Below are 115,481 nucleotides of genomic sequence, written 5' to 3' on the forward strand. Positions count from 1 at the left end.
CTCCTGTTCGATATCCCCCTCCAGCTCTGAGAGCTCATGTTATAGTGGGTGGTCGGGGTTGAGCCAGGACGCTGGGGTGCAGCAGTGGGGGGCAGAGGGTGCCTGACCAAGGGCCATCAGGAAGTCCCCACTGTGTAAAGACAAGCCTGTCCTGGTCATCCCAGGCCAGACCACGCCTTCACACATGTGCACACGTGGCCTCCTCACCTGGCGAGCAGCCACTTCAGGTGTCCACACCCTCCGTGGGCCTCCCCTCATTTAATCCCGACTCTGCCACCTGCTCGCTCCGTGGCCTCTCCGCTGTTTCCTCCCCTGCAAAATGGGGATTGTAATGACACGTGCCTCGAGGGATGACGTGTGGACTAAATGTGATAGCGTGTGGGAAGCGCTCGGCACTGTGTCTGGCCCACTGTGAGTGCTCCATAAACGGTGGCTGTCATTCCAGCTAGGCCCGTCATTGGTCATCCCACAGCCCCAGGGCGTGGGCAGGCTGGGCGTGACTGACCCTCGTCCCCCGCCCCTGCCTGGCCAAATCCTGCTGCTTCTCTGAGAGTCCCAAATCCTGCTGCTTCTCTGAGAGTCCCCGAGGACTGAGTCCTTGGCTCTCTGACTAGGGAGGTTGAGCCAGGTGCCTTCCTCCTGGAGTGTCCCCCCACCCCAGGGCCTGACCCAGGCCCCAGAAGTCTTCAAGTGCCTGAGCCAGGGCCAGGGCCTTCCAGCAATCCTTGGTCACTGGCTGGCACTGCCCTGTTCCCACTCCAGCAGCAGAAAAAGCCAGGAGGGGGATGCTTCCCCAGGGGGGACTTCTCTGCTCCCCTCCTGCTCCTGTGTCCACACCCTGCTGCCCGTGACTCCCCGGTTTCCAGCTCCCCTCGGGCCTCAAGGGGCAGCAGGTAGGGAGGGCGGTCCCTGCCCCCTCTCCCCTCTCCTGGCTCAGCCGGCCCCATTGAAGTTGCAGGGCTGGGGCTTTGATCATGGGAGGGCATTGATTGCGGGATGCAAATGAGAAGGCTGCCTGTCTGGGGAAGACAGGCTTCTCCGCAGCAGCCCGCTCCCATAGGGCTCTGGGAATTCTCAATGAGCCTCCCTGAGGCCGGCTTGGCAGGAGCCAGAGAGGAGGCCCAGAGCAGCCTGGGAAAGGCAGGGAGGCCAATTTCAAGAAGACACTGGAGCAAGACAGGCCTCCTGCCCTCTGCCCAGGCCTGGGAGGCAAGGACGACCTAGTGGAGGAGGGGGTGACGCTGAGGAGTCTGCAGATCCCGCTCCCAGCCTGGCCCCTGGCAGCACAGGCCCAGCCAGGAGCTGTGCTAGGTGGGCAAAGTCAGACCCCCTGAGCTGCAGGCTGGAGGCCCGTTCCATCCCTGATCTGCTGCAGCCAGGTGGGGGGCTCACGGAAGAGGCAGATGAGGAGGCCAGGGAGCCCCTGAGACACGGGGAGAAGGCAGGGGAGGCTCTGTCTGGCACCAGCGACAGGCAGGGGATGCTGCATGCTGGAACTAAAACCCATGCCAGCCTCCCGGCCTGAGCGGCAGAACTGCTAGCTGAAGGAGGCAAGCACAGGCAGGACAGTCTCCAGCTCGCCTGTCCCTGGGGCTGCAGGGACACAGAGCAGTCAGGCCTGCTCTGCTGCTGAGAGGACACAGGAAGGAGGGACAGGAGCACTTATCTGCCTGCCACCCCTCTTCAGAAGTCAGTTATCTGTCCCTGGGGTTGACCGCCACTCCAGGGATGAAGGAGAGGTTGTGGCGCTGAGCATCAACTCTCCAAATCTGACCCAAACCTGCCCCGGCGCCCCTAATAGTCCCCACCTGTGCGTGAGTCACGCCGTGCTGCAGAGAACAAGGCACCCAGGCCCCAAGCACCCCAATCTCTGCCTCCCTGCACCAGGTGTCCGGTAAGGCCCCAGTCAGGCTGCCACAGGGCCAAGACTTGCAGAAAGAAAGGAAACCTCACTCATGGAGCCGGAAGCTGAGAAGCCCTTCGATGCCTTCATCTTGCCTCTGGCCCCAAAGGCCAGGCCTGGGTGCCTGGCTCCGGACAGGGTGCAGCCAGGGTCCCCCACCACCCACCCCAGCCCCAGCATTGCCCCACAGCTCTCCCCTGAGCAGGGCGAAGGGGAAACGGATGTTAATTTGTTCATCTTTGCTAATTTGAAAAGGAGCATAAACAGTGGAGCTCAGTTGCGCGGCTCTGCCGAGGGTGTAGTTTAAGTCCAATTATGTGCTATTAGTGCATTTGCTCTTTGTTCCCATGGCATATTAATTGCAGATTTGGTATTGTGGCAATTAACACAATTATGGGCTCTCTTTCTCTTCCGGCAGGTCACAAGCCACATGCTTTCGGCCAAGGAGTTGGGCTGGTGAGGTGGGGGGAGGCCCAGTGGGGAGAACGCCCACGGCTATGGGTTGAATTGTGTCCCCCTCGGAATTCATGTGTTGATCCCCCATGATCTCAGAATGTGAGCTTCTTTGGAGATGGGGTCTTCACAGGGGCAATCAAGTTAAAATGAAGTCATTAGGGTGAGTCCTAATCCAGCATGACTGGTGTCCTTACAAGAAGAGATCAGAACACAGACACAACACACAGAGGGAAGACGACATGAAGACACACGGAAGGAGGCGGCGTCTGCCAACCGAGGAGAGGCCTGAACAGACCCTTCCCTCCCAGCCCTCAGAAGGAACCGACCCTGCTGACACCTGGATTTCAGACTTCCAGCCTCCAGGACTGTGCGGCAGGACCTTTCTGTCGTTTACGCCGCCCAGTGTGGAACTTGGTTACAGCAGCCCTGGCAAACTAACAGATCCCCCTCTGTCCCAGGCAGAGTCCACCAGGTGGGACAGGGAAGTTCGGGGTGGTGGTGCCAGCATTGCTGTCAGCTTAGGAGTCACGAGGAGGGATCGGCATCTCCCTCCCTGCTGGGGTCCTCTTCCCCAGGGTTTGCCCATCGGTGCCACCTCTGCTCTCCTGGCCCTGGGTCTGCTGGAGTCTCCGCCCCCTGCACCTTCCCTAGTCACCTGGCGCTGCCAAGCCTGGGTTCATCACTTCTTTTCCCTCATCCTAATTCTGATGACAGGTCCCTGCCTTGCAAGGCAAACAGGGTACATGTCATTTCCCAGGTTGGACCAATGGTAATCGTCAGGGATCTGCACAGTACATTATAGCTTGTAAGATTCCTACCAAAGACCTGTCCCCATTCCACACTTATGACAAACCTGGGGAGGTGGGTATCACCACCCATTTTATAGATAGGGAAACTGAGGCTCAGCGAAGTCACATCCCCATAAGTAGCAGAGCTCAGACTGGAACCAGGACTTCTGATTTTACATCGAGCGCTTGTTCTCCACAGCGGCAGTTCTCATGGGGGTGTTCCACCGAATATTTAAAAAACTAAAAAGAGTTCTATGGTCAAATGAATTAGGGAAAAGCTGAGTGAAATGGATGTCTTTACTGTAGGACTTCTCAGAGCCTTTAATATACTGTGACTCTCAAAAGAATGTATGCAGCGTGTAACATTTCCTAGTCTTCTTATACTTCTGTGAGACAACTGCCATTCCAGGCAGGGAAGCATGACACCACAGTGCCGCAAAAACAGGTCTACACGGGAAAGAAGACAACTCTGACCTTAGTCCAGTGGGAGGGTCCCCTTCTTACCCCCAGTCCTCCTCTGCCTTGTGGCAGGTGACCAAGTCCCCAGGATTGGTGTTACTGTGGGGTTTCTCAGCCCCTGGGATTCAGCCAGCACCAGAGCCCCGTGGTGGGCATCTTGTCTCTGGCCACACGACATCCTTCTCTTTAGGAACCACTGCTGTCCCCCTCCCTGTGGCTCTGGTGGTGGTGTCACTCTCAATAGCCTGCCCTACCCCGGCCAGTTAGTCAATGGGAATACGAGTGAATCCCCAGTAACTGTGATTGGTTCAGAGGATGGCACATGACTCAAGCATAGCCAATCAGAGACTGCCCTGGGATAGTTTTGGACACTGGAAGAAAAGCTTTCTCTCCACTGAAATTGCCAGGAGCCATGTCTCACCATAGAAGATTCCAGTCTGTGATAGGAGAAAATGAAGCCAACAGGCAAAGTTAAACAGAAACAAAAGAGATGATGCTAAAGGGCAAGAGCATTCAGGAAGCAGTCCCTGAGGCCCTGGACTGTAGCAATTGCCTTAATTCTATGAGCTACCCTCAGAGTGTCCGCAGTGATGGGAGCCAGTCGGAATTGGGTTTCTGGTGCCTGCAAACAAAAAAGTCTTGATCAGTACAAGTCCTTGAGCCCCTTCAGTAGCCTAGAACTGGTGTACCAGCCAAGACAGGCCCAACACGGATGCCAGGGCCCAGCCCCGTTGAGGGACAAGAGCTAGTGGAGCTTAGAGGGTGTCTTCCTCTCTGTAGGTCCCAGATGTCCTTGTTGTCAGCACAAGTTTGGTTTAGAAAATAGGGTCACAGGCCAGGCACGGTGGCTCACGCCTGTAATCTTAGCACTCTGGGAGGCCGAGATGGGCGGATTGCTCGAGGTAAGGAGTTCGAAACCAGCCTGAGCAAGAGCGAGACTACTATAAATACAAAGAAATTTCTACTATAAATAGAAAGAAATTAGTTGGCCAACTAATATATAGAGAAAAAATTAGCCGAGCATGGTGGCGCATGCCTGTAGTCCCAGCTACTCGGGAGGCTGAGGCAGCAGGATCGCTTGAGCCCAGGAGTTTGAGGTTGCTGTGAGCCAGGCTGACGCCACGGCACTCACTCTAGCCTGGGCAACAAAGCGAGACTCTGTCTCAAAAAAAAAAAAAAAGAAAAAGAAAAAAGATAATAGGGTCACAGTACCTGTTTGGTCACAGAGACCTCAGCAGAGGAGCCATTCCCAGGTCAAGATTATTTGATCACTTAATAAGCCTTTACTGAGAGCCCAGGATCTGTCAGGTACTGGTTGGTGACACCACAGTGACAAAGCCAGATAAGGTCCCTGCTTCCACTCAGCTTACCTTCTAGTGGGAGGGGCTAGAGGCGAACAAAGAATGGGCGCAGTGGCACACCTGTAATCCCAGCACGTTGGGAGGCTGAGGCAGGAGCATCGCTTGAGCCCAGGAGATCAAGACAGCAGTGTGCTGTGATCACACCACTGCACTCCAGCCCAGGCAATAGTGAGACCCTGTGTAAAAAAAAAAAAAATTTTTTTTTTTGAGACAGAGTTTCACTTTGTTGCCCCAGGCTAGAGTGAGTGCTGTGGCGTCAGCCTAGCTCACAGCAACCTCAAACTCCTGGGCTCAAGCGATCCTTCTGCCTCAGCCTCCCGAGTAGCTGGGATTACAGGCATGTGCCACCATGGCCAGCTAATTTTTTCTCTATATATCAGTTGGCCAATTAATTTCTTTCTATTTATAGTAGAGACGGGGTCTCGCTCTTGCTCAGGCTGGTTTCGAACTCCTGACCTCGAGCAATCCGCCCGCCTCGGCCTCCCAGAGTGCTAGGATTACAGGCATGAGCCACTGCGCCCGGCCACTGTGTAAAAAATTAAAATAAGAAATTCACAAATGAAAAAAATAAACGGGAAAAGGGATAGAGTGTGTGAAAGAATGGAGAGCAAAATAGGGTAGTCAGTGAAGACCCTCTGAGGGAGTCACATTGGGGCTGACCTCTGAACGTCGAGAAGGATTCAGCCATGTGGGAAGAACATTCCAGGCAGAGGGAACAGCCAGCTCGAAAGCCCTGGAGTGCGAGACGCTTGGCAAGTCTGAGGAACGACAGGCTGGCGGCTGGCGTGCAAAGAGCAGGGGCTGGTAGGAGATGAGGCCGGAGATCACCACGGCTTTGGGCTGCCCAGGACAAGGAGGGGAGATAGAGTCCCACCTTGCAGGGTCCAGGGTGGGGACCTGAGCATCTTACTTGTCTTGCCTAAGATACCAGAAAAAGCAAGTGGCTGTCAGACACAGCCTTTCAGGGAAACTGCTGGCTCGGGAGCAGAAGAGGCCGTTCTCCGATACACCGAGAGGCACGCCACACGGCTCGAAGGCCGGGGAGACGGACACTACGACCTGAGTGGCCAGAGGCGGCGGGTTCTCCTGCAGAAACAAACACGCCCGAGAGCCGCAGAGCATGAGACAGCACGGTTCCTCCCCCACTGTGGACCGCCCAGGCTCTGCCAGGACCCACGCTGATGGGACAGCCACTTCTGGACCGTTACAAAGTGGCTCTTAAAGTTGCCGCCCACGAGGACCCATCACTTCTGCCCACATTGACCAAATCAAGGTGGAGCTACCCTTAAACTAAACGGGCAGGGAAATAGGATCCTAGCATAGGCCTGAAAGGGAGAGGGCTGGGAACATTTTGGGGGGCATCACCAATGACTCCCACAAACGCCACTGAGGCTCAGACAAGGGATGGAGTTGCCCAGCCTGAGTGGCAGAGGGGCCTGTAGAACCACCCTGGCTCCCCCCGCCCCCACCGCCCCCTCCTCTGCCTAATGACCATTAATAGCTTAATCTCCTAAGCCTCTCACCCCTTCTGCGCACAAGCATCTGCTCATCCTCCTGCGTCTCAGAGGGGGGCCAGGGTGAATCCCCCTGTTGCCACCAGGGGAACTGGGACAACACTTCTCGCCCTCCCTCGCCCCCGAGACAAATGTCTGGAGCCCTGAATAGACCACACGGCCTGGGGAGGGGTGGGAAGAGCAAGTCCAAACTGGTGCTGGCAGCTGCCACCCGCGGCATTGGCGGGAATCCCTCCAGAGCCCGGTGGGTAGGGTGCGGTGTTGGCTCTCCGGCAACGGCCAGGTTCGAGCCCGAACTCCCGGGCTTGTCCCAGCAAGTCACCCTCCTAACAGTTTCCACTTCTGCAGCAGCTTCTTGTTAGGTAGGCTGTGGAGGAGGAGCTGGGGACCAGCAGCCCCCAGTGGACCCACAGGCCTCTGTGGCCACCTGGCCTGACCTCACCCTGAGCCACATGACAAGCCAAGGAGAAGGTGCAGGTGCTCAGAGGACCCTCCTAACCACCTCAGCTCCCCTGCTCCGGGGTCACGGACTCTCCTTCCCCGCAGGACCCAGCACCGTTGTGACCTCTTTGTTTCCAAGTCGTCCCGGCAACAGCCAGGGCAGGGCAGGGCCACGCATCTCGCCTTCCCAGCCCAGGGCCCAGGAGGTCCTCAGCCAGGCCAGCGTTACCCCACTGGCGCAAGGCCAGGCAGGGGCCCAGCAGGCGAGGACTGGGCGGGGTTAACTCTTGAGGAGTCTGGAGGAGTCCTGGGAGCTAGCCAGAGGGCTCAGGGCTCAACTCTGAAGCTACCGCTGCATGAGCCGGGAGGAGCTGGGAAGGAAAGTTCCTACAAACCCCAAGGGCAGAGTCCAGACTGCCGCTCCCGGGCACGGCCTCTCCACAGTCTCAGCCAGCGGGAAGTCGAGGGACCACTGTCTTGGGACTCTACCCTGGGATGCTGGGCCAGCACCTGGGACAGACTCCCACGGGGGCAGGCTGCAGGGCCAGGCTGGGCTGAGACGGGGCGGGCAGGTAGGGCAGCCAGGCCCCTCAGCCAGGCTGAGGGAGCACAGAGGCAGCCACACAACAGGCCTGGCTGTGGTGGCCCCTCAGAGGCCACGTGGGGAGGCTGCCTGGGCACCGCAGGAGTGGTCGTACCTGCAGGGGTGCCACAAAGGTGCCCCCCTGCCTCGGCCAGGCCCTTCTGCGCTGGAGCTCAGCCCCCTGCAGGAGCCCAGCCCGCTGCTCCAGCTCCTCTCTCACTTGGGGACAGGCAAGGATGTGCGGCCCACTGTAAACAAAGGGCTATTTTTACCACTTCATTGTTTCCTCTCTCGGCTTCCTAACTCCCAGCCAAGGTACACCTCAGTCCTCCCTCCTGCACGCCCAGGCCTCGGCACTGCAGGCTCTGCCCCGCCAGGTGCCCCAGCCTCCCGCCTCCGCCCCACTCTCCCTTGGGGCCTGCCTGGGACGGGGCGGGGACCCAGGGTGCAGCCAGGGCCCGAGGGGACGAGACAGGGCCCCTCCTGCTCTATTGGGAAGCGGCACAGAGTGGTCAGAGAGGGCCGGGCATCGCCGCTCACCGCAGGGGCACTGCCCTGCACACCGCAGGCCCCAGCCCCAGTCACCTAGGCCACGCCCTGAGGCAGCAGGTCAAAGGCTGGCGGCAGCCTCGCTCAGCCCCAGGGTTAGAGTAGCCAGGGTGTGGAGACAGAAAAAAATAGCAGGCCAGAACTTCAGTCAGTTTTATTGTCTTTGGGGTTTTTCTTTTTTGGGGGGCTCAGATAGGAGCATCCGTTTTATTGCTTGGATATCCTCACAGACACATCTCCCCCGACAGGCAGGCTGCTCCCCCACCCCAGCACACCGCTGCTGTGCTCACCCACTGAAACCAGGTGACCACCATCGAGGCAGGTGCCATTATTCTTCCCGAGTTCCAGATTAGGAAACAGGCTCAGAAACATTGAGTGACTTGCCCACGACACACAGCTAGTAACTGGCGGGATCTGGATCTCATGCCAGGTCTGCAGTTCTGGAGCCCAGAGTCCGCGCCCTGCCTCCTTGGGCAAGGCTTGGGCCTTCCCCACCGCGGCCCCCCGAGTGAGCTGCTGCAAGCCTCAGCCTCCCATCTTCAGGGCACGGGGTGCAGGAGCCTGGGGGCTGGGACGGCGGGAGGAGGGGCAGGCAGGGAGGAGGCGTGCTGGGCGCTCTGGGCCCCTCACCCTCCTCCTCCTCCTCCTCCTCCTGTTTGCTCTGAAGCAGAGCCCGCTGCAGTGGGAAGGAGCCTCTGGCTGTGATGGGTTTTTTTTAACCACTTGATCATGATCGAGGGTTTAATTTTATCCCCTTCCCTGACTGGCTGTGATTCTATTTGCAGTTTAAGCACGAGGCAAGCAGGAGGGTCCCTGGAAGACAGGACTCCCACCTTTGGGCGGTGCAGAGGTCCCTCCCTGCCTGACCGGGCATGACAAAGTCCGTCTGGGAGACCCCTCTCAGCAGGGCAGGTCTGGGGAGGTTGGGGGACTCCGCTCCCGTGAATACCCCTCCCCCACACAAAGCCTCTCAGCTGGGGAGAGGCTTAGGGGACTTGGGGGAGGCAGGCAGCAGGAGGCGGCTCTGGCCTTACCTTCTACCAAAGAATCATCTTGGCCCTTTTGTCCTCATCAAAAAAGCGTTAAATAAGCACCTTATTAAACATGGGGCTGCCTTCCTTCCTCCCCAGGCCAAGAACTAAAGACAAGTCCTTGCTCAGAGTGACTTTTGAGCAGAGACGATGGGGGTGGAGGGACACCCACCCTGCTGACTTAATGGTGACTGTACCTCCTGACCACGCACCGTGTGCTGCTTGTCATAAGCATTATCTCATTAATTCTCAACGAGAGCCTTATGGGGTAGATGTCTTATGTTTTCCGTTTCTTCAGTAAGTTAGATCCTTCACCCCAAGTCACCCAGCTGCCAAGTGGCAGATCCCGGTTTCAATCCCGCCTCCAGTCGGCTTCCAGAGCTCTCCCTCGAACCACAGCGTCTCCCAGGCCCCCAACTACGTGGACATAAAGATTTGTATTATGGGAGCAGATTTAAAGTGGAAGAGGAGGCCGGGCGCGGTGGCTCACGCCTGTCATCCTAGCACTCTGGGAGGCCGAGGCGGGCGGATTGCTCAAGGTCAGGAGTTCGAAACCAGCCTGAGCGAGACCCCGTCTCTACTAAAAATGGAAAGAAATTAATTGACCAACTAAAAATATATATACAAAAAATTAGCTGGGCATGGTGGCGCATGCCTGTAGTCCCAGCTACTCGGGAGGCTGAGGCAGGAGGATCGCTTGAGCCCAGGAGATTGAGGTTGCTGTGAGTGAGGCAGATTCCATGGCACTCTAGCCTGGGCAACAAAGTGAGACTCTGTCTCAAAACAAATAAATAAATAAATAAAATACAAATAAATAAATAAACAAATAAAGTGGAAGAGGAACTCGTAGCAAAACCAGCTTAGCTTGGAGGTGACCTGCTGGGTCCGCATGGCAGGCTCGGAGCACCGAGAAAGTCGAGGGCGGGAGCCAGGATGGGCGGCTCAGGGAGACACTGGGCTCAGGTGAGGACATACCTCACACACTACTGAGCACAGTATAAAGTGCTGTGCACCTGCACACAGGCAGCATCCCACTGAGACATGGGAGACACCTGTGTAAAGTGTTTGGGAAAATCTACCTCCCTCCACCAGAAGCAGCACAGTCTAGACCAAGGGCCAGGATGTGGAAATCCTGGGTCTGAGGTCACCTCTAGGGCTGTGCAGGGCGGGGCGGCTCTTCCACAGGTGTGCAAACAGGCAGCCACCTGTTGCGCACACTGCTTTCCTAGGGGGCTCAGAAGAGGCCCAGGCAGGGCGGGGCAGGCAGGAAGTGGCTCAGTTCCTGACTTCCCTGCAGGCAGGACTGGCAGCCCCCTCCCCTGGGAACCATCCATGAAGGGGTCAGTTCCAATGTCAAGGAGAAAAGTGAAGGCAAGACACCAGCTGACGTCCGAAAGGCATTTCACTGCCCTTGTTCTTCGGGGAGGGCTTTCTTTAAATCAAGGCTGGCCCCTAATCCACACCCCACAAACCCTCCCAGTCTCCTAAACACACAGTTGTCTCCCAGAAGATCAAGTTCTTTCAATGGACAGTGCAGACGGGTGTGAACGTTTTCTAAACATGGCCTTGGGTTAGTCTGGGCTCACTTCTTCCTGTGAGAAAGGGGTGGGTGGCCATGGCAGCCCGGAGAGAGGACCCACCCGTGCTGGAGAGGCAGGCGGGTGATGCTGGGGACCCAAAGAGCACCCCCTCCGGAAGTTGGCTCTTGCCCCACCACTGGACCAGGTGCCGTGGACGGGATCATATTTCCTGTTACAAAAGACCCTGTTCAAAGGCCAGGGACAGCCTGGATTCACATTGCTGCTATTCACCTGCGGGACAAGGGACAAGGGACAAGGAGAAGAAGCACTTCATTCATTCTCAACCGCCCTGCCCCCAGGCCTGGGAAACAAAAGGCAGGGTGCTGGGGTGCTCAGCCTCCCCTCCCAGCCAGCCCCAGCCCCTGCCCAGGCTCAGTCTGGCCCAATCCTGCTCACTGGGGTCATACCCGGCGTGCACTGCACCTAGGAAGGTGCACCCAGTAGGTTGCCTGCTGTGTGGACTGAGGGTCCCTAAAAGCCCAATGCTGCCCCTAGTATTTTCCCTCCATCTGCTCAAATGTCCCTGACTCAGTTTACGTGGTCTACTTCCCATCACGGGCCCAACAGGTTAGACAGCTCTGGGAGGAGGACTCCCTCCCAGTGCCAGTTCCAAGCTCTCTCCGGGGACCGGCAGGTGGGACCAGGGCCAGCCAGTCCCTCCCTCTGCTCAGTGGCCCAGCTTAGAAGGGCTGATTAACTGCAAGGTTGACAGTGTCACTCAGAACACTGGGCAGGGGCGGGTGCCACACATCATTTAAACCACATGGGCCTTTGAATATGTCTCTATGCGATTTGTGGCTAACACAGAACCTTTGTCTTTCTCTCAAGGACTACAAACTCCTTCCCGGACAAGAAGTTAACAGAGAAAGGCAGAGCAACACAATATAAGGGTGAACGTTAGCAATTTGAAGAGAGAAGGGACTAATTTGTGAGGTAGTGAGTTCCCCACCAAAGGCTGGACAAGCTGTTTTCAGGGGGGACTTGTGCATGTGGCCCCTGAATGAGCTGCTAAATGAACTAGCATCTCCTCCAACACCAAGATGTAACGATGTAGACTGTGCCACGGTACCCACATTCCGTAAACTCCACAGCCTCTAGGACCCAGTGCAAATCTTTGGAAAGAAATGGAAGCAGTGATCCTATGTAAATAGAAGGGGAAAAAAAAAAAAAAAAGAGACCTAAAACGGGATTAGGAAGGGTAGAAATGAAAATCTCTAGAAAATGCTTCCAAAGCAAAAATTCCTCAAGCAGAAATGATTTCAGCCTCCAAACTTGAACATACAGCTGAACAGCAGTAAGTCTGCGTCTGGGATGACGGAAGGGACAGATATTCGCTCGGACTTCTGCAGCAAGCATTGTAAGAGCAGTGCCGTCACACAGGCCCTTGGGGTGTCTCGGATAGTGGGGTCCCCACACCCTCGTGGAGTGCTTGTGCGAGCACGGGAGGGCCGGGCTGCCCCCGAAGGTCACTGCTCTCGGCCGAGTCTGGGGTGATTTCCGGAATCTCCAGGTCAAAAGGGGGCTCAACCTTCCCAGGGACCTGAGTCGGGACGGGCAGGTCTGGAAATTCGTCCAGACCCCGAGCCTCCATCCAGGTTGCAGACGCTCCTCAGACTTGGCATTGTCCTCGTGGCCGAGCCTCCTGGGGAGCCGGGGCCCCAGGGCGGCAGGGCCCACGTGACAGGGGGAACGCGGTCAGGGCACCCGACTCAGAGGGACAAACCTGCTCAGCTCACATGCCACGCTATGAAAAATCTTTATTGTTGATTTTTTTTCTCCGACAGATATATTTTTAGTTGAAATATGAAGCCACAGCAACACTTTGACTTTTCTTCTTCAGAAGACGAGACAGGCCTGAGCCGTCCCTGTTACAAGAGCGAGGCCGGTGACAGTGACAAAGGCAGGCCAAGGCGGAGAACCGGCTCGCCCAGGGATCCCCCAGGGCTGGGGCCCCGCCTGTGAGCTGCAGGTACAGAGAGGGGGCAGCCAGCAATGCGGGCCTGGACACCTGACTCCAGCCGCTACGACCAGGGGTGGGACAGGCTGGAGAACTCACCTTTCCTACAGGGGCTGGGCCGGAGCTCCAGGCCGCTGAGCTGGGAGTGTGTGTGCATGTGTACGTGTGTGCACATGTGTAAGTGCACGTGTGTGTGGGTGTGCATGTGTGTGTGCACCATCACACGCACTGCCCCTGCTGGGGATGGGCTGCAGCCGTCTCCCTGCTGTCCTTGTCCCTGGGGAATCAATGGCCTTGCGGGTTAACTGTCAGCTAACCAGGGCCGGGGCCCGGTGTGTGGTGGAAGACACGTGTCTTAGCCGTGTTGCTCATATCCTCCTTCTGCAACGAGGCTGGTGACGCCAGAGCACAGCGTGGACTACCCGTCGACAAGGGGGCTCTCCAGGGCTCGGACATTTGGGTCCTGTGGGCTCCATGACACTTAGGAGCCTCTGAGGCCCTCAGCCCCAAACCCTGAGAAAGAAGGACTTGGCTCTGAGAGTGTCCTCCCAGCTCCAGGTACCCAGGGCGAGAAAGGAGCCTCAGCCACCTACCACCGCAGGGGGAGGGCGGAGGCTCCCGCCCTGAGGCCTGCGACTTTCTCCAGCCACCATCCCAGAACCCACTGCTGCGGGAGCCACAGGGAGGTGGGAGGACCGCCTGCTGGGAAGGCGGCGGCAGGTGGGAGGGTTCGGGGCTCCTGCACGAACATCAGACCTGGGCCCCACCCGCTCAAGGACTGCTGCTCTGTGATTCTGGGGCTGGTCTGGGGGCCAGGCGGATGGGACCTCCTCAGTCAAGGCCTAGCCAGCTGTCCTGGTGGGCACTTCGCAAATAAACAACGACACTGTCCCTTCCAGGAGGACATGGAGAGAGACCCTTGCAAAGGCAGTGCGGTGGCGGGCACGGGCCGAGGATGAGAGAAGTCCAGCGCCGGCCACCGTGGGAGCCTGGCTGGGGGAAGTCTGGAGCCAAAGGTCCCCTGGGCCTTGTGAACCAAGCTGGGGCTTTGATGTGGGTTTCGAGAGACTCCGGCTAGATGGCCTCCAGGATCTCTTGGGGTCTCACAGCTGGGAGCAGCTCCTCCCTTTACAGGAGGAGCCCCGAGGCGAGCCCTCAGGAAGGGGTATGCAGAAGGATGCAGAAGGATGGACAAGAGGACAGAGCGGCCAGCCCACGCAGCTCTGCTGAGCGCAGCGGGAGGCGAGGCCTGGACAGGTCTGAGCACTCCCGCTCTCACCAGGGACGCTGGCCGGCTGCCAACTCATGGGAGCGATGAACATCAATCCTGCTAATGGCCACCTCTAGGCTCCGGGCTGCTCATTCAGGACAACACAAGCTTTTTGGGGGCCCTGTTTTCCAGCTGTGGGCCCTGCTCAGGGTCCTCGGGGTCCCCTTGCTGGTGGAGGCAGGTGTGGTCATCAGAGCAAACGCGCTCTCCAGGTGGACCCCCCGGCCCAGAACAAGCAGCAGAGTGGGGTGACTCCATGGCAACGGGAGTCACGGGTGAGCCAATGGGAAACCAAACACACAATCGAAAGCCAATCAACTTCAAACACAGACCCCAAGCCTGAAGGCAGCAGCAAGCTCTTCGTGTAATAAATATTGCAAAGCGCACTTGGTTTCTGTCTTTCTTTTTTTTGTTGTTGTTGTTTTCAAGTCAAATATAACAACTAACGTCTCAGACCCTGTTTTCTGCATTCAAAATAGAGAGGCTGTTGATATCAGCAGAACACCTGCAGCCAATCAAAGAAAAAAAGAAACAACCATTTCCCATTAACCAGCCAATCAGAATCCCTTTCCAGTTTAAGCAGCCAATCGAACCTCTTCACATTTCTGAAAAATGACCTAACTAAAGCACCAGAGCTCGGACAGCTTCCTGGGAAGCCAGATACCGAGGCGCAAATTTTTAAAAAAATAAGAGTCAGAAATAAAAATAAAAGGTTTCTGTTGGTCAAGATTTAAAAATAAAAAGGTTTCTTCCTGCAGCCAATCATGAGTCCATCCCTTTAAGCCAATTGTGAACGCACCACTGGTGGCCCCCTGGATGCCAGCCCGCTGCTTGGCCATGGGTGGGGAGGGATGGGGCGGGGCGGGGCGGGAGCAGGGGGAGGTGGGGCAGGGTGGTTTGCTGCCACTCAGCCGGCCCAGAAGCCACGCAGATCTCTTGGCCCTTCCAGGGTGTTTCAACGGGTTTGCAGCTACTGCCTCCGGTCCTCCGTCTCCGACCTGGAGAACGCCATCACCACGTCCTCTGCACCTGCAGACCAGGAGACAAGAACTGCTGACAGGGCTTCCAGGACCGAGGGACAGCGAGGAGGCTGTGGCCCTGGCTGGGGCATCGGCTCACCAGTATCGTGGTGCTTTCTGAGGACAGAGAGCTTCTGAGGAAGTCCCCCTCTCCTCTGGTCTTCCCTGCAGCCTGGCAGGGGGGTATGGCTGCGGGGCTGAGGCTTGCTCAAGGCCACACAGCCGAGAGGTGAGACAAGACAAGGACTCAGGTCTTCTTGGCCTGGAGCAGGGCCCGGCTCTGCTCACCTCCCTTGCTCCAAGGTCGCCAAAGCTGGGGGACCCTTGGGAGTCTCCCTCTTTCTTCTTAAGACTCACGTCTTGATCCCTTTGGAGGATCTTGCTTATGATCATTTTTAATAGCCATTCCTCTTTGCAACAGCTTATCCTTTGCCTAAACCCAACACCTGTTCAAAGGAGCACGGCCGGGCCCACTTCCAGCCTGCTGCCCGCCTGCCTTTGAGACAGACAATGCCCATGATCCTTACTATAATTTTTCTTAATCCTGAATTTGAGATTCTGGCCCAGGTGCTCATGAAATCACTTCCTTTGTCTTGTTTTCCAGAAGACAGGCTCTGACATGCAGCCAGAAAAGGCAGCAGGAAGGAGGGAAAGAGCTAGGAATGCTGGCCTGCCTCCCCCAGAGCTGCTTGGGGCGGAAGGAGTGGCCTGTGGCCAGCCGGCCCCTGCAGGACAAGAGAGGTGACCTTTGGGGTCCCAACCTGACTGCCTGTCCCTGGGTCTTGCTGCTGTCTCCCCTGTTTTAAAAGGGCGCCTCTTTGCTGGGCCCTGAACAGTAACAGTCGGGCTGCCCGCGGCCTTTCTGACATCTCCTCCGTGCTGCTGCAGGAATTCTCCCCGGAGGGGGCGGATGGGAACAGCAGAGACAGGAAAGGCCACCCAAGGGCGAGGGCTGCGGGGCGGTACACAGTGGGGCTCCTGGCGTGTGAAGCGGAGTCCGGCATAGGGTTGGCCGGCTTTGCCACTCCACAGAGGGTCTCCCCTCGCCAGCACCTCGGTCTGACCTCCTTCCTCACTGCTCCTTCCAGAGAGGCGGCTCCCAGCTGTGGGGAGGGCTGCACAGGAGGGCCCAACCACAAGGATGCACCACCACAACCTCGTCACCTCCCCACCGCATCCTGCCTCCATGGGCTTCCGCCCTTACCAGCACAACCTCTATTCCCGAAAAGGGAAATAAGCTTCTAGAAAGGAGTGCAGGTCGTCTGGCTTCTTGGGAAGGGGCTTCTTTGCCCAGGAAGCCCTACTAATCCTTCCCCGGTCTTCTCAGGAACATTCTGTTCTCGCCTCAGTCCTAGGACCACGCAGTATCACTGCAGGCAGAATTTTCCTAGCAACCGCGGGATCCAAGATTACATCACAGCCTGCACGGCAGCTGAGCTGGTTACCTAACAGATGCCGACTTTCCCGGGTGCTGCCTCCCGCTCCCTGCTCCGGAGGGGGTGGAGGGCGGCACTGGGGTGGGGGGAGTTGCCGGCAGAAGATGCCTCGGTGCCAATGCACGGCGGCAGCCCACTCGCATCTCTCCTCGCCTGCCTCGTGGGCTTTCTCGGAGGGACCTGGGCCTCTGCAGTGAGCTGCAGGCACAAAAATAGCGCTGGCTGCCCCAGGAGGGAATGAGGAGTCTGCAGAGGGAACGGGCCACCGGCTTCTCGGAGGAGCCCAGACCCAGGGCTCCCGAGGCAACTCGCCGCCTGCCCGGGGTGTGGACCTGTCCTGTGCTCTGGAGAGTGGGAAGAAAGTCACCTTCTCAAGGTCACCCAGGGACTTGATGGCAATTTAACAAGACACCTGAAGGGAAGGGTTTGCGAGAGCCCCACCCCTCCCACACTGCCAGCTGGCCGCCCCCTCCCTGGCTGGGTGGGGAGGCGGGGAGTCCACAGCTAGCATTTATAGAACCTCCCACCGCGCGCCTGGGCCGGTGGGGAAAGGGCCCGCTGAGCTGCTGCCCACCCACCCTGTGCCCCGTTCTGTTCCTAAAGATAAAGGACTGCCGTTTTCTGGGCCTCACCACAAGGATCTGCTCTCCTTTGGGGCCAAAGAGGGGCAGGCTCTGCTCTTTGGAAGCATTCTCTGACCTATCCTTTTTTTTTTTTTTTTTTTCTGAGATAGGATCTGGCTCTGTTGCTCAGGCTGGAGTGCAGTGGCATCATAAGGGCTCACTATCGCTCACTGCAACCTCAAACTCCTGGGCTCAAGCGATCCTCCTGCCTCAGCTTCCTGAGTAGCTGGGACTACAGGCATGCACCACCACACCTGACTGATTTTTCTATTTCTTTTTACATTTATTTATTTATTTATTTATTTATTTTTGAGACAGAGTCTTGCTCTGTCACCTCGGCTAGACTGCCGTGGCATCAGCCTAGCTCACAGAAACCTCAAACTCCTGGGCTCAAGCAATCCTTCTGCCTCAGCCTCCTGAGTAGCTGGGACTACAGGTGTGCACCACCACGCCCAGCTAATTTTTTCTGTTTTTAGTTGTCTGGCTAATTTCTTTTTATTTTTTTAGTAGAGATGACGGGGTCTCCCATTTTCTCAGGCTGGTCTTGAACTCGGGACCTCAAGCAATCCTCCCACCTCAGTCTCCCAGAGTGCTATGATTACAGGCATGAGCCACCATGACTGGCCTACTTTTTTTTTTTTTTTTTTTTTTTTTTTAGAGACAGGGTCTGGCTATGTTGCCCAGGCTGGTGTTGAACTCCTGGCCTCAAGCGATAATCCTGCCTTGGCCTCCCAAAGTGCTGGGGTTAAGGTGTGAGCCACTGTGCTTGGCCTGAGCCATCCTTACCATGGGCTGGCCAGGTACTCATTGTTCGGTGAGGTCTGCCCATGAACCTGACAGGCCTCTAGGAGAGGACGCTGTTTCCCTCTTCTCTACGAAATTTGCACCAGTTACCGAATAGGGAGGAGGAGCTGCTCAGTTAGTTATCATGATTCTGTTCCTTAGAGCTAGAGTTTTAGAGCCAGGAGGGACCTCAGAGGTTGAGTCCTGAGGTCTCTCCTTCTCTTTTGAAGGCCAGCATATGGTGGCTCCTTTAGGTGCCCTATTGCAAAGATGACAGCAGGCCGACCTACTGCCCCGCGCCCCCAGTCACGGCTCCTATCCCATTTCACAGATGAGGCTTTGTCCTCCCTCTTGGTACCTCTGCTGACACCGTCAGAACTTGGGCTCAGAGCTTCTGTTTGTCCCTTCCCAGCAGAAGCTGGTGAGTGCAGGAGGGGAGGGGGTTCTTCTCCCCTGTTCCACACTCTCTAACACATTAAAAGATAACGATACGCTGGGTGTGGTGGCTCACATCTGTAATCCTAGCACTTTGGGAGGCCGAGGCAGGAGGATCACTTGAGGCTAGTTCAAGACCAGCCTGAGCAAGAGCGAGACCGTATTTCTAAAATAAATAGAAAAATTAGCTGGGTGTGGTGGCACATGTTTGTTGTAGTCCCAGCTGCTTGGGAGACTGAGGCAAGAGAACTGCTTGAGCCCAGGAGTTTGAGGTTACAGTGAGCTATGATGATGCCACTGCACTCTAGCCTGGGCAACAGAATGAGACCCCATCTCAAAAAAGAAAAAAAAAAAGATAAAGATAGCCAAAACCATATTGTTAACTGGAAACTTAAAAAAAAAAAAAAAAAAAAAAAAAAGATAGCCAAAATTAGATGACAACATGACAAGAGAAAAGAAAACTACAGGTAAGAATCTCTTATGAATACAGATGCAAAAATGCCAACAAAATGCTAGCAAATTGAATAGAGCAAGAGATAAAAATGATTATGTACCCTAACCAAGTGAGATTTATCCCAGGAATGCAAGGTTGGTTTAACGTCTGAAAATCAATTAATAAATATACCATTATCAACAGAATAAAGGACAAAAACCATACAATCACCTTAATACACAGAAAATGCATCTGACAAAATTCAACATCTTTCTATGATAAAAACACCCAATAAACTAGGAATAGAGGTTGGGAACTTCCGCCAGGCACAGTGGTGTGCACCTGCAGTCCCAGCTACTTGGGAAGCTGACGCAGGAGGATTGCTTGAGCCTAGGAGTTTGAGACCAGTCTGGGCAGTGCAGGGAGATCCCCTCTCTAATTAAAAATGAACAACAGAAGAACTGGGGAACTTCCTCAACCTGACACAGGGCACCTATGAAAACCCCACAGCTATTATTATGTTTCATGGTGAAAGCTCTCCCTAGCAAGATTAAGAACAAGGAAAGGATGTCCGCGTTTACCGTTTCTATTCAATATTGTCTTGATGGTTCATTTCAGGGCAATTAGGTAAGAAAAAGAAATAAAAGGCATCTAGAGTGGAAAGGAAGAAGTAAAACTATCTCTATTTGTAAATGGTATACCTTGTATGTAGAAAATCCTAAGGAATAAACTAAAAAACTACTAGAACTAACAAACGAGCTAAAGTTGCAGGATACAAGATCAATATGCAAAAATTAATTGTCTTTCTATGCACTAACAATGAACAATCTGAAAGTGAAATTAAGAAAATTCCATTTAGAAAAAGAAAATAATTCCATGTACAATAGCATTAATAATAAAATACTTAGGAATAAATTTAACAAAGGGCAAAATTTGCACTCTGAAAAGTATAAACATAATTGAAAGAAATTCAACACAATTCCCATCAAAATACCAGCTGCTTTTTTTTTTTTTTTTCCAGAAATTGACAAGCTGGTCCTGACATTCACGTGGCAACACAAGGGACCCAGAATAACCAAAACTGTCTTGAAAAAGGAGAACAAAGGTGGACTCACATTTCCCGATTCCAAAACTGACTGCAAAGGTACAGCAGTCAAGACTTGGGGTACTGACACATGGATAGACACGTAGAACAGTGGAAGAGAAAAGAGAGTTCAGAAATAAACCCTCCCATTTACGGCAGTTGGCTTTAGACAAGAAGGCCATGGCAATTCAGTGGGAAAGAACTAAATGTGTGGGTGCTGGGACAGCTGGATAGTCACACACAAAGGGTGAAACTGGATCCTTACCTCGAAGCCTATACAAACTTAACTCACAATAGATCAATGACCTAAATATAAGAGATAAAGTTATAAAAGTCTTAGAAGAAAAAACAGAATTAAATCTTCATGACTTTGGGCTAAGAAATGGTTTCTTAGACACCTAAAGCTTAAGCAAAAAAAGAAAAAAAATAGACTTTATCAAGATTAAAAACTTTTGTGCTTCAAAGGATACCATCAAGAAAGTGAGCCAGGAGCAGTGGCTCACGCCTGTAATCCTAGCACTCTGGGAGGCCGAGGCGGGCAGATTGCTGAAGGTCAGGAGTTCGAAACCAGCCTGAGTGAGACCCTGTCTCTACTAAAAATAGAAGGAAATTAATTGGCCAACTAAAAATATATAGAAAAGAAAATTAGCCGGGCATTGTGGTGCATGCCTGTAGTCCCAGCTACTCGGGAGGCTGAGGCAGAAGGATTGCTTGAGCCCAGGAGTTTTGAGGTTGCTGTGAGCTAGGCTGACGCCATGGCACTCTAGCATGGGCAACAGAGTGAGATGCTGTCTTGGGGAAAAAAAAAAGAAAGTGAAAAGACAACCCACAGAATGGGAGAACATTTTTGCAAATCATGTATCTGGTAAGGGACTGTTATCCAGAATACATAAAGAACTCTTATAACTCAATAATAAAAAAGTAAAAACAATCCAATTCTAAAAAATGGGCAAAGAACTTGAGTAGACACATCTTTAAAGGTGACAATGTACATCTATTATGTATCAATAAAAAGAACATATATAAATGGCCAAAAAGCACACGAAGAGATGCCCAACATCATCAGTCATTATGGAAACACAAATCAAAACCACAAGGAGACACAGCTCACACCCAACGGTATGGCTAGAATCAAAAACACAGGCGGTAGCAAGTGTTGACAAGGACATGGAGCACTGGGGACCCTCACAGGCTACTGGCGGGGATGTCAGATGGTGCAGCTGCCAAGCCAGCTCCACAGTCTCCCCCATCTCCGCGGACAGCTCCTCCACCCTCTGGCTGCTCAGGCCAGAGCCCTGGGGTCTTCCCGATCGCCCTGTCTCTCACACACACACACACACACACACACACACACACACACACACACACACACGAGTCAGCAAGTCCCGCTGACTCTACTGCAAGGTGAACGCTGAACACATCACCACCTCTGCCACCACCGCCCTGGTCCAGGCCACTCACTCCCCTCACTGGACTCCTGAGTCCTTGATCCCCCCCCCCGCCCGGCCCCCGATGGGCCATTCTCCACACAGCAGCCAGAGGGGAGTTTTTAGAAACATTAAGTCGGCTCCTGCCATACCTTTGCTGAAAACCCCTCGGCGGCTTCCTACTGTGAGATTTCCCACCATACTCAACAAGAACGCCCAGCCCCTCCCTGCGGCCTACAAGTCCCAGACGCGCCGGCCTCTGGCTGCCTCTTCGCCTCCCTTTATGCACCTCCCCCGCTCACGGCTCCATCTGTGCGGCCCCTGGCCGTCCACCAGCCACAAGTCACTTGCACCTCAGGACCTTTGCACTTGCTGTTTTCTTTGCCTCAATGCTCCTATCCAAGCTCACCCGTCACAGTTCTCGCACTTGGTGGAGGCCCTTCCCTCCCTGCCTGCAGCCTCAGTGTCTGCTTCTGAGGTCGTCTTCAGCTCCTCCGTGCTCCCCACAGTTATACACTGATCTGACCGTCATCTCCCCCGGAACGTACCTCTCACGTGATCAGGGACTTTGTCTTGTCCACTTACACATGTGCAGCACCGGGAGAGCTCCCGGGACACGGCTGAATCCTGATTTTACAGGCCAGGAAGCTGGAGCTCAGAGGGACAAGGCAGCTCGGCGAATCACAGGCAGGAGGAGGACCCGGACTCAGACCCCAGAGCCCAGGCCTTCGCCACGTCTCGGCACTTCGTCATTTCTTCTTAGAAGGGAAATGACTGACCTGCCCCAGTCACCCGGAGCACGGAGGCAGGGCAGGACTCCTGGCAGAGACTGTGCCATCCACCTGCCCCCATCAGAATGGAACTAAGACCCAGGATTTAAAAATACCTCCAAAGCATCCCAGGGTCACCTTGGAAAGAATTTGACATGGAACCTGGAGCACCAACCTGGAGGAGCCCTGGCCCCTGATGCCTGACCCCTGTGCCCACCGTGTCCCTACTTCCTGCCCTCCCCTGAGCCCGGACCCCCACCCCACCTTCTGCTCACAAGCTCCCAGGCTCACCTGCCTTGGAACGCAGGGCCAGCGTGCTGGCAAGAGCACCGCTCTCCGAACCAGGGCAGGGCCCCAGCAGGCCCTCCCATCCCACGCCCAATGCCAGCTTTGCCCCTTTGACAGAGCCCAAGTCAAGTGACTAGGGAGAAAAAAATGACAAATATGCAGGAGCTTAGAAAAGGCAAGCTGGCCCCCGACTGGGGGCGGGAGACAGACAATGGGAGCTCTGGACGTTTTCGGATTCGCACCAGCAGAGTTGGAAGCCCAGCTTGGGCTCAAGCCAGCACTCCCCCAGGCCTACCCAACCCGCTGCAGGGAGCAGTGCGGTTCGAAGAAAGGCCCCAAAGTCTGCTGAGAATCAGTCTTGCTATTTGAGGCTCTGAGGTGAAGACGTTCAAAGGTCCTTTCCTGAGTTCACAAGGCAGCTCGATGCATTTCCTGAACTGCCAGAGTGTGCCCCTGTGGGCCGCGTGGGATCACAGTCGGGGCAGTGGTAGCGGATGGAAAAGGACAGAGAAGAGGAGCGTGGGGAGGCTGAAGCCCTGAAGGCTGACCCGTGGCGCCAGGGCATTTCACAGACCTGGCCGGGCAGATCCCAGGGAGGCCCTTGCCCTCTTCCAGGAAATTCTGGAGAAGCTCAGCGCTGCACTAGTCCGTAATCTGCACACCAGGGAACAGGCCAGTCCCAGGCCACACGGGTGAAATGTGGCAGACACAGGCCCGTGGCACTGATCTGTGGGCCCTGCTGCCCCGCCAGCTGCCTCACTACAGCATCGTCGACGCAGGTGGGCTCTGGGCTCTGCTTTCACAGCCTCCGTTCCACCAAAGCACCTGGTGCAAGAGGGGCCAGCTGGCCCCCCACCCCAAGAACTTTGTCCTGCTCAGAGCTGGGTGCCCAAAGGTAGCCAGGGAGAAACAAAACAGACCTGAGGGTAAACCCTATCCCCCAAATTGATGAAGGTACAAAGAGCCTGGCTCAACTCCCAAAGTACAGGCCCTCAAAGAGACCCACGGATCAGGCAGGGCACAGCCCTGTACTTTGTCACTGGAAAAAACAGGGGACTCCCAGGAGTGGCAGCAGCCACAGACGGACACTCTCTCACCACCCACTTAGGAGCCAGGGCTCCTGCGAGCCCAGCCCCCCATGACCGAGCGCCCTGGGACAGGAACGGGGAGCCTCTGCCACACCATCCCGCAGGACCCCTTGCTACTAGAACTTAGCAGGACAGTGCCGCACATTCTGGGGTCAGGTACCCCCTGGCCTCCTGAACTAAGGGGGTTACACCTTCCTAATGAGGGTAAGCTACTAGAGCCTGGAAACTCAGAAATATGACCCTGAAACCCCGAAGTCTCCAAATTAGCATGGCTGATGGGGGAAACTCCCTTTGAAGTCACCGTGAGTGCAGGAGCTAACTCTGGCTAAGTGCTTCAGAATCGTCCAGGGACCATCACCTGCCAAGCCAGGGCCCAGCCTCGATGCACACAGCAGACCAGGCCACAGAAGAAACATGACCACATGTCCCTGAGTGTCCAAGGCGATTCCAATGCTGGATGCCCTATCCCCTTCTCTGGCCATATGCTTTTGGTTGCGGTACCTCCTCCTCCCCCATGAGCTCATTATCTTGCTGTCAATACCAACTGGCGACTGCTACCCGGCTGCCCAAACTGCAGTGGCTTAGCTACAGCTCTGGGGAAATGCTGCCTGGAAAAACAGGTCCCAGATGTTCCTCCAAAGGGAAGAGTTTCCAAAGGGGATAAGGCTCAGTGCCACCCCAGACTGGTCCTCCTACCAGACAAACCAAGACCCGCTGGGTGGCAAGTGCCGTTTTTAGCAGCCGGGGCTGAGTGTTGAATACATCTCGGCTCTGATGCCCCAGAGTTCCCAGGGGATGGCTTTTACCCTGAGACGGTACGACATTCTGGTTGCTATGGGGACAGAGGCCACCGATCCACCAAGGCCTCAGCAGCCAAAGCAGCACCAGGCTCAGCGGCGCCCAGCGGGCTCTGGGCTGACAACCACCACCACGGGCACGAGAGGCCACTGGGAGGCAGGCCATGTCGCCCAGCGCTGTTTGCACAGGGCTGGGACTCTGAGCCACCGAGCCATCTCTCGGCAGAGGCATTGGACCTCTTGGACCAGCCATCAGAAACTCAGGAGGCAGCTGAAGGGCCTCCCCAGGATTGGGCTCCCTGGGTGTACCCTAGTAGCAAGGCCAAGCAGCTGGACCTGGGTCTGACCCTGACTAGCTGTGTATCCCATGGGAAGTCTCTGCACCTCCAGCCTCAGTTTACTCATCTGCAAAGCGTGAACAGCATCTATCCCACCGACCTGGCTGGCCATAAGATAACACCCACAGCATAAATCCTCAGAAACAGCACCCCGTGGGGTCACAACCTGGGGATCTGCTAGACCCACTCAGTTCTAATCCCAGAGGCACTTCCCACACCCACCTACCTGGCCCTGTTCTCACCCTCCCATTCCCCTGAGCCACAAACACACACACACACACACACACACACACACACACACACCCTTTCTGGTATGTTTTTCCAGGTGAGGTGCTAGTTCAAATTCTCCTCAGTCACATTCTTTGGTTCCCCAAAACATCAGCTCTCCTAGACCAGGGAGCTCGACTGTGCCGAGAAGGGGCAGAGGGGACCAAGCCTGCATCTGAAGTCCTGGCATATTCTCAAATTTTAGTGGGCATCAGAATCACATCACCATGGGGGCCTGTTTAAAATGCGGTCCCCAGCTTGTCTGGCAGGCATTCTGATTCCGTGCGGCTGTCGTGGGGCCCGGGAGTTTGCATTATTACCGGGTACCCCTGGTGACCCGGTGTGCAGTCTGGGGACACTCTGAGAGCCTGACACCACAGGCTAACCCGCCCTGCACCGCTGTCCCTTCTTGGCCAGCATTTGGAAACAGAAGGCCGACAACATCCTTCTTGCTCACGTGTTCTTCCAGGCCCAGTGCAAACAAATCCTTTTCTCTGTGGCTTCCTAGGTGGTGTCCCCTCCCTTAGAATCGTCACACTTGGATCTGCGTGTCAGGGCTCTTTGTGCCTTAGGTCCTGCGTCTGTCCGCCCTGCTGCACCAGCAGCCCGAGGCCGGGGTCTCGTCTCGGCAAAGTGCGCGGCGCTTAGCCACGATGAGCTAATGAGAACGCAGCTGTCCTACTGCTGGACCGCGGGCCCCCAGTGCTTCCTCCACGACAGGGCCCGCTTCTTACCAGGGCGTCAGGGGGGTAACGTGGAGTCCTACGAGGGGCTTCTGTTCTCAGCTGGGAGCAGCAGAGCCCGTTACGCTGGGTGCAGAGGGGCCCAGCGGCCGGCACGGAGCCCGAGCCCGGGCGTGCTGGCGGAGCGGCCGCCTGCGTCTCAGCACACTGCGCTGTCTTGGGATTTCTCCCTTCTCCGTGACACAGTTGCGTACCAAATCCTCCTGGTTGATTTGTTTGATTAAATACATAGGTGATTTTTGGTTCCAATTTTGTTATTAGGTTACAGGTAATTCTCATGTAAGTGTTGATTAAAGCTGAAAAAGATTAGCTCCCCATCCCATAGACCGGAACTCTCCCTGGGCCTGGCTGCAGTTTCAGCGCAGAGGCTGTTGTCGCCCGGAGCCTCTGGGAGAGGCCTGGGGGCCACACGCGGGGAGAGAGGGGACGCGGGAACCCGGCAGTCCGTGCAAGCAGCGCTGGTGCCGGGACACGGGAGGAGCCACTGAGTTTGCGCGTTAGCCCAGCAAACCGCTGCTCTGAGCCAGGCGCTGGACTGGGGGCTGGAAGGTGTGGCCGTGACCACGGCACAGACCCTGGCCCCAAGGGGCTCCGCAGAAGAAAAGATTGGCAGGAGCTCAGGGCATCTGCTGACCCTGGCAGGGGTCAAGAGGGCTTCATGCAGGAAGTGAAAAGGAGGGGCTGGAAGGCTGCGGGGGAGGATTCCAGAGAGAGCTTTCCACACTGGGCTGTGAAATGGGGACGGCCGTGCCAGCACCCCTACCCGCAGGGCTGCGGAGAGGGTCAAGGGGCAGCGAGCGGAGGCCGAGTCCGCCGTGAAGCGCTGTGCAAAGGGGAGGACGCTCCCGCGGAGCCTGGCTCCCCGCCGTGACCACAGCTATTTTAACAAGGTTCCCAGTGCAACCCTGAGACCAAGTGACCTACTTCGGGTTCTCTGGCAGCAGACCCTGAACCAACAGCCTCAGCTTCCAAAGGGGAAAGTCAGCAGAGCCCTGAGAAAGCCCAGCTGGCCACAGCTGGGGGGAACCTTCCCTGGAAAGTCTCTTGGAAAAATGAGTGTGACCGACAGGGGGCTGGAACAGGCCTGAGGAGCGGCGAGGAGAAAGGCAGAGGCAGCCCAGGGCGCGTCTCCGGGAGGCCCCCGGGCAGTGAAAGGACAGGGAGCTCCCTGGACCAAATGAGCCATGTCTAGGCCGGGTCCCTCACAGCCCCAGGACACCTCAGTAAGGGCTGATCCAAGGCCCTGCATGAGGATGACGGGCCTGCAGGCAACTGGCTGCAGGGTGGCCTTTGCAAAGTGCCATCGGGGCCTGGAATTGGCACTTGCTGCACCCCTGGTGCGGTGCTCAGGCAGGCAGAGACCCAAGCTCTCGAAGAACCAGCACAGTCAAAGACACCCGCGGGTGGGGGCCCCGGGATAAAATGGTAGCAGAAAGCTCTTTCCCATTTGCTCTGCCCTCTTCTGAAAGAGGACGCAGCTGCCTAAAGGCACCCGTTCCCCAGGTAAACACTGCCCTGCTTCCAAAAGCACAAGGCCAGTAAGTCACTCCTAGAATCCATCTTAAAATAAATGATGAAGATTTACATGCGATGATGTTCGGTGTTCGCCACACCCTGGGCCCACACTGGCTCTATGTCCTTGAGCTCCTTAACCTCTCTCAGTCTGTTCTCTCAACTTGACCTACCTCTCAGGGCTCTGGCGAGGATTCTCTGCAACAATCCTGTGTGTTACTTGGCAAACCATCTTGGCTTGATGAATGTTTGCCATTATTTTATGACTAATGGTGAAAATGAGAAATGAACGTCCAACGGGAAGGGACTGGTCGATAAATCATGGCACAGACATACGCCTGCATATCATGCAATCGCTAAAACGTTTTCTTGAAAAACATTAAGAGCACAGTAAAATTATCATAAGTAAAAAAAAAAAAATAATGGGTGTTAAAATAGGTATACTGTATGTTAAAAGGTTTATACTGTATAGTTCCAACTTGGTGACAGAGAAACACACATGTTTTTAAAAGGCACCCACCTATAGTCCCAGCTACTTGTGAGGCTGAGGCCAGGGGATCCCTTGAGCCCAGGAGTTTGAGACCAGCCTGGGGAACACAGTGAGACTCTGTCTCAAAAAAAAAAAAAAAAAAAATGCTGGCTGGGAACAGTGGCTCACAGCTGTAATCCTAGCACTCTGGGAGGCCGAGGTGGGAGGATCACTTAGGGCCAGGATCGCTTATATCCCCAGCCTGAGCAAGAATGAGACCCCATCTCTATAAAAAATAGAAAAAATTAGCCGGGCATGGTGGCGCATTCCTGTCGTCCCAGCTACTCAGGAGGCTGAGGCAGGAGGATCACTTGAGCCCAGGAGTTTGAGGTTGCTGTGAGCTAGGCTGACGCCACGGCACTCTAGCCCAGGGGACAGAGAGACTCTGCCAAAAAAAAAAAAAAATCGCTGACAGGAAATTTAACAAGGGTCATGGTGATTATGCTATGTAATTCGATTCAATCAATCCTTTAAACTTTCCTGCTGTTTCTACCTTTCCCCAGTTTTCTGCGATGACTGTGCTTTACTGCACAACCAGGAAAAACAATCAATACACACTCTAAAGGCAGCAGCACTGGCCGCGAGAAAGGCACGGACTCAGCACTCTGCAGAGCCTGCTCCGGGAAGCTGTCCCCACGCTGGGCAGCTGGCCTTTCTCAGCGAGGTGACCTTCCTGAGAAGTATGGATTTCCTCTGGTGCAAAGCCGCGTCCTCCCGCTGTCAGGTGTGCTCAGCTACCCTTCGGGACCAGGAGGCCATGCTCAGAGGACTGGCTGCCTTTCCGGCAGGCCACGGGCTCCCAGACCAGACCCCATTCGTTCACTTGCCCAGGCACGCACCGAGGGCTCTGGGGGCCCAGCCCCTGAATATGAAGATGGAAGCCACAGTCCCAAGCTTGAGGGGCTCAGAGTCTGATCAACAGGCAGACCGGGAGCAGCCAGCCAAGGTGCGCACGCCTGTGACAGGAGGGCCCGGCCTGGGATGCAGGAAGTAGGGAGGGAGGTGGGCAGTTAAGGCTGGGTTCCTGGTGGCCAAGAAGCACATGCAGAGGCAGAAAGGCGTGGACATGCAGGCTGAGTCACGCTCTGATGCTATTCTCGGTGGCCCTTTATGGTGTGAGTGAGGCTGTGGTCTTGAGGGTGGGCAGGGGGTCCTGCTCATCGTGTTAAGGGGCTGGATTTTATCCTCAAGACTACAGGAAGCCACTGAAAGATTTTTGAGCTTGGGAGAGACCTGCGGATGCCACTCTGAGCCTTCAAAAGCCACTCTGGGGGTGGAAGGTGGACCAGAGGGGGCAAGAGGAGAAGTTGAGATGCCAGGTAGGAGCCATTCACAGCAATCGAGATAAGAATCGACCCAGGCTCAGATCACCATGGGGGCTCTGAGGAGGGGAGGAAGACAGGGTGGATTTGAGATGCGCTAAGTAAGGCAGGAGAGACTAAAACAGTGTCGCCAGACCAGGGTGGGAGGTGGAAGGCAGAGCTCAAGGGTGATGTGAGAGAGGAGGAGTGGCTGTAAATACAGATGAAGCTTCGCTTGCTCACCTGCTGCTCACTTCTGCCGTGCACTGGGTTCCTAAGTTTCATGGGAAACAATTTTCCACAGACGAGGTGGGGGGGGGGGAGTTCAGGCAGTGATGCGCAGCCCAATTCCTAACAGGCCATGGACCCATACAGGCCCGCGGGCCAGGGGCTGGGAACCGCAGGTCCAAAGGACTAACCAAATCCCTGGGGGAGAGGAGTCAGGGTGAGCCCTTGGAACGCCGGGTATTTGCTGGTGCCTTGGTCAGAACACAGGATCCAGGCGGAGGAAGGGGTTCTAGGACGGGGAGGGGTGATGATTCTGGATCTGTGAGCATGGGGAGGGGTCGCTGGGGTCTCTGGGAGGATGCCCAGTTGAGAGTCACACATGAAGTTCTGAGGGTCAGGAGAGGGGTCTGGGCGGAGGAGAGAGAGAATGACCCTGGAGGATGCCAGTGTGATTAAGAGGGAAGAGGGAGGAAGGAAATGAGGGGCAGTGGGGGGGTCACGGAGGACAGGGAGGGAAAGGAGGCTGTCACTCATGGACGGTCTCAGCCCCGCAGAAGCCATGCAGGCTGGGAACTGGTAGGGCCCACTGCTCAGTACTGGGGCCTCTGCTGGAACCCCCTCCCTAAGGTGCAGGCCCACCCTGGGGTCCCCAGAACCTGCCTGGGCCCCAGCACACACTCGACAGATGTGCATGGAGGGCAGAAGCAGAGGGCGGGGCCTGGGTGTGGCTGTAGCAGGTGGAGGGGCCCACTGTGGCCTCCCAGAGTCTCTCCCTGGGTCTCAGGGAGGGGAGGGGAGCAGTGCCCCAGGTACCAGACCTCTCTAGCCCTGCAGGGGAGCGATGTGGGGCGCTATCTGGTGGGAGGGTCCCCTGGGGAGTCCTCTCTGGCTCAGGGACCTCCTGGAGCATCCGCTGAAGGACAGTGCCACCTAGTGGGCAGCAGCACTCACGCCAGGCCTCCAGGCTCTTGGCGCCAGGTGTCATTTGCTATGCTGTGAGGCCCCCAGCCCCGGGCCTGGAGGCAGCAGTCCAGGGCTTTGCCTGCGATGGCAGCACACCTGCAGCATCGGCTGCAGCCAGCACTGCCAACAGAGCAGCAGGGGGACAGGTGAGAATTTTAGCAGAGATCCACGTGGCCCCCCGGCTGACCGTGGGTGTGCTGCTGCTGGTGTGTGTGTGTGCGTGGTGTCTTGAGGCTCACTCACACCAACATAAGAGCTTGTGAAGCGCCTCCAGGCACAGCCGCCCCTCCCCGCTTCCACTCTCAGTCCATGGAACCCTTGGGGCGTCCTGCAGCAGGGTCTCCCCACGCGGCTCAGGCCTTGGCAGCCAGGTGAGAGGAGACCGTGCAGGGGTGGGGGGCGGTCTACAGGGCGCCCCAGCAGCGGAGAGCCACTCTGGCTGCCCCCTTCCGGACAATTCCTCCCCAGATCCTTCCTTGGCCCCAGGTTCAGCTCCAGGGGCCCCTCCCGAGAGACAGAGGTGTCTGTGGACGCCACCCACCCATGAGGGCCCCAACTCCGGGGCCCACGTGGTGGGTCACACCCGCCAGCCCACGGCTCATGCCCAGGTGCCAGCAGTATTGGGGCCAGGTCATCAGCTGAGGTCACTGTGACCTTCTTCAACAACTTGGCCCAGCTCATTTTTCGTCTCAACTACTGGTTCAGCTAAGCAAGATAGAGTTTCTTAAAAATATTTTTAAACTTCTGCTTATTACAAAGAAACATATATAGTGTTAAAAAATTAGCCTTACAAAAGTATGTGACTTAGAGAGTGAAAGTCCCTCATATAGTTCCACCTCTGATAAAATGTGCTTTTGACAACCTGGAACAGTTCCATCAGCTTTTTTCCCTATACACATATACAGCATGTGTGAGTGTGTGTGTGGGGGGGAGAGGTATGTGTTGTCTTCTACACTGGCACACGGTTCTATAGCTTATTTTGCTTTTTTTCCATTTAAAGCATTCCACTAGAGGCTTTCCCACCATCCCAGCTCAAATTCAGGTTAACTCAGTGGCCCAAGACCAAGTGGGAAGGGCCGGGTGCGGTGGCTCACGTCTGTAATCCTAGCACTCTGGGCGGCAGAGGCAGACGGATTGTTTGAGCTCAGGAGTTCAAGACAGCCCTGAGCAAGAGCGAGACCCTGTCTCTACTAAAAATAGAAAGAAATTAATTGGCAAACTAAAAATATATAGAAAAATTATTTTAGGCCGGGTGTGGTGGCTCACGCCTGTAATCCTAGTTCTCTGGGAGGCCGAGGCGGGCGGATTGCTCAAGGTCAGGAGTTCAAAACCAGCCTGAGCAAGAGCGAGACCCCGTCTCTACTATAAATAGAAAGAAATTAATTGGCCAACTAATATATAGAGAAAAAATTAGCCGGGCATGGTGGCGCATGCCTGTAGTCCCAGCTACTCGGGAGGCTGAGGCAGGAGGATCGCTTGAGCCCAGGAGTTTGAGGTTGCTGTGAGCTAGGCTGACGCCACGGCACTCACTCTAGCCTAGGCAGCAAAGCAAGACTCTGTCTCAAAAAAAGAAAAATTATTTTAAAAAATATAGAAAAAATTAGCTGGGCATGGTGGCACATGCCTGTAGTCCCAGCTACTGGGGAGCCTGAGGCAGAAGGATTGCTCAAGCCCAGCAGTTTGAGGTTGCTGTGAGCTAGGCTGACGCCATGGCACTCTAGCCTGAGCAACAAAGCAAGATTCTTGTCTCCAAAAAAAAAAAAAGACCAAGTGGGAGGAAGGTGAGTCCCTGGGGACTAAGAGCTGAGGGTTTCAGGTAGACCTGGTTCAGGAGCCAGAGGACAGGGTCCCATGCTAGAAACCCACACCTGCCCTGGGAGCAGAGACCTCTCGCAAGAGATCCAGGGAGGGGGCAGGCCGATGCCACGCGGAACAGGCTGTCGTGTATTGCCCGGGCACGCCTGGCAGGCACACCCAGGCAGCCTGTGCATGGTAAACTGCTGTCCTAGGGAGCTTCCTGAGCTACTGGCGTGTCCTGGAAGATTTCTGCTGAGTTGGGTGCACAAGCCAGGTCACACCCAGCATCAGAACTTGGGAAATGGCCCCTGCACCAGGGCAGAGCCCCAAGACACCCTGGAGAACAAGGGCTGGCTGGCAATCGAGGCCAGGCTCCGTGCACCAACCAGCAAATGCACCCATCAGCAGTCTGCTTCTGAGAGCCCTCGCGTGTCTGGACATGCCACGGTTGCAATATTTTGTGGCAAATAAGTCCAGAGAAGCATAAGCAGAATAAAAGGAAAGGACTCTGGCGATGCTGGTCAGAATTCCGGGCCTCAGTGTCAGGATAAGCCTTCCAGAGAAGGAGAGCATTGCTACGTGGCCAATGGATGCAGAGCTGTCTGGCAAGCTGCAGGTTTGCATCCTGGGCCTCCCCAGTAACTTGCTGCATGACCAAGTGCCTTATGGCTGCTGAACCCAGCGTCCTTGCTTATTAAGTGGAATTAATACGAACCGTAGCTATCCACAACGAAATGAGATCAGTGCCTGCTACACGACACTCAGATGTTACACGTTACTACGATGATTGATTGTGTTCACTCAAAAAAGACATCCAGGCCTTTGGGGCATCCCTTCTGGCCACAGCCAGGACCACACCAGCCGCAGTGTGGCCCAGGCCAACAGCGACGGCACTGTCCTAGCACACAGAAGAGTTTTGTTCTCCCTGGACTGGGTGCTAGGTGGGCAGGGGTCAGCCCGAAAGTGAAGGAAATGCAACACTCAGAGCCTCTGGAGTCACAAGGGCCCCCCGACACCTCCATTTCTTGCCTCCTCCAGGCCTAGAAAGGGATCCCACCACCTGCCTCGCAGGGTCCTTGGCTCCCACCGGGGGAAGGAGATGGGATCAGGCAGGAGGCCCCCAGGCTCCCGGGCTCAGCTCTGTGGGTGGGAGGGAGCTGCAGCCCCTCCTGGACTGCCCTGAGCCTCACGGCTCACCCACCTGAGGGGGGCGGAGCTGCGCCCTCCGCAGGAACTGCAGCTCGGGGCCCTGGGACGGGCCTGGCTGGCCGCTCGGCCCTCGACTCACCCTGGTCGATGGAGTGCGGCGGCAGCTGGCTGAGCTGGCTGTTGACCACCCCGGCGTAGGTGCGCAGGAACTCCTCCTCACTGGCCGTCAGCTGCGGGGCGAGAGCGCCGTGGTGAGGGGGGCAGGCACCTGCTCCCGAAAGGCACCAGCATTCCCAGAGGCGCCCACCCGCCCAGGCCCACCTGACCCCTGGGTGGCGCCTCCTCTGCTCCCGGGGCCTCTGCTCCTGACATGTGACCCCTCCGGTTCCAGGGCAAGCACAGCCGCTCCCACCAGCTCCCAGCCCTGAAACTCGGTCCACGGGCCCATGGGCCTTGCCACTCGGAAGGAATCTGAGGTCAGAGTTTCGTCTAGCGCAGGGCTGGGGGAAGACACAGGCCCTGCCCGGAAAGCCAATGGGCAACCCAGCAGCCCTCGCTCCCTTTTTGAGAAATCCCCCGCACCCGCCTGTCTGCTGCCCCTCCCTGCAGGCCTGCCCAGCTGCCCGCCAAGAGAACACTCCTGGGGGGCGGGAAGCAGGGGCAGGAAAGGAAGGTCGGGCCGGCTCCCCACCTGGCCCCAGCACGGCATGGGGGTGGGAAGGCGGCCCAGCAGTGCCCCCAGAACTGGATGCACTGGGCTCTGGGCCTTGGGGACCCAGAGTGGCCACATGGCCATGGAGCCCAAAAGCCCCCTCCTCAGACCACGGCTCCTCAGGAGGTGGCTGCAGTCCCCTCCATTCGCCCCGGGGCCTGTGGCTCCACACTCACGTTTGATCCCATCTTCCTCAGCATGAGCAGCACCCGGACCTTCTGCTGAATGTACATCTCCTCCGGACTCTTCCCGGGAGCTCCCTCGCGGTTCATCCCCCTGGCCCGGCTCTGGGGACTCCTGCAGAGTGAGAGGCGGCATGGAACGGGGCGGGGTCAGGATGGGGTCTACTGGGACACTGACACCTGCTGGGTGACCCACACCCTTCCCTAGGAGCCCCTTTCCACGGCAGGCTCGTCTCTGAGCGCACGGAGCAGGTGGCAAGTTGCCGGGTTCCTCGCTTGCCCTGCTGGTCCCAGGGACCGAGCAGCTCTGTTCCAGAGCGGGCACTGCAGGGGCCCACCCGCCCGGCCGCCGCTGCCGTGCATGGGGCCCTCAGGCCCGGGGAGGCTGAGCTGACTCAGACCTGCTAGCCAGCCCTACCTGCCAGCCACCCGCACGCAGCAAGCCTCCTGCGACAAGTCCCGGCCGTGTGGTGCGTGAAGCCCCAAGTGTCCAGGTCTTCCAAAGCAAGCAACTTCCACAAGGAGCAAAAGTGACAGGACTAGAGGCAACCTTTGGCTCGAGAACCTGTGAGATCAGTGCGCAGCCCCAGACACCAAGACAGCTCCCGCAGCAAAAGCCCCTGATGAGTTTGAGGCCCACTCCTGGGCTGGGCTCCAAGGAGTCCCTCGATGCGGACAGGCTGGCCCAGGGGCTGTGGAACTTGCTGCTGTCACCCTTGAAAACCCACCCCACGTGCCAGAGGGAGGCTGCTGAGGGCGGCTGGGCAGGCCAGCAGCTGCGTCCAGGGGGAGCAGAGAGACCTGACCTGCTGGAAGTCGCCAGGAGAGAAGTCCGGAGTTTCCTCCCTCCTGGAGGAGCCGGAGGAGAGGAGGCCGGGCGTAGAGGGGCTTGGGTTACACGCGGGTAACTCCTGGATGAGTCAGAAATAACGCAGCAGCTGGTGGGGTGGAGCCTTATCTGCCCTGGTGCCAAGGAGCTACGCTGGGAGAACCAGGGAACCGGGCTGCTGGGCCAAGGACACTCCTCGCACCGGCCATCCCTCCGGGGCCAGCGAGCCCTGGACCAGCAGGCTCTCCCGGCAGGGCGGCTCTACACGCAAAGTGCGGACTTGGAAACATGCCCGAGCCTGGGCAGCGGCCTTCCTCCTGTGGGTACTTAGCGACCGCTCACGTCCCATCAGCTAACAGGGCCCTGGCCGGAGGAGCCCACGCAACAGGCTGAGCGCCTGGCCGGCAGGGCTCACGTAGCAGCTGCATGTGTGACGCGGTGCAGGTGTCTGTCCAGCGCCTTCCTTCCCACCGAGAGCCCCAGCTCCCTCCCTCTGCCACCTGCTCCCCTTCCACCTCCTCTGGGGCCCTTTTCGCCTGGTTATTGGCCAGGGGCTGGGAAGGAGTAACCCACCTTGAGAGTGTGAAAGCTTCCCCCCAGCACCTCGCAGCCGGGTGTACCCCAGGGCATGGGTGGCCCTAACTTCCTGCACAGCGCAGCGGGGGCGGGGGACTCCGTTCTGGGGTTTCACTTCTCCTCACGTGGACCCACACTCACTTCCTTCACTGGGCTGCACCCCACACCCCCCCGCAGGGTGAATCTGGCCCTGGCCTTGAGCGTGGACGGTGTGGTCTCCACCTCTCCACCTGGGGCCCGGCTACTACACGGCCTTCTCCGTGATGCCCCACTTCCTTCCTTATCCTTTTCCCTATGCCAGAATGATCTTAAAAAACAAGCAAACAAACAAACAAAAACCCAGACCAGATGACTCCCTGCTTAAACCTACCTGAGACTACACTTCACGGTTCTTGCCAGGACCCTGCAAGTGAAAGTCCCGCAAGAGAGGGGGCCCCCCCGCATGATCGGGCCCCTCTCCTCCCTCCTGCCCTTGCTCTGCCTTCCTGGTCCCAGGTCTGTTTCTAGAACATGCCGAGAAGCCCTTTCCCCCTGGCAGCCTTTGCACTGGGTGCCCCCTAGGCCTGAAACTGGCTTCTTCGTCTGGGCTTAAAGACGCCTTCCCCAACGGCATCACTGAGCAGTGGCCCTGGCTCACGGGCCCTAAATTCTGAAAGTCCCCTGTTGGCGGACTTTCCTACTGTCTCTCTCCCTGCCCCACTGCAGGCCGGGCCCCACCTGCTTTGCTCAGCCCTGTTCTCCCAGAGCCTAGCACCTGGCAGGAGCCCAGCTGGCTGAACCCAACAGCCAGACAGTCTGTGGTGTCTGAGCCTCCCCCTCTCTCCAATATCCACATCCATTTAGGGCCAAATGTCATTGTGTTAAAAGAGACCAAAGTGCCTAACCCAGTCTCTCATAAACGAATTCAGCTTTTCCAAAGGACTTTGATTTTCAAAGTAGTATGCCTTGGGCTATTGGGCTCTCCAAATAACATCTGAAATGCTCCATCCACAAAGCCTTCAAGCTGAAAGTTAGGGCTTCCAGGAGTAAAAATCCTCCAATGCTGTCCTGGGCCCAAGGGCTAGTTTCACTCTGCTCAGACAGGGTGCAATACACAGGCCGGCCACTAGGTGTCACCACACACAAAGCACCGGAGTTGCAGTCCGCACCCTGCCCACCTGTGCCCTGCCCACCCCCAGCAGGCTCCCTCACGGAGGGAGGGCTCCTGACCACCTGGTGAGAGCAGACCAGTGCTCAGCCATTGTGGGAATCGATCATCCCTGCTCTGGCCATCCTTATTCCAATCCTCCCACTGCAAACCACGCTCGAGTCCCGCCTCCCAGGGCAAGGTCTATCCATTCATTCAGAGGGCTGGTGTCTGGTTTTTGCCGCCACGTCCCCAGGACCCAGTGGTGTGCACGGTAGGTGCTTACTGGAGGAGCGTCCACTCTGCAACACAGAATTGTTTTACATGGGGCCCGTTTTGCTGGATTTTGTTCTGTCCAACAATCCTACCCTGCACACCCCATACAGATGGGTGCTGTCCCGCCATCTTCGCTGTTGCAGCCTCACTGTCCCCAGGAAACCTCACCCTGTGCTTCCCGGGGGCTTACAACAGCCCAGCCTAGGGCCTGGGGGTCACTGGTGCCTGCAGGGGTCTCAGGAGCCAGACTACTCCCACTCCAACACGCGCCCCTGGCGAGGACCATTTCTGAAGCTGACTTTTCTTCCTTCTGGGAAAACTCTTGACTTGCCATCTCGAAAAGTCCTAGTCATCTAGTATCCTCGGAGCTCCAGCCCGAGCTGAATCCACCTGCCGCCTGACAAGAGGGGACGCCCAGGGCTGGATCCGGGGCAGAATGTGGCCAGGGGCACTCGTTCCCGCCCTTCACACTCCAACCCGGGCGGACGAGAAGCATCACGCCTGGTTCACCTGCTTCTGTCCTAACCTGCAGTAAGGGTGTTAATGTGAACAAAATGAGTAACTGAAGAGGATAAATCATAATCAGCCCAAACAACACAGACGTTTCAGTCACTGCTGTGCTACGATTTCATTAAAGTTTGTTTGGGTTTGTTGCCTATACAAGCAAAGGTGCTATTAAATTTTCATCACTCTTCTGACAGGCGTCAGACTAACTTCACTTGAGAATTCTTATTTTCCCCTGTAGGGAGCAAGAACTGGTCTCCACTAAAATGTTTAAATTACATAAGCTCAAACTGCAGCGAATTCAGACACACTAATTATTCGTTCCGTTCTTGGACGTGAGAACCAAAAGCGACGATGCTTCTCGGTTACGGCCTCTTGGCTACTGCCGTAAACATCCCATCGCTTAAAAGGGGCAGCTCTTCCACTCCAACCCCTAACGAGATTCCTCAGTGTGAGCTGCCCAAGTCAGAGACGAGCCAAAAACGTGAAAATGGAAACAAACAACGGGCAGCTATCCACTAGCCCAGTGAACGGCGAGGCCACGGGTCTGTGGTTATACGTGATGCAGTCGACGAACACAGGTTATGTGAAAAGTGGGCGCCATTCCAGGCGATGACATCTGACTGGGGCAAATACAATGAAGAGACACCGAAGTACATATGTTCTCTCCAGATACAGAGATGCACTCTCGCCACTCGAGTGTGTGTGTGTGCGTGCACGTATGTGTACACACACACACACACGTGCGTGCTCTGCTGTTGGTCCCGAGCCCGCCTCTCTGTTGAAGGTGCGTCACTGCCAGGGAAGGACAGTGAGGAAGTGGCTGCCGACCACTGTGAAGCACCCACGCAAAGTAAGAACTGGCCCTGGCTTCAAAGGCCACACGCGTCCTCTGGGGGACGCCCGAGGGCATCTGTGACAAGCGCCCTCAGGTGCTGCCGCCTGCCCAGCCTCCGCAGGGGCCTGATCTGGACCACCACGTGACCTGCGGCTCTCAGCAGCTGGCCTCACTTTGGAAGGATTACGAGGTAGTGCAGGAGGGACCCAGAGAGCGAGACTGCTGCGTATTGCACGTGCCAGCGAGAGGCGAGGGGGGGGGGAAGGGTCCCTGTCTGGGAATCGCAACCCATTCTGACGAGGAGCTGTGAAAGCTGGCCTCCCTTTGACAGGCACCAGTGGCCCTGAACACAAACACAGGCACCTGCACTCGTTTTATTTATAAACTTGAAGCTAATGTTTGAGCACACACACGTATTCAAGTTAGAATATCCACTTATACCCAAGGCGGTCTTGCACCTGCCAGGAAAATATCAAATAAGCCCAGGCTGGGCCAGGCAGCCAGGTGGGTCCTGTAGGTAGACAAACCATCTCCCACCCGGGGTTGCAGCACTTGTCTTTCATTTTGTCCTCCTTTTTTTGACAGTCTCACTCTGTTGCCCGGGCTAGAGTGCCGTGGCATCAGCCTAGCTCACAGCAACCTCAAACTCCTGGGCTCAAGCAACCCTCCTGCCTCAGCCTCCCGAGGAGCTGGGACTACAGGCATGTGCCACCATGCCTGGCTAGTATTTTCTATACATTTTAAGTTGTCCAGCTAATTTCTTTCTATTTTTAGTAGAGACGGGGGTCTTGCTCTTGCTCAGGCTGGTCTGGAACTCCTGACCTAGAGCAATCCTCCCACCTAGGCCTCCCAGAGTGCTAGGATTACAGATGTGAGCCACCGCCCCCGGCCCATTTTGTCCATTTTAAAACACACCGTGATGGAGTTTAAATGCTTCCATTTAAAAATATACATATACATTTTCACGATGTTTTACACTGTACAAAAACACAATGCGATAGAATCATGTGATTCATAGAGTTTATATAAAGTACTAATTCAGAGTCTGCACATGTAGAAATCAGCAGTGCCACAACATTCGCCATCGGAACCCGCACAGCTGAAGAAATGAGCATTATTAGGGTCGAAGGTGAAAGGTGACGACATGAGTTGACCTCATGGTCAGCCCCTGATCGTCGTGTCCAAGACCCCCGTCACCCCCACCCAACACCGTGCTGCGGCCACAGCGCAGGCACCCTTCGCTTGCGTCCTTACCTGCTTCTGGAAATTAACTTCGGGCAAACAGGTGCTCAACTGAGAGGGGAGGGCTGTGGCCGGGGAGAAATAGGAAGGCGCCGCCCTGTGGAAACACAGAACACAGGTCATGGGAGGAGCCGGGAGGGACCGGGACTGCAGAGTCAGGTCCGAGCACACGCCCCGGCTGAGGGATGGATGCACAGCTGCTGGCGGGAACTCGCGGGGCTGGGCTCTGCCACGGCCCAGAAATACCGGTGTGTCGGGCAAGCCCAGGGACCTGCTCCGACACCTCTGCGCGCTGCGGTGCTGAGCTCTGCCGCCGGCCTGTCATTTCCGGCAGAAGCAGGTCGGACCACTCGACACCACGCGCCTCCGCCCCTTGGGTAAGTCACCACGTCTAATTGAGAGCCTGTGCTCAGAGACGTCGCGGGCCAGAATGAATCACGCTGCGACAGCTGATGGGCAAGTCCCAAACCCTGTACGAGACGGCGTCCCACCCACCAAATCGAACACGACAAGCAAGGCACAGGTAGCTCGGCACTCCGCCGCCCCTGCACGCGGGGCGTTTAGGCTTGTCTGTGTGCTTGGCGAACACCTGCCGTCATACGTGTAATCGCTACTGACGCAGACACACGTCACACACGAGGCACAGCCAGGCCTTACTCACAGAACTGCGAGCCTGGCCACGTGTCTGCCTGCCCCCACCATGCCTCTGCCGGGGGTCAGAGAACGCCGCCTTCCCCTCCTGTGCTTCCCACACACGGTCTCATCATGTGGGGCACAAGTACAGGCTCACCGGGCAGGAGCCTGGCCCGCCTGGGCCACCTCCTCCGCCGGGCCTCACGGACCGGGGCCTCTGTGTGCCCCAGAGCGCCTGGCATATGACTGGGCTCCAGCTCTCAGCCCTGCGGAGGGAGAGGTGTGAGGACAGCGCTCTCAGAAGCCGGCTCTGAGGGAGGCGCGGGACCACGGACGGCTGGGAAACCCGCTGTCTTCAACGGCTTCTGCAGAGACAGCTGCTCGCTGACCCAAGGGGCCAGGAAAAACGTGCTTTCCAGAGAAAGTGGGATTTCAAAAGCTTCCCCTGAAGTCAGACATTGCTCCAAACCTCTGAGTCCCGTGTGTGCCCCTTCAGCCAGCGGCCGGCCCTGGGATGGAGGAATCGTCAACCCCCCACCTCTGCCCCCTCCACCGTCACACTAACCCTACGGGAAGAGGCCATTTATAGCAATTAATTGCTTTTTTATTCCGCTAGATATCAAAGCACCGAAATACCAAGGAACCCTGGGGAACTTCCCACCCAAGTCCCCACATTCCTTCAAAAAGAGATGAAAAGAGCCTTCTCCCACTTCTGAAGGCCTGTAATTTCTTCAACTACCACGGCCAATTATCACTCCTGTCTACAGCGCTCAGACCTTTCAGGATTCTTTGTATCGCAGCTTTAAGGGAAGGGGTCAAGAGGACAGGGCCTGCCCAGGCAGGCACGGCCACCTGTTCTGTTTGTCATCTTATACTCAGGTCAGTGTTCCCAGTTTGCAAAAAAGGAAACTGAGGCTCAAAGTGCCTGGGGCCCCAGAACCAGCGTAAGACGACAGCACCTTCCAGGAGCTAAGTTCCGTTTTCGGTTCTGCTCTGCAGCTGGTCAGCTGTGCACCTGGAGGCTGGTTATGCCGCGCTGTGCACGTCGTCTCGCCGTCTGCGAACAGGCGATCGTGACCCCACCACGTCTGCCCACAGTGGAGACGAGATCAGGGCTTCTCGGGCAGGAGGCCTGGGCAGCCGCACAGGCCCCCACGCTTGGTTTACTGCTTATTGTCTTGAAATTCCTAATAATTTTTTGGCAAGAGGCCCTGCAAATTGTACAACTGGTCCAGAATAAGAAAAAGGAGGTCAAGGTGTCTCTCAAACTGCCAAGGGTTCCCAAACCTTATGCAGAAGCTACACGGACTCAAGAAGGATTTACTGAGCCGGGCATGGTGGCGCGTGCCTGTAGTCCCAGCTACGAGGGAGGCTGAGGCAGGAGGATCCCTTGACACCCAGGAGTTCGAGGTTACAGGGCAGCCCTCGGGACATAACTGCAGACCCAGGGGGCTCCAGGGAGGAACAAGGAGGCGCAGGCCCTGATCTCCCTAATCCCCTCGAGGGAGTGGGGGCAGCCCCCGCCTGCAACCAGAAATCAGGAACCGCCAGGAAGACGGTCCGCCCGGAGCCCCTGGGCCCACACACCCAAAGCTTCTCTCCAGCCCGTCACACCCAGCACACGGCGCTCGAGCCGAGAGCCTCTGGTCACAGGTTCAGAGTCAGCTGCCCCAAGAACCCTGAGGCAGAGGAAGGCGCCGAGGTGTGGAGGACGGGGAGGGAACCCAGGGCTCCTGCGCTCGGGGCCGGGGGGCAAGTGAGTCGGGACCGGCCTCGGTTCTGTCCTCCGCGCTCACACCACACCGCATGGACGTGGCTCGGGGCAACGCCGAGTCAAAAAGGAAAAACACAAAGTAGTATGCAAACCAACACGCACACGGCCACATAAACACAGGGAGGGATTCTGTGAAGGGAGGACGGAGCGTGTCCCACGCAGCCAGCACACGTGACCCCACCACGTCTGCCCACGGTGGAGACGAGATCAGGGCTTCTCGGGCAGGAGGCCTGGGCAGCCACACAGGCCCCCACGCTTGGTTTACTGCGTGGGACTGGGACCGGAGCCTGGCGCTCCCTGCACGTTCCTGCCCTGCTGCGTGCCGGCCGCGGGGCTGCTGTCCATTCATCCCATCAAGGAGTCTATTGAGCAGGTGCTGGGACACATCCTTGAAAGCGGCCCAAATCCCCGCGTGCGTCACGCATACACCCAGGGAGGGGACGAGCACACGGCAAACCGTAAACAAGCTTTCGGTAAACAAGCAACGGGTAAATAAGCGATGGTTAATAAGCAACGGTACACAAGCGGCAGGCAAATGATGTCCCATGGAGGAAGGAATGGCGCCATGGTAAGACCGCGCTGAGGAACAGGAGTGTGGGGTGGCGGGGTGGGCCTCCCTGTGGGAAGACTGGGGGGCGGTGGGAGGCGGGCTTGGGAGCAGAGCGGGACAGAGGCCCTGCGGGGGCCACAAGAGCGGCTGGGGACAGCACCCGGGGGGGGGGGGGCAAAGCAGGACAGGGAGCAGGAAGCTGATCCTCCGTGTGGCCAGGCCTCTGTGGGAGCCCGCGGTGGCCTGTGTCAAAAGGGCAGCCACTGGGAGGCTGCGAGCAGAGGCTGGGCAGCCCTGGGGTCTGGCGAGGCCCCCTGACTGCTGACTGGAGAGGGCGGGGCCGCTGGTAAGAGCAGAGGCTGCGGAGGAAACCGAGGCAGATCTGCCGGTGTCCTGGTAGCAGAGGTGTGAGGGGCGAGAGTGGCCAGGGGACACGGGGTGCAGGCCAACAGCGGGATGCCGGGGAGCACGCTGTGGGTGTGGGGGGGGGCAACGGCTCCCAGGTTTTCGGGCCGAAGGTCAGCGTTCCCGTCCACCTCGATGGGGAGACGCGAGTGGAGCAGTTTGGGGGCCGATCAGGGGTTGGATTTTAGGCAGTTTAGAGCCCTTCCCGTCTCTTAGCCTCGGTTTCCTCATCTGTAGGATGGGGTGATATTGGTACTTAGCTCGAGGAGGGGCTGTGAAAATTGGGTAACACATAAAGAAAGCACTTGGCACAGTGCCTGGTATACAGCAAGCACTCAGTAAATGCTAGTTACTGTTAGGAATGACAGAATGAGATGTAAGTAAATAATTTCTGTTACCGGGAGTGGGGAGAGGAGTGAAAATAAACAGGAAGAATTCAAAGGCTGGCAGCACCCCCCTCCCTGCCCGCCGGCCCTTCAGCCCCACCTGGCTCAAAGGAGCCACAGGGAGGAGCGTGGGGGGACTTCACTTCCCCGCCGCATGCTGCCCCGACATAACCCTCAGTGGGGGGCTGTCCTGCACACGGTAGATGTTTAGCAGCACCCTGGCCTCTACCCACGGGGTGCCAGCGCCACCTCCCCTCCAGGGTGACAATCGAAAACGTCTTCTGGCACTGGCAATGGCCACGTGTCCCCTGGGGGACGAAGTCAGCCCCGGCTGAGAACACTGACAGAAAGAGCTGCCATTTGCCAGGCGCTGCTCTCGGCTCTCAGGTAAGTGAATCCGTCAGTCTTTCCACAAACACCCCGCCTGAGGCTTCACGATGAGCACACCGTGGTGCCGAGAGGTGACGTGACTCACCTGCGGTCACCCGGCCAGTCCATACCGGGGCAGGATTCGAACCCAGGTTGTCCGGGCTCTTAACCGCCCGGCCCTACTGCTCTCCAGTATACAAGCAGATGGGTAAAAAGTCACTCCAAGCCGGTGGAGGCCCGACACGCAGCTCCCGCTAGTGTCCGGTGCCAGGCAGCACCTCCGGCCCTCCAGCGACATCAGAAACGGGAGTGCCGGAGAGAATTCCCACACGCTCTGCTCCGCTCTCGGTAATTAAACCGCAACAACCTGCCAGGCTCTCGGGCCTCGGGAGCAACCACCTTAATTAACAGATTCCACACTGCGGCCTCCGCGGTCCTGAGCCGAGCTCCACATTCTTCTCCGCCAGCGGGGCGGGAGCAAAACAGGTCTCCTGGTGACAGCACTGGTGAGTCAGGGAGTTTGCGGGACGCAGCACCATTCTTAGGGGATGACCTTGGGACAAAGAATTTGTCCTGAGGTCGCCAACCCAAATTCAAACCTGATCCGAAGCTCCTTCCTGCTCCATGAAGCCAGGAGACATGGTAGAACGATGATAATTACTGTTGTCGCTGCACAGAGTCCGTCACGTTCGGTACGTCGTCTTGCTTAATTTTAGTCCTCGCAAGCCTGCAAGGTAGGAGTTACTCCCATTTTATAGATGACACAGCTGAGGCCCGGAGAAGGTAAGTAACCTGCCAGAGGCCACGGAGCTCGTACGAGGCAGAGCCTGGGTCTGAAGCCGTGCTTCCCTCCACCCTCCGGCCCCTTCCGGCTCGGAGGCTGATAGAAGCATTATCCACTTTAACCGAAATTAAAATAAAAATCCGCCTTACAGGAAAAAAAAAAAAAAAAAAAGCCAGAGCCTGACCTGCTGCCAACTGGAGATCAATCATAAAACGAGGCTTACAACTATTATATGGCAATAAAAATTAATTAGTAAATTAAGCTGAAAAGAAAATACGGCAGCACGACCGCGGTCCTTGGCGGGACCCAGGCTGCGGGAGGGAGACGCCACAGAGGCCATCGCTGGGCAGCTGGGGAAAATCTCACGGCGAGTATTTGTGGGATGAGAGTTTGGCGTCAACGTTAGCACCTGTAGCGTGTGATGATCACACGTGGTTATGCTGGAAAACATCCCGGTTCTCCGGAGATACGGACCGAAGTACTCAAGGATGAAACGTCTCAATGCCTGCAACGTGCTCCCAAACGGTCCAGACGGAAGTGTGTGCCCCATGCGTGTGCAGAGACGGCTCTCGGGCAAATAGGGCAAAGGGTTAATGCGGGCGACTCCGGGGAAGAGGCATACAGGTTACTCGCTTTACTATCTGTCAACGCTTCCGTGTATTTGAAATCTAAATTAAAAGCTGGGAAATAGAAGCCACTTAGAAATGGCAACGAGAGGCCACGGGGAGAGGCCCGCACGGGGAGAGGCCCCTCCATCGGTGGAGCCGGGCTGCGTCCCACCCCGGCCCGGCCCCTCCAGCGGGGAGCAGCGGGGAAGCCCAAACGAGATAGGTCCCTGCTGGCCACAGGGCTGTGGGCGTGGGAGTGATCCCCGAACTCCGGATCCACAATTTGCCCTCCTCGCACTCCGACCTCACAGCTGCTGCTTCACAGCGACAGCGCTTGCTCTGTTCCGGGTGTGCAGCGATCCGACGAAGGTACTTCGGTGAAGGTTCTGGAAGCATCTAAGTCAAATCCACCTGCCCGGATTCAAGACAGCCCTGCAATGATCAGAATGTGACCGCTGTGTCCGGCTGGCCTGGCTGCTGCGGGGGAGGCACTGACACAGGGCCAGGCTGGGCAGGAGGCCCCCGGGAGCACCCAAAGGCCCGGGGGGGGGGGCGTGCGTCCCCCTTCCTGTGATCTGGCTTCCTGCTCGGAGCAAGCCCTACAGGCCACCGGTGGGTGTGTCACACAGACCAAAGGGCTCGTGGACAGGCACAAACCTGCCCGGAGACGGCTGCCCCAGGACCTATGCACGTGCTGGACAGCAGGCGAGAAGAAAAGGGCTCCTTCCATTCCGCCGTGTGAGAGACATGGGTGGTCAGACCTGAGCTTACCATCATGTTCCCTCCACACTGGTGGCTCTCAAAAGGGGTGACTTTGCCACACACCACCCCCACATGCAGACATGAGGCAATGTCTGGCCACTTGGAGACATTTCTGATCGTCATGCGGAGGATGCTACTGGGGGAGGGGCTAGCAATCAGTGCCCACCAGCGAGAACCATCCAGCCCTCGTGTCCACAGTGCTGAGGGGGAGAAGCCCTGCCTGGTGGCCACCTCAGAGTTGCTGGTCACACCAGCCTCCTTCAACACCTCTGGGCCTTTGCATCTGCCATTCCCCCTGCCTGCAAGGTCCTCACTCCCTGGTTCAGCAGACCAAGCCCTACTGACTGTCCTCTGCTCTGCGGACACCTTCTCCGGGCTGCCCGAGGCCTGTGTTTGCACACCTGCCTGCATTTCCTCCTTTTCACACCACTGCCCCGACGTCTGAGTACCTGCTTCCACCGCCAGACTGGAAGCTGTCAGGGCAGACCAGAGGGCCGCTCTGAGGCCCTCATAGGCCCCAGGCAGCCTTATGCTCAGAGACATATTAAAACGGGCCCACATCCCTCATTAAATGTCCTCCTCACATAACTCACAACAGCAGAGGAAGCTGATGCATTTTTTTTCCGGGTCCCCAACGCTTTCGTGACCTTGGAAAAGCTTGCAGGCGGTGGGGAACCTGCAGTCTCAGGCCACACGTGGCCTTCTGGATCCCGGAGCGCAGTCTTCCGACGGAATCCAAACCTCACCGAACAAGCCCTTTTAACAAAGTGCCAGCCACAGCTGGGGCTCCACGGGCGGTTAAGCGAGTGAGCGGATCTGAGGAGCTGGGGTTAGCTTCACTTGGGAACCACGAAGGAAGCCCCTCAGCCTTTGAATGTCCTCGCCTGGGACGATCCTTAGACATCAGCGAATCGGAGGAGCCTGTCTGTGGAGCCGGTGTTCGCGAAACTGGATGGGCATAACGCATCTGTTTAGATCCCTGGTTTAAAATACTTAACCTGGTTTTTCTGGCCCAACTGGTAGGAAAAGTCACCCAGAACTCGCTGTGTCTTGTGGCCCTGGATTCAGGGAAACCCGTCTTTTCACCGCCAGGGACCAGCCCCTGCGGCTGGGCTCGGCGGAGGGCGGCTCGGGCGGAGGGCAGCTTGGTGGAGGGCATCGGGGCGCTAACAGGAAGGCCGGGGGCCGGGCAGCCTCCCCGACTGCAGCAGAGCACTCGGAGCCGGGGCCATGTCCTTCGCCCTTCGGCTCCACGGTGCTGAGCAGGGGGACACAGGGGTGGAGGTTTTATCTCCGTGCAGTAGGGGAGTAAGGAGAGAAGGAAAGAAAGGCATCTTTTGGCTTAATTTAAAAGGAGATTCTTTTTTCTCCCCAGGGAACAGCCAGGCCCTGAAACCCAGCCAAGCCAGAGCCCGAGACCTGAAGTCAGGAACCAGCACGCCTACAAAACCCAGCTACGGATCTTCCTCCCATTCAGTCTGACTCATGACCTTCAGCCTCTGGCAGGTTCCAGAAGGGTTGGTAATGCAGAACCCAGAGCCCTTGTCTATTTATAAGCCAATGCAAGGGCTGGAATCCTCAGCCCTCCAGTGGGTGCAAGCATCCCCCTCACCCCCGGGGCGTGAGGCCTCCCAGGCCTGACAGACCCTCCCCAGGGGCTGTGCACCTGGCAGGAGGCTTCCAGAGCAAGGGCAGCAAAAGAGCCCCCATGGGAGCTGGGGACAGAAGGACCCTTTTTCTCTCCTGGGTACCAGACAGGCCCCAGAGAGCTGACGGAGCCCCTGTAGGGAAACCTCAGTTTGCCTTCCGGGTCAGTCTTCTTAGAGACTAGCCGCGAAGTCAACTTTAGGCCGCAGGAAGCATTTCCAGCCAGACAGTCCCAGGGAAGGGGCCTGGCCCCGAGGTTCTGCCGAGCTTGGGGCACCTCCAGAGAGCGAGGCCGGAATGGAAATTTCAACCCATGCAAGCTCCATTAACCCTGCTGCCAACAGCTATGTCAGCTCTTGCAGGGTTGCAATTTGAAATTTTAATTAAATTGGGAAATGTAAAAGTATTTTAAAGAGGAAGCAGTGAAAAAACTGACACAGTGTGATTTGTTTATCAGGAGGAGGTCATTCAAATTTCTACATAAACTGCATAAGGTTCCTTTGCCCAGAACCATATTGACAAGTTTGGGCCTCTCTATGCTCCCAGGCACAAGCCTCACCCTCAGTAGTCCCTGGGAGTGCCCTGAGGGTCGCCCCAGATACCCAGGAGGGGCTGGCCTGCTCAACAGCCCACTGCTCCCCGCCCAGCCCCTCTCCGTTTGCCTCACACCCCTGCATTGCTTCCCCTCATTAGTCTCCTATAATTGGTTCAAATAAACAAGCTTCCTGAACTGAGTTCACTGCATCCCCTCAGAACCCCAGCGCTGGGAAAGCCTCCAGCTTCCTGGTGGGAGGACTAGGTCATTAAGTCAATCTGGTCGCCTGCAGGCTTAGGGGCTCCCCCCACCACCACCGTCGTGCCCCCACTCCAGGCGGCCCCTTTGTCACTGGCCATCTCCAGACCCAGCACCTTCAGGCCAAGGAGCAGCCTCTTGCGTGAAACTCCTTTCAATTAAACTCTTCAGAAAATGAGTTTTAAGGCCACTGCCTGTTTCAAATAGGCTCTCAGCATGCAGGTAAATGTGCTAATTTGCATAAAAATATAGGTGTGTCTGTTTACCTCCCAAAGATACCCATCTGTGCTGCAGACAGCAGGGACTCCTGACCCCACACTCCCCCCAGCGCAACGTTTGTTTGGGCAAGCACCTTCACTCAATACACAGGCAGCACCTTCCCGCTCCTTAGAACAAAACATAATCCAAGGAAGGAGGAAACCTCCCTCAGAGGCAGCTGAGGACTCAGTTTCCTTCCTCCCCAAATTGTTCAACAAGCTGATAATCGAAATCAAGAATGTTTTTAAACAAAGACCCCTTCAGAATCTCCCATGCGTTTATTCCATTAACTTGCCAGGGGAAATGGTGTCAGGATGAAAACTCCTGCTGGGACCCAAAGCCTTCTCCAGTCCAGAGGCAGGGACAGTGGCAGCTGGGAGCTGAAGGGAGGAAAGATCAGGAAAAAACGCACTTGCTCAAGGAGACAGGAGAGGCTGGAACACAGCACCTGACACAGTGGGAGTCCACCCATGGCCCCCTGCAGGGTTTGCTCAAGGCCCGAGGCCACCATGGAAAAGCTCAGGAGAGCAGATAGGAACAGGTGTAAAGGCTCCAGGGTAGAAACTGTCCCCAGTCCCACTGGGTGCAGGCACAGACACCCAGAACTGGGCACACCCTGGTATTCCAGTTCAGGAGCCAAACCCCATCGCCCATTTGTAATGACATCCCTCATTCCCGAAGCCACAAAACCATTAGTCACCACACCACAGAAAGGGGGCAGAAGCTTCTGGCACAAGTGGGCCGTCACAAGCTCCACTGGCCAAAAGACTCCTGGTTTCCCACGCCAACGACTCACCCAAGACAGTCACATTTCAGGAAATAAAACCCAGGAGTCTTTTCACGAGCCCATACCCACAGAATGCAAGCAGGATTGGACCTCTTGCAAAAGCTCTCAGCTGAGAGGAAAAACCCTGTATCAAGGTTCACTGAGAGAGAGGTTAATTGCACATTAGTTTGATGATATTTCTGAGGATTAAGACTCTGTTTGAATCCCAGAGAACTAAACTTCCTTGCAAATTTACTTGGCACACAAAATGCAATGTTAAAAAAAAAAATAAAAAATACAGGTACCAACACACAGAAGAAAGCATGCTAGTTCTTGCCTGCTTCTAGAAAAGTCATTTAAGTCTGCCAGAAAGATACTTCATCATAAAAAACTTCCAAGTCCAAGAAAAGAATAACTTACCCAAGAAAGACATCCCTGAGAAAAAGGGAAACAGATAATAGCCACCTGTAAAACGGGGAAGAGACCAGAAAGCTGGGACAATAACCCAGCCTAGCCAGGCTAAAGTGGTTCACCAGCTTTTCTCTGTTCACCACAACATTAACATTTGTTATAGTCTAGGATCATTGTCTTTAGGGTGTCCCACAATCTGGATCTGTCCAATTGTTCCTTATAATTAAATCAGGGTTAAGCATTTTGGCAAGAAACTACCATAGCTGAGGTTATCAGTATTCCATTGGAAGTGCTACCTTAGTTATTGATCAAAGTTTTTAAATGTATAAAATTGAGAGTAAATATCTTAGAAGAAAATAGGAGAAGAAAATAATACAAAATGAAACCCAGAAGTCATAAAAGATTTAAAAAACTGATCACATAAAAATCAAAACTCTGCATGGAAAAAACAATATAATCAAAAGAACAGTAACAAATTGGGAGAAATATGTGTAGCGCATATCAAAGCCATAGGACAAACTTCCTTAATATATAAAGAGCACCTATAGATCAATAAGAAAAAGACTGCCAACCCAAGAAAGAAATGGGCAAAGGACACACAGTTGTCCCTCAGTATCCACGGAGGACTGGTTCTAGGGCTCCCCTCAGACATCAAACTCCATGGATACCCAAATCCCTATAAAATGGTGTATTTGCATATAAGCTAGGCACATCCTCCCACATATTTTAAATCACCTCTAAATTACCTATAATATCTAATGCAAGGTAAACAGTTGCTATGCTGTATTGGTTCTTTAAATTTGTATTGTTTTTTTATTGTTCTATTGTTATTTTTTGTTTTTTCAAAATATTTCCATGATCAGGTGAATCCCCAAGGATGCAGGACCCAAGGATATGAAAGGCCAACTGTAATAGATTGTTCATAAATGGCTCCTTTTGTTTGCTTCTTTGAGACAGGAGTTTTGCTATATCACCCAGGCTGGTCTCAAACTCCTGGCCTCAAGAAATCCTACCACCTCAGGCTCCCGAGTAGCTGGAACTACAGGTGTGAGCCACCGTATTTGGCTAATAAATGGCTCTTAAAGATATGAAATGACCTTGTACTTCTTCATAAGGAAAATGCAAATTAAAACTAATGATACACCACCTCTCACCTATCAGATTGGCAACAGCCAAAATATGGAGAAAATAGGTATTCTTTTTTTTTTTTTTTTTTTAACACAGAGTCTAGCTCTGTCATCCTGGGTAGAGTGCAGTGGCATCATCATAGCTCACTGCAACCTCAAACTCCTGGGCTCAGGTGATCCACCTGCTTCAGCCTCCTGAGTAGCTGGGACTACAGGCCCATGTCACCATGCCTGGCTAATGTTTTCTCTTTTTAGTAGAGACAGAGTCTTGCTTTTGCCCAGGTTGGTCTCAAACTCCTGAGCTCAAGTGATCCTCCTGTCTTGACCTTTCAGAGTGCTAGGATTACAGGTATGAGCCACTGCGACCAGCCAGGTATTTTTATATAATGTTAGTGGACATATAAAAATGTTACTATCTCCATGGAGGGCAATCTGGCAATACTAAAATTTTAAACATTTGTACCTTTTGCCTTATAATAGTAATAAAAGACAAAAAACTTAAATGCTCACCATTCAGGGATTGGTTAAAAAGTTTTTTTAAATTAAAATATAGCCAATCAATAGAATGCCATGGAACCACTAAAATGAGTGAGGTGGTTCTAAATGATCTTAGACAAGTTACTTAACCTATCTGTGCCTCAATTTACTCATCTTCAAACTGTGGACAATAAAAGTACTTAATTCATAGGATTGTTGTGGGAGTAAATGAATTAACATAAGAAAGCACTTATAGCAACACCCAATCCACAGTAAGTATTCAAGAGGTATTAGCTAGGCCAGGTGTGGTGGCTCACTCCTATAAAACTAGCACTCTGAGAGGCCAAGGTGGGAAGACTGTTTGAGCTCAGGAGTTCAAGACCTGCCTGAGCAAGAGCGAGACTTCGTCTCTACTAAAAATAGCAAAAGTTAGCCAGGTGTCATGGCACACACCTGTAGTCCCAGCTACTGGGGAGGCTGAGGCAGGAGGATCACATGAGCCCAGGAGTTGGAGGTTGCAGTGAGCTATGATGATGCCACGACACTCTACCCAGGGTGACAGAGCAAGACTCTGTCTAAAAAAAAAAAGAGGTATTAGCCAAATGACAACAATGATGACAATGATGGATAGTATGTAATGAGTTAAGTGAACTCAGTTAAGTGAAAAAAGTACAGTGCAGAACACTGTACACTACATCATTAAAAATATATATATCATATTAATATATATGTGCAGTCAGGGGTGTGTACAATGTGCTTATATAAGTGTACAGTGTCTCTGGTTAAGACATAAAAGATTTGGTTAAAAGCAGTCACTTTGGGGAAGGGGAACAGAGTGGCTGTGAATCCAGGAAGGGATAAAGACTTAGTTTTTATTGTGTAGCCTTTTGAATTTTATACTATTATCTACTAAAAATAAATAAATAAAAAGCAGCAGCTCAGGCCTGTAAGCCCAGTACTCTGGGAGGCCAAGGTGGTAGGATCTCTTGAGAGCAGGAGTTTTGAGATCAGCCTGGGCATCATAGCAAGACTCTGTCTCTGCAAAAAATGTTAAAAATTAGCCGGGTATGGAAACGGGTGCCTGAAGTCCCAGCTACTCTGGAGGCTGAGATGGGAGGATCTCTTGAGCCCAGGAGTTGGAGGCTGCAGTGAGCTATGACTGTGCCACTGCACTGCAGCCTGTTGACAGAGTGAGACCCCCATTTCTTTTTTTCTTTTTTTTTTTTTTTTTTAGAGACGGGGTCTCGCTCTTGCTCAGGGTGGTTTCGAACTCCTGACCTTAAGCAATCCGCCCGCCTCGGCCTCCCAGAGTGCTAGGATTACAGGCGTGAGCCACCGCACCCGGCCTAGAGACCCCCATTTCTAAGAATTAAAAAAACAAAATGATGTTCTTGAAAGGAAGTGGACTGGGTTCAGATCAGAATAAAAGAACACCTTTCGTCTGGGTGGTCCTGCCAGTCCAGTGCAGTGCCAATGTTGAGGACTTCAGTCTCCACCATCACCATGCATGAGCCTAAGAGGCCTTGCAGGAGGAGACCAGGAGGGCAGAGTGGGCAGGCAACTCTACAGCAAACACAGGCCAGATGGGCACATGCGACCCTGCTGGTGCAGTGGCAGCAACCACTCCAGGAAGGAGGAAGGACCCCAGACCCTGCACTGTTTGGGCTGAGTGTGCTCCACTGCACCCACCCCAAGCTCCAGAAGGCTGCTCCATGCAGGAAAGCAGAACTGGTGGCCTAGAGCAGAGATCCCCAACCTTTTTTGGCTACAGGGACTGGTTTCATGGAAGACAATGTTTCCACGGGGAGGGGAGAAATGGGGAGTGGCTGTAAAAACAGATGAAGCTTCACTCGCTCGCTCATGCACCTGCTGCTCACCTCCTGGATGGGGGGTTGGGGACCGCAGGCCTAGAAAGACACCCCCACGGCCGGCTTGCTTCCTGTAAGCCCCACCCTGCCCTCCTAGAAAGTCACTGGTCCCCTATCTTCCTACAACTCCAGCGACTGGCCAGAGGGAGGCCAGGTGCCCCACGAGGCTGCGGGGGTTACGGAGGGGACCCCCTGCCTCAGTCCAAAAGCCAAGAGTGGAGCACACATGGTCAGGACTGGTGTCCACACAGCCTAGCCAGAGCTGACCTTGGCAGTTACCACCTTGTGCTCCCTTCTTTGTAAATAAAACATTCAGGGGCTCAGAACCACCCCTTCACCAGCTTAAAGTCCTAGCAGTATTCACAGCTTCATGTATTTACACCAGTCCCCACCACACATACACACACAAAAGAGAAATATAAAATTACAATGGAAAATCATTACAACGTTCTCTACCTGGAGAGAATAGAAGAAACCTAGAAGGTCCAAAACCCATCTTCTTTCATGTTCCTGCAGCAGAAGACAATTTGGCGAGGGTGAGGGTGAGGGTGAGGGTGGGCAGGGGGGTGCAGGCCAAAGCCTCTCCTTGGATGCTGGTCCAGGGCTTGCCTGCTGGTTTGGCAGGAAGAACAGGGTGGGGCCCACATTGTGAGAGGTGTTTGATCCACAAGGGACCCTGATCTCCGCAGGAAGCCCTGCTGGCAGAATCCAGGATTTTAGAACGACAAGGCGGTAACTCCATCTCCCTGGGGTTGTTATTCAGTTCAGGGACGCGGACCATGGGATTCCAGTGGCAGGAAACATGTGGGTTGGATACTTGGGCGATACTCAGGCCTGAAAAAACCTTAATTGGAGCTGTTCTCAAAGCCTCCTACCCAGCTCTCCTCGTGGGAGGGGATATGGAAGTGGGTCACATTCTCCCAGCTGAAACAGCTTCTCTGCGGGCTCCACCACACTTGAAGACGTCCAGGTGCGCCCAGTGACCTGGCCTCGCCGTGCGGGCCATGCCCTCCTGATCAGACGCTGGGCGGCGCGGCCCCTCCCCCCAGACTGAGTGGGCAGCTGATTAGCGCCAGGAGCGCTCTGCTGCGTGACAAGTCAGAGGCTGGGGAAAATATTAATAACATCGCCCAGGGACATGCCATGCTGTCCCGGCACCTTCCGCTCACTCTGAATGTGGGTTGCTGCGTCTGCCAGCCCTTTGCCCTCTCCACCCCAGCCCTGGCTGCAGGGAGAGAGGAAGAACACTGTGTGCTTTCGCATGGCCTGCTGGCCCTCGCCGACCTTGGTCTTTGAAGAGACCCGGAGGCCTGCTGCTGGGCAGACCAGGGAAGGAAAAAACCCTGCCTCCACCCATCGACCCGAGGTGAGGGCCTGAGGACATGGCTGTCCACACGCATCGGTTCCTTCAGGAACCTGCGGGCACATTGAGCCCGCCTGCCACCATATGCCTGCTTCCCAAAGTTGGCAGGGAGAGCCGTGTCCGGCAGGAAGAGAATTCCGGAGAGACAAGGTCTGGCAGCTGTTAGTAAGGCACGGGGTTGGAGGCAGAACTTCAAAATCCAATCCCCCGAGCAAAAACTTTGGAAAGAGACCCTCAGTGCAATCATTCCTCCCAGATTGGAACTCAAGGAACAGTTGAAGGGTAAGACCCTGAGTGGGAACGGAGTTCCTGCAACCACCACTGCCAACTACCACGTGCAGCTCTCCTTGTGTGACCAGAGGGGCTCTACGCTATCAGCCCCTTCCTTGCTCTTCTGGGAAACCAACAAGGCTCTCTCCTTCATGCAGATCACCGCTGGGGCTGACGTGTACACCAGGAAATTGCACATGACTCTCCTCCTGAGCGTTCGAAACACTCTTGCCGAATCATCCTTTTGTCATCCACGCGACCCCTACTATATAATATGCCTCCTGGCTCCAGACTATGAGTTTCACAGGAGGAAGAACTATTTTTACCCTGCTAACCGCAGTACTCCCAGTACCTGTGATCATGCCCGTACGGTAGTGAAGCCTCAATGAATATTTATTAAATGAATCAATGCATCATTCAAAAGGAGGGAAGGAAGGAAGGAGAAATGGAAGACAACCCCCTCCCCCTCCTTGGTACCTCTGTGTTCCAGGCTTACATTATAAAGGACATCAGAGCCAGGATTGGAAACCAAGCCCTTTAACCCCCTCTTGGCCCTGCCATCAGTGTCCTCAATTGTGTGACGATCCACAGCTGCTCACCGAAGCTGGCACGGCACAACACAACTGTGAACACTGCAGACACATCCGTGGCCCTCAATCCTTAGGAAACTTCAGAGGTGGGGAAAGAATGTTTTGATCCAGCTAAGCCCACCACGGAAGGACACCCTTCCCTCTGGGGACTGCTGCCTTCTCCTTTTTTAACAAGGCTTCGTGGAGGACCAGAGCATAACAGGTCTCTAATAACTGAGTATAACAGCAGTGGGTGCTCAGCTCCCTTTCATAAGAGAAGTTCAAAAGCACTTTGGCTCAAACATCATAATGCCCCTGGGAACTGTGAAGGCACAAGTATCATTATCCCCATTTGCAGGCAGGGAAAGTGAGGCAAAGGGAGGTTAATTAGCTTGCCCAAGGTCAGACAAGACAGGGAAAGGGCCTAGGATTCAAACCCTTTGGAGCAGCCAGTGCGCTAACTCTGACTACCCTAAAGAATGTCACCTACACTGGGTTGACGTGTAGCTTTTTTCCTTCTCTATAGGTTCAGCTGAGAATACATAACATGGTGCTCAGAGATTCTCTTGAGCCCTACTGCCTGGGTTTCAATTCCAGCTCTTGTCCCTGACAAGCTGGACCTCAAACACATTACTTAACCTTTCTAGGCCTAAGCTTCTGAATATGTAAAATGGTAATAAGTACGTATCTCAGAAACTACAGTGGGCATTAAATGAGACAGTGTATGTAAAATGCCACTACCATTCACTTTCTCATTTTCTAAATGAGCACATACTACTCTCATAATATAAGAACACCAACTAAATGAAAAAAAGGTTGCACCCACTCTGTGTTTAGTTTTTATGAGGCTAGAGGTGACATATGACTAAAAGACATTTTGGGTTCTGCCAAAGAAACGTCCCAGGACCCTGAAAGTGACTTGTAACACAAGAGTCCTATTTGATTCCCATGTTGGCCTTTCAAGGTTAACAGAGCAGGTGGCATCTGGGACAATAACTGATGATGGGATGTCTGAGTGACAATCTGAAAAGCTGGCCAAATGCACCCAGTCTAAAGAGACCCATTCTGGATTCCTGGTGAGCTGAGCCCTCGGGTTTGAAATGCCATTTCTCTGAGTGCTCTGCTCAGCTGCCCAATTCCAGCCAGCCCAGAACAAAGAGCCAGTGCTTTCTAGGTTCCACCATGTTCCCGATCAAGTGGTCAAACAGGAGGTGTTCAGAGGTGACAGTGTGGTCTGGTGACAGTTGGCAGGAAACTGGAAGAGAAGTGGGGGTGAAGGGGGCAAAAGCTGTCAATCAGTCTTGGTACACCCCCAACAAAGAGATTCTGATACACATGTGTGTGCACCCTTGATGCACACAGGAAGAACAGCACCAAAACTCCAAGGTTATTTAAGAGTCACTGCCAAGATAAGAAGCTTTAACTCACGCAGAGAGCACAGAACGTGGACATCCCACTGCAGACAACAAGATGCGAAGCGCTGACAACACTCATTCATTCAACTCGGGAAATGTCTCCTGATGCCTTAGGGAATCAGGGAGAAAAGAAAGCTCAGTGGACTCTGCAGGACATCCCCCCCCCAGGACCTTTGTCACCCTAGCTGATGGTTCCCATCTCTGCCGGGTACCCAGGCCAGAGAAATGAGGGACCTGACAGGAAGAAACTTAACACAGCTTGCTGACCTCCAAGAGCCTTCCAGGACTAGCACAGCCCATTCCAACTGCTCTATCATCCTGTTCTTTCTCCAAGTATAGATTCAAACATTCCCTGAGACCCTAAGGAAAAGTTCCCATGCAGGGACTTCCCACTATTCAGAATTTAAGAGTAAAATCCACACTCCTAACCATGGCCCCAGACCCATGCCTCCTCCCTGCTCACCAGCCCTTCTGGGCTTATGGCTTTTTCTGTCCTCTCTGCCCATGAAGCTGTCCATCTGGTTCATTATCCAGGTGTTCTTTCAAAAGTCACCTCCCTCAGAGCTAGCTCAAGTTATGATCCTAACCTCCACCCCAGCCACTCTCCATCTCATAGCCCCATTTCATTCTCCCATATCTTTTCACCACCCTACATGCTTCTGTTCACTTGTTTATTTGTTTACTATCTGTCTCTCCCACTAGAAGATAAACTTTATTGGACCATGCATCTTGGTGATCTTGTTGTTGGCCACATCCCTAGCACCTACAACAGAGCCTAGCACATAGGTACTCAATAAATCATTCAATTCAAAAAATATTTTCTGCGTACCTACAGAGTTTAAGCATTAGACTGTAACAACAGACAAAAAAGACAAAACATCTGCCTCAAAAACCTTAAAGTCTGGCAGGAGATAAGAAGCACATAAATAAAGGTAAAATCATATTAATATTTAATATTTCAACTAAGCACATACTAAGTGCTAGGTGCTGTTCTGAGCATCTAATAGGAACAATTAATTTAATCCTCCCAACGACTCCACGAGGGAAGTATTCTTACTGTACAAATGGGGAAACTGAGACATTAAGAGGTTAAGGTACCTGCTGAAGATCACATATCTCATGATGGCAGAACCAAGAGATCCAAACTCAGATAGCCTTGGTACAAAGTCCACGCTCTGATTAAGAGCTACACTTCATATTTGCTGAGTGTCGAATAACTACTCGGTCAGCACCCTCAGCAGCTGTTCCCTGCAGGCAGGGCTGGAGAGAGAGCAGACCCATCAAGTAAGGGCTACCCTGACCTGCGAGCACAGTGAACAAGAGACTGCTGGGCTTACCACTGTGTCGCACCCCAGGTGAGCATTCTGCAAGAAAGCATGGTCTGACGAAAAGACAGGGTCAGGAGTCCTGGATTCTAGTTTTAGGTGCTATGAGATACCAGGTAAGCCAATCAATATTTGATGAATTTACTCGTTGTGCAAGGTCTAGACACTCTGAGGTATGCAAAGATGAATCCAATAGAGATCCTGGCCTCAGAAAGCTTAGTGTCCCACGCTTGCACATGGAGCTGAAACACAAGTAGAAAGTGACAACACCACAAGAAAATGTATAAACTGCTATGAAACTTCAGAGGAGTTACCCAGCTTGCAGGGCCCAGGCGCCCAACCATAAAAGAGAGGGCTAGCTTATGTAACCCCCCAGGTCCTCTCATTCTGACATGTTCTGACAGCACAGATTTGGAGCAGCACAGAGATCAAGTTTTATTCTGGTTAACAGCTCAAGTTCACTGAGTTTTTCTCCCGCCTACCATGAGAACAGTCCCAAATTCTTTGTGCAACATCTTTTAACAGAGGCAGGACAATAACACTCCTATTTAAATAATGTCCCGGATGTGGGAAAGGAGCCCAGTGTGTTCTGCTCCTCTCTACCTCTAACTGGTTTTTAAACCCACAAACCCATTGCAATCAAGCAGGCGGGGAACTGTTCTGCAAGCACGTTGTTATAACCCAGAGACGGCTATGAGTTAAATCATATAATCCACTAAACCATAAGCTCAAGGACAAGCATCTTGCCTTATTCATGTCCTATTCCTAAATGCTAATGCAGTAACTGGCTCACTGAATAAGGTTTGCTGAACTAAACCTCAGCCTGGTCAGGTTTAGAAATTCTCTACCGGACATCTAACTCTCAGTCAACGTGCCCCAGAGTTTTGCTTTACAGCCTCTCCCAGGGGAACAGACTAATTCCACCTCTTCATTTCTACTGCTACTGCCTCGGTCCCTTAAACCAGCATCATCTCTTGCCAGGCAGCTGCAAGTCTCCTAAGTCCTCTACCTTTGCACTGTTTAATCCAGTTTCTATACAGCAGCCAGAACAATCTTTTAAAACAAATCAGATCTCATCATCTCTCTGCTTAAAACTCTCCCAGGGGGCAAAACCTATGGGATCCAGCAAAAGCATTATTAAGACAGAGCTTATAGCAATAGATGACTACATCAAAAATTGAGACAAACTTCGAAACATTCCAATCAATGGCTTCTAACTGTTTCTGGAATCAAATCCAAACACTTTATTATGACCTACAAACTCTTTTGTCGTTTTAGAGATGGGGTCTCACTCTATCACCTGGGCTGGAGTGTGCAGTGTGGTATGACCATAACTCACTGTATCCTCGAACTTCTGGGCTCAAGGGATCCTCCCATCTCAACCTCCTGAGTAGCTGGGATTACAGATGCAAACCACTGCATCGGGCTCCAAAATCCTTTTTTTTGACCTACAGAGAGAGTCTCACACGTCCTGGCCTAAACCCACCTTCATAGTATTTACTACCACTACTGAAATTACTCTGTCCACTTATTTGTTTACTCTCTTATTGTATGTCTTCCTTGCTCTTTAAAATGTCATCTCCAGGAGGGCAGGGACTGTGTTTGCCTTCACCACTGAAACCCAAATAGTTGGAATGGTGCCTGGTACATAGTAAGTACTCACTATTGAATGAATGAACCACCATCCCATAGAAGTGACTTGCATTTATAAGGGAGGACCACTAACTCTACAAGGAAACTATGAATGACACACTGGCATTTAACAGCTGGCACTTTTATTTATGATTCAAAGTTTTGCTTTAGATTCGGGGAGGCTATTGATATCTCTGGACACTTTAATGGCACAAGAGATCAGTTATCACTTAGGGCTTAAAGCCAGGAACTAGAGCCCAGTGGTTGTAGCAGGAGCAAAGAGCCAAGGCACTTGGGAACAGAACCTCAAGACAAAATCTGCCTTGCCTCCAGGTCCCTTACCAACACACCTTGTGCCTCAATTTACCCAGCCACTGGCCAGGCATGTTCCCCTAAGTTTTGTGAGTGACAGGAGACAAAATAATTAAAAGCTACAGCATACTTAGATCTTCAGATAGGAGGTGCTGCAAGCCACATGTCTCATTATACATAAAACTCTTGATTTGCTGCCAACCCTGCCCCTTTGGCCTTCCCAGGGGCTAACCAGACAACAGGCACTGCTCAGACAAGTTCAGCACACAAGACAGAGGGAGGGATGTAAGGCCTCACAGAGGTTGGGTGTCTAGACCTAAGTGTCTTGTCTACCAGGTTCAAGAAAAAGGAAGGTGGTCGGGGTGGGGTGAGGAAAAGGAGATGAGAAGTGTAGTTTTGGGCTCCAAGTGGTTAATTTTGCAGGTTCATGTATACACACCTGCCATACAGGTGAGGTATGTGCCTCCAATAGGTACCTTCCAGAACACTCACCAGGGAGAGGACAGTTCAATCAAACTAGAGAGAAAGAAGGGCGGCCCAGTAGCCAGACCTTGGCAGAATTTAGTTTGCAGAAATATGGAGAGTCAGAATGCTGGGAGTGGGGCGCAGGTGAGAAAAGAGGCAGGAGGCTACAGGAACCAGGAGGGCGGACAGGCGATGACAACCACCCGGACTCGGCGAGCAACAGGGTGGGTGGCTTGGACACCTGTGGAGGCGACCCCCGGGCGAAGGTGAGCCAGGCAGGAGGGATGGCCTGAGGCGGGAGGCGGCGGCGGCCGGGCGGGGCGAGCAGGCCAGGCCCAGACCAGGGCGCCGAGCCGCCGGGGCGGGCCGGTGGGTCCGAGCGGGGTCGGGGGCGCCCTCCGCGGCCCCTCCCCGGGAGACAAAGGGCCGGCGGCTCCCCCGAGCACCGGCGCGGCGCGGGCCGGGCGCCGCGGGCGCAGGCCGGCCTCGGCGCTTACCTGGGCCGCCCGACCCGGCCGGGCCGGCGGGGGCTGCGGGTCCGGGGCGCAGCGCGCGGCGGCCTGTTCCGGGGCGCGCTCAGCCCGAGCAGCCGCGGCGGCGGCAGCAGCAGCAGCGGGAGCGGCCGCCTCAGCCTCCGCCTCCCGCTCGGTGAGTCACCGCGGTGGGGCGGGAGGGAGGCGCCAGGCAGCCGGGGGAGGGCCCGGCGGAGGGGGCGGCATCTGGCTCCGCGCGGGCGGCGGAGGCGCGGCGACGGCTACGCCCCGAGGGAGGCGGCCGCGGAGGGCCGGGCGCCGGGGCGGGGCCTGAGGGCGGGGCGGGGCGGGGCCGGGGCCGCGCATTGGTCAACTCAGTCCGTGGGGCGTGGCCTCAGGCGGCGGGGCGGGGCCTTGCGGTGCCCGTGGACGCTCACTGGCTCTTCGGGCGGAGGGGCGTGGCCAGAGGCCTGGGGGCGGGGCCGCGAGGCGGGGGGCTGGAACCGGGTCGCGGGTAGCGGCGGGTCCGCAGGGCGAGCGCAGGGGAGGAGGGCGGGGGCTCCAGGGAGAAGGAGGCGGCCGAGGGAGGAGCCGGGGAAGGATGGAGCGGGCGCTGCGGTAAAGCCTGTCTGCCGGTCCCTGCTGTTCCTGGAGCACAGGGACCCCTGAACATAATGGCCTCTGCCGCACACGGGTCTGCGTTTAGAAACCGGGGCAGCCGGCCAGGGCGGAATCCTTGGCGGGGCCAGTTTACCTAGAGCCCGGGAAGAATCCGGAATGGACGAGGTTGCAGAACATTTGGAGGCGGGGTCTCTCTGTGTCCTGTGGCTGGAAACGTTGCTGTCTTTGAATCTGGGGCCTAACCTGGGATGAGCGGAGCCCGGAGATGGGCTTCCGTGGGTCCCTTGAACTCCAAATATCGTGTGTGTTGGCGTGAGAGCATTTTTTGGTGTGTGTGTGTGGGGGGGTCGTCTATGATTAAAATGTTTCCACAGAAAGTCTGGCTCTATCTGGAGGGAGAGCAGCCTATTTCAGGCAGAATGTGAATTTAACACCCACCTTCCTTTTAAAGGGACACATCTTTAAGTGTGATGTCATTTTCAACAATTTGGTTTACCAGTTACATAGTGTGACTCTAACCCCAATTCAGAAGCCCTCCTGCCCCACTTTCCCCACCACTCTTTTTACCCCTGTTCTGTCCCATCCTCTTCCACTCCCCCTACATTTCTTACGCCCCCCATGCAAGTATTCAGGATACTTTTTTTTTTACTGTGTTTATATGCCGTAATGTCCGTATTTCTCTTTAGTCTTTTGATTGAACAACTATATGTTAATTACATTTGAGTAATATTTTAATTTTACCAGGTCATTAGATGATGAACTCTTAAAGGCCAGAAGTATGTCTTATTCATGTCTGTACCCCCGTCAGTATCCGGAAGATTACCATGCCCATAGCAAGAGCTCAACAAATATTTGCCAATACCACTCATCTGGTATTTCAAGTTTCCCAGAGTGAGCACACCGATGCAAAAAAACTTATTATACATGCAAATTATTTTTATATAAATATTGGTGTTTAAACAAATCAATTAAAATTCAACATGTTGCCTGGTATTCAAGACACAATGTATAAATGATTTTCTTTCTTTTGAAACAGGGTCTTGCTCTGTGGCCCAGGGTGGAGTGCGGTGACCCTATTACAGCTTACTGGAACGTTGAATTCCTGGGTTCAATGGATCCTCCTGGCTCAGATTCCCAAGTAGCTGGGACTACAGGCCCAAGCCACCACAACAGGCTAATTTTTAAATGTTTTGGTAGACACAGGTTCTCACTATGTTGCCCAGGCTGGTCTCAAACTCCTGGTCTCAAGTGATCCTCCCATTTTTGCCAGCTGGGATATTCAGCAATCCTAGTGCTTTGGGAGGCCAAAGTGGGAGGATTGCTTAAGCCCAGGAGTTTGAGGTTGCAGTGAGCTATGATGATGCCACCACAGTCTATCCAACCAAGCACAACCAAGCAAGACCCTGTCTCAAAAAAGCAAAAAAGATATGTTTAAGGATAAAGGTGGGGAAGGAATACATAAAATATAATGTGTCAGTGTGAAATAATGAGTGTTTTTCCAAGTTTTTCATATATTTTTATAGTTCAAAATTATAATACATTCATCAATACAGCTAGTCCTTCCCATCTGCTCAGAGTTAGAAAATTCTGCCTTTCTAGATAGAAGTATTACTTCAGGATTAACTCCAACTCCACACATCTGTACAGTCCTAGAATGAGACATGGAAGGCTGAGGAGGTAGGGAACATCTATTAGTTCTGACAGCCCAGTACCATCTCTCTCACTTAGAGAACTGCTCCTTCCCACCTCCCCCAGACCCCAGGTGCCAGTGAGGCTACCAATTACAGTATTCTATGGCACTGCCCCTCCACAAAAAACAAAAAAAACCCAGGGGGACATGTGACCCAAACTAGACCAATGCAAATGCTGCAGTCTCTTGACTATTGGCTAAGATAGTAGGATGTGACCTAAGTTGAGCCAATAGAAGTGTTCCCCTGAAATTTCCTGAATTGGAAATGAAGGGAAGTAGGATGTGACCTAAGCTGAGCCAATAGGAGTGTTCCCCTGAAATTTCCTGAATTGGAAATGAAGGGAAGCTTTCTCTTTCCCATTGGATCAAGAACTATAAGAGTGTGAGCTCAAGAACATTAGCATTATTGTCCACCCACCACATGGAAAGTCCTGAGAGAATGAGGCAATGTGACTGGACTGAAGCACCAAGATTTGGAGGGAGAGAGGGAAGGTCTTCTTCAAGGAGACTTTTCTCAACCTATGCTAGCTCCAGTCCCACAGCATGGCCATAAACTCCAGGAGTATAAGGACCATGTCACTGTGGCCCACTCCCACCTAGCATAGTACCTGGCTCAACAAATATTACTGCATAAAAAAATGAATGTGTATATATTCCACCCAGGACTTTCCCTTCCATTGGCCAGCCACTCCTACCCCCCAACTCCTGACCCCAACTCCACGGCTACCAACCCTTTCCTCCTTACTCTTCTCTCACTAAATTTATGTTTCTATATTTTTTCCTTTCAGCTTTGGGGAGGGCCTCCATGTGGTCCCAGAACATATATGTATATCTTTAAATAGTCGCTTTCTAGAGAAAAAAAAACACTATGTTTTTTGTACCAAAAGGATAACTATAACAATAAAATTTTCAGGCCAAGTATGAAGCAACAGTGGAGACATAGGTGGCTGCAGAGAAAGAGAGCTATTTAAAAGCAGTTAGGAAGTGAAGTATCCCAAGAATGGAAAAACAAGCACCAGATATATTCTCCAGCAAACTGGTATTAACTGAGTAGCACCTAAGTGGACACATAGGTACTGCAGTAAAAGGGTATTGGACAGGTGGGAGGGGGGAGGGGGGCGGGTATATACATACATAATGAGTGAGATGTGCACCATCTGGGGGATGGTCATGATGGAGACTCAGACTTTTGGGGGGAGGGGGGAAATGGGCATTTATTGAAACCTTAAAATCTGTACCCCCATAATATGCCAAAATAAAAAATAAAAAAATAAAAAAAAGCAGTTAGGGCCTTATGGCAATCGTGGTCCTCAAATTTCACTCCATAAGAAGTCCTTCCTGCTTTTGAGTTGGGCAGATGCAAGATAAGAATGGGTGAATCAATAATTTCCAGTATATAGAAAGTGAAGAAAAAGGATCTTTTGCTGCCGTCCCTGTTTGTCTCCTGTTTCCATTTGGTACAGCTCTAACTTCTCTGAGGACAGACGGTGACAAGGAGGCCAAGTGTGCAGCAAACAAAGAGTACCAGGGTCACGTGCTATCTTCCTATGTTGTGCCTTGGCAATACTTGTCATCTAATTTTACGTTGGAGATAATAAGGAATTATTAAACATAATGATGAAAGCATTTTGTAGATCAGTGAAAATATATATTTTGTGTCATGAGTGGGGTATGTGCAGCTGTGAACATCTGGCTCTCTGCCAGCTTGCCCCCAGAGTGTTGGTCTCTGCAGCATTTGATGAGTAGATCCTCCCGACATCACAGAATCCTGCTTTTATGTGCTTGGGAACAGTATAAAGAAATAATTATTCAGTGCTTTGGCTGAGTGGTTTGATGGACCAACATGTCTTGTATTCTGTCTGTGCAGCCTGAAACATTGTAATCACCTAGTAAGGACAAAGCAACTTAAACCTTAATTTGAATCCAAATACTCAGGCTATTAGCTTTTAAGCATAGCAGTCTGTTTATCACACTTTTTTCTGCTGGTTATTGTCCAATTAAAGACAGGGGAAAAAAAATGAACATCCCTAAAAGCAAACAGGCTTTAATCTCTCAGAATAAATGATAAATATAGCTGTCTTCCCCACTACCCCCAAGCACATATCATTGCATTTCATACCTGTAGATGTTGCAAGGATATTGGTGTATTCAGGTGAGATTGAAAAGACCATTCCTGACAAGCAATTCCTTCCTCACCCTACTGAGTACAGATTGTCTGATAGTTTGGCATAAACAAATATCAGAGTCTGATATGATTAAATATCTGAACTTTGCTCCTAACCTTCACCACTGTAAGATAGTAGCAATTTTCAAACCACCCTGAGACTGTAACTCTCCTGTTTCAGATTCATATGTTTATCTAGGGTTTTTCTGAAATCCTTTGCTATTCATAAGACTGAGGTCTAACTTTGCCGTAATGCGACAGAAACTTAGGTTTTGCATTTGGTCCAGCAGAGATTGCTCAATCTAAGCGAATTTTGCAGTTTTGTTTTCTTCCAAACCCCTTACCTCACTTTCTCTATTACTGTTCTTCTGGGAAATGACTTCCCGCCAGCAGTATTTGCCCCTAGCTGGTGAATCAGAGGGGGCTCTTTCTCATGGTTAATCAACACTAAAGGCTGAGGGAGGCAAATCTACACCCTGGTGCCAGCTAATGAAGAGCCTCACATGAAAGCTTATGCAAAGGGGACAGGCATGGTGCAAATGTCCTGGGATCCCAGATTACTCACTCTTCTCCCACATGCTGCAGAACAGATAGTAATGATTATTAATTATTTAAGCAAAGAACATGAGAGCCAATACAGGCAGAAAAAAAAATAAAGAACAGAAAAGGAAGCTACACTCTAGGATCCTCTGTTGAAATCATTTTAATTAGCACAAGCTATAGAGCCAAGGGAAATAGACAAAGATACTTAATAGCAAAATAATTTTTAAAAATTCTCTGCCACTTTTTTCCCCTAAAAAAAAGACAGCTCAGGTTATATTAGTATACATTGCTGAGGAAATAGAACTGCAGGATTGCTTCCACAGGCTCCCTTCTGTGATCACATATCAAAGAAAGAAGGTGAAACCTTCCTGAGATTTTCACTTCAAATCTCAAACCTCATGTCACTCCTGGTAGGTTTTACTTTTTCTCTGTAGATATCATGATACCTAGAATAGTTTCTTCCTATTAGATAAGCTGTGACACTACTGTAAAAGAAAGGCATAGTTTTTATTTTATTTCCAAATTCTAGAACTTGTTTGAAACCCTTTGGTATCTCTGTCACAGTCCAACCTTTCAACATTGCCAACCTCCCTGCAGCTAATATAATACATTTCCTCTTATTATCATCGTTTTCATTTCTAATTCAGTAATATTTAGAAATCTAACTCTCATTATTACCACAACTAACCTGGCCCTGTGACTAATAAGAGACTGTGTTTCCTTTGTGGTTGTCTTTTTTTGACTTTGTTCCAATATTCACACTACCTTACACTAAATTCTTATGGGACATTTCAATACATGGATTCATATCTTCATCTGGCTTTTATTCAAGCACATCCAGTCAATCACTCATTCAATGAATATTTACTGAGTGCTTCTCAGGTGCATGGGCCTGTACTAGGCAGGGGATAGAGCCCCAAATCACACCCTATTGTCCTTGGCCTTACAGTGGGAAAGACAGACATCAATGACTTATATGATTGAATAACTCATTGCAACTGTAGTTAAGTGGTAAAAGCTGACATACAAGAGGCTGTGAGACCATATAACTGGGAATCTAACCTTATGTTAAGGTCCAGGAGAGCTTCCTTAGGAAAGTAACATTTAAGCTTACACTTTTTTTTTTTTTTTTTGAGACAGAGTCTCACTCTGTTGCCCAGGCTAGAGTGAGTGCCATGGCATCAGCCTAGCTCACAGCAACCTCAAACTCCTGGGCTAAAGTGATCCTCCTGCCTCAGCCTCCCGAGTAGCTGGGGCTACAGGCATGTACCACCATGCCCGGCTGATTTTTTTTTCTATATATATTAGTTGGCCAATTAATTTCTTTCTATTTATAGTAGAGACGGGGGTCTTGCTCTTGCTCAGGCTGGTTTTGAACTCCTGACCTTGAGTTATCCTCCCACCTCGGCCTCCCAGAGTGCTGGGATTATAGGCGTGAGCCACCGCGCCTGGCCTTAAGCTTACACTTGAAGTATAAATTGGAGTTAACTAAGTAAAGAGTGGGGAGAAGAGCAAAGCAGACAGTGGGACCAGCCCATTAAAAGGTCATGAGGAGGAAGAGAGCATGGTGAGATCAAACAGCTGAGACAGAAGGCTGAGGGGCTGGAGTTCAGAGTGATGGGGAAGGATGCCAGGCCCAGACCATACAGGACTTTATAGGTCATGCTAAAGATTTGCTCTTTATTCTAAGAGTAGTGAGAAATATTGAAGGGTTTAAACAAGAACGTGACATCATCAGATTTGTATTTAAGTAGATGACACAGCTATAGCATAAAAATGGACTAAAATGGAACAAGAGCAGTATATTAGCCAGCCATTGTTGCAACAATGCTATATAACAGACCACTTCAAAACTTAGTGGTGGCTGTGGTGGCTCACATTTGTAATCCTAGCACTCTGCGAGGCTGAGGCGGGTGGATTGCTCAAGGTCAGGAGTTCGAAACCAGCCTGAGCAAGAGTGACACCCTGTCTCTACTATAAATAGAAAGAAATTAATTGGCCAACTAATATATATAGAAAAAATTAGCTGGGCATGGTGGTGCATGCCTGTAGTCCCAGCTACTCAGAAAGTTGAGGCAGTAGGATCGCTTGAGCCCAGGAGTTTGAGGTTGCTGTGAGCAAGGCTGACACCAAGGCACTCACTCTAGCCTGGGCAACAAAGCAAGACTCTGTCAAAAAAAAGAAAAGAAAGAAAGAAGGAAGGAAAGAAGGAAGGAAAGAAGGAAGGAAGGAAGGAAGGAAGGAAGGAAGGAAGGAAGGAAGGAAGGAAGGAAGGAAGGAAGGAAGGAAGGAAAGGAAGGAAAGGAAGGAAGGAAAGGAAGGAAAGAAAGGAAGGAAGGAAGGAAGGAAGGAAGGAAGGAAGGAAGGAAGGAAGGAAGGAAGGAAGGAAGGAAAGAAAGAAAGAAAGAAAGAAAGAAAGAAAGAAAGAAAGAAAGAAAGAAAGAAAGAAAGAAAGAAAGAAAACCTTAGTGGCTATGTTTTTTTGCTCAGGGACCTGCAAATTGCCTGGCTTTGGGCTGTGGGTTGGCTATGATTCTGCTGGGTTGGGCTGGGCTCAGCAGGGTTTAGCTGCAGATTGGGATTAAGTCTGTTACACATCTCCTCCTCTTTTTCCTTGGACCAGAGGCTAGCCAGAGCCTATTCCTCTTAATAATGAGTGGTAGAAGAACAAGAGCACTAAGCCAAACTGTAGAAGCACATTGAACAGCAATGGCTAAATTGTTTTCATGGCCAAGTCCAAAACAGTACGGCAAGGGAGCACATTCCACCCCAGTGGAGGAAGTGTGAATACATATTTTCAATATATCAAAGCAGCTATGATCAAGGCGTTTTTCCATTCTGATGAAAATCAAGAAATGGTAAGAGTCTATCCTAAGCCATTTGGCTTTAGCCCTAAACAACCTGCTTCAATTTTGCCAAAGCTTGTAACATATATGGTATAAAATTGGTATATTATCAGATTTGGTCATTTAAAGAACAGTTTAGGATCCTTTTTTTTTTTTTTTTCAGTTTAGAATCCTTGAGCCCAGCTTTTTCATTCAGGCTATGGTTGCAGTATGTGTATGATTTCTAGGTGGCCCAAAGCACTTGCTGTAACAACAAATGATGTTACCAAAGTTATCAGAAACAAATTGTTCCCTTTTTGCACTTTTATGTAAAGATGAGATGAATTTCTGTCAGGGCTGGCTCTACCTTGCCCAGAAATGCTCACTCTTCTGCCAGTTACTCCAAGGCTACCAATTCTACGAATGGAAAGGAGAGAGAGGCAGAGGTACTCAGTTGACAATAAATAGGTCTGGCATAGTGCTATGTACTCTCATTAATTTTTAGACATAATTTCTTATTTGAGAAGAAAAATCTCTGCTTTTTTTAAAGGTCCTATTTCTCATCTCATGTTCTTATACTTGGCTTTAACTTGGGTTCATCCCTTGCTCCACTCTTGCAGTTTGGCATGTATTCACAATAGTCCTAGGTTTTTAATAGGAAGCTAGTCTTGCTGGGGACATCAATATTTTTCTTGGGCGTGAGGCTGAGGGGGAAGTTCCTATAACTTAGGGGCAGCCCTGGGGAGTGAAAGTGAACTATTTTTAGCTTAATTCAAGTGGAGGCAAATCACTTAAAGAATCCAAAGTTAGCAGTATCTTAGGTTGACTTTAATGAGTAGTCTGAAATAGCTACAGACTCCAGAGTGTAGAACAAACCTATTGAGGGCCTCTCCTGGGAGATAAAAAGGCACTTACATAGCTTGCATCATGAAGTAGTGTCAGCTTCTTCCATGCCCCTAGCACAGTGCTCAGCATGGGAGTATTTCTGCTCATCTAAATTAATTGGTGTCTAAGTATGGACAGAATAGGAAGGGGTACTTATTTCACTAACCAGCAGAAAATCTTAGGAAAAAGAACACAGGCTCACAAAAAGGAGGATGCAGGGAGAGGGAGTCCTCAAACAAGCATACAGGTGACACTTGGGACTTTTTAAAACAACTTTGAACAGACAATTTCCATTTAATTTCTTTTCAGAATAGGAAACACATAGGAGCAGCGTGCTAAAGGGGCTCCAGTGTCTGGAAAAGATAAAGGGACTAGTTTTAATTCACCTTCCATTTCTGCTGCTAATGACACCCTGCTGAGACAGGCTATAGTATTAACACACAAATTTCCAGCCCAATAACATTCTTTCATCAGGACGTCCTGGGCTATTAGAAGATTTCTTTAGCATGACTTTTATCAGCAGAGGGAAATATAAGAGAAAAAGTAATTTACCTCACCTTCAGGGAAGGAAAAGACATGAGTAACAAACAGAATTGTAGTCTTTTTCCCACATTAGATACTACCAGTTAATTTTATGATCTGCAGATCTGCATTTCCCATTATTTCAAATAGCTAGACTGCAAACACACAGGCGTCCCTTATGCAAACCAAACACATTGCTTCCATTTTATTATAGTTTATTTTTTTTTAGAGACAGAGTCTAGCTATGTTGGCCAGGCTGGACTCAAAACTCCTGGGCTCAAGTGATCCTCCTGCCTCAGCCTCCCAAGTATAGCATTTTTAGAATGCATATATTAAGATTTTAAATATTTTATGAAAGTAGTATTATTTTGCTCTTATACAGTTCTTTACACTGCAATTTCAAAGCAAACTATACATTTAATAATCATTCTTCACAAAATATCTACATGAATACATGGAAGGCCACTTGATAAAGTGGGACAAAAATTAAGTATGAAAAAGTGGCTCTCGCCAGGCCCAGTGGCTCACACCTGTAATCCCAGCACTTGGGAAGGCCAAGGTGAGAGAATTGCTTGAGACCAGGAGTTCCAGCCCAGAAGAAAGATCAAAACACATTCTCTTTAAAAAAAAAAAAAAAAAAATGGTGGAATTCAGATTAAAAATGGAGTATTCCAACTTTCTTTCCACTTAATAGTCTCCAAAACAGCTTAATAATGCATCTTAGTGAGATATGTATTTTATCAGATTGATTAAAGATGAGGTAAAAATTATTATAGATGAAAGAGATCATTTAGATCAAATTGTATAGATTAGGATGATTTCCAAGTGTAACATTCTTTATAATAAAGAATATAATATACATTAGAAGTTTGCAAGATCCAGCTAACTATGATAGTCATAGATTTTTTTTTCTTCATTGTTAGGTCTATTTAAAACACAATGTTACCACTGTAAAATAAACCTCTACAGTAATGCAGCCGTATTAATGGTATCAACTCTTAAGAGTCTTATTTGGAAAAAAGAAAAAAAGGACTCTTTTAGAAAAGTTAACAAAAAAGAGGCCAGTAATGTGTCTGGCATGTATCAGCACTAAGTATATTTCTCATGAAAAATTAAATGACATCACCATCAGTGGAGGTAGCAGATAGAAACTTCCCTCACTTCTACACAGTAATTACTGTAAAATTTTTCCAAAACATGGTTTTCTTTTCTTCAATACCTAATCCCAATCAGAAAGATGCATATTCTGAGTTTTTCAAACCGAAAGGGGCTAGTGTACACAATTTGTCCAATACTTTGATTTTAACAAAATTGACCTGGCACAATTAACCTCTCACTCTGGCACAAGTAGCACCATGGGTGGTCAGGAACTCCTCCCTGGAGCAGAGGGTGCCACCGATGCACATTCCCCAAAGAGAGGCCTACAGGGAGTGAGCAGAGGGTGCCACCGATGCACATTCCCCAAAGAGAGGCCTACAGGGAATGAACACATGCTCGCAAAGGAAGGACACAGTCCACATTTTCCTGCTAAGAATGGAAAGCAGATTTAGGTATGTCTATATGTACTTCTTTATATGGAGTCTTACTCATGGTATTTTCTGGCAGGGGAATAAACTACTCGCACTTCTGGAAAACGGCATGAAAAGAAAAGTCAAAGGCTGAGGCTAAGGGACTGAGAGTTTGCCATGTTTGCTCCAAAAGTAGAAATGCTCTTTTACTGAGTAAATGTGAAACAGAATAAACAAACAAGTATAAGCTCTGAGCTTTATAAAACAAATCTAAGGTATAATTTGCCAAGACCTAGAATAAACTTGATGTAAAATTTGAAATGCTAACAAAATAATTTCTTTAAAGGTGAAACAGTAAAGGCACCACATTTTCTTTGACCATGGTCAAACCATAGTTACTGCAATCAGTTACAATCTAATCCAGGCCAAATATTTACTTTTACCTAAACTACCTGTCTCTGATTATCACTGAGGGTAACTGCCTCAGTTTTCAGTTTGGCCTTGCTAATGAATATTGGAGGAATAACAGCAGGCCCAAAGGAGCAAATTTCAGTTTTTTTCCCCGAGGGAAAAAAAAAACAACCCAAAACTCCTCTTAAAGAATAGTCTTATGTAATACGATAATTTCACAGTGACAAAAAATAGTACCTGACCTGCTAAGACATTTTACAGTAAATAGACAATTAGGATAACAAATACTTCAAGCATTTATTGAAATTATGACTGTAACACAGCTTCAGCAGTGTGTGTGTGTGTGTGTGTGTGTGTGTGTGTGTGTGTAAAGGCTTCAAAAGTTCACAGCTGCCAGAAGTTGGGGCAGAAGATCTGTGGCTAATGCATAATCTTATAAATAACCCTTACCAGCATTATCTTCACTTGAAAAAACAAAAACCCCACCAAATTGGTGGCTCTTCTTGATCTCTTTTATAGAAAATAACTTTTTTGCTTGTTTTAGCTATTTTTTTTTTTTTTTTTTTGAGACAGAGTCTCGCTTTGTTGTCCAGGCTAGAGTGAGTGCCGTGGCGTCAGCCTAGCTCACAGCAACCTCAAACTCCTGGGCTTGAGTGATCCTTCTGCCTCAGCCTCCCGAGTAGCTGGGACTACAGGCATGCGCCACCATGCCCGGCTAATTTTTTATATATATATCAGTTGGCCAATTAATTTCTTTCTATTTATAGTAGAGACGGGGTCTCACTCTTGCTCAGGCTGGTTTTGAACTCCTGACCTTGAGCAATCCGCCCGCCTCGGCCTCCCAAGAGCTAGGATTACAGGCGTGAGCCACAGCGCCCGGCCTGTTTTAGCTATTTTTAATTGTCATCAACTTTCTGAGGCTATAAGCAATGTGATAGTCTCATAGGAAAACAAGCATTAGGAAGCTTCCAGCTGACAGCCTCAAACCTCTCACCTTTGCTGAACCTCTGGAACAGCATTGATTTTCCATTGTGAACTCTTGAGAACATTGCTGACCCCTTGTGTTTGAGGCCCTTTCAGCAATGCAAGTCACTCCAGTTTGCTATTAGTGTGAGCTGGGAGTGATTTCAAAAAGGTGAATTAGGAATGTCAAAAGGCCATATTCTAGGGAAATATCTACAAGAGCCATATTTTTAACCTGCTTTTTGCAACTTGATGAAATATTAAATAATAGTTTCTCCAGTTTCCAGAATTGTTTTAATTCCGGGGCCAAATGGAATGGGAGCAATTATATCTTGCAACTTGTTTCTGGGGGTCTGTGGGAATGATGACAGTTTAATTTACATTCTAATGCTGGAAAATAATTTGAGAGGCAAAGGAAAGCATTCTTTGGTATTTGCAATGAATAGAAGAAGAAAGAAAAACATGGACAGGAAGGTAGTTGAAAGGCTGTAGGCAAAATGGTCTGGCTTTATTTTTTCTGTAATAATTTCAAATTATCCATCATTCACCATAATAAGACACCATTTCAATGGTGGAGTTGCACAGTCTTTTATTTTTCTAAAGATGACCATTCCTTGGCTGAATGTCTTCAATAAAAGGTCTGACAAGCAAAGTTAACAATCCATTTGTCCCAACTCCAACTCTTTCCTGGGAACACTTTCTCATTCTATCATCTCTTGATTTTTTCCTTCACCACCCACCTAAAATACCCAACTTACCACTCATAGGACCAAAACAAAACAAAACAAAACACTAAAACATCAAAATTGTTTTAAAGTATTAGATTTCATTAAACAGCCCATTTGGACACTTGTTCATTGGAACTTATTTCTGTTTCAGCCCCAGTTCTCTGACAAATGCAGGAATTCTTTTCACCAAAATATTAGCCTGACCCAGAATGTTGAAAAGTTAGCTGCCTACTTGTTATTGCTACCTCTAACCTCTGAAGAGATCTAAAAATCTAGAAGAGTAAATGTAGCAAAATGTGAACAGGAAACATAGTTTACAAATTATTTAATAACTACAATTACATAGAATTTACTCACTTTTCAAATTATTTTTCCGAATGAATACCAAATTTGTGGAATAAAATATATATGTTGCTTAGAAGAGTTAGTTATATGTATTAAGAAAGAGAGGGGGCAAGGCTTGGTGGCTCATACCGATCATCCCAGCACTTTGGGAGGCTGAGGCAGTAGGATTGCTTGAGGTCAGGAGCTTGAGACCAGGCTGGGCAACAAGCTAGACCCCATCTCTACCAAAAATTTTCTTTAAATTAAAAACTAAAAAGAAAGAGTAAAGCACAATAATCCTATGAGGTAGGTCCTATTGTCTCCATTGAATGGAAAAAGAAAATAAGGCTCAAAAAAGATTAAGTAACCTACCAAAGGTCACATAGCCTTGACTGTCAGTGTCTTGCTGGGCACTGCAAATTTGGCCACTTTTAATTTTAAATTCAGATCATTTGGATCATTACTTAGAAAATGAACACATTAATGTGATTAATGACAAAATATTTCACTGATGCAGGTCTTATATTTATAGAGGTTAAGTTAAACCCAAATTAAGGGCTCTAGATTCATATAGTTCCCTTTCAAATACAAAATATTCCTAATTTTCTTGGTCTACTATTGTGGGGGGGGGAGGAAGAATCTTACTATGGCTTAAAAAAGAAACAAACACAGTAATTCCATTCCTAGATATATACCCCCAAATTGAAAACAAGTATTCAAACAAATATTTGTACACAAATGCTCACAGCAGTATGACTCACGATAGCCAAAAGGTGGAAACAATCCAAATGTTCATCAGCAGATAAATGGATAAATGAAATGTAGTTTCCATGCAATGGAATATTATTCAGCTATAAAAAAGAATGAAGTACTTATAACATGTTACAATGTGGATTAACCTTGAAAATATTATGCTAAGAAGCCAGACACATAAAAAGGTCATATATTGTATGATTCCATTCATATAAAATATCCAAAATAGGTAAAGCCATAGAGACAGAGAGTAGGTTAGTGGCTGCTAACAGGCTGGGAAGAGAAGGGAATGGGTAGCAACTGCTTAATAGATATGGGGTCTCCTTTGGAGTTGATGAAAATGTTTTAGAACTAGATAGTAGTGACGGTTGCACAACACTGTAAATGTACTAACTGCCAATGAATTGTATACTTTAAAATGGTGAATTTCATATAAACTTCACCTCCATTTTTCAAAACACATAAAAATGAAATACTGATGATCAACTATAAAGCCTTAGCTTACATGAGTAGTATTTTGTTTTTTTCTTGGTTTGTCACAATTTCAGTAAGTTGTTTTTTTTTTTTCGAGACTGGGTCTTGTTCTGTTGCCTCGGCTGGCATGCAGTGGCTGGATCATAGCTCACTGCAACCTTACGTTCTTGGGCTCAAGTGATCCTCCTGCCTTAGTCTCAGCCTCCCAAGTAGCTGGGACTACAGGTGCACACCACCACACCTGGCTAGTTTTTCTTATTTTTTTGGAGAGACAGGGTCTTGCTATGTTGTCTAGGCTGGTCATGAACACCTGGCCTCAATCGATCCTCCTGCCTCAGCTGCCCAAAATGCTGGGATTGCAGGCATGAGCCACTTCCTCAGTGAGTTTTTGACAGCCATAAACTAAACTATAAAAAATAACTCATTAAAAGTTCCAAGGCATCAAGGTAGCTGAGGTCCCCTAATTTGTCAGTTGGTAAAGCACCTAGTAGAGTTTACAATATATAAGAAGCTTTAAAAATGTTTTTAATGTGTATAAAGAACAAAGAAAAAGAATACTGAGAAACACATTAAAGAATATAAAATGGCCAGAGCCTAGGAAATAGCTAATGTACATAAATACGGACATATCTACATATTTGAGCGTGCAGACAGACACGTAAACACTCAGGAAGAAACTTGCTTTTCCACATAACTTATTTTGTGTTTCTCCAAAAACTGAAGAGTAGATAGTAGCTTACAGTTACCACCTCCTGAGTTTGGCAAGAGGTCACACACAGGGAGGGCCTCTAGCTGCCATTTCCTATTGCTTCCCTCCTGAAACAACTGAGGAAGCTAAGTTACTTCAGGAGACTCTCAACAGGGCTCCCATTGTTCCTAGCTCCAAACTCAGAGATACAATGGGCCCCATTCATACAGAGAGCTTACAAGCTGGGGGATGGTCTCTTAGTATAGGGTCAATTTTTTCTTGGGACATTGAATTTTCAAAAGCACTGACTTGCACAAATAGTGTTAATTTTTTTTTTTTAAGTACAGAAATAAAACTCAACAGAAACTAAATTGGGAGTCAGGACACCAGAGTCTTATTCCCAGGTCTCTAATGTGACTTTAAGCAAGTCACTTGCTCTTTTTGAACCTCAGTTTCCTTGTTTGCAAAATGAAAATAATTTCTAGGATCACTTTGAACCCTAAAATTTTATGAGCACATATGAAGTCTATTGATGCTGCTTCATTGTTCACTCCAACAAGTGGGGATAAGTTAGAAGCAGTTCACATCTTTTCATTCACTACTAGCACTAAAACACAAGGAACATTAATAAAAACAGAGAAAGTCCATTTTCTGTTCTCTCTCTTAAACAGACAAATCATAATGAACGAAGTCCAGTGAGACCCTTAATCCCCACAGTCTTGGATCACTCAAGCAGGTAGCCCTGTACAAAGCACAATGATGAAGAGCATAAATAGAAGCCACAAGTATGTCTTTATGTCACCTTTTCTTAGGTTATCAATGCATTTTGAGAATCTCATTTCTTTGCAATAACTGAAAACCCTCAGAAGAAAAACCGTTCACAATAAGAATGTGATCAACGTTACAAGCTTCCACATCACGTTATTTTTTTGTTTTTTCAACCTCAAAACTTGCCAGAGCAAGGACTTTGTCTCCAGAGCCTAAGAAGAAAGACACATAATAAACAAAAAGGTTATTTCAAGTGCATTTACAATTCCAGGAAAAGAGGGAAAAATCTATCACAGATAATTGAAATAGAAAACAGAATCAGGGCACGGTGGCTCACGCCTGTAATCCTAGCACTCTGGGAGGCTGAGGCGGGCAGATCGCTCAAGGTGAGGAGTTCGAGACCAGCCTGAGCAAGAGTGAGAGCCCATCTCTACTAAAATAGAAAAATTAGCTTGGCATGGTGGTGCGCACCTGTAGTCCCAGCTACTTGGGAGGCTGAGGCTGGAGGCTCACTTAAGCCCAGAAGTTTGAGGTTGCTGTGAGCTAGGCTGATGCCATGACACTCTAGCCTGGGCAACAGAGTCAGACTCTGTCTCAAAAATAAATAAATAAAATAAAATAAAAAATTTTAAAAATTAAAAATATAAAATAAAAAAATAAAACAGAATTAGCCTCCATTGTCCACACATTAACCCCTACACCTTCCCAATTCCTTCCCAATTTCCTTCCCTCTTCACAAACAATCCAGCTACACAGGGTGACTTATTGGTTACAAATCCTTATTCCAGCTCTAGATATGAAATAGAATATATAAAATTTTAGTTTACTGTTATAGTTACATCTAACTGACAAGTATTTTTTTTTTTTGAGACAGAGTCTCACTTTGTTGCCCAGGCTAGAGTGAGTGTCGTGGCGTCAGCCTAGCTCACAGCAACCTCAAACTCCTGGGCTCAAGCAATCCTTCTGCTTCAGCCTCCCAAGTAGCTGGGACTACAGGCATGCATCACCATGCCCGGCTAACTTTTTGTATATATATATTAGTTGGCCAATTAATTTCTTTCTATTTTTATAGTAGAGACAGGGTCTCGCTCTTGCTCAGGCTGGTTTTGAACTTCTGACACCCACCTCGGCCTCGCAGAGAGCTAGGATTACAGGCGTGGGCCACCACGCCTGGCCTAACTGACAAGTATTTTAAAAACATTAGGCTACATTAATTTATTTTTAATTACAAAGTATTGGGAAATAAAACCAATACAATGCATTTAATGGTTTCATTCTTAAACGCAAGAAAAAGCCATCATGTTTTCTCAACCACATTCTCCATTAATTTAGAGCAGTAATATACTCATATGTCCACCTTTCAGAAATATGGGGGCACTCACCAAGGTCTGTAGAGACTTTCTCAAACTGGCTGAGGATAGCACCTGCATTTGCTGACAAGAAGGCCTCATCATCTGCAGTCAGCTAAACAAGATGAAACAAAGCCCAGTTGAGTGGGTTCAAATGTTATAGGCAGTTCTACAAACCATAGTTTAAAAGGTCTTAGGATGACAAACTAGACCACAGATCAAGAAGTTCTGTACCAAATACTTCACATTCTTTCTTTATACTTAATATATTAAATTATTTTTTTGTTTGTTTGTTTTTTGAGACAAAGTCTTGCTTTGTTGCCCAGGCTATAGTGAGTGCCGTGGCGTCAGCCTAGCTCACAGCAACCTCAAACTACTGGGCTCAAGCAATCCTTCTGCCTCAGTCTCCCGAGTAGCTGGGACTACAGGCATGTACCACCATGCCAGGCTAATTTTTTTTTCTATATACATTATTTGGCCAATTAATTTCTTTCTATTTATAGTAGAGATGGGGTCTTGCTCTTGCTCAGGCTGGTTTTGAACTCCTGACCTCGAGCAATCCACCCGCCTCGGCCTCCCAGAGTGCTAGGATTACAGGCGTGAGCCACCGTACCTGGCCTTAATATATTAAATTAAACACTAGTACCTTCTCACCAAGTTTCCTGAGAGCTGTCAGTATCTCCACTTTCTGTTGAGTGTACAGGTCTCTTTCCAGTTTTCCTACCATCAGATCTCTATCCATCTAAAATGGATGAATGTAAGGCATATGATATTTAAGTGAAAAACATTCTGTACATAAAATACAGCTTATCAGACCGACCTTAAAAAATCCTCTAGCTGATTAATATTATAAAGCACTATAAAAATAATCCAGGGCAAACATCAAATGTGATAGAAATGCTATGATGTAGTTCTTTTTTTAAATAATTTTATTTATATTTAACACTTATTTTACTTTTGTCTTATTTTTCGAGCCCTGGTTACATCACTTGGGTACTATGATGTAGTTCTAATAAATTTTAATGCTAATCATAACCATTGTCTCAGTTATAAACTCTATTGAAAGTTAGTAGGTCAATAGCTTCCTTTAGAGAGGAGCTATCTTTTAAGAACTCATTTCTTCTGAAGTGATATGCCTTCACAAAAAAACAAAACAAAACAAAAAAACAAACTGAACTGAGGTCTACAGGCTTGAATGAGATAAGTGGTATCAGATCCCTACCACCCAAACACTAGTAGCATGTACTATACACTGGTGCTATTCTAAGTGCGTTTACACATATTAACTTCATTTAATCCTTCTAACAACCATAGGAGGCAGGGACTATCATTATCAACTTCTTACAGAAAGGGAACTGAGGCACAAAGAGGTTAAATAAAATAACTTGCCTAAGGTTACATACCTCAGTAGTAGAGAAAGGATTCAAATCCAGCCAGTCTGACCCAAGTCCATCCTCTTAATCACTATACTACTGAATTACCCATAGATGCAAATAACTTGTTAACTTTTAATTATATTCAAGTCTGTAAAGAGACTTCTGGAACTATCAGGTTTATAAAGATGCTTGAAATTCCTAGATGAGCTAGGCTACACCTGCACACATAACAATGCTGCTAATAATGCTTCATGAGATTTCAAGTTAGGGCTCCAGAATCTGATGGTAAAACATTAAAGGCAGAGTCCACATAGAAGTGGTCAGTGGAAATTTAAACTGCCACACACTGTTTAAACCTCTACACTCATTATCAACCAAAATTGCTCAAAGTATTACTTTTGTCAGAAAATTGTGGGTTGTGGTTCTAAAATCAACTGACCAATTTTTAAACTGTAAAATATCATAATGAGTGAATTCTTGGGCTAGGGAAAGAAACACACAGAGCGGCCGGATCAATTCAAAGAAACTTTACCTCTGCTAACCTTGTCCGAAGCTGACCTGGTTGTTTCTTTGCAAACAATCTGATGACCTCTGGGGTTTTAAATGCCTGGCTGATAGCTGCCTGAATAGCCTAGAAACACAAGAAGGCAAAAACTAACCAAAACATTCCAACAAATCAGATACTGCAATAATTGACTGGTGAGTCTTTAATTGTTCATCAAATGCTGTTATAAGTTCAGTTTTCATTTGCTATTTTTGTGTATGTCACTGGAGCCAAATACATAACTAAATGAAGATCTAGAAGGACATGCTGTTTTATGCATAAGTAGACACTCATCTAGTAAGTCACACCCAGAAAGAGTATATTTTCTATCTTAAAGATACTTTTTTTTAAATTTCAGCATATTATGAGGGTACAAATGTTAAGGTTACGTATATTGCCCATGCCTCCCTCTCCCCTGAAATATGCTTATAAAAGAAAAAAACTGAATTCTGTCACTGACATGTAAATAAATTAGCTTACCAGCTGCATTCCACTTAGTTCATCCACCAAAGTCATATTTCCAGACATAATTTTCTTCAGTGAATCATTAAATTCACTTAGTTGCTCCAGAGTTTCCTTTTTGGTTTCTTCATATTCATCTGTATCAAGTTCTTCTCTGAAGTAGAGTGAACAATATAATATAGAGATGCAGAGTTCCAAGTGAAAAATGCAATCTTTGTACTTGTACACTAGAAAAAGGCTGAAGGGAACATTGAAACGCTAATAATGGATGTGTTCAGATAGTAGTAGTATGGGCATTTTCCTGAAATATGGTTCCTTTGATAATTAAAAGGTTTTCTTTTACCAAAATGAGGCACACTTAACAAACCACATAATAACTTCCCTTTAAGCCATCACTGGTATAAACTTGGATAGTTTATACTGGACATAGCCAAGCCTCAGTTTCTTTATCTATAAAGCTGTAGACAGTGATAATACCTATCTGACAGGGTCGGTATGAGCATTAAATGAGATATGAAAAGTGCTTGGCATATAACAGGTACTTGAGAAATAGCTATTGTTATTAGCATCATCATTAATAGCAGAAAAAATTCATATGCCTTGCAATAAAACAGCAAGGCAGTATTTGCCAACTGAGTAAGAGGTTATTTTTATTCACTAAAAAAGCCATTTATAATATTAAACATTTACTACAAATAACAACATCCACCACTTATTTAGCACCTACTCTGGGTCAACCATTGTGTTGGCCCCTTCATTTGTAATATTTACAACAACCTTGCAAGGTTGTTAAAAACTACCATGAACAGTCTTGGTTCTTTGTGCAGTTAAGGCTGAAACCACACACCATAAGTGCAAGTAGTACCTTCGCAGCCCGATACCAGGCAGGGCTGTTTTAAATACTAATGACAAGGAGGTGTTATTACTTCCACTTGAAGGTGGCTAAGTATTTTGCTTAAATTCACATGTACTTAGTAGTTAATTGAAAGACTTTCACATTCCAGCCTTTATGACTCCAAAATCTGCAATGAGTTTACTTCTTCAACAGACAAAGCACTGTGAAGAACACTACAGGGGAAATCAAAATCACACGTGGGCCTGCATCACAGAGTTTGTAATCTAGCTGCAGAAATTTTACAGCATAACAACATACAATTATACTATTACCTGCATTCCTCCAGATCTTGTAATTGCTGCATTAGTCTATCCAACTGTTCTTCTAAATTCTGTTTTAATTTGCTTGTCTCTGTCTTTCCTCTGGAAGCCATTTTAATTTCTACATGGAACAATAAACCCACATACTGTATATTATCTTTGGTTATTTGAAGAGCTTCAACATACCAGTTCAATTTAAAATAAGCTATATGGGCCAGGCGTGATGGCTAACGCCTATAATCCTAGCACTCTGGGAGGCCGAGGTGGGTGGCTTGCTCAAGGTCGGGAGTTTGAAACCAGGCTGAGCAAGAGCGAGACCCCATCTCTACTATAAATAGAAAGAAATTAATTGGCCAACTAAAAATATATAGAAAAAATTAGCCGGGCATGGTGGCGTATGCCTGCAGTCCCAGCTACTTGGGAGGCTGAGGCAGGAACGCTTGAGCCCAGAAGTTGGAGGTTGCTGTGAGCTAGGCTGACGCCGCAGCACTCTAGCCCGGGCAACAGAGTGAGACTCTGTCTCAAAAAATAAAATAAGGCCGGGCACGGTGGCTCACACCTTTAATCCTAGCACTTTGGGAGGCCAAGGCGGGCGGATTGCCCGAGGTCAGGAGTTCAAAACCAGCCTGAGCAAGAGCAAGACCCAGTCTCTACTATAAATAGAAAGAAATTAATTGGTCAACTCATATATGTAGAAAAAAATTAGCCGGGCATGGTGGCGCATGCCTGTAGTCCCAGCTACTTGGGAGGCTGAGGCAGGAAGATTGCTTGAGCCCAGGAGTTTGAGGTTGCTGTGAGCTAGGCTGATGCCACGGCGGAGGGTGAGGGAAAAAAAAGAAAAAGTAAAATAGGCTATACTCTTTCTTAGCTACAAATATGGGAAAGATAGTTATACAAAGAAAATCTCAATTTAGATATGAAAGTTTAAACTCATATAGTAATGACATCGCACAAAAATGCCTGACAGTTTTAATTTTTTTTTCCTTTTTTTGGAGTAGCGGTTTCTTGGTACAGTCTTCTTAATTGACTTGACACATTAATTAGAAGTCTTCACTATTGGTCTATCTTTAAACAAGTTTGATGATGAAAATACAAATTTGTAAAGAAACAGATCAAATGTGACTTTGCTTTATAAAAAGATTCATTATAGCATTCTTTCTCATTTTTATAAGTATACTCCAGGACTGAGAACAATCTTGATATTATTTTGTTGTTCTTAGATACAGTTACTTAATGATTTGTGAGCCTGAACATATTTTGATATGAATTTCTTCTTTGGAAATGTGCCCATTTTTCTATTGGGTTATCTTTCTCTTATTAATTTATATAACATGGATATGAAGCCTCTGCAATTATGTTGCAAATATTACCTCATCTCCTGACTTAAATTTTATTTATGGTGATTTTTGTCATGATAAATAATTAACTTTTATTTTTTTGAGTCATGCTCTGTTGCCTGGGCTTGAGTGCCATGGCATCAGCCTTGCTCACAGCATCCTCAAATTCCTGGGCTCAAGTGATCCTCCTGCCTCAGCCTCCGAGTAGCTGGGACTATATGCCACCACACCCAGCTAATTTTCTCTATTTTTAGTAGAGATGGTGTCTTGAGCTTGCTCAGGCTGGTCTCGATTTCCTGACCTCAATCAATCCTCCTGCCTCGGCCTCCCAAGAGTGCTACAATTACAGGCATGAGTCACCACACCTGGCCTAAATTATTACTTTTTAATGGACAAATCCATCTTTTCCTGTAAATCTTCTTTGATTTAGCTGGGCGTGGTGGCTCATGCCTGTAATCCTAGCACTCTGGGAGGTCGAGGTGAGCGGACTGCTCAAGGTCAGGAGTTCAAAACCAGCCTGAGCAAAAGCGAGACCCCCGTCTCTACTATAAATAGAAAGAAATTAATTGGTCAACTAATATATATAGAAAAAATTAGCCAGCCATGGTGGCACATGCCTGTAGTCCCAGCTACTTGGGAGGCTGAGGCAGGAGAGTTGCTTGAGCCCAGGAGTTTGAGGTTGCTGTGAGCTAGGATGACGCCATAGTACTCTAGCCTGGGCAACAGAGTGAGACTCTGTCTCAAAAAAAAAAAAAAAAAAAAAAGACCAGCCTGAGCAAGAGAGAGACCCCATCTCTACAAAAAACAGAAAAATTGGCCAGGCGTGGTGGCACATACCTGGAGTCTCAGCTACTAAGGAGGCTGAGGCAGGAGGATCGCTTGAGCCCAGGAATTTGAAGTTGCTGTGAGCCAGGCTGATGCCACGGCACTCTACTCAGGGCAACAGAGTGAGATGCTGTCTCAAAATAAATAAATCAATAAATAAATCTTCTTTGTTTTGTGTCCCATGAAGGCAGGCTCTAAACATCTCAAGATTTATAAAAGAATATGTCTTTGTATTCAACACTTTCATAAATTTCTTTTTCTAGCTACTAAAAAAAGCCACCTGCAACATTTTTTCTTTATGCTATGAAGGGTCTTTTTTTTCTTTTCAAATGGATAGCTAATTTCCAACACCCTTTACTAGTCAGTCTTATTTATTGATCCAATATGCCACCTTTATTGTAAACCAAATTCCTGGACTCATCTGTTTCACAATAATCTTCCGCTCCTATGCCATCACCTTGATATTTAAATTATTATAGCTTTATCACTGGTATATTTTGATAACTGATAACTGCCTTTATTATTGCCTTTCCCCAAAAAAACTCTTGGCTATTCTTGTGCACTTTCTCTTCTGAATGAATCTGAGAATCAGTTTGTCCATTGTCAATAAAAATTCTAAATTTTGACGGGTACTACATTAAAATTACAGGCTAAAATAGAGAAAATCTGTATCCTTGAAATCTGAAACTTTCTATCAAGGAATATATTATTCCATTTACCTAAGCTTTCTTGTGTGATCTTTAGTTTAAAAAGTACTGTTTCGCATATGCTTTGAACATTGGCTATTATTAGATTGTTTGTTAATATCTGGAAAACAGTTTTTGTTATTACTATAGCTGATTATTGCTGGTGTAAAGCTACTGATTTTGCTGTTTTGATATTATATCCATTTACTTTAACATGTATAGCATGTAAGTTTTACATTTACAAAAATTAAATTTATATTCCTTTCAGGAAATACATTTTGTTTAATAATAGGCATAAACACTTATCAAAACTTAAATCCTAGGGTAATTTATTAAATCATGTTTTATTTTCCTACACATAAAGAAATCATTACAGGCTGGGCGCGGTGGCTCACGCCTATAATCCTAGCACTCTGGGAGGCCGAGGTGGGCAGATTGCTCGAGGTCAGGAGTTCAAAACCAGCCTGAGCAAGAGTGAGACCCAGTCTCTACTATAAATAGAAAGAATTTAATTGGCCAAGTAAAAACATATAGAAAAAAATTAGCCGGGTATGGTGGTGCATGCCTGTAGCCCCAGCTACTTGGGAGGCTGAGGCAGCAGGATCGCTTGAGCCCAGGAGTTTGAGGTTGTTGTGACCTAGGCTGACGCCATGGCACTCTAGCCAGGGCAACAGAGTGAGACTCTGTTTCAAGAAAAAAAAAAAGCCTTAACCCTAGGCTGGGTGTGGTAGTCCCAGCCACTCTTGAGGCTGAGGCAGGAGGATCATTTGAGCCCAGGATTTCCAGACCAGCGGGGGCAACATGGTGAGACACCAATCTCCACACGAAAACATTTTTTAAATAGCCGGGCATGGTGGCATGTGCCTCTAGTCCTAGCTACTGCAGGCCCCAGGAGTTCAAGGCTACAATGAGCTATGATTGCACCACTGCACTGCAGCCTGGATGACAGAACAAGACCCTGGTTCAAAAGAAAAGAAGAAAGAAAGAAAAAGAAAGGAAAGAAAGGTAAGAAAATAAATAAATAAACCAAAAATAAATAAATGCCTTAACCTGGCGCTACATTATTTGAGATTTAGTCCAGAAAGACTAACTCACTGGCACCACCTAGTACTCAATAAAGGTGGTACACTTTATGGAAACTAGAAACATGGCTCTCAAATACTTTAATCTGGAGTGGAAGGTCCTTCCTTACTCCTTCTCACCTGTTCTAGTACTCTGAATTGTGCACAGTACTGACTCGTCTCAAATAGCATAAACCTCTAATTCTTCAAGTTCGGAGTGTCACAAATTAGAAGAAAATGAAATTGTTCATCAGGACTACAAGAAGCTCAAAGTCCAAACCCCCGAGGGGTGGACTTGGCTAGGAAAAGGGAAACCACTAACAAGTAGTCTTGTTATATGAACTTAGGCTAAAGCAGTCCAGATAACTTCAGTTGCGCAACCTGCAACTAAAACACACCCCTCTCTTCCTAGGAAGACATCATGGGCAGTGGCGCTCTCTCCCTCAACTGCGCCTCGGGCAGCCTTTCTGAAGTTTTTCCTGAGAAGCCGAGGGTGTCACTGAGGAAAGCCCCTTATCGGGACACGCCTTGAGGGAAGCTGTCAAACCCAGAAGCACAGAAAAGGTAAGGACAGAGAGCACACCTTTTCCTGACTGAAAGTGAGCAGCGTTCTGACCACGACCATCCGGTCTGGGTCAAGGAGTCGCTCCGGCCGCGGGCGCAAATTCCACCTCCACGGGGGAACTTGAAGCTCCCGCACTTGGGTGTCGCGGCGGCAGGGCTCGGCCAGGCCCCAGCTGCCCCCAGAGGTAGCTGTGAACTCGTCGCCCTCGAAATGCCTTCCTCCCCTCCTTGATCAGAACCAGGACAACCTCCTTAGGCCCTCGGGGTCTCCTTTCTGCATTCCGCCCGCCCGTCGGTCCCAGAGTTTGGAACCAGGGGCCCCGCCTACCTGAGTGACCCGGCCTGGCGGACCGCGCAGGAAGAACACTTCCGTCTGATCACGCACTTCCGGCCTACTGGAACCAATGAGGGTGCGCCTGCGGTGTTCTTCTCGTTGGCGTCCGGGTTGCGGGTCGTCTGCAGGACTACTGGGCCGGTCTGCCGTGCGTCCAAGGTAAACCCCCCACCCCATCCCCCGACGGAGCCCCTGAGAAACCAGTCCCTAGGGGAGTCAGCCCAGGATACCTTTTTGTTCCAGACATAGGGGAGTCCAAGGTGGTGAGGTCTTTAGGGTCGAATGTAACGGTCTCCGAAGCAAGGTCATATACAAGTTTGGGGCAAGGAGTTTTGGACCCCTTAATTCTTTCAGTGGAACCGAAAACCTCGGTAAATTTGCTTCTGATCTTCGAAACATGAATTCACCCGGCGTGGGGGTGGGTGGTTCCTTTCTAGAGGGGTCTTGAGGGCTGGCATCCTTGGGGTTGGCGGTCATGGGGTGGCGGGGGCGGAGGAATGCTTTCCCTTTCCTCCTGAATCCTTCCTTCCAACTCTGTAAAAGACTAGATCCATCTTGCTGGAAGCGGTTTGACCCCTTATGGCCCTGGAGAAAGAGAAAGCTAGCTGTCCGGCAGCCCTTAAAAAGTTACCCAGAAATTGGGTGAAAACCATTTTCTGGTCTTCTCAAGACAACATCAGGGTTTATGGCAAAATTGTTTCAGAAGTGTAATCTTTGAAGTTAGTTATGTTTCATCCACCCAGGACAAACTTCCAACTTTGATTACCCTCAAACTCTACCAGAGTGAGTTGTTTCTGTCAGTTCTGTCTGATTGTGGAATTCTTTATTACCATCAATTGTTTTTCAGAGTTTCTGTTTGGATGTGAAACCACTTTTATAGACCACCTTAGAGAAGACTGTTGACATACTAGTTGGAATGGTTCCAGTAGCCGACCTTGCAAAACGCTTCAGATTGGAAGAACTTCCCTTGTAAAAGTAAGTGCTTGTTACAGCAACACAATTATCTTTAATTTTTGATTGGTGAATATGTGTGGAATTGTCAACATTTTGGGTAAAATGGAACTCACAGTGACACATAGAGTCAAGACCAAACAAAACAAAATTGGAAAATTATTTTTTTCCCACCATTTGAAGAATTTTTCTGAATAAACACTTGCTCACAGTGTATTTCCCCTAATTTTATGATGATGGTATGGTATTCTCCTCAGGTTTTGTGCTGGTTTTATTGTGTAATCTTAGAACCTGCAGAGGAAAGGCCTTACCGTATGCATTGTTATTTGCCCACTCTTCCTTGTTAGTAACTTAATTGGATTCAGTTCTGTGCTGAGGGTATTCTTGTATACCTTTAAGTTCTTGTTTGGAGTTAATGGATAATGTAAACATATTTCTAGTGCCTAAATAAGAGAAATTGTTCATGATCCAGTTCTGAAACAAAATAGAATCCAAGCCTTCAGACAGGAGACAGAGAAGAAATTGGACAAAGAGGAATGATATGTTAGGTAGATAGTCACAGGAGACAGCACTGGGGAAAGGAACCTCAGAACTGGGAGTCATAACTGGGAAACCAGAAGCTGCTTGGCTGCTGGAGGAGTATAGGGCACTTCAGCTTGGACTTGGCCTGGGAGCCCAGAGAATGCAAATTTCTCCAACTAAATAGGAAATGTGCTTGGGCAGATCAAACTTTAGTGGCTAACAAGATGTTCTGTGAGCCAAAGCCTCTCTGAACATTTGGATCTTTTTAAAATGTCTACCAGCAGATAGCTTTTACTGTTATAAGCTTACATAATGGGTAACAGCATGAACTTTTAGAATCAAGGTTATTACTGTAATTTAATTAACCTCTCTAAGCTTCAGTTTCCTCATCTGTTTAAAAAAAAAAAAAGGAGGGGCCCAGTGTGGTGGCTCACACCTGTAATCCTAGCACTCTGGGAGTCTGAGGCAGGTGGCTTGTTTGAGCTCAGGAGTTTGAGACCAGACTGAGCAAGAGCGAGACCCTTGTCTCTACTAAAAATATAAAGAAATTAGCCAAACAACTAAAAATATATAGAAAAAAATTAGCCGGGCATGGTGGTGCATGCCTGTAGTCCCAGCTACTCGGGAGGCTGAGGCAGGAGGATCGCTTGAGCCCAGGAGTTTGAGGTTGCTGTGAGCTAGGCTGATGCCATGGCACTCTAGCTAGCCCAGGCAACAGAGTGAGACTCTGTCTCAAAAAAAAAAAGGAAGGATAATAATGGTACCTACACCACTGGGTTTGTTGTAAGGATCTCATGAGTGCTTAGCACATTGCTTGACATATAGGAAGAACTCAAGTGAATGTTGTTACCATTGTTGTTAATTGTTATAATAAAATAGGCATAATTCAATAATATTTATAAGGAATAAACCCATCTAAAAAGAATGAGTAGATGTATTGCCATTCGATGAAAGTAACAGTAGATAAAATGAGATTCCATGGGCAGGAATGCAGAAGCTTTCTGCTCCTTTTTAGTAAATTTGCCACCCCGAGCATATCCCCAGGTGGCCAGTGACCTGCCTTTTGCCATTATAGATTAAATTTCCTGTCTAGAATTTCATGTAACTGGAATCATACAGTGTGTACTTTTTTGTATCTGGCCTATTCACTCAAACTATCTGAGATTCATTCATTTTATTTCAGTAATTTGTTCATCAAATCAGTAATTTGTTCCTTTTTATTGCTCAGTAGCATTCTATTATATCAATATACCAAATTTGCTTATTCATTCATTCATCTCTTGATTAACATTTGAGTTGCTTCTGGTTTTTGATTATCATGTGTAAAGCCAAACTGTATAATGCTTTGTGTGGATATATGTTTTTATTTCTCTCCCATTATTTTTAAGCTATTGTTTTAATTTATACCTAAAATTCTTTCTCTATGGCCTCCTTGAGAATCTTTCTCCAACAATTACTCACTTTTTTGCAGCTTCTCTGGCTTCCTAATGGTGCTTTACCTGCAACCTTCTACTATTCTAATCCTCCTCCATTTCTAATGAAAAATCAAACAAACAACCTCCTCTTGACCGTGAAGGTAGTGTTTGATATCTGTGGTTTGTACTGCCTGATTCTAGTCTATTTCTGCCTGCCTGCTGGATCTTTCTACTATGACATACTGTGTCTACCTCAAATTCAATACCTATAAAAACAGTAGTCTTACTCTTTATGCCTGCCCTTCACACTTGTGCTTCCTGCCCTAATTTGTGCTTCCTCTGGTGGCACTAGTCAGATAAACCTCAGCATCTTTTGCCTATTCAGCTTATATATTGCCATTTTTAGCAAACTCTGAAGGTCTTAAAGTAAGCAGAAGTGCTTATATGAAAATGTTAGGTCAAGGTGTAGCTTATGAGATAGGAAGAAAGGAGCTACATTTTCTTTTATCCTTTTTTAGTTTTTTGGAGGCAAGAGTCTCACTCTGTTGCCTGGGCTAGAGTGCCAAGTGCAGTGGCATCAGCCTAGCTCACAGCAACCTCACACTCGTAGGCTTAAGCAATCCTTCTGCCTCAGCTTTGTGAGTAGCTGGGATTACAGGCATGCACCACCATGCCTGGCTAATTTTTTCTATATATTTTTAGTGTTTGGCTAATTTCTTTCTATTTTTAGTAGAGACGGGGGTCTCACTCTTGCTCAGGCTGGTTTCAAACTCCTGACCTTAAAAGAAAAAAGAAAAAGAAAAAAACAAAAAAAAAAAAAAGAAAGAAAAAAGAAAAAGAAAAAAACAAACTCCTGACCTTGAGCGATCCTCCTGCTTCAGCCTCCCAGAGTGCTAGGATTAAAGACATGAGCCACCATGCCCAGCCTACATTTTGTAATTAAAGAATGTCCTACCTTATGAAACTAAAGGTCAAAGGAAGATTTAATAGTAAATTAAGAATAGAGGCCGGGTGTGGTGTCTCATGCCTGTAATCCTAGCACTCTGGGAGGCTGAGGTGGGAGGATCATTTGAGCTCAGGAGTTCGAGACTAGCCTGAGCAAGAGCGAGACTCCGTTTCTACTAAAAATAGAAAGAAATTAATTGGCCAACTAGAAATATATAGAAACAATTAGTTGGGCATGATGGCGCATGCCTGTAGTCCCAGCTACTCAGGAGATTGAGGCAGGAAGATCACTTAAGCCCAGGAGTTTGAGGTTGCTGTGAGCTAGGCTGACACCATGGCTCTCTAGCCCGGGCAACAGAGTGAGACTCTGTCTCAAAAAAAAAAAAGAATAGACCCTAATTGAATAGAGCCATAAAGCATGTATACACCACTATTCACCCTCCTAAAATACTTTAGTAATCCCAAATTTATAAGTAGCATAAATTGAGGGCCAGGTGTTGTGGCAGTATACTCAGGGTTTCATGTAACAGCCACTTTTCCACTCCAGCACAAATATTGGGTTATAATAACACCATTCTCTTTACTCATAGGCTACCATTCAGCCAAAATTTTTCCCAAGGGACTTTGTTTTTTGAGACATAGTCTCGCTTTCTTGCCCGGGTTAGAGTGCCATGGCGTCAGCCTAACTCACAGCAACCTCAAATTCCTGGGCTCAAGTGATCCTCCTGCCTCAGCCTCCCGAGTACCTGGGACTACAGGCACATGCCACCTTGCCCGGCTAATTTTTGCTATTTTTGGTTGTTTGGCTAATTTCTTTCTATTTTTAGTAGAGACGGGATCTCACTCTTGCTCAGGCTGGTCTTGAGCTCCTGACGTCGAGCAGTCCTCCCGCCTAGGCATCCAGAGTGCTAGGATTACAGGCGTGAGCCACCACATCCAGCCTAAGGAACATTTAGATGGAACTTTCCTATATTGCAACAAAACTTTACAAACAAACACAGATAGTACAGAAAATTCTCAACACAAAATGCCAGGCCTGTCAAACAAACAGGAATCCAAAGGGGACAAATGCCACCCCTGATTGTACCACAGTAGTTCCCCAAATGCCCTGCCCAGTACTGGAAGGTTCACAAAATGGCAATCCAAAAGGAATAAACATCACCTCAACTAGAAGGTTCAGAAACCCTCCCCAAATGGCTGGTCTAATCCCCCCGTTCCCTGGGAAACCTTCCCCACATGGTGGCCTAGCCCCCTGTTCCCTGGGAACTGCAAAAGAGCTCAAAATACAAACCATGTCCCCAAATCCCCCTAAACTGCTTGATTTCCCCCCCCCAGATTGGCCCCTCAGAACAAATCCAACAGGGAGGTCTGAAAACCCCCCATATGGCTAGAAACAGGATCTTGGCAAAGGAGATCTCAAAAAGGAGTGGAGGATGCTTTAAAGAGACAGAAAATATCTTTGCTGCTTTTTCAGGCCATTCCCTCTGTTACAAAGGTGGCCATCCACAAGACAGGAAGAGAACCACTACCAGATACCAAACTGGCCAAAACCTTAATCTTGGGCTTCTAACCTCCAGAACTGTGGGGAAATAAATTTCTGTTGTTTAAGCCAGCCAGTCTAGGATATTTTATTATGACAGCCCAAAGCCAACTAATACACCATCTGTATGCAAGATGACTCCAAATCTCTAGTCTGGACTTTTCCCCTGAACTTGGCTTTTTTCTCCATTGGCCTACTTAATGTTATCATGTTACCACTTGGATATCTAGTGGGTATCCCAGATTTAACTTTTCTATAAACTGAACTTCTGCTCTCCCCAAACCTTACTCCACAACCATCTTTTTCTTCTCAATTAAAGGTAGTGTTGTTCTTTTAGTTGCTTAGGCCAAAAACTTTTGGAGTCATCCTTGACTCTTTCTATCACAACCCAGCAAATCACATTGGCTCTGTGTTCATAATATATCCAGAATCTGATGACTTCACCACTCTGCAGCTGGTCCAAGTCAGCACCAGCTCTCACCTGGATTATGCAGTAGCTGCCTATCTGGCCTCCTTCCTTGCACCCTTTGTTCTGTTCTCAACTTCAACAGCCAGAAAGATCCTTTACAAATATAAATCAGGGCCAAGCATGGTGCCTCACACCTGTAATCCCAGCATTTTGGGAGGCCAAGGTGGAAGGATCAGGGAGGCCAGGATTCAAAACCAGCCTGGGTGACATATAGTAAGAAAAAGTAGCCAGGCATGGTAGCATGTGCCTGTACTCCCAGCTGCTCAGGAGGCTCAGGCAGGAAGATTGTTTGAGCCCAGGAGTTCAAGGCTGCAGTGAGCTATGAACACACCACTGCATTCTGGCCTGAGTGACAGAGCAAGACTTTGTAAATAAACAAATAGATAGATAGATAGTCTCTAAAAATGAATGAATGAGTAAGTGTCAATCATGTCACTCCTCTTGCCTCACTGACTATATCTGCTGGTCCTCATTCCTCTGTTCCAGCCATTCTGGTCTTCCCTCTCTACTCCTGCAACATGATAGGCATGTGTCTGCCTCAAGGCTTTTGCACTGTTATTGTTGCTTAGAACATTCTTCCTTATATTATGGTATCTTCCACGTAATAGAAATGATCAGTTAATAATTTTCAAATAGTGAAAATTTGTTGGATTCTAGATATATTTTGAAGTTGGAACCAACAGGACTTCCTGACAAGATGTGGGGTTGGGGGAAAGGTGGCAGGAAAAGGAAACGAATTAAGGATGATTTGAGGTACTAGGCCTCAGCAGCTGGGAGAATGGAGTTATTATCAGCTGAGATCTTCAAGTAAATCAGGTTTAGGGGAGGCAAGGTAGAAAGTTTAGAGAAAAAAAAGTTCCTATAGAAATACTATCTTAGGCCGGGCGCGGTGGGTCACACCTGTAATCCTAGCACTCTGGGAGGCCGAGGCAGGTGGATCATTCAAGGACAGGAGTTCGAAACCAGCCTGAGCAAGAGTGAGACTCCGTCTCTACTAAAAATAGAAAGAAGTTAATTGGACAGTTAAAAATATACAGAAAAAATTAGCCAGGCATGGTGGTACATGCCTGTAGTCCCAGCTACTTAGGAGGCTGAGACAGAAGGATTGCTTGAGCCCAGGAGTTTGAAGTTGCTGTGAGCTAGGCTGACACTATGGTACTCTAGCCTGGGCAACAAAGTGAGACTTTGTCTCAAAAAAATAAAATAAAATAAAATAGTTTCTGTTAATCATAGTAATAGAATTATTTCAAGGGAATTTCCTTGTTAATATATGAGTTATTCAGGGTTCTAATTCCTAATTTAGTGCTATGTCTGGAATGTGGAAGGTACTCAGAAAATGTCAGTGGTGTAGATGGATAGCGTGTTTGTGCTGGATAACATCCCCTCCAGCAGGTACCACCTGAACAGAGTGAAGCGGATGAAGAACAGTCATTTCTACTTGTCAAGGTCCTGTGCCTGCCGTAGATGTTTTGGGAGATTTTATACTGAATTTATTCCTCCTGTCGGTACTGTTGTTTTCCTCCAGAAATGGAGTTCTCTCCAGTTCTTAAATACATTGAGAGCATCTGTAACTAGCTCCCACCTAAAAAACTTCAGAATTGTTAAATATACACAGAAGTAAGGAGACAAAACACAATGCAAGTCATTTGGCTATTTTCTGTAGAAAACAATCAGCTGTCATGATGCAGATTATTGTAATCCATTAGGAGGAGGTTATAATTATTTTTACTCTAGAATGTCCCACTGCATTTTTTTTAAAGAAGCAATAGATTGACCTTGTCCAAATACACAATCTGAATTGCTATATGTGTTCTTTTGAAATAAAACCTTTGTTTAGGTGGGGCGTGGTGGCTCATGCCTGTAATCCTAGCACTCTGGGAGGCTGAGATGAGTGGATCATTTGAGCTCAGGAGTTCGAGACCAGCCTGAGCAAGAGCGAGACCCCAATAAAATAGAAAGAAATTGGCCGGGCGCTGTGGCTCACGCCTGTAATCCTAGCTCTTGGGAGGCCGAGGCGGGCGGATTGCTCAAGGTCAGGAGTTCAAAACCAGCCTGAGCGAGACCCCGTCTCTACTATAAATAGAAAGAAATTAATTGGCCAACTGATATATATATATAAAAAATTAGCCGGGCATGGTGGCGCATGCCTGTAGTCCCAGCTACCCGGGAGGCTGAGGCAGAAGGATCACTTGAGCCCAGGAGTTGGAGGTTGCTGTGAGCTAGGCTGATGCCACGGCACTCACTCTAGCCTGGGCAACAAAGCGAGACTCTGTCTCAAAAAAAAAAAAAAAAAAAAAAAAAAGAAATTAATTGGACAACTAAAAATATACAGAAAAAATTAGCTGGGCATGGTGGCACATGCCTGTAGTCCCAGCTACTCGGGAGGCCGAGGCAGAAAGATTGCTTGAGCCCAGGAGTTTGAGGTTGCTGTGAGCTAGGCTGATGCTGGGCACTCTAGCCCAGGCAACAGAGTGAGACTCTCAAAACAAAAACAAAAACCTTTGTTCATTACTAAAATTTATGTTTTCCTTTTTCTTTTTTAGCACTTATTTCTATAGCAGTCATCCAGCTGGTGCTACTAACTTCATTGAACAAAAAATGAGGTTGACAAAGTCAAAGTAATCATCTTGACAGTATTTAGTAGGAGATCGTTATTTGGGGTGAATTTAGTTGTGATGTCAATCCTGTGATTTCAGTTGAACTATTTCTTTTTATCCATTGTCAGTGCTCATTAATACTTAAAAGCAACTTTCTTCCAAATGGCTGGTCTTGTTGGCTCTCATGTTCAGCAACCATTTCATCTAGAAACAGAAGGAGAGGAGATGGCCGTGTGACTGCCAACAGGTGGCAGTGCTGCTGGTGCAGGCTCAGCTTGCCAAAGATGTGTGTCTGAGGCAGGAGACCAGCGGGACCCAAACGGCAGCTTCAAACTCTTGTGTTAGCACCTGACCTTCGACAGATGACTCTGGCCAGCCAGGTCAGCCCCATGCCTGAGAAAAGCACTACAAGATGAAGAATGGGATCTAATTAAACAGAGCAGAAATAACATGAGAAGGGTGGCTTTTCATATCCCATCCTAACCCCACCCGCCTTTTTCTTTGCTTTGTTTTTCATACTCCTTAGCTTCGCGGGCCTCTTGCTGTAAGAGGAACCAGGGCTTCCCTTACAATATAACAGCTCTGACTGAGTAGTTACCTCCCTTGCAGGAGTGGTATGTCTTTGACAAAGGTAGATTACTTGGGAAGTTTTTTTGCTTACCTGTAGAAGCTAAGCTGCTCACTGACAGCAGCACGGATAAGTAGTAAAGTTCAGGGGTCGTTCTTTCCTATATTTTAAATGAAAAAGGCACTCTAAGGAATGCTTGGTCTTTTTTTATATATATATATAGACAAAGTCTCACTCTGTTGTCCCAGCTAGAGTGCTGTGGCATCATCATAGCTCACAGCAATGTCAAACTCCTGGGCTCAAGCGATCCTCCTCTTCAGCCTCCCAAGCAGCTGGGACTACAGGTACACACCACCATGCCTGGCTAATTTTTTATTTTTAGTAGAGACGGTATCTCACTCTTGTTTAAGATGGTCCCAAACTCCTGAGATCAAGTGATCCTCCAGCCTCAGTCTCCCAGAGTGCTAGGATTACAGGCATGAACCACCTTACCCGGCCTACTTTGTCTTTTAATTGGAAGGTGTATTAAAAGTGTTTTTGCCGCAAGGATTTATAAAAAGGTGCCAATTTAGCAAGAAAGAGAAGGCTTGCTGCTTAATGTGCCAAACCCAATCCGACAGCTTCACTGTTGATTAACATTTTAACTACTTTTAAAAATTCTAGGGCCAGGCGTGGTGGCTCACGCCTGTAATCCTAGCACTTTGGGAGGCTGAGGCGGGCGGATTGCTCAAGGTCAAGAGCTCGAAACCAGCCTGAGTGAGACCCCGTCTCTACCAAAAATAGAAATAAATTAATTGACCAACTAAAAATATATATACAAAAAAAAAATTAGCCGGGCATGGTGGTGCATGCCTGTAGTCCCACCTACTCGGGAGGCTGAGGCAGTAGGATCACTGAGCCCTGGAGATTGAGGTTGCTGTGAGCCAGGCTGACGCCACGGCACTCACTCTAGCCTGGGCAACAAAGTGAGACTCTGTCTCAAAAAAAAAAAAAATTCTAGTAAAGTGGAATTCACCTGCAAAAAGAAAAATCTCTTGAGGAATTTTTTTAAACTTTCCCTAGTGAAATGTTTTCACTGTGACATGTGTCTACTTAGGAATTCCATCTCTACATCTCTCTATTTTTAGGGCAAATAGAAAATAAATATATAAGACTAGTAGTACACTGTTTACAGCCAAGCTTTCAGATTAAGATGAGCCTTGAGAAATTCAGTATTTGAAAACGTACACAGTCTGTTCCCAGAACTGTTAACACCACAGTGCAGACTCCTTCACTGAAGGATCCCACACCAAATGCAGAAAACATCCCCTTTAAGGCCCGTGGGACTGGTTCTATCTGAATAAGCAGCACAGTAAAACCTAAAAGGACAGGAGAACAGCATCAGTCTATAGGTTTAATTATCTCGGAAATATATTCTTGAATGCAAGCCTAAATAATTTGTTTCCTTGCTTTCGTACTGTGAAAAGAAATGCTCAAAACCTAGCCAAATTGATTTTCCTTTGATACAGGTTGTGTTCTTGTTGGCATTGCCAGTGATAATAACTGTGACTGTTTTTTGAATGATTCCCTCATTATCTCATTGAAACTTTACCACAAAACTATGACACAAGCAGTTTTTCTTCTTTTTATAAATCATGAAAGGGAAGCTCAGAGAGCTCGAAGTAACTCGTATGGTTGTAGAGTGAATACTTGAACTGATCTCTAAAGCCAGTGCCCTTCGCCATTATTCTCTATTGCCTCTCGTGGAGTTGTGATTCAGTGGGAGACTCTCTCTCAGGCCTAGAAAGTGCCTAAGGCACTCAATACCATTTTTTAAAGTTTAGTTATAGGTTTTTGTTCTCTCTCTTTTTTTTTTAATGGGGTCTTACTCTGTCACCCAGATTTGGGTGCAGTCAGTGGTGCAATCATAGCTCATTGTAGCCTCAAACTCCTGGGCTCAGGGGATCATCCTACCTCAGTTTCCCAGGTAGCTGAGACTAAGGGTGCAAGCTGCTGCACTAGTCCTAGACATAGTTTTTGTTTAAATCATGCATCACTCTTATAAGCATACACAAAGGAAAATATAATCAAAATATAATAGTTAAAATATTCCTGAAGTGGGGTGTGATCAGGCCATTACATAAGACTGTCTCTAAAAATGAAGTGAAATCATAAAATAAAATAAAATATTCCTGAAACTTCTTCACATTTCAGAGACCAACTCTTTCACTTTTTTTTTTTTTTTTTAAAGAGATAGAGTCTTACTGTGTTGCCCAGGCTGGACTCAAACTCCTGGGCTCCTGTTGCTCCTACCTTAGCCTCCCGAGTAGCTGGGACTACAGATGCATGCCATCATGTCTGGCCGGTATCACTTTTTGGGTTTAGTTTTGTTTTGTCAAAAACCACTGGTAGGCCGGGCGCAGTAGCTCACACCTGTAATCCTAGCACTCTGGGAGGCTGAGGCAGGTGGATTGCTCGAGGTCAGGAGTTCGAAACCAGCCTGAGCAAGAGTGAGACCCCGTCTCTACTATAAATAGAAATAAATTAATTGGCCAACTAAAATATATATAGAAAAAATTAGCCAGGCATGGTGGCGCATGCCTGTAGTCTCAGCTACTCGGGAGGCTGAGGCAGGAGGATTGCTTGAGCCCAGGAGTTTGAGGTTGCTGTGAGCTAGGCTGATGCCATGGCACTTACTCTAGCCTGGGCAACAAAGCGAGACTCTGTCTCAAAAAACAAACAAACAAACAAAAAACACTGGTAGAATTAATTTTTGAAAGTTTTTGTAGAAATAGGGTCCTGATATGTTGCCAAAGCTGGTCTTGAACTTTTGGCCTCAAACGATCCTCCCACCTCAGCCTCCCAAAGTACTTGGATTACAGGTGTAAGTCACTGTGCCTAGCCTACTTATTGACTTCAAGTTGTCGTTCCTATTTTTCTATGTAGTATCATCTCCTACTTAATAACTATTTATTGAATGAATAACCAAATCCAATACTTTAATATGATAATTATAAAGAATTTTATGACATAAAGCATTTATATTTAACTTAATTTGCTTTCATATTCAAATTGTGGCACAACTGAAATAGGTATTAAGGAACTTTTTTTTTTTTTTTTTTTAAGACAGAGTCTAGCTTTGTTGCCCAGGCTAGAGTGAGTGCCGTGGCATCAGCCTAGCTCACAGCAACCTCAAACTCCTGGGCTCAAGCAATCCTGCTGCCTCAGCCTCCCAAGTAGCTGGGACTACAGGCATGCGCCACCATGCCTGGCTAATTTTTTCTACATATATTAGTTGACCAATTAATTTCTTTCTATTTATAGTAGAGACGGAGTCTCGCTCTTGCTCAGGCTGGTTTCCAACTCCTGACCTCGAGCAATCTGCCCACCTCAGCCTCCCAGAGTGCTAGGATTAAGGAACTTTTTAAAGATTCCCTGCACCTGAATTTTAGATCTGGATTTTTTCTTAAGGTCTAGTCTATGAGTTTCTGAAGAGCAGAAAGCCCTATCTTATTCATTTTTGGTCTAGCAGTGTCTGGCAAATAGTAGATACTTAATAAGTGCTTGGAAAATGACTGCACACTTACCAATTGTGAAAAAAGTAAAGATGATATTACCAACCAGGTTGTACAGGAGAGGTTGACTGCAGTATCGAGAAGATCTGGGCCTAAAAGCCAATATACTGGATGATACATTAATTAATTACTTATTACAACAAATCCATGGTATAAATGCAGCACTGACCCTTAAATTCTAATTCTGGCACTGTGTTCATCTTGGCTCTGGGCAGCTTCTCTTTAGAACCTTCGTTCGTTTACCAAGGTTGCAAATTAATGTCATAAATCAGTCCATAAGTAATGGTAAGAGTATTAATATTCATAATTGATAGACAAATAATGTTTACCATTTTTCTGATTCATGTTAATTTGATGTTTTGGTGAAAAAATACTTTGTGGAAATTCTGACCTGGACTAAGGAAATATGCCTTACTGCGCACAAACCTCCCATAATAGAAGCCGGTGAGTTTGAGTTAGGCTAATTACAGTGAGTGTCATAGCTTCCTATCCTTCCCCATCACTTAAGTGGATTCTCAGTTTCAGATTTTTTGGAATTAAATTTATTAAGTGACTGACTGTTGCTGCCAAGACTGATTTCCGACATAGAATCTGATATATCAAGTCATTTTCTGGTCGAGTGTGCCCATGTTGCGCTCAGTGCTGCAGACATTGGCTAATGCTAGACTGTTGGGACTGGTCTCTAGGGAAATCATGAATTGAGACATTGGTGCCCTCATTGTCTCCCATTTAATAATGTCTTCTTATACTAGAAGAAGTAGGTGTCGATTACAGGTTAAACTCAATCTGCCCCAGTTCCAGCTATCCTCACTGTGTTGAGATTTTTGACTTTTCAAAGAGGTGAAGTGGGTGACTGCCATTGATAACAAAGGCAGGAACAATGGGACAGGCTGCAGTTAAACACTTGACAGGAATCACAGAACACACCCAAACCATCTGCACAGGTAAGACACGTGCATGCTGAGCGGCCAGGTATAAGAGCTTACCTTAGCAGAACATAGAACTGGAGAAGCAGAGTAGTAATCCCAAACAGGAGCACTGTCACCCGGCTGCGTCAGACACAGTGAGTTCCGTTTCACGTTACTTGTTTTGTGATAAAATGGCTTCAAGGAATCAAATTCAGGTTCTATTTCATAATAATGTTACATTGAACTACAGAGATAAAGTTTTAAACATAACAAAGATGAATTGAGGTCCATCCCATCAGAACAAAATTATATCTAATAATACTTCAGTAAGAATATTAATGATAGCTACCACTTACTGAGCTCCTGCTATGTAGCAGGCATTGTTGATACTGATCTCTAGGCAATCTTTTAGAACCTTGGTTCCTTTACCATGACTGTAAATCAATGCTGTAAATCACCCCACAAGTAATATTAAGAGTTATTAATATTCATAATTGTTAGACAAATGTAGCAAACATTTTACATGCATTATCTCATTTAATATGCACAAAATCCTATGAGGTAGAGACTGTGGTTCCCCATTTTATAAATGAGGAAAGTGAGACTTGGAGTTTTTTGGTTTGTTTTTGTTTTTGTTTTTTTGAAGCAGGGTCTCACTCTTGTCACCTGGGCCCCTGTGCAGTGGTTTGATCCTAGCTCACTGTAACCTCAACTCCTAGGCTCAGGTGATCCTCCTGACTCCACTTCTTGAGTATCTGGGACTACAGGTGCACACCCCCACACCCAGCTGATTTTTAAGTTTTTCATAGAGACATGGTCTCACCGTATTGCTCAGGCTGGTCTCGCACTTCTAGCCTCAAGATATCCTCCCAAAGTGCTGGGATTACAGGCTTGAGCCAGCGTGCCTGGCCTGAGACTCAGTTAAGTTTTAAGTGTCTTGTCCAGGGACAAACACCCAGTAGTAAGTGGTACAGCTAGAATTTGAACCCAGGTGTGAGGCCACACCCTTAGGTTCTGCTAGCTCTGTCTCCAGCCAGAAGATTCATGTTGACTATAACTAATAAAGCGAGAGTTAACCTACCTACCACAACGTGCACAACCAAATGAAGATTGTCACTACTGCTCAAAACATTTTTGAAATTAAATTACATGTATATAGTTTCTATGTCACATAAGAAAATCTTCCTCATTAACTAGTAGTCCTATCTCTTTTCTTCACTATAAACTATATTATTCACCTTATTTATTTATTTATTTATTTTTTTTATTTTTTTTTTGAGACAGAGTCTCACTTTGTTGTCCAGGCTAGAGTGAGTGCCGTGGCGTCAGCCTAGCTCACAGCAACCTCAAACTCCTGGGCTTGAGTGATCCTTCTGCCTCAGCCTCCCGAGTAGCTGGGACTACAGGCATGCGCCACCATGCCCGGCTAATTTTTTACATATATATATCAGTTGGCCAATTAATTTCTTTCTATTTATAGTAGAGACGGGGTCTCGCTCTTGCTCAGGCTGGTTTTGAACTCCTGACCTTGAGCAATCCGCCCGCCTCGGCCTCCCAAGAGCTAGGATTACAGGCGTGAGCCACAGCGCCCGGCCACCTTATTTATTTTATTGGGTTTATCACTGAACAACTTTAGAGCATTAGAGAAATCAAATATACCCTCTAAAGACAAAGATTTCTCCCCAGTGAAGGTACTCAAATTAATATACGATTTCAAAATGTACCCCCAAGAGTGTTTAAAGCAATGGCAGCATTGTTGGAACAAGAATATAGCTACATGCTTAAAGTTACTATTTTGAAAGGAATAGTGTCCTTTTAGAGATGTAAATTCTGAGAGGTAGTAAGGTCACATTTAACAGTCAGCCAACACAGGTTTAATTATCTTGAGCATCCTAAAATGTGACAAAGAAAGCCAAACAGAGTTACTATTCTTCTTGAAAAGTTAATGTTTTAAAAACTGGCTTAATGTTTATAAAATGTTACATTAATATTTATACCTCAATATTTTTAAAACTTAAAAGGATCATTTATTTTAAAATTAAATTTTGGTGAAACCTCAAAACTGTCTTGGAAAGAAATGAACTAACTCATTATCACAGCTGGGGAGAGACACTTACAGCCTGAGCCGGCGAGTTGCTGGCAGCCAGCAGTGCAGGTGGTAGGCTGTGTGGGCCAAACAGAAGTGAATCATGGTGACGCTGGTTCCAGAGCACCTAGAGTGAGGCAAGGAGGATCCAGGACAGTCCTGTTAGAGCTTCCAAACTCCTGCACCCATTCATCACCTGCTGTGTGCCCCCCACCACACACACACACACACACACACACACACACACACACACACCCCTGGCAGGGATACAGAGGAAGTACTTTCCCTTGGGGAGGAACAGATCCTAGTTCTTTTTTTGGAAGATTCTAGTTCTTTTAAACCTACCTTGGGCTACACTAGGAGCTCACTGTAACCGTAACTCTTTGTGGCTTAGTCTGAACTCAAGTTGGCTGTGTTCACAGTGAATTAGTGGAACTGCGCTGGATATTTGAGACAGGTTATGAACATGACAGGGAGGAAAGAGCTTCCTTTATGCTGAGAGATCAGCTTCCCCAGCCCCTCCCCATCCCTTGGGGATCACCTGGAAACTTGAGCTCATCCCTCAGGACAGAGCTCAAGCTCTTTGTTCCATCCTTCCCTGAACTCTGCTTCAGGACCACAGGCAGCTCCCTTGAGGACCCACACCTCGTGACCTCAGCCTCACCATTCTTCCATCTCACTCTCTGGGGACTGTCACCTGAAACCTGAGATAGTGTGGCTGGGATTGAACCCAGCCCCTCCAACACAGTCCTTGAGAGCATGTTCAGTGGCTGGCAGATATCCTGATTTCTCTGTAGGGCCCACAGTATTGTAGGGATATAGCATTCGTCGCTACCCCATAATACTACAGGTGCTGGGCATGGTGGCTCATGCCTGTAATCCCAGCACTTTGGGAGGCCGAGGCAAGACCAGACTGAGAAACATAGCAAGACCCTGTCTTTACAAAAAATAAAAAAACAGAATTAGCCAGGAATAGGGATGCACAGCTATGGTCCCAGCTACTCAGGACACTGAGCCAGGAGGATCACTTGAGCCCTAGTAGTTGCTTGTGATCATGCCACTGCACTCTAGGCTGGAAGACAAAATGAGACCCTGTCTCAAAAAAGAAAAGCAAAAACCAAAGACTGAGATTGGTCTTCTCATTATCCCTATTTTACAGATGAGGAAATGAAAGACAGGGTTAAATGATTGAATCAAGCTCACGAAATCAAATAAGGGTTTTAACACCCATGTCATTTATTTTTCTAGAATCCTGTGTTTATTCCATTGCTCTGAAAACTTCTTTGAACCCTCCATCCAGCTCCCACTTTTAACTTTTTCAGCTATTTCTACTGGTAGATTTTACCATAACTCTATATTATGTGCTTATAATGCTATTTCTTAATTTATCCAATTTAAACAATTTATCCACATTAAATCATCTATTGACTTTCTTTTGTGATCCATGAGGATTAGCTCTCATACCTCCTCACTACCCTCTCCCAAACTTCCCAATATAGTTTCCCTCTAGTGCATGTTGAAAATTATCTTCTCCCAGAATTTTTTTTTTTTTTTTTTTTTTTTGAGACAGGGTCTCGCTTTGTTGCCCAGGCTAGAGTGAGTGCCGTGGTATCAGCCCAGCTCACAGCAACCTCAGACTCCTGGGCTCAAGCGATCCTCCTGCCTCAGCCTCCTGAGTAGCTGGGACTACAGGCATGTGCCACCATGCCCGGCTAATTTTTTCTATATATATATTTTTTTTTTTTTTTTTTTTTTTTGAGACAGAGTCTCACTTTGTTGCCCAGGCTAGAGTGAGTGCCTTGGCGTCAGCCTGGCTCACAGCAACCTCAATCTCCTGGGCTCAGCGATCCTATTGCCTCAGCCTCCCGAGTAGCTGGGACTACAGGCATGCGCCACCATGCCCGGCTAATTTTTTGTATATATATATTTTAGTTGGTCAATTAATTTCTTTCTATTTTTGGTAGAGACGGGGTCTCGCTCAGGCTGGTTTCGAACTCCTGACCTTGAGCGATCCGCCCGCCTCGGCCTCCCAAAGTGCTAGGATTACAGGCGTGAGCCACCGCGCCCGGCCTCTATATATTTTTAATTGGCCAATTAATTTCTTTCTATTTATAGTAGAGACAGGGTCTCGCTCTTGCTCAGGCTGATTTCCAACTCCTGACCTCGAGCAATCCGCCCACCGCAGCCTCCCAGAGTGCTAGGATTACAGGCGTGAGCCACCGTGCCCAGCCATCTCCCAGAATTTTGAAGGCGCTGCTTCTGCTAGATTCCAGTGTTAACAGTGGACATCCAAAGGCACTTCCGGTTCTGGAGCCTCTGAATGTTACTTATATTTTTCCTGCCTTGAAGCTTTGTAAGGTCTTCTCTCTGTTCCCACTGTTCTGAAATTATACATGTCCTCTAGCACAGCTCTGTTTCCATCCACTGAGCTGTACACTCAGCAGGCCTTTTCAATCTCAAAACTTACAACTTTCAGTTTCAGAAAATGTTGTTGAATTATTTCATTGATTTTTCTGTCTTCTATTTGCTCTGTTCTTTGGAAATGCCTATTACATAGAGCTAAAGCATCTGGACCTGTCTTCTAATTTTTTTTATCTTTTCTATTTTTTTTCTTTTCTCCTTCCTTCTTTCTTTCCTCACTCCCTTCCTCCCTTCCTTCCTTTCTTTCGTTCTGACATTGTCTTGCTCTGTCACCTGGGCTAGAGCACAGTGGCGTCATCACAGCTTACTACAACCTGAAACTCCTGGGCATAAGTGATCCTCCTGCCTCAGCCTCCCAAGTAGCTGAGACTAAAGGCATGTGCCACCATGCCCAGCTAATTTTTCTGTCTTTTTTTTTTTTTTTTTTTGAGACAGAGTCTCACTTTGTTGCCCAGGCTAGAGTGAGTGCCTTGGCGTCAGCCTGGCTCACAGCAACCTCAAACTCCTGGGCTCAAATGATCCTCCTGCCTCAGCCTCCTGAGTAGCTGGGACTACAGGCATGCGCCACCATGCCCGGCTAATTTTTTTTTGTATATATATTTTTAGTTGGTCAATTAATTTATTTCTATTTTTGGTAGAGACGGGGTCTCGCTCAGGCTGGTTTTGAACTCCTGACCTTGAGCAATCCGCCCGCCTGGGCCTCCCAAAGTGCTAGGATTACAGGCGTGAGCCACCACGCCCGGCTTTTCTGTCTTTTTGTAGAGACAGGATCTCACTCTTGCTCAGGCTGGTCTCAAATTCCTGAGCTCAGGCGATTCTCTCACCTCAGCCTCCCAGAGTGCTAGGAGTTTTAGGCATGAGCCACTGTGCCCAGCCTAAAAATGTTTATAAAATTTAAAAATCAGATGTCTTGCATTACTTCATTAGGGTTATGGAAGGATCAATTAGAATAATTGATATGAAAAAGAGGTTTGTATATTATAAACTATTAATGTTATTATGATCATATTGACTAAAAGGCAAAAATACTGTTTGAAAGGCAGGTTGTTAGTGAGTCACACTTGGTAGATAGTATCATTGTATCAGTTAATCTTGGCCACAGTAGTACAGTCACAAAACCCGAATGACATATAACAGTAAACATTCATTCTTCCTCTTGAGACTAGGGACTGCTCGTTGGTTTGCGGATCTGAGCCAGGCTTGGTTGACCCCACCTGGGCTTGCTCGTGCGTCTGAGCAGGTTGGCTGTGGTTTGGCTGGTCTGCGATGGCTGCGGTCACATATTGAATGGTTGGATGTCTATCTGCTGGAGCTGTCAGCTCTCTCCCACACTTTTCTGTCATCTTCCAGCAGGTTAGCTTCGTGGCAAAAGCAGCAGTCTGAAGAAAGAGGAAGAGTAAGCCTCTAAGGCTGTGGTACCAGTCCATGGCCCGTTAGGGACCAGGCCTCAAAGCTCCACCACAGCACCCTGCCCTTCCTGAGTTTCATGGAAGACAATCTTTCCACAGATGGAGGTGGAGGGGTGGACAGCAGGAGGTGAGCTGCATGAGTAAAGCCTCACCTGTATTTACAGCCGCTCCCCCTCACTCACATCACCGCCTGGCTCTGCCCTCCTCCCCCCATCCGTGGAAAAATGATCTTCCATGAAACCAGTCCATGGTGCCAAAAAGGATGGGGACCGCTGCTCTAAGGCCTGGACTCAGAATTGGCACACTGTCACCTTTGCCGCATTCTTTTGGCCAAAGCCAGTCACAAAGAGTAAGGAAGCAGATTCTATCCCTTTATGGTAGGACAGGTGCAAAAATGGAGCCCTTTTTACAGTCCATCTAGCATAATTATTGAAGCCAAATATTTCTTTTTTTTTTTTTTTTTTTTTTTTTTTTTTGAGACAGAGTCTCACTTTTGTTGCCCAGGCTAGAGTGAGTGCCGTGGCGTCAGCCTAGCTCACAGCAACCTCAAACTCCTGGGCTCAAGCGATCCTTCTGCCTCAGCCTCCCAAGTAGCTGGGACTACAGGCATGCACCACCATGCCTGGCTAATTTTTTGTATATATACTTTTAGTTGGTCAATTAATTTCTTTCTATTTTTAGTAGAGATGGGGTCTCGCTCAGGCTGGTTTCGAACTCCCGACCTTGAGCAATGCGCCCGGCCCCAAATATTTCTATGCATCTGTTTGAAATGAGAACATGGAAGGACTTCAAAAGATCTGTAACTCGGCCGGGCGCGGTGGCTCACGCCTGTAATCCTAGCACTTTGGGAGGCCGAGGCGGGCGGATTGCTCAAGGTAAGGAGTTCGAAACCAGCCTGAGCGAGACCCCGTCTCTACCAAAAATAGAAATAAATTAATTGACCAACTAAAAATATATATACAAAAAATTAGCCGGGCATGGTGGCGCATGCCTGTAGTCCCAGCTACTCGGGAGGCTGAGGCAGTAGGATCGCTGAGCCCCGGAGATTGAGGTTGCTGTGAGCCAGGCTGACGCCACGGCACTCACTCTAGCCTGGGCAACAAAGTGAGACTCTGTCTCAAAAAAAAAAAAAAAAAAAAAAGATCTGTAACTCAACTTATTTTCTTTTTCCTTTGTAGACGTCAAGGGAGGTGTCCCCGTTTTCCATTTAGATCAACAACTTCAAATTCCTGCCATGGAAAATTCGGAGAAGACAGAAGTGGTTCTCCTTGCTTGTGGTTCCTTTAATCCTGTCACCAACATGCACCTCAGGTTGTTTGAGCTGGCCAAGGACTACCTGAATGGAACAGGTAGGAACAAGTAACCAAAAGCAACTTAAGACTATAGAATCAATAAGGATAGTTCTGTTTCAGAGTATACATTTGAGCAGCTGGCCACAAACATGCTGTCCTACTCCCTTATGTAGGGACTTAGCCAAGAAAGAGGGCAAGGTATGATCAGGGAAGAATTGAGCATCTGACTAATAGCTTAGAGAATAAAAAAATAACAGATTTATATATTTAGAGTCTAGTAGAAGAAACAATAATGATTTTCCAATCCTCAACACTCAGTTTTCTGGCCCGGTGTGGTGGCTCACACCTGTAATCCTAGCACTCTGGGAGGCCGAGGCGGGTGGATTGCTCAAGGTCAGGAGTTCGAAATCAGCCTGAGCAAGAGTAAGACCCCCGTCTCTACTATAAATAGAAAGAAATTAATTGGACAACTAATATATATAGAAAAAATTAGCCAGGCACGGTGGCACATGCCTGTAGTCCCAGCTACTCAGGAGGCTGAGGCAGAAGGATTGCTTGAGCCCAGGAGTTTGAGGTTGCTGTGAGCCAGGCTGACACCACGGCACTCACTGTAGCCTGGGCAACAAAGGGAGACTCTGTCAAAAAAAAAAAAGAACAAAAAAAATCTCAGTTTTCTTATTCCATAAACAACATTACTTTTACTTCTTTTTTTACAAACAGAATAGTTAAAACATTGCTTTTATATAATTCCACTTCATCCAGGGATTCACTCATATACCAGTTTTATATCTGTGTGTGTATATAAATACTGTTTCTCCTCTTCAGTGACTTGTAGAGTAAAGGAAGAGGGAAAGCAGCAAAGTAAGCATTTGCTGCTTATAAAGTTAAAGCCACATCTAGCTGGACTGTTGGAAGTGTCCTGCTGATCTTCCTGACTTCAGTCTGTTCCCTCTCTCCCCAATGATTTTTGATCCACATTATTCCAAAGGGTTTTTCTTTTATTTTTTTTATTTTTTTTAAAGACTAGTCAAGTGCAGTGGTGAGGAGGGGGGAAAGTAGTAGAACAAGGAGTTCAATCTGTAACTGACTGTGAACAATCACGTGAAATAACTCACTACCTTCGGAACAGCCTAAAGGGCTTTTCTAAAATAGAAATTTGATTCTGCCACCCCCACATTTAAACTTATATCAGGAGTTTCCCATTATTTAAGGCAGAAAGTGAAAACCCTTACCTTAGCGTACATTAAGACTTCTAGAATCAGGCACAGACTACCTTTTTAAAGTTTTTGTAGAAAATATATGAATGAAGCCGGGTGAGGTGGCTCATGCCTGTAATCCTAGCTCTCTGGGAGGCCGAGGCGGGCGGATTGCTCGAGGTCAGGAGTTCGAAACCAGCCTGAGCAAGAGCGAGACCCCGTCTCTACTATAAATAGAAAGAAATTAATTGGCCAACTAATATATATACAAAAAATTAGCCGGGCATGGTGGCGAATGCCTGTAGTCCCAGCTACTTGGGAGGCTGAGGCAGGAGGATTGCTTGAGCCAGGAGTTTGAGGTTGCTGTGAGCTAGACTGACTCCACGGCACTCACTCTAGCCTGGGCAATAAAGTGAGACTCTGTCTCAAAAAAAAAAAATATATATATATATGAATGAAGGGTGGCCATAAAGTATGTATAATATCATTTTACATATACTGTAATACAGTATTAATAAACCACTTATTATGTATATGCCCCTGTTTCCAGACTTCATGGTCACTGTGTGCATGAGAGCCATCGGGAAAGTATCCAGCCCTGGATACAATGGATACATGGATGCAATGGCTTGATATTTTCCAGACAGCCCTCATATGTTCATTATAAAAGACTAAATATGTTGTTACAGAGTAAATATGTGTATAAAATAGGGGGCTGGGTGCAGTGGCTAATCCCCGTAATCCCAGCAGTTTAGGAGGCAGAGACAGGAAGATCACTTGAGACCAGGAATTCAAGATCTCTATAAGATGTATCTCTATAAGATATATTTCTGTATCTATAAGATATAAGATATATTTAAAAATTAGATAAGCCTTCTTATCTCTATAAGATATATTTAAAAATTAGCTGGGCATGGTGGCATGCACCTGTAATCCCAGCACTTTGGGAGGCCAAGGTAGGAGGATTGCTTAAGGCTAGGAGTTTAAGGCTGCAGTGAACTATGATTTCACCACTGCACTCTAGCCTAGGAAATATTTATTTAAATATTACATTATTTTAAAAGATAAATTAAAAAAAATTTTAAATAACATCAGAAATGATATATATATTGCCCATCACATTGACAAAACTTTTAAAACTTAGAAGTATCAGAAGTTCGAGAGAAATGGGCTCTTGCGTACATACACTCTAGGTTGACAATACAAATTGATTAAGGTTTCTTACAAAGTAATTTGGTGGCAGTAGCAATCAAAATTTAAACTGTGCAGAGGGATGAGGAGTTAGTGTTTAATGAGTAAAGTTTCAGATGGGGAAGGTGAGAAAGTTTTCGAAATGGATGTTATTGATGGTTGTACTTACATTGTACTTGTACATGTACTTAATATCACAAAGTTGTACCCTTAAATGGTTAAAAAGGTAAATTTTATGTTATGTATGTTTTACCACAATGAATCAGTAGATCAATCAATTAATTAACCTAAATTCCTCTTTACAAAAAAGAATCTGTGATTATAAACCAATATTAATCATAATATTCGCTGTGCATTAAATCTAATATCAAATCTCTTTATCCAGGAAAGTACAAAGTTATCAAAGGCATAATTTCTCCTGTTGGTGATGCGTATAATAAGAAAGAGCTCATCCCTGCCCATCACCGAGTCATCATGGCAGAACTGGCCACTAAGAATTCAAAATGGGTGGAAGTGGACACCTGGGAAAGTCTTCAGAAGGAGTGGGTGGAGACTGTTAAGGTGCTAAGGTATTTATGGTGAAACCAGCTTTGTGGGTTCTGTGGAAATGGGTGGGAAGCTTTCTTGTCTTTTTGCCATGTGTCAATACTGCCTACATCTGTAAACATACAGATTTGTAAAATTGTCACTGGAGTTGGAAAGGCGGAAGCTGTGTCATTTCCATGGAAGGTGCAGAGCACACCAACAGAGGATAGGTATTCCTTAGCCGTTGCGTCTTTCATCATGTTCTGAGATGTTTGCATGCTTGTTGCTGTGCGGTATCTATTAGAAAATAAAGGAAGCCTGTCTGGGCCCCAAATGAGATAGGCAGACTTGTAAAAGGATGTTACTGTCATCAGTCTTCTAGGTATAAAAGAGAGAGGCAGGTAATTTAAGGAAGAGAAGCATCAAGTGTTGCTTGAGCATGGACAGGCCTGACAGCATGGGGGCAATCGCCAATCTCTGTGCTCATACCTTCAAAACAGTTCCAGTTAAGGGTTCAGAAACCAGAGTAGGCCAGACACAGTGGCTCACGCCTATAATCCTGGCACTTTGGGAGGCCAAGGCAGGAGGATTGCTTGAGCTCAGAAGTTCAAGACCAGCCTGAGCAAGAGTGAGACCCCATCTCTACTATAAATAGAAAGAAATTAGCCAAACAACTAAAAATAGAAAAAAATTAGCTGGGCACGGTGGTGCATACCTGTAGTCCTGGCTCTGCGGCTTGTAAGCTAACTGACCTTGGGCACATTAGTCACTGTCCTCCTCTCTCAATGAGGGTAATAAACAATTCTGATGTAAAAGTGGCAACAGTACAGTTACTTTGTAATAACTAAAACATTCAGTCAGTTAAATTGTTATGGAATGCCACCAGATGTGGTGGCTCATGCCTGTAATCCTAGCACTTTGGGAGGCTGAGGTGGGAGGATCACTTGAGGCCAGGAGTTCGAGACCAACCTAAGCAACATAGTGAGACCCCCATCTCTAAAATAAATGGAAAAATTAGTCGGGCGTGGTGGTACGCACCTCTATTCCCAGCTACTTGAGATACTAAGACAGGAGGATCATTTGAGCCTAGGAGTTTGAGGCTGCAGTGAGCCATGATGATGCCACTTGCACTCTAGCCAGGACAACAGAGTGAGACCCTGTCTCAATAAAGGAAAAAAAAATATTAACCACTTCTTGTGTTCCGGTGACTCTGCATTTATGATACGGGGTGTGGTGAAGTTTAATCAGATAACCCATGTGAAGGATTTAGTGTAGTGTGTGGCATGTAAAAAATAACATTAAGTCTTTTTTTTTTTTTTTTGAGACAGAGTCTTGCTTTGTTGCCCAGGCTAGAGTGAGTGCCGTGGCGTCAGCCTAGCTCACAGCAACCTCAAACTCCTGGGCCCAAGCGATCCTCCTGCCTCAGCCTCCCGAGTAGCTGGGACTACAGGCATGCGCCACCATGCCCGGCTAATTTTTTCTATATATATATTAGTTGGCCAATTAATTTCTTTCTATTTATAGAACATTAAGTCTTGTTAGTGATATTTTAGTGAAGCATTGACGAAAGAGAAGTTCTGTTGTCTTGTCATTTTATAGGCACCATCAAGAGAAGCTGGAGGCTAGTAACTGTGACCAGCAGCAGAACTCACCTATGCTAGAAAGGCCTGGGCGGAAGAGGAAGTGGGCTGAACAAAGACAAGATTCCAGTCCAAAGAAATCCCTAGATCCCCAAACAAAAGGTAAGTGTCTTTATCAGGACTCTCAGACTGGAATTTAAAAGTTTCTAGAGCTGAACAAACCCCCTTTGTATTTTCATTGTGTATTCCATACATGTGGGTGCCTGGGGATGCCCCTTTTGTTAGTTTTGTGAAGAAGGAAGAGTAGAAGGCACCCTGAGCTCATATCTCCTACAGTAGCCTTTAACTTTTGAGGTGTCCTGGATCTCTTTTGGAAATCTGAATCTGATAAAAACTATAAACCCTCATTCCCAGAAAAAACAAAGGCATGTTGATTTCGATGCAGGGGGTTATTAGAAAAGTAAACTCTGGCCGGGTGTGGTGGCTCATGCCTGAAATCCTAGCACTCACTCTGGGAGGCCCAGGTGGGAGGATTGCTCAAGGTCAGGAGTTTGAGACCAGCCTCAGCAAGAGCGAGACCCCATCTCTACTAAAAGTAGAAAGAAATTAGCCAGACAACTAAAAACATGTATAGAAAAAATTAGCCAGGCATGGTGGCGCATGCCTGTAGTCCTAGCTACTCGGGAGGCTGAGGCAGGAGGATCGCTTGAGCCCAGGAGTTTGAGGTTGCTGTGAGCTAGGCTGATGCCATGGCACTCTAGCTAGCCCAGGCAACAGAGTGAGACTCTGTCTCAAAAGAAAGAAAGAAAGAAAGAAAAGAAAAGCAAACCCTGAAGCTCTGTTTTATTCTTCTTCTCAGGTGTGGCAAAGGTAAAGTTGCTGTGTGGGGCAGATTTATTAGAGTCCTTTGGGGTTCCCAATTTGTGGAAGAGTGAGGATATCGCCCAGATTGTCGCAGACTACGGGCTCATCTGTATCACTCGGGCCGGAAGTGACGCTCAGAAGTTCATCTACGAATCTGATGTGCTGTGGAAACACCGGAGCAACATCCACCTGGTGAACGAATGGATCACCAATGACATCTCGTCCACAAAGATCCGGAGAGCCCTCAGAAGGGGCCAGAGCATTCGCTACTTAGTACCAGACCTTGTCCAGGAGTATATCAAAAAGCATGATTTGTATAGCTCCGAGAGTGAAGACAGGAATGTTGAGGTCATCCTAGCTCCTTTGCAGAGAAATACTGCAAAAGCTAAGGCATAGGGATTCTATAGTGGAAATTTTGGACTTCCCCTTTGGGGGATTTGAAACAATCTGGGTATTAGTAATTGGGAAAAGGAATTGTGATCCTGTTTCATAAACTAAAGCTTAAAACTTTGGCAAAAATCAGTGGTAAATTAAAATCGGGGTTTTTTTCTATCAGAAGTTGCTAAGATGAATGTTTTCAGTAGGATCTTTTTTTTTTTAAAGAATGTACAAATCCATTTATCGTTAAAAGAAGAGATTAGCAGCACACTAAAACCAGAAGAATTTTCAATGAAACTAGCTATAAATAAGAAGTAAAAAAAAAAAAAAAAATCTTGACTCTACCATATAAAGGAAGCCAAATATGAAAAGCATAAGTCCATTTAAAATCCTAAGTTTGGCCAGGCATGAGTCAACATGCCTGTAATCCCAGCAATTTGGGAAGCTGAAGCTGAAGGATCACTTGAGCCCAGGAGTTTGAGACCAACCTGAGCAACATAGCAAAACCCTGTGTCTACCTTAGCTGGGTGTGGTGGTGTGCACCTGTAGTCCCAGCTGCTTGGGAGGCTGAGGCAGGAGAATTGTTTGAGCCCAGGAATTGGAGGTTGCAGTGAGCTATGATGACAAAACTGCACTTTTAGCCTGGGCAACAGAAAAAAAAAAATCCTAATCTTAATTATGAAGGGAACTGATATTATATGCATGCTTGTTGCTGGGTAATCTGCACCAAGGGTAAACGAAGGAAGGAATTAAAATGGTGACCTTGTAAAAAGCACCATTGATCAGTCATCTCCAGCTGCTCAAAATAAGGATCTTGAGTATGCCTGGCAGAAACATTGCACCAGTCAGTTCTCTGTGTCGCATGCCAGAGTGGCCAGGTGAGCTTTGGCAAGAGATACTTGCCTAGAGCTCCACCTTTGGAGTGGGGTCTAAGCCCTCCGATGTTAAGAAAGGTACACAAGTGTTTCTGATGCCCATCAGAGGCAGAGAGCCACCGCTTTATGTTATACACATTCTCTTAACACAGCCTTGTTATGGACCATGTTCTAGCCCTGGCCATCTGCCATCTTCTTATCTTCAGGAATGACTTCAGAGATGACGTCACACTACCTTGAAATGGGTGAATCATAGAAAATGAGGGGTTGCATTCAAGGATTTTATAAATATGAATGTTCTTAGCCTTTATTGGTAGCTTAATAATGAAAAGATGAAAGGAGGCCCTAAGAACATGAGAAATGCCTCCCAGTAGTTCTTCCAGCCCGGAATTTTGGGCACTGATGAATGTCTTGGGGAAGAAAACTCCATGATCTCAATCTGAAACTCTCTAGTTGGTGAAGAGTCCTGTCATTTCTGTTCCAAACCACTGTGAACCTGCCATTCATGAATTTAAGCAGAAAAAGCATCTGATTTCTTACACTTTCTCTCTTCTTGTCCTTTTGTATGAAGTTTAATCAAAGTAAAACTTCTCAAATAATAATTAAAGTCATAGCTTTATGTTAAAAACACAAGCTTGTTATATGGTTTTCTACTGATTAAAATTTTGTGGAAGTTATATCAATTGGTAAAGCAAAAAGACCAGAAATGATTTTCTATAGAAGAGAATAGTTTTATGGTTTGTGAAAATCATTCTATAATAGAAATAGGACCAAAGCTAAATTTCTAATGAAAATAGAATAATTTGCCTTTTTGCAATTTATATTTCATACCTACACCAATCCTGGTGAGGGGTTTATAATTCCGAAGAAGAAAAAAGAATAGTCAGAACTGTGCAATCATATAGTCAGATACGAATCTACAGTGTGAAAAAGGAAATGTTAAAGTTAGCAAATGTATGTTCTGCAGATCCCAGCACAGGTCGAGTCTCAAAGAAAGGGAGGTGTGCAAAGCCTGGCACCCAGTAGGTTTCAGTATCTATCTGCTGAATGAGTGAAAGGTTAGAACCTCAAATCACAGAGATGAGGGTCGTTTTTTGCCTCCTTAAGTTTTTGGAGTTTCAGGGTTGAAGCAGCCCTGAAAGATAATGATCTAGGAGCAGATGAAGCTGTCAAAATTGAACTTTGATTTCTTCTGGGAAATTACCTAGTTCATCTGAAGTGTTGTGTGAATTGCAGAAAGGTTCCAGTACTAGAAACTTCTCGCATACTATATAGTGCCTTTCTACTTAGCAGTGCCCGTGCCCTGCTCAGCTGTGACTATATTGACCTCAGGACCTCACTGGGTAAGGAATGTGGGGACGCTCCCGGGAGACCTGGTAGTGGTACAATGATCCTATCATTATGCTGTTTACGGATCAGCAACTTTGTACATAGGACGAGCTGCTTGGCTTTTTGTCCTAGTACGGAGGATGCTGCTGATGGCGCAGCATAATAGCATTGTTTTGTGACTTCCTTTAAGGAGGAAGAAAATATGCCATTGTTTATTCCTTATACATCTTTTTTGTAATGTGAATTTAGAGGAAATGTGCGAGACTGGTGTTTTGTTTGTTTAGTACTGGTGATTTTCACGTGCTGTACTCTTTACTCCTTATATTGTATAATTTTAATGCAACAAACGAACCTGCAATAAAAGTGCTCTACTGGCATGTTCACTCAGCTGAACATACAGCAGCATATAGAGAGCCTTTTGTTGTTTACCGCTGTGAATGGCAAACCTTTCAGATAAGAGGAGTGGGTTCCCCTAGAGGTTGAGCCAGAGGGATGATTTCAGTTAATCTCCTTGGGTCAAAATTTTTTTTTTCTTTCTTTTTGCCATCTTGGGGCTCTAACCACAAAGCAGAAGAAAGCATGCCCCTAGGTCAGCACGAAGGGTGGTGGAAGGGCTTTAGCTTTCTTACCCAGCCTTTCTTATTCGCTCTGGAAGCCCAGAAGTTGCTACATGATGA

At 48.5% G+C, this 115,481-nt stretch overlaps 3 protein-coding genes across 7 annotated transcripts; 1 reads left to right on the forward strand and 2 right to left on the reverse strand.

Annotated features, from left to right (window-relative positions):
* Window positions 1-12,408: 12,408 nt before the first annotated feature.
* Window positions 12,409-60,793, reverse strand: CTNNBIP1 (catenin beta interacting protein 1). 2 transcript variants are annotated; one of them, XM_075993863.1, is made up of 5 exons: window positions 60,654-60,793; window positions 39,200-39,284; window positions 33,791-33,911; window positions 33,042-33,132; window positions 12,409-14,921 (listed from the first exon to the last, which is right to left on the reverse strand). In XM_075993863.1, the coding sequence occupies exons 3-5, from the start codon at window positions 33,884-33,886 to the stop codon at window positions 14,863-14,865; spliced, it is 246 nt and encodes an 81-aa protein (XP_075849978.1). In that variant the 5' UTR covers window positions 33,887-33,911; window positions 39,200-39,284; window positions 60,654-60,793; the 3' UTR covers window positions 12,409-14,862. The 2 variants fall into 2 exon arrangements, with proteins under 2 accessions (XP_075849978.1, XP_075849981.1); XM_075993866.1 differs by lacking the exon at window positions 39,200-39,284 and having other exon boundaries at window positions 60,654-60,786.
* A 12,443-nt stretch (window positions 60,794-73,236) lies between these two features.
* On the reverse strand, window positions 73,237-86,240 carry LZIC (leucine zipper and CTNNBIP1 domain containing). Of its 4 annotated transcripts, none has more exons than XM_075993893.1 (8): window positions 86,184-86,237; window positions 83,557-83,674; window positions 81,395-81,503; window positions 80,246-80,381; window positions 79,754-79,852; window positions 78,492-78,587; window positions 77,879-77,960; window positions 73,237-76,708 (listed from the first exon to the last, which is right to left on the reverse strand). In XM_075993893.1, the coding sequence occupies exons 3-8, from the start codon at window positions 81,493-81,495 to the stop codon at window positions 76,650-76,652; spliced, it is 573 nt and encodes a 190-aa protein (XP_075850008.1). In that variant the 5' UTR covers window positions 81,496-81,503; window positions 83,557-83,674; window positions 86,184-86,237; the 3' UTR covers window positions 73,237-76,649. The 4 variants fall into 4 exon arrangements, with proteins under 4 accessions (XP_075850008.1, XP_075850009.1, XP_012646886.3 ...); XM_075993894.1 differs by lacking the exon at window positions 86,184-86,237 and adding an exon at window positions 85,875-86,177; XM_012791432.3 differs by lacking the exon at window positions 83,557-83,674 and having other exon boundaries at window positions 86,184-86,240.
* Window positions 86,236-115,201, forward strand: NMNAT1 (nicotinamide nucleotide adenylyltransferase 1). Its single transcript, XM_075993892.1, has 6 exons — window positions 86,236-86,348; window positions 87,037-87,164; window positions 106,753-106,923; window positions 109,639-109,822; window positions 111,378-111,520; window positions 112,218-115,201. The coding sequence occupies exons 3-6, from the start codon at window positions 106,809-106,811 to the stop codon at window positions 112,616-112,618; spliced, it is 843 nt and encodes a 280-aa protein (XP_075850007.1). The 5' UTR covers window positions 86,236-86,348; window positions 87,037-87,164; window positions 106,753-106,808; the 3' UTR covers window positions 112,619-115,201.
* The last annotated feature ends 280 nt before the right edge of the window (window positions 115,202-115,481 follow it).

Source organism: Microcebus murinus, chromosome 2 (assembly GCF_040939455.1).
Source record: "Microcebus murinus isolate Inina chromosome 2, M.murinus_Inina_mat1.0, whole genome shotgun sequence".
NCBI lineage: Eukaryota > Metazoa > Chordata > Mammalia > Primates > Cheirogaleidae > Microcebus > Microcebus murinus.

Excerpts from the sequence above, each read along its gene's own strand:
- LZIC (XM_012791432.3), bottom strand. The coding sequence starts at position 81,495 with ATGGCTTCCAGAGGAAAGACAGAGACAAGCAAATTAAAACAGAATTTA. Across the intron at positions 79,853-80,245 it reads AACTAAGTGGAATGCAGCTG|GCTATTCAGGCAGCTATCAG; the intron begins GTAAGCTAATTT and ends TTGTGTTTCTAG. Across the intron at positions 77,961-78,491 it reads TCAGGAAACTTGGTGAGAAG|CTGACTGCAGATGATGAGGC; the intron begins GTACTAGTGTTT and ends CATCTTGTTTAG.
- CTNNBIP1 (XM_075993863.1), bottom strand. The coding sequence starts at position 33,886 with ATGAACCGCGAGGGAGCTCCCGGGAAGAGTCCGGAGGAGATGTACATT. Across the intron at positions 33,133-33,790 it reads TGAGGAAGATGGGATCAAAC|CTGACGGCCAGTGAGGAGGA; the intron begins GTGAGTGTGGAG and ends CTCGCCCCGCAG. Across the intron at positions 14,922-33,041 it reads GCCGCACTCCATCGACCAGG|GTGCAGAGGACGTGGTGATG; the intron begins GTGAGTCGAGGG and ends CCTGGTCTGCAG.
- NMNAT1 (XM_075993892.1), top strand. The coding sequence starts at position 106,809 with ATGGAAAATTCGGAGAAGACAGAAGTGGTTCTCCTTGCTTGTGGTTCC. Across the intron at positions 106,924-109,638 it reads GGACTACCTGAATGGAACAG|GAAAGTACAAAGTTATCAAA; the intron begins GTAGGAACAAGT and ends CTCTTTATCCAG. Across the intron at positions 111,521-112,217 it reads CCTAGATCCCCAAACAAAAG|GTGTGGCAAAGGTAAAGTTG; the intron begins GTAAGTGTCTTT and ends TCTTCTTCTCAG.